Source organism: Stigmatopora argus, chromosome 5 (assembly GCF_051989625.1).
Source record: "Stigmatopora argus isolate UIUO_Sarg chromosome 5, RoL_Sarg_1.0, whole genome shotgun sequence".
Lineage (NCBI taxonomy): Eukaryota > Metazoa > Chordata > Actinopteri > Syngnathiformes > Syngnathidae > Stigmatopora > Stigmatopora argus.
Genome location: NC_135391.1, coordinates 20,092,104 through 20,213,999, shown reverse-complemented (window position 1 = coordinate 20,213,999; position 121,896 = coordinate 20,092,104). Strand labels below are relative to the sequence as shown.

At 44.4% G+C, this 121,896-nt stretch overlaps 1 protein-coding gene across 1 annotated transcript; it reads left to right on the top strand.

The window, feature by feature from the left end:
- Positions 1 to 14,397: 14,397 nt before the first annotated feature.
- Positions 14,398 to 104,177, top strand: znf608 (zinc finger protein 608). The gene is made up of 8 exons (XM_077600767.1): positions 14,398 to 14,589; positions 47,309 to 47,576; positions 53,093 to 53,180; positions 66,806 to 68,757; positions 71,114 to 71,439; positions 101,794 to 102,045; positions 102,101 to 102,212; positions 103,672 to 104,177. Exons 1-8 carry the CDS (start codon positions 14,398 to 14,400, stop codon positions 104,175 to 104,177), a joined length of 3,696 nt encoding a protein of 1,231 aa, XP_077456893.1.
- Positions 104,178 to 121,896: the final 17,719 nt, after the last annotated feature.

Here is a 121,896-nt window from a genome sequence, read left to right as displayed (position 1 = left end):
GAAGAAGACTGTGAAACCAAGCTGACAGAAGTAAGGGAGATAGTACAATTAAGTCTCTGGGAGAGATGCGGCAGGACTGAGCTCACGTCTGCAATGGCGGAAGCAGAAATACTGCGGACACGCCCTTAGGACCCCAGTGACTGCGGCATGTAATGATTCCTATGAACAGCAAGTAAGCCATGCTAGAAGAAGCATACTTGAGTTCATGACAGCGTTCAAGGAATGGGAAGAATGGATCCCAAATGAAACAAGACCCACCTGGGAGAAAAGACTACAAGACCTAAAAGAACAAAGGGTCACCATCAATACAAGGAAGGCAGAACACCTACAAATGTCCGAAGAGGAGGGAACAGGAAAAGAAGGAACCCTCCGAACAAAGCCTGCAGAACAGGCACTCGGTCTCAAAATTAAGGCCACCAGTCTGCCCAAATTCTATGGCTCCAGAAGAGATTTCCACCCGTGGAAGAAGACCTGGGAAAGCCTTCAGAAACAAGGCGAGCCAACTGGCTCGACGGAAGCCCGAAGGCTCCAGCTCCTTGAAAGTATGGACGGGAGGATCTGCAGAGACCTAAGCCTGTCCACCTGTCAGACCGCCGAAGACATGTTCAGGATACTGGAAAACCGATTTGGAAACAAAACAACAATAGCCTTGGAAATTGTTGAAGGCCTGGAAAAATTCCCCATCCTGACATCTGACCAACCCCGGAAAGTGATTGACATGATCCAGGCAATTGAAAAGGCCCTCAACGATCTCATAGAACTCGACCACGCTGGAGCCATCAAAAATCCGCTTGTAATCAGATCAATAGAGAGGAAATTACCAGAAGCAATAATGATGAGCTGGTTAACCTTCATGACCAACCGAGCTAATGGAGTCACTCCAGACAACCACTTCGACAACCTCCTAAGGTACCTGAAGGACCAAGAGGAGGTCTTGGAGAGGGTCGAGCAGCTTAAGACACCTCTGAAGCCCGAGAGAAGATCAGTAGAACCGAGGCCAAATGAACACAGAAAGTACGCCTCAACCAAGTCCACGAGCAAAGGGGGATGTGTCGTCTGTGGGGAAGAGGGGCACGGAGAGAAGCTTTTCTTCTGCAAGGCGTTCAAAAACCTGAAACCAAAAGACCAGTTGAGTGCAGTTGAAAGGTTGGGAGCCTGCAAGAAGTGCCTAGGGTGTCACAAGGATGAAAGAGACTGCAGTGACACTTACTTGTGCAGGAAACAGAGCTGCAAGAAAGACCATCACTTTTTCCTGTGTCAAAGAGAAGACGCGACACCAAGACCAAACGCGGGGAGGCACGAATTGACAGAACGACAACAGCGATTCATGTCTGGACTGTCCCCCAAAGCAGCAGAAGAATGCAAGAGAGCCTTCACCAATGTTTCGTCAAGGTCGCTCTGCACCGACAAGTCTGCAGGAATGGGGCATAGTGCAGGGGAGGAACTCCCAGTGATGCTCATGCGCCTCGAAGTAACAGCCAATGCAGGTCAGAAGATCGGAACACTGATTGACTTGGCGTCTGATACTAACTACATCACCCACAGCGCAGCCAAGAGACTCAACCTCAGAAGTGAGAAGGTCACTCTATTGGTTCACAGTGTTGGGAGGATGGTTCTGAAAGAAAGAACTAAAAAATATCTGCTCCGCGTGAGAATCAAGACACCCACGGGGACGCTAAGAGACCATGAACTCACTTGTTATGGTTTGAAAGAAATAGCCAAGATAAGTAGAACCATCAAACCTGAAGAACTGAAAGAGTTCTTCCCAGATGTCAGCTTAGAGGACCTGCACAGACCAGAACAGGTCGAGCTCCTCATCGGTCACCGGGAAGGACGCCTCGCACCACAGAGGGTGAAAGTGATCGGCGACCTCGTCTTATGGGACGGACCATTGGGAAAGACCGTTGGTGGAACGCACCCAGACCTCTTTGAGGAAAAGAGTGTGGCAGCTCGCACATCCAAAACACACTTTGCACGGTCCATGAGGGCCACGGCTGTGAAATACCAAGAACTCAGAGCATCAAAGGAATTCAAAGCTGAAACTAGAAGCACTGTCACAGACAAAGAATTCCTCAACTGGTGGAAATGGGACAGTATTGGGGCAGCCTGCGAACCAAAGTGTGGAGGATGCAGATGTGGTAACTGCCAGCCAGGAGGCAAGGAGATGACACTGAGCGAGGAGAGAGAGCTGGAAGTCATCAGAGAAGGCCTCACCTATGTCACCACCGATAATCACGTCAACCAACCTCACTGGGATACGAAATACCCATGGATCGAAGACCCCATTTCTCTACCCTACAACAGAAGTGGAGTAGAAGCAACCTTTCTGAGGACAGAAAAACAACTCAAGAAAGAACCCAAGTGGAAAGTGGCATACGCATCCCAAGTCCATGAAATGGTGGAAAGAAGAGCAGCAAAGAAACTCAGCAAAGAAATGATCACCAATTGGAGAGGACCGGTGTGGTACGTTAGCCACTTGCTAGCGCCAAACCCCCACTCCGTCACCACACCAGTGCGCCTAGTCTGGAACAGCAGCCAGAAGTTCAAGGGACTTAGCATGAACGATATCCTGTTGAAAGGACCAGACGTCCTCAACCCAATCCGAGCAGTTTTACTCGGATTCAGAAGAGGAGTGCATGCAGCCCTTGGAGACATCAAGAAGATGTACAACTCAGTGTGGTTGGAAGAACCAGAAATGCACCTACACAGATTTTTTTGGAGAGACACCGAAGAAAGTGAATATGAAGAGTATGCCATCACCCGAGTCAACACTGGCGATCGTCCAGCAGGATGCATTGCACAGCTGGCAATGAGAGAGACTGCAAAGCTACCCATGTTTGCTCACCTAAAAGAGGAGTGCAGAATCCTGGAGGAGGACTCTTACGTTGACGATGTGCTGACCTCTCATAACGACTTGGAAAAACTGGATGGATACACCAAAAGGGTTGAAGAGATCCTGAAAGCAGGTGGCTTCATCCTCAAACCCTGGCTCCGGTCAGCCCAAAGTGGGAGGGAGATACTCACATCAGGAGCATCTTCCAGCAATATACTCATTCTACCAAATCAAAGAAGAGTAGAAGACGACAAAGCCCTTGGAGTCGGCTACATCGTTGAAAGTGACAAACTGTACCCCATGACCTCAGTTAACTTCTCTAAGAGAAGAAAGAAAATGAGAGTGGGTCAAAACCTCCTGGAAGAAGAGGTGAGAGAAAACACTCCCAAACCACTGACTAGGAGACAATTACTAAGCCAGGTCGCCGGCCTCTATGATCCGATAGGCCTTGTCACCCCCACCAAACAGAAGGGTGCCATTCTGGTCAGGAAAGCTTTCCAAGAAGCTGGAACCAGCAGAACCCTAGACACGTGGGACAAACCTCTATCTGAAAAGTTAAGGGAAGAAGCAATCCAGTTATTTGAAGAATACGTCCGTCTCAGCCAAGTTACCTTCCACAGGAGCCTCACACCACGGAACAGGACCCGAAAACCGTGGGGAGTGACATTCTCTGACGGAAGTGACCAGAGCTATGGAGCCGTGGTGTACCTCAGATGGGAGACAGCGACGGGCATCGAAGTCAGACTCGTCGAGTCCAAGGCGAAACTCTCACCACTTGACCAGAAGGGAGAACCAGTGAAAGCTGAAATATGTGGCGCTGTCTATGCAGCTCGCCTCAGAAAATACATCGAAAAGCACAGTCGAATGGAGATCGAAAAATGGATCCACCTGGTGGACAGTCAAACTGTGTTAGGAGCAATCCAAAGAGACAGTTACGGATATCAAACTTTCTTCGCAAACAGAGTTGGAGAAATTCAGAAGACCACGTCCGTTGACGACTGGTGGTGGATCCAGGGAGACCTCAATGTAGCGGACATGCTAACAAGAGGAGTTGCCCCGGAGGACCTCAGAGAGGGCTCCGCGTGGCAAGATGGACCCGAATTCCTAAGGCTGCCCATAGAGGAGTGGCCAAAGAAGTCGGCCAAAGAAGTCGCTGCCCATGCAAGGGAAGGAATCAATAAACTCCAAAGGAAGTCCTTCACTGCAGTACAGACCAGGTCACAGACGAGAGGAAGGACGAGCGATGCACCAGGTGCCGGAACAAGTAATCCAACCCATGCCACGAATGGGGGAGATCGGAGTATCCCACGAGGGGCTGCAAACGGAGATGAGCCCCGAGCCCGAAGACCTCCAGCCGGATCCGCTGTGAAAGAACTGATCGATGTAAGGAAATTCAGCAGCCTAACCAAATTGATCAGGGTCATAGCCTGGGTATGGAGAGCTGCAACAAAATGGAAAAAAGTATTGGAACAAGACCCAACTTCAAGTAAACCAAAGAGCCAGAGACTTTCATCAGACCAGATAAAGTCCAGAGCCAAGCAAGCTGTACTTACACTGAGTGAGTACGAAGATTCAAGGAGAGACCTCTTCCAGGCAGCCCAAGAGGGCGCGTCCTTCCAAGACACCACCCTCAACAGGTTGGCGGTATACAAAGAGGCGGAGACCGAACTCTTGGTCTGCGGAGGAAGATTCCAAATCTTCGACAACGACAAAACAGCCGTACCAATTTTACCCCATGATGCATGGATATCTTCTCTTCTGGCACAAGAAGCCCACAACGCAAACCATGAAGAAACAGCAGGTACACTCCTGCGCATGAGGAAGAAAGCGTGGGTTACAAGAGGCCGAAGATTGGCTCAGAAGGTCGTAAACAATTGTGTAACCTGCAGGAAGCTAGAGCCAAAAGATGCCAACAAATCATGAGCGACCTCCCATCCGAGCGAACAACACCAGCCAGACCATTTCAATACGCAACTGTGGACCTGTTCGGCCCTTACGAAGTGAAGGACGAGGTGAAGAAGAGATCAGGACTCAAATTATGGGGACTAGTTTTCTGCTGCATGGCATCCCGAGCCCTACACACAGACGTAGTAAATGACCTGTCATCTGAAGGCTTTCTGTTGGCCTACGAGAGATTTGCAGCATTACGGGGACACCCGAAGAAGATATGGTCAGATCCAGGAAAAAACTTAGTGGGCGCCAGGCCAGTCCTCAAAGAACTGCATGCCTTCCGGAGGAAGCTGGAAGCATCCAGAGTCGAGGATGAAGCCTCCACGCATGGAACGGAATGGAACTGGAAACTCCACCCTGCGGACTCCCCACACCGAAATGGAGCTGCCGAGGCCGCAGTACGCGCTGTAAAACGTGCCCTGCACAACCTGGCAGGAGACAGATGCTTCACGTGGAGTGAGTTCCAAACCTTCCTCTACATGGCTGCCAACCTGGCCAACGAAAGACCCAATGACGCCAGGACGCAAAGTCGTGAGGAATGTATAGACTACATCAGCCCAAACACTCTTCTGCTGGGAAGAACAGGACCCGAGGGAGATGTAGGAAGCTTCGACTTTCAAGGATACCCCTACAAGAGACTAAGAGCCATCCAGACCGAAGTCGACCGATTCTGGAAGAAGTGGAGCCAGCTGGCAGGACCCAACTTGTTCATCCGAAGCAAGTGGCACACAATGAACAGAAATGTGGCCACGGGAGATATTGTCTGGCTGGCCGACCAAAATGCTCTAAGGGGCCAATACAAGCTTGGACAAGTCGATAGTGTCGTCCCCGACACAAGAGGCATCGTCAGAGATGTACATGTCAAGACCTTCCCAAGCTACCCCGTCTCTACTACCAAATCTGATCAAGCAAAGAAACCCCCCACAAAAATCCCTTCCACCATTCTGCATAGAGATGTACGACGCATCATTGTTCTGATACCTGTGGAAGAACAAAAATAGACCAACAAAGAAACGAACGAGAGCAACCAGGAACTGTGTGACCTCTCTGGGTTCAAGAACCGAGATGCCAAGTGGGAGGTGTCAAGTCAACTTTGGAGAAGATATGTCTGCCCCTCATCCAGGCCAACAGGGGGCAGAAAAGAAAACCCAAATCAAAGTCACCTCGCCTCATTTCCTGCCTGAGATCATAGGGCATGAGCCAGGATATAAAAATTCAGATTCAAGCCTTGAAAGTAGACAGGCGAGAAAGGAGCAAGGAATACCCTTCAGACCCGATCACACGCAACTGGTAGGATAAAATAAGTACCGTAATTACTCGAATATAACACGCAGATTTTTGCTATATAATTAATTCCAATAGATGGGGGTGCGTGTTATAATCAATAACTAAAATAAATTACAAATTTTCGATCGAAAAAAGCAGTGTCAAACTCACTTTGACGCACGGATTTTACGTCATCTCGTAAAGCCGACGCACGGATTTTACGTCATCTCGTAAAGCCGACGCACGGATTTTACGTCATCTCGTAAAGCCGACGCACGGATTTTACGTCATCTCGTAAGCCGATCGAAAATCGGAAAGCCGAGACCACCACTGCCCCCCTCTAGCCTCGTACTCGTCTCAGTTCACCCTCTCTCAGTTCAGTGTTATAATCAATAACTAAAATAAATTACAAATTTTCGATCGAAAAAAGCATTGTCAAACTCACTTTGACGCACGGATTTTACGTCATCTCGTAAAGCCAATCGGATGATGTGTTGTGGGAGGAAGAGGAAGTGGATGAAGGAAGCGTGGACGTTGATAGGATTCTCAACGAAGAGATGTATGAGGAGACGGATGAGAGGACAGACAAAGAGAGAGAGGAATATCTGCAGAGACTATTTAAAGATTCTGATGCGGACTCTTCATTTGAAGGATTCTAATGAATAAATTTGTTTGAACAAAACAATCGTGAAACGAAGAAAAAAAGGTAAGATTTCTGATTTTCGTCAGCGCTAACAGCTGATCCTTTGTGTAAAACAGCGGAGGCATGGCTGAGTGGCTCAAAATATAATGTCCAGAATTCGCAAAGATAAACTAAACTAATAGCTCAAAGACTGCCTCTTGCACAACTTGAGTCTTGGAGTAGAGTCTTGAAAGTAAAGTTTTAAAACATTAAAGTTTGGAATATAATATATAAAGCAAAGTAACAAGTAAAATCCTAAGAGACAATAAAACGTAAAAATAAAGGATAAAAAAGCTCTAAAAAAGCCCTAAAAACACAGAATACGAGTGAGGGTATAGGGAGCCACTGCAACTAGCAGCCGCTTTGAACGGCGCCTATGATGACAAGTGGGAAGTCCTATGTCTTGATAGGGGTGATGGTGGCCTTGGTCCGTACGGTGCCACTACACAACTTATGGGTTTGAGTTCTTTGCGGAAATTTTTGCAGATCATGCTTAACCTGTGCTCGGCGTGTCAGTGCACCAGTGTTCCCTCTAAGCTGCGCGCGTGCGCAATTGCGCACTACTCTCGTCTTCTCTGCGCAGCAGCAATCATATGGCGCGCAGTAAAAAAAAAAATCGGATTGTTTTTTTTTTTTTTTTTTTTTTTTTTTTTTTTTTTACCCCTTTCCCCATGATGGCGCCGTTCAAGCGGCAGCCAGTGGCAGTAGCTCTCTCCACTTATGTTTTTCATTAGAGGGAACATTGACATGCACCTGCTTGTGGCAGGTGTGATACTGGTGTGCCCATAGCGAGCAATGATGATGTCGTGACCGGATGATTCGCCTAAAGACGTTTCGCCGACGGACGTTTGACAGACGGACAGGTCGCCGAATGGACGTTCCGCCGAACGTTCATTCGGCGACCTGCCCGTCTGTCAAACGTCCGTCGGCGAAACGTCTTTAGGCGAATCATCCGAGTACCGATGATGTCGCTCACACTGGTACTCGGTGCGCTCAGGGAGGTTGACTTTCTGCTCAGACCAACGAAAAATTAGAGGGAACATTGCAGTGCACTATATGGAATTCCAAAGAAGCATTGATTTATAGTGATAATGGCACCCAAATTTTGTTAACAAAATAATTGACGGGAAATGTTCCATATTTCGTTATGAAATCATTGCGCCTACATAACGAGCTCAACCAGACAACAACATATGAAAATCCTATTTGGTAGACCATACAGATCGCCATTATTCACTGCACAATTAGAACTGGTTGAGGAGGCTAATCTGGCTGACTACATGAAAAAAAATCTTTAGGGAAACGCATTGAATTTAGGTTTGCAGAAGGAGACTGTGCTTCTCAACAGGAAATGGAATGGACCAATGGTGGTGCCAGGAGCCTGGGTGCTCAACCTACAGCATAAAGAAGAAGCACTAATACGACCCAAAGTGGGAACGTCCATACCAAGAGTTGCTGACCAACCAGCAGACATTAAAATAGCCGAGAGGGGGATGTGGATCCACATTTTGCACCGTAAGGTTCTCTCAGTTGAAACATTTAAGGAGACAGGTGAGAACAACTTTCTGACGTAATAAACGAAATTGACAATATAACCACTCCAATATTGATTAGAAGGACTATTCCTCAGGGTGCAATGCCATGTACCAAAGGGATCTCTTTCATATTGGTTTTATCGTCTCCATATGCAAAAAAAGGTAAAAGTGTTTTAATTGAGACTCAACCTTCTTACAAAGGGTTAAAACAAATGACCGGACGAGGAAAAATACGGTCGAATATAACAACTCCTTAATCACCATTCTTTGGGGAAAGTGTTTTTACCCCCAAAAAAACTGTGTCCTGCTTGTAAAGAAAAGAAAAAATAGAAAAATTGAAACGGTGTCTATCCTGTTACGAAAGTAGAGAATGAAAACCCAATTTGTTCCACTGAGAATGCCTTTGCTAAATTTGCCTGTTTGAACCTTACAGGGCATGGTCTGAATCTGGGTGCGGCAGATGAGACATGGTGTGCCCATTGTCCAAGACAAATTGCGCCACTGATTCCACGTTTTTACTTATGGTGGTGAAGTGGTGCAAATAAATAAATATAACTCCTGTCAAAGGGAAACAGGACTATGTGCTTTGGTTTCACTGTTTTTACCAGTATCTGTTTTTCCATCTACAGTCGAGGAGAAACAATTGACAGCTGTTACGATCGCTTCGCAACGTCATGGCGCGATCGGGAAAGGATTAGGACCCAGTCGCGGGGAAGCAAGTGAGGACGAGGCAATTAGCTTCAAAACAACAACTTTAATAACTTAGAAGGGACCTTACAAAACAACGGGGACTTCTGAAAGGGAAACGAAACCAAACCGTAAACAGAAGAAGTGGTATCGAGGAGAAGGGTAGCGTGGCTGCATGGCAATGGAATCTACGCAGGAATTTGCGGAGTAACATGCAGGAAGGATCCGACAATGACTAACCATTTGCGTGGGGCTTAAATACCCACATGAGGAAGTAATCACGGATTGTTTGCAGCTGCTCTGATCTGGTGGCAAGCCAGGAGGGACAAACGGGCTGCTCCTGACAACAGCTCAGAATTTTGGTGCGGCGGCTGGCCTCTCTTGACGGCATTGAGCCTCATCGAGGGATGGCGATCCGACTTATGGGTTTGGTTGCCAAATTGCAGCAGGAGTGTATTTTTATTATGGTTACGCCAAATAGAAATATGAATAGGGTAAACAACATCCATTACAATACACCAAAAAACTTGGAAATTATACTGAGCAAGGATTTGTAGGAATGAAGGAACAGCTGGCAGCCACCAGTCTCATGTTTTTCCAGGACCCCAAAGTGGTTGATATTCTTCTGACGGTTGATATGCTTGTGGTGGAGCAGTTGTTTTGAAATGTTGAAATTTATTCTCAACGACACATCACCCAATGGGTCCCTAACCAGAGCCCCAGAGCCGTTGAAGGCCTGCAGACCCTGAACCGGAATGAAGAAGCATTCTGTAGTGGAACTGTTGGCCTCGGCAGACTGGTGGGATAAGACCTTCGGCAAGTGTAAAAATTGGACTTCTCCGTGGTAATGTCAATGGCTGTTTTGCTACTATTTTGACAATGTGTGGGTGTTGTCTTATCCCCTGCTTTACGCTCTTTGGTAAACCGACTTATGGTTAGTGCAATTGCCCTAACAAATTCCAAATTGCAAGAATTGTATTTGCTTATTATACAACCTACTGGTGAGAACATTGATGTCAAGGAATATGCAAATTATGAAAGTGAGTTAGACGAGAATGATTTTGTTCTTCCTTTTTGAGACCAGACATGCCAGTAGGGTGAATTTGGGTAAAGATCGAGACAACGGACTTCATCCAAGTGTAATTGCATTTGTCATAAAATATGAATTAAGGAAATGAAGGACGTTCTATTATGGGATTATGTACAAATATACAATAATGGGGGCATGTTAGAATTATTAGTCTTGCATTATTCTATGTTTGCTTGCAATGAAGAATGCTTTGCGTTACTATTAAACTTAGTTTCATATTATTATATGGATGCTTGCAACAAAGTAAATGCTTTGCTCCTGAGAACTTTAGGCAGACTAAACATCGAAACGCCTTGGACCTTGGACTACTCTTGGAGTGAACTAAACAAAGAAGATTCAAAACACCTTGAGCTGCACATCACTTTCAAACCTTCATTTGTTTTGACTATTATTGACGTCTCACTTCTGTTTCTCCACCCCTCCCTTGAGATTTGAGACGTCCATGGTAACTAGGGTCCGTGAAGTTAAAACAAGAAAAGATGCGTGTGAGGCCAGAACGAAGCGGGGACTTGAACTTAACGGTTCGCTTTCTCCTTGCAAGAAAAAATCCAGAAGATTGACTTATCTCTTTGTTTGTGCGTGCATTTGGTAATGCCTATTGGTGAACCTATCACCGAGCAAGAGCACCAGAGAGAGAAAGCACCAGAGAGTGAGAGCGTCAGATAGCAAGAGCGCCAGAGAGTGAGAGCGCCAGAGATCAAGAGCGCCAGAGAGTGAGAGCACCAGACAGATTTAGAGAAAACCAGAGAGCGCCACAGAGCGAGAGGGCCAAAGAGCGCCAGAGAGCGAGAGAGAGAGAGAGAGTGCCAGATAGCAAGAGCGCCAGAGAGCGAGAGCGCCAGACAGCGGGAGCACCAGAGAGCAGCAGAGAGTGCCACAGAGCGAGAGGGCCAGAGAGTTCCAGAGAGCGAGAGGGCCAGAGAGCGCCAGAGAGCGAGAGCGCCAGAGAGCCAGAGAGCAAGATGCTGGGGAGCCGGAGAAAGAGAGCGAGAGAGAGAGCAAGAGAGAGATCGAGGGAAAGAGAGAGTGATAGAGTGAGAGATAGAGCGAGGGAGAGAAAGAGAGAGAGAGAGAGAGAGAGAGAGAAGAGGGAGAGAGAGAAAGAGAGAGAGCCAGAAAGAGAGTGCCAGAAAGAGTGAGAGCGAGAGCAAGAGAGACAGAGCCAAAGAGAGAGCAGGTGAGAGAGAGAGACCCAGAGAGTGCAAGAAAAAGAGAGAAAGACCCAGAGAGTGCGAGAGAGCGAGAGCCGGTGAGCCAGGGAGCCAGACAGAGAGAGAAAGAGAAAGAGGGAGAACAAGAGAGAGAGAGAAATAGATGGAGAGAGAGCGAGAGAGAGAGACAGAGTTAAAGAGAGGGAGAGCCAGATAGAGAGAAAGAAAGCAAGAGCACGAGAGCGTGAGATTGAGAGAGAGCTAGAGAGAACGTGAGTGTGAGAGAAAGAGAGAGAGATCATGCGCGAGAGAGAGAACAAGAGAAAGGAAGAGAAAGAGAGAGAGAACGAGAGAGAGAGTAAGAGAAAGAGAGCGAGAGAGCCAAAGAGGGCAAGGGAGAGAGAGACCACAAGAGCGCGAGAGAGCGAGAGAACGAGAGAACGAGAGCAACGAGAGCGTGAGAGCGCGACAGCGAGAGGGCAAGAGCGTGAGAGCGCGACAGCGAGAAGGCGCGAGAGAGCGAGAGAACGAGAGCAACGAGAGCGTGAGAGCGTGACAGCGAGAGGGCAAGAGCGTGAGAGCGCGACAGCGAGAAGGCGTGAGAGTGAGAGGGCAAAGCAAGAGAGAGTGAGAGGGCGAAGCAAGAGAGACTGCCAGAGCAAGATCGCCAGAGAGTCAAAAAGTAAAAGAGAGAGAGCGAAGAGTCTGCGAAAGAGAGTGCGAGAGCGTGAAAGTGCGAGAGACCGAGAGCGCAAGAGCCTTTGAGAGCAAGAACGCCAGAGAGAGAGAGAGAGTGAGCAAGAGCAAGGGAGAGCCAGATAGAGAGCTAGAGAGAGAAAGAGCAATAGAGAAAGCGAGAGAGAAAGGGCAAGAGAGAGATAGCAAGAGAGAGAGAGGGAGAGAGAAAGAGCCAGTGAGAGAGAGAGAGTAAGAGAGAGAGAAAGAGAGAGACAGAGAGAGACAGTGAAAGTCAGAGAGAGTACGATAGAGACAGAGGGAGAAAGAGAGAGAGTGAAAGTCAGAGAGAGACGATGAGAGTCATAGAGAGAGCAGAGGGAGAGAGGGAGGCAGAGGGAGAGAGGGAGGCAGAGGGAGAGAGGGAGGCAGAGGGAGAGAGGGAGGCAGAGGGAGAGAGGGAGGCAGAGGGAGAGAGGGAGGCAGAGGGAGAGAGGTAGGCAGAGTGAGAGAGGGAGGCAGAGTGAGAGATGGAGACAGAGGGAGAGAGGGAGGCAGAGGGAGAGAGGGAGAGAGGGACAGAGAGAGGCAGAGGGAAAGAGAGAGAAAGAGAGAGAGAGAGTGAGAGAGAGGGGCAGAGGGAGAGAATGTGAGAGAGAGGAGAGGAGAGGGGAGGAGAGGAGAGGAGAGGGAGAGGGAGCGAGAGACAGAGAGAGAGAGAGTGAGATATATAGAGTGAGAGAGAGAGAGTAAGATATATATATAGAGAGAGTGAGATATATATATAGAGAGAGAGTCAGAGGGAGAGGGAGCGAGAGCCAGAGAGAGAGAGTGAGATATATATAGAGAGAGAGAGTGAGAGGGAGAGGGAGCGAGAGCCAGAGAGAGATATAGAGAGAGTCAAAGAGAGAGACAGAGAGAGCGAGAAAGCCAGAGAGAGAGAGAAATAGAGAGAAAGAAACATAAAGAGGGAGAAAGAGAGAGAGAGAGAGAGAGAGAGAGAGAGAGAGAGAGAGAGAGAGAGAGAGGGAGAGACTGAGAGAGAGGGAGAGGAGAGGCAGAGGGAGCGGGAGTGGGGAAGGGAAAGAGAGAGAGAAAGAACATCAGATACAGACGCTCCCCTACTTACGAACATTCAACTTACGAACAACGGTACATACGAACATGTCTGCAAATTGTGTTTAAGTCCAAAAATGTTCGCAAGTCCAATTTTGTATTTCGCGTCTTTTTCGGAGTAGTACTTCTTTCCGCCGCTAATACCGACGCCTGGCGCTGTGAGAGCTCAGCTCACCCAGCATCTACCTTCTTCGTTGCAATGCGGAAGTGCGTGAATGTATCTCCAGTGTGCAAAGAACCTTTTTCATTTGTATCATTAAATATCTCATGCATCCAATATTGAATATGGTTGGTAAAAAGCTAAAGGCTTCTATTGAGGGAGTTGCAAGGAAGAGGCAAGCCATTTCATTTGAAACGAGTGGCAATAATAACGAAGCTTGATGCGCGTCAGAAAGTGGTGAGCGTTGCACATTCAGTACCATTTATAAACAGAAAGATCGAGCAGCAGGACCCAAATATTGAACGTTGCACAAAGTTGCAAATCAATTGAATGATGCCATACAGTGCTACTGCATCATTTATGATGGAAAAAAAGAAGAAAACTGTGCAATCGTCATTAGGTCGCTTCTTTTGGCCAGTTTCTAATACATAAATCTATCTCTCTCTCTACAGTACTGTACATATTCTCTCCATTTTATTATTATTTTTTTTTCAGTACAAACCAATGCGTGTTACTTATACAAGCCTTAAACATACAAATGCACTTATATAAACCTTCAATATACTTATACAGGCCTTAAACATAAATTATAATACAAAATATAGCACTAAATCAACTTACAAACAAATTCAACTTATGAACAATCGCTCGGAACCAATTGCGTTTGTAAGTTGAGGAGTGTCTGTACAAAGCCAGAGAGAGCAAGAGAGAGACAGTGAGAGAGAGTCAGAGAGAGAACCAGAGAAAGAGTGTGTGCAAGAGGGCGAGAGAGAGAGTGTGTGCAAGAGGGCGAGAGAGCGAGAGTGAAAGAGTGGAGGGGGGAGGGGGAGAGGGGGAGAGGGGAGAGGGGGAGAGGGGAGAGGGGGAGAGGGGGAGAGGGGAGAGGGGGAGAGGGGGGAGAGGGGGAGAGGGGGGAGAGGGGGAGAGGGGCAGAGGGGCAGAGGGGCAGAGGGGCAGAGGGGCAGAGGGGCAGAGGGGCAGAGGGGCAGAGGGGCAGAGGGGCAGAGGGGCAGAGGGGCAGAGGGGCAGAGGGGCAGAGGGGCAGAGGGGCAGAGGGGCAGAGGGGCAGAGGGGCAGAGGGGCAGAGGGGCAGAGGGGCAGAGGGGCAGAGGGGCAGAGGGGGAGAGGGGGAGAGAGGACCATGATCATCAAACCCTGTTCATTGCTCTCCTTGTGATGCCTTTTCATGCATTTGCTTCTTTGGCCATTTGAGAGTGAGTGCGTGAGTGTTTGTGTGTTGGAGGTGGCGAGGATGAATGAGGGGGAAGGAGAACTGGGTGGAGAAGTGGAGGTTGGGAAAGAGGACGCGCCGTGCTGCCTTGCAACTGCACAACGCACACCGTCTGTCATCAAACATCTATCGTCCACGCTGGATGGCGGCCTGTCGGCGACAAGGCGGCCGCATGACAACGTCACCAAGAAGCACCGAGGAGGAGCCCACACGGTCAGTATAAGCAGTAGCTAATGATGCCTAATGTGATTGGTGGGAAGGCCGAGATGGAGGTGAACGTTTCTTCTAATCTGCACATGGTTATAATAGTGTTCTATTGTTGTTTGGCACGTGCACTCTGTCTGTACCAGGGACACTGTTTTTCCTTCTTTTTCAATGCATCATTGTTTGCCTCACTTGAGATTCTTATGTGACGTCACAAAAAGGTGAGGACAGGGGAAATAAAAGATGATGCATGTGTGACTAGGTTTTTGTTTACGTTGGCTGGCGGGTAGGATGTCTATCTTCTACCGCTTCTGTGATCTGTCTGTCTCTAGTCATGCCTCCAGGTTGAGTTTGTGTCTTCAGTGTGACCGGTAACCAGGATACAATCATTTTTTGCAATATAAGGGTCATGATAAGAACTAGGTACACGGTAAGTGAACCTTAACAATGTTTACGTACAACTCGACTTTGTTAACAGTGGTGGACACATTGTGGTGGATAACTGTTTTGCCAATAAGCATCATGGGAGATTTTGTTCTTCTTAGAAAATTTTAGTGTTTTCTAATTTTTTCTTTCAATAAGAACATTAATTCATAATTATATATAATAATATATTTATTCATTCTTTAATGATAGCACAGTGGTTGAGTGGTCAGGAACTTATGCAAACAAGGGCTCAATCACAGGCTCGGCCTTACTCTGTAGTATTTGCATGTACGTACTCCTAAAAACTGCATAGCTTTTCTCCAACATAGCTTTTCTCCGGCTACTCTGATTTATGTGGAGCTGAATTTGTCAAAAAAGACTCAAACAAAACTTTTTAAGTTCCAACCTCAAAGACATAAAGCAAAATAAAGGAACTTAAGCAACTGAATTCATCTTAAAGGAACAACTCAATGACGCGGTGCATGAATATGATGAGCAGTGGCTAACTGACAAGTGTGGACATGCACCTCCTTCCAGTCATGATACGTTGCGAAGCGGAGTGGGGCCCAGAAACCAGGAGAGGAGCGACAAAACACAGTGCTGGAGCACAAAACTAAAGGCTTTAATAAAATGTGACAGAAAAGCCATACAAATGTAGGACTGGTAAAATGTACAAGGAAACAATCTAAATGGAAATATCAAATACACATACCGACGGGTGGACGACATGACCACACAAGCAATAATCCCACAAACAGATATAACAGAACACTGGGTTTAAATAAACACACAAGGGCTGATTAACAATCACACACACCTGGCCACATAAGGGAAGTGGAGCATCGGAGGGACACAAGAGGCGAAACACACACAATCACCCGGACAGCAGACACATGTAAAAACATGCACACATCCACCCATAAGCCTAACACAATGTGACACTTCCGGTCTGAAATGCTGGTAAAACTTCACGCACGCGATGCACCGTCGACACTCAGTAACTCACTAATTGCACCTCAGGGTTGCCAGATCAGAAAGATCCAAACCAATTTCCCCATAAGTATAACCTACTCAGTTCGGCGGGAAACCGTCCAATCTTTAAACACTGCTGCACCTATACACACTCACTCGCTTGGGTGCTGATTATACAACCAATATATAAGACAAATTGACGTGTTGCTGCTGAATGTCCACCTGGCTCCGTTGACAATCCTTCAGGTCGCTGCTGGAAACCAGGGCCCGGAAAAAATAATTTTTGTGCCAAAAATGAATTTGTCTTGCCATTCATTAATTCATTTTAGGAACCTCTTTATCCTCACAAGGTTCATGGGAGTTGATGGAGCCTCAACTAGCTGACTTGGAGCCAGAGATGGGTGAAAACCTGAATCGGTGGCCACCCGATTTCAGGGCACAAGGAGACGGACAACCATTCACAATCACACTTATACCTAGGGGCAATTTAGAGTGTCCAATCAGATGGAATGCGGCAGTAACCGGAGAAAACCGCTGCAGGCCCAGGAAGAACATGCAAACTCCACACAGGTGGACCAATCTGGATTTGAATCCAGGACCCCTGAGCTGTTAGCCCATTGCACTAACTACTCATCCGCCAGGCCGCCCTTTGTCTTGCCAATTAAATCAATGTTAATTTTGGACGCAATAAAATAAATACCATATTTTCTCGCATAGATACAGTTTATTGAACTTAATTCATAGATGTCAAAATAAATTTTGTTTAGCGTTTTATCTTTTATCTTTTCTCTAGGGCGGCCCGGTAGCGCGATTGGTTAGCATGTCGACCTCACAGCTCTGGGGTCCTGGGTTCAAATCCAGGTCAGGTCCATCTGTGGCAAGATTGCATGTTCTCCTGAGTGGGTTTCCTCAGGGTACTCGAGTTTCCTCCCACATTCCAAAAATATGCATGATAGGCTGATTGGACACTCTAAATTGTCCCTAGGTATGGGTGTGAGTGTCCATGGTTGTCCGTCTCCTCGTGCCCTGCGATTGTCTGGCCACCGATTCAGGGTGTCCCCCGCCTCTGGCCCGGAGACAGCTGGGATTGGCTCCAGCAGCCCCTGCAACACTAATGAGGACAGCTGCGTATAACGAAATTGGTGGTGCTACTCCACAAAGTGCGTGTTTCACAGTAAAAACCTAAATAAGGTATTTAAAAAGTCACGTCCGACCAAGATAATTCTCTAATATTGCACAATCTAAGCTATTGCACACCCAAAGTTATTGCACAGAACGGATTGTGTGTCGTGCTAATGCAAGTTCAGAGCCCTGATGGCTCTGGGGAAAAAAACTGTCCCTGAATCTATTTGTCCTTGTTTTCTGAGACCTGTAGCGTCTGCCAAAAGGCAGCAGCTGGAACAGGTTGTGACCAAGCAAACTGGTGAGGGTCAACTGAGGGAGGAATTGTGTCCCTGATGTGGCCTGCGACCAACTTTTGAAAGCACTTCATGATCACAGGTGCAACAGGCCTGTAATCATTTAGGCTGTCAATGGTTGGCTTTTCTGAGACAGGGATAATGGTGGCAGTTTCAGGCAGGAGGGATGATGGATTGTTGCAGGGAACAATTGAAAATATTTGTTAAAACCCCAGTCAGCGTGTCAGCACAGGCTTTGAGCACCTTCCCAGGTACTCCGTCAAGGCCAGCAGCCTTCCTGGTGTTCACAGTCCGCAGTACCTGTCTCACTTCATGTTCCTGAAGCTTCAGTGTACTGCTGCAAGGTGGTGGATGTGTTGAGACTGAATCTGATTTGTCAGTCTCAAAGCGGGCAAAGAAACGGTTCAGTTCCTCTGCTAGTAAGGCATCTGTGTTAACAGACATCTTATTATTGTCATTGTAATTGGCAATGTGTCAAATTCCCTGCCACATCTTCTTTGGGTTATTTTCTGTCAAGTGCTCCTCAATTTTCCTTGTACATGGCCTACCATGGCCTTTTTAATGCCTCTCTTCAGGTCTGCTCTGGCAGCGCTGTATTGTAACTTGTTCCCTGACCTGAAGGCAGTGTTCCGGCGTTTAATGAGTGCATGTGTCTCACTGGTCATCCAGGGTTTTTGGTTAGGAAAAACACAGATACGTTTATCAACAGTGACAGTGTTCATACAGTTTTTGACATAGTACGTGACCGGACATTTCGTCGATGGCAAATTTGTCGCCGGACACTTCGTCGCCAGACAGTTCGTCGACCGAACACTTCGTCGATGGAAAATTTGTCGCCGGACACTTCGTCGCCAGACAGTTCGTCGACCGGACATTTTGTCGACGGACAATTCGTCGCCGGACACTTCGTCGCAAGACAGTTATAATAACAGACGAACTTAGGGTTTCGTTAAGAGGGGAGAGATTGGTTTTAGTCGAAGAGCAAGATAGCGTTTTAATGGCAACTGACACTAATCTCGATTTATTGGCAAAAAGTATGCACTGGTATAGAGTTCATGGTTGTCAGGTGCACTATCGAACGTACCGTCGCAAAACCAGTGCACTACAGTTTTCGTGGAGTTGATGAGACATTGACTGTTACTGAAGAGTTTGTTGAGTAGGTGCCTATGATGGACACCACAAAAGCCGAGGACATTTTTGGGTCTGTCCTTGCTGCACTGGACAGAGTTGGAGTGGAATGGTCCCACCTTGTCAGCATGGCTACAGACGGCGCACCATCCATGATCGGAAAGAAAGCAAGTGTTGTGCCAAAGTTCAGAGAGAAAGTACAACCCCTTAATGGAGGAGATTTTTTTTGGACGTCACTGTATTTTGCATGAGGAGGCATTGTTTAGTAAGTACTTGTAAATGTACCTCGTCATGCAGGTGGTTGTTCGCACTGTAAATTTCATCCAATCCAGAAGTCTAAATGTTACGATCGTGCCGCGTCGTCGTGGCGCGATCGGGAATGGATTGGGACCCAGGCGCGGGAAGCAGGAGGGGAACGAGGCAGTTAGGTTCAAAACAACAGCATCCGCGCCAGCCCGTGAAGAGACGAGGGAGGGGCCAGTCGGGCGGCGTCCGCGCCGGCCGGTGACGAGGCGTGGGGGTGGTCGGTCCGGCAGGTGTCCGCGCCGGCCAGTTGCCGTGGAGTCCATGTGGCGTGTACAGGTTCGAAGGCGCAGTCGCCGTCCGTGGTCTGTGCTCTGTGGTCGCTGCCCTTGGCGCGCGATCCGTGGTCGTTGTCCGTGGGCCGTGATCCGTGGTCGTGGGGGCAGAGCGTGGTCGGAATCCTCCTAGTCGGGATTCCTCCGCTGCTAGAACGTCTCTTAGGTGTCCACACCACTGCGTGCCCATTATAAACTCCCCCAAAGATTTTGGGGAGGTTCTCGCTGAATCTATGTGGTCGGGGGGCTTCAAGAAGGGTGGCTGGCGTCGCCGAGAGCATCGGCGTGAGCGTGGGTGGCTTCCCGCTGGATCCATTATGGTCGGATCGTTCTGTTACGATCGTGCCGCGTTGTCGTGGCGCGATCGGGAATGGATTGGGACCCAGGCGCGGGAAGCAGGAGGGGAACGAGGCAGTTAGCTTCAAAACAACATCTTTAATAACACAAAAGGGGGTTACAAAACAACAAAGGCTTGGAACCAAAACGGGAGCATGCAGGAATATGCAGCAGCATGCAGGAACGATCCGACAATGATAATAGAACTAATTGGTGTTTAAATACAAACTCAAGGAGTAATCAACGGATTGCTTCCAGCTGCTCTGCCTTTACGGCAAGCCTGGAGGGACAATTGGCCGCTCCTGACACTAAACCATTGTCAAGTTGACACCCTTCTCAGCGATAGCAACATTACACACAGCCTGCCATACCACACTGAAGTGAGATGGTTAAACCGAGGCGCTGTGCTAAGGCATTTCTTTGATCTGAGCCCAAAAAGTTGCCACATAGTTTTCTGACAAAATAAATGCATTTAAGTTGAAGCTGAATTTGTGGGAGACGCAACTGGCAAGTGGCGACCCTGCTCAGTTCCCCAGTCTGAGAGATGTGCGTGTGACCACACCTGATGTGGACTTGAAACGGTACAAAGAAAAGATTGCAGTATTACTGTGGGAGAGAGAGACAGAAATTGAGAGAGAGAGAGAGATAACCATGATCATCAAACCCTGTTTATCGCTCTCCTTGTGAGGACTTTTCGTGCATTTGCTTCTTTGGCCATTCGAGAGGGACAATAGCGAGAGAGTTTGAGAACCGATTTCAGGTTTTGGTGAACTTGAGACAGAATTTTCAGTTGTTCGCTCTCCTTTCAGAGTTAAAGCTTCTGATCTGCCGGTCGACATCCAGCTAGAAATAATTGATTTGCAATGTGACGCAGATTTGAAGAGCAAATTTGCATCCAAAGATCTGGACACATTTTATTAGTATCTAGTCCCATGTTAGCCCAAATTAACAGCCCTGGCTATTAAAATTGTGTGCACATTTGGGACAACCTACCTTTAAAAACAAATTTTCTCAGTAATGAATATCAATAAAACAGAAATGTGTTCAAGGCTCACACAAAAGCACTTGAATGACATTCTGAAAGTGACAGTTAGTCGGGACTTGACACCTGATGTTGATGCACTTTACAGGCCCAAGGATGCCAAGTTTCAGGAACAGACTACTCGACTAACGTCTTTAAAATGCTGCCTTGCATTTTATTTTTGCAGATGCTGTTTGCATTAAAAGAATACAGCTCTTATCTCATCCCATTTTCTGAACCGCTTTATCCTCATTAGGGTCAAGGGGGTGCTGGAGCCAGGCAGTGGACACCCTGAATCAGTGGCCAGCTGATGGCAGAGCACGAGGAAACGGACAACCATACACACTCACACCACTACCTAGGGGCAATTTAGAGTGTCCAATTAGCCTACCATGCATGTTTTTTGAATGTGGGAGGAAACCGGAGTATCCGGAAGAAACCCACGCAGGCCCACGGAGAACATTTAAACTCCACACAGGTGGACATGACCTGAACCCAAAACCCCAGACCTGTGACTGACGCACTAACCACTCGCACCACCAGGCCGCCAAGAATGCAGCTCTGAAAATGAATACTTACTGTGGTGATTTTTTAAAAATGTGCAAAGTAATGTTAGTCTTCTAAGTTTCATTTACGGTATTTTCTCGCATATCTACCGCCTCAGCGTAGAAGCCGTACCCTTAAAATTGCCTTAAAATTGTTGAATTTGACAATTTCTGAGAAATGTATCAGAAATATTAGACACCTGAAGGTCTGACATTGTCTGCAGAAAATGGAACTGAGATGCCTTATATTGGGTGGGTTAAGACAACCTTTCATTTGATCTCAGAGGTGGACAGAACAAAAGAATTATTCATTCCAATGCTTGTGACAAGAGGGTGTCACCTGTCCTATCCCATTATTGGTTGTAATGTTATAGAACACATCCTGGCAGAGAAACAAGGAGAGGACTTTCATACAGGTTGTCACTGCAGAACAAATTGACCAGTATTTATTGAGAACAAAGAAAGCACCAAAACACACCATTACTGAGATTGAGTGTCCCTTATTTCGATGATACGCTGGTTTTCAGTAAGACCTTTGAAGAGCATGTAGACAATATGAGACAAGTACTTAGGTGCCTCAGAGAGTATGGCATCAAAGTAAAACCAAACAAGTGTGATCTCTCAAGGCTGAGGTTCGCTACTTGGTCAGGATAGTTTCTGCAGAGGGCAGCAGGGTGGATCCAGCAGATTTTGAAGCTGTTTGATCACTGAAAGACTTCAAACCACACACTGGTGGTCAACTCAGAAAGATGCTTGGTCTTCTCACTTATTAGAGACAATATATCAAATACTTTTCCAGAAGACCGAGTTGTCTGGATGAACTTCTGAAAACAGTGCGGAGTAATGCTTAAGACAAAACAAACAAAACAAAGACAAAGAAACCAACACGTCGTCATGCACAGCAGGTGCTTGATTAACTGATTGACTGCCTGCTTCATTCACCAGTATGAGTGTTCCCAGATTTCACTCAGCCATTCATTGTACACACTGATGCCTCACACCAAGGTTTAGGTGCAGTGTTGTGTCAGAAACAGGATGGCAAACTTAGAGTCATTGCCTATGGCTGCCGCACATTGACAGCAGCTGAGAAGAATTATCACCTACATGCTGGCAAGCTGCAATTTTTGGCTCTAAAATGGGCAATCACTGACAAATTCCATGATTATTTGTACTATGCCCCAACATTCACTGTGTATAGCGACAACAATCCGCTTATGTACCTTCTATCCACTGCAAAACTGAATGCAACCACCTCCAATTAGATTGCAGAATTGGCTGATTTTGACTTTACAATAAAATATAGGCAGGGGAGGGAGAACAGTGATGCAGGTGCTTTGCCAAGGGTGCCACTGGATGTTGAGTCTTTGTTCAAAGAATGTTCTGAGGAACTACCACCCGATGCCACCGTTGCCATGACCCAAGCAGTTGAGGTACAAGAAATGGCCCCTTTGACTTCCCTACAGATATGTTGTTCAGTATTAGATTCAGATGGGACACCTGCTGCATCAATCACCCCCATACCAAAAGAAGAGGTAAGGAAAGCAAAACAATCTGACCTGTTCATTCGACCTATGCTGGACTATAAAGGTCGTAAGCCACCATCTGAGGATTTGAAGCCGCTCAGCCCAAAGACAAAATGTTTGCTCAGGGAGTGGAACAAGCCACCACAACCTGTAAACAATTAGTCCTACCAGAGCAATACCGAGGAAAAGTAATGAAAGAGCTGCGTAATAACATACCTTGTGCGTGATCGCTTCTTCTGGCCGTATATGCAGTCTGATATTGAACATTATGTGAAGAAGACCTGCCCTTGTCTAAAAAAAACATGCCATGAGGACAGAGCTCCATCGACAAATACTGTGACAACACAGCCCTTTGAGTGGTATGTATTGACTTTCTTCATTTTGATCGATTCAAAGGCAGATATGAATGCATCCTTGTCATTGTCAATCACTTTACACGTTTTGTCCGACCATACGCCACCACCTCCAAGTCAGGAAAGACGGCTGCAAACCTCATCTTCAATGACTTTGCCTTAAAGTTTGGGTTCCCCTCACGCATCCACCAGGATCAAGAATTTGAAAATCAGTTGTTCGCACAGTTGAAGAGACTCAGTGGCATGGCTGGATCCAGGACAACTCCTTATCACCCGATGGGGAATGGTCAGGTGGAAAGAATGAACAGGACATTGCAACAGATGCTCTGAACACTGACTGAGACACATAAATCAAATTGGAAGAAGTCTTTGAACAAGCTTGTGCATGCATACAACTGTACCCGTTGTGATAGGTAATTCACCATTTGAACTGCTTTTTGTGAGATCACCGAGGCAACCAGTTGACATGCTCTTTGGTCTGTGCAGTAAGTCAGATACAAATGGTCAGCAGGACTATGTGGAGAAATGGAGACAGGTATGGAGGAGGGGTACGCCATTGCAAATGAGAGTGCACAGAAAGCTGCAGAATGGGGTGAAAAGCACTATGACACAAAAGGGAGGAGCTCGGTGCTACAACCAGGAGAGCGCATTCTGGTTTTAAAAAAAAATCTGACACCAAGAGGAGGACTTGGAAAACTCTGTGACTTCTGGGAAGATACAGTTCACACAGTGATGAGACAAATAGGATCTGCTCTGCCAATTTATGAAGTCAGGCCAGAAAAAGGTAAAGGACATTCCAGAGTTCTACACAGAAACCTAACGATGTCATGTGACCATTTACCCTTTGAGGCAACACCAGAAGTAGGTAAAGGTGAAAAAAGTATGCAGAGAAAGAGACATCAGACTGTATCTCATCCTCAAGAGTCAGATGAAGACAGTGGTGAAGAACATGACCTTCACTACGACCCCCTCCAGGTGCTAAATGAGAGAGATGCCCAAGGGAGGGAGTCTGAGCACAGGCCGCTGCCAGCTGATCAGAGACCTGAAGTTGAGGTACCTGCATCTGTACCAGTGCAACCACAAGATGACTACCAGCTGGAGGAGCCTGGTCCACCTGTGGAGGACCTGCCTGATGAGGGAACACACATGGCTGTTGAAGATCCTCGATGATCACTTGTCAGACACCTCTCAGCCAACCGCTGTGACTGAACCTGAGGTGTTGACTTATGTGCTCCCAAGAAGGGACATACATCCACCACAACGCATGACCTATGATCAGCTGGGTGTCCCCTCCTGCTACAGAATCCAGCCACCACACAGTTGTTACCTGCTTACCCTGCACGAGGACTGGTCCCCTGGTCAACACACCTGCAGTCATATTACTTTCAGCCACCCTTCATATAAGGACTCCGGCAGACCTGAGTCTACAGGGGTGACATGTTTGATAGTGGAATGGACTGTTATATTGGATTGGATTGGATAACTGTATTCATCCCGTATTCAGGAAATTTCCTTGTCACGTTAACAAGAGGGTGAGAATGCAGATACAGGAAAGGCATAGTAACACATAGATACAAGTTAGACAATACAGTCGCAAAGGCTGCAGAGCAACAAAGCAAAAAGCACAACGTACAAAGCAAAGTATATGGGATCATTAAGAATCATTAAATCAAATCATTAAGACAGAAATGCAGCAAAACACAAAACGAGCAAGAGCGGACAGAGCTACCGCTACCGGCTGCCACTTGAGCGGCGCCATCTTGGTTGCAGTAGAAAAAAAACGGATACAGACTCAAAAAAGACCTTGTAGAGTTGGATAAAACTGGAACCACACACAGGAAGTCTTGTCTTCCACAAGATGTGGAACTTCTGCAGACTGTGACTGAGGTTGAAAATATGCAGTCATTTTTCCAAGCTTATCCGCAGTCCCTCAGTAATCTGCAGCTGAAGAATCAACAGTAGCAGAGTATAACCCCTCGACTCTGTTTCCGGCCTGGTAAGCGTCGACAGCTCTTCCATCTTATCGGGGAGGGATCTCACTTTTCCCATAATAATAGATGGAATGGTTGGTCTGAAGCGTCGCTTCTTCTCCCGGCACTTTTGTCCGGCTCCGGATTTCCAGCGGCTTTGAGGTGTTGCTCCTTCTGCTGCGTATTGTTCACAGCTAATCCCATGTGTATGACAGTGTAGGCATAGCTGAATGGTTCCAAAAAAGATATAGCAGACAGAAGCCAGGCTAACGGCTAATCCCATGTGTATGACAGCGTAGAATGGTTCCAAAAAAAGAAGTAGCAGAAAGAAGCCAGGCTAACAGAACAAAGAAAGTTGTAAAAACATTAAAGTAAAAAGTATAAAGTACAATGTAATGTAAAAATGAATGTATTAAGAAATATTAAAATGTAATAAAAAAGATAGAAAGGTTGTAAAACACGAATAACAAATAAGAGTGGACAGAGCTACTGCCACCTCCTGCCACGTGACGCGCCATCTTAGAAAAAAGACTGCACATGCAGATCTTGAAATGGTTGAACAGTAGACATGTATTGTATCAGTTGTTGATTGTATTTGAACTGTGGCCCTTGCCTTTTGAAGTTTTCACGAGTATCAGCTCACAGAGGACGATGTCAAGTGAAAAGTTCATAAGACTGTTCGCAATAACAACCAATGAGTAGAGAGAAACTTGGAATGCACTTATGTCGAGGCGACATTTATTTTGTAGGGGAGTGTTAAAATGTTCAGATAAGAAAAAAACATTGGTTTTACAATTTAAATACTTAATTGACATCCCGTTAACGATTGCGTATTAAAGATACTGTTTTGACTGGGTGTATATCGGTATTCGATTATTGATGCCTTGATGTACGTACCTCGACCAGTGCGGGAGATCTTCCTCATATCAGTAAAATTGTATTGAGGAAGCAACAACGAATCATCATTGTGATTATTTCTTCCTTTTTTCTAGAGTAAATTCAGGGTATAACAGTCTGACGGGTGGGGGGTCAGAGGTCCATCCGGTCTCATGGGTGGGTGGGGGTCTGGTTTATCACCCCATTCTGAATCTGTTGTGTGTTGATTGTTGATCTAGCTGACAAAGGTGCATATTTTAAGGGGTGGATGTTCACGCAAAACGTATTGATGTCTAAGTTAAGGGTAGTTGTTTACCAAGTTCCATCCGGTCTCACGGGTGGGAGGTCTGGTTTATTTCCCCCATCCTGGATCTGGTCTGTGTTGATTGTTGATCTAGCTGACAAAGGTGTATATCTATGAGCAGTTGATTGTCCATCTGTCTAGGTGAGCAACCTGAGAAGCTGGGTAAACAACAGGTTAGGATAACAAGCACGAGAGCAATAACAGTTACGAACGGTACTAGGGCTTTCAAAAGAGTCTGTGTCCAAGAGCCCAAGAGGAAAAAGTCAAGCCATCCTCGTTGTGGAACCGGATCTCTTGTCATAGCGTTCTGTATGTTCTTCATAGTTTGTAGGGCATCATGGACTGAGTAGGATGCGTTGGCAGGGATGAAGGTGCAGCATGAGTCTCCTACCATGGCACACACACCTCCCTGCTGGGCGGTTATTCTGTCAAGGGCAAGGCGGTTCTGGATAATCATTTGGGTCATGGCGGTTATTTGGGCTTCTCGGCCTTGTTGTAGTCGGACTGATGCGTTGACATAGGCCCGGAGTGTGTAGTCAATGGTTTCCAGATGTAGGGTGTTCTTTGCTTTTCCTACCTAGGGGAACAAAGCCATCAGGATTTTGGAGGAGACTGACCAGTGTTTGTGTTCGAGGGGGACATCCGAGCCCCACACTGGATCATGGGGGCTGGTGGGTAGACGTGGGTTGGCGTCAACTGTGGGGATCGAATCTGCACTTCATTCTTGTACTTGTTTACAGTGGGACTGATGTATCCAGGTGTCTCTTCTTTCGATTTTGACGGCGGTGGGGGTGGCCAAAATCACACGGTGAGGTCAGTCCCAACGTGGAAATGACCAGCACATTCTTTTTATCACCTTGACGAGTACCAGGTCGCCTGGGGACAGAACCTCCTTTGTGGGAGACAGAGAAGATGTCGGCAGATCATTTGCATTTATCACAGTTCTTTCTTGGAACATTTTGCATAACCACTGAGTGAGAGAATCTGTTTCTCCTTTCTCTTCTTCCACTAGATCTTTTTCCCACATTGGTAAGTGGAACGGTCTGCCTTTCACTGCCTCAAATGGTGTGCATCCCTGTGCTGTTGGAATGATTCTCATGTATGTTTATACCAGGCTCTGGCATTCTGGCCATGGTTTTCCTGTGTCTTCCATGGTTTTACTGAGTCTGAGTTTTACTGTTCCATTGGATCTTTCAACGAGTCCAGCACTTTGGGGGTGGTAGGCACAATGATTTTTAAGGTTGATTCCAAGATGTTGTCCCATAGTTTGGATCACGTGGTTCATGAAGTGAGCACCATTATCACTCCAAATGACTCGTGGTATTCCATGGCTTGGAATGATCCTTTTGCATATGGCTTTTGCGACTGCCATGGCGTCAGCTTTCTTGAATGGGCATATCTCAACCCACTTGATAAGTGTGTCAATGATCACGAGACAGTACTTGTATGTGCCACTTCGGTTCGGTTCGATGAAATCCATGTTCACAACCTCAAAGGGATATGTCCATGTTTGCCTTGTTCCGCACTTGGGTCGTTCATTGCCTTGAGAGTTGTGTCTACAGCAGGTGAGACAGTTTCTGCAAAGTTTTAAAGTAGGTTTGGAGACCTCTGGGAACATGCTTTGTTTGTTGTACTATACTGATCATCCCTCCTGTTTAGACATGGCTCCTCCCATGGCTCAATTTGGCAATCACTTCAAACAATGATCGTGGGGCGCATGGCTTGTTTTCTACTGCATAGAGTGGCTCCTTCTGTTTCCCATTGTAGTTTCTCTTTTTCTGGGGCGTGATTTCGCATGTCTCTTAGGATTTCGGCAGGGATTGGGCTGTGTCTTTCCGCCGTAGAGATTGCCGTCTGGATGTTTGCAGTATGCGGCTTCTTTGCCTGTGTTGCCTGCTCGCTTGTTCCCCAATGAGACAGGGTCTTGTCCTGTCGTGTGTGCTTTACATTTGCAGATAGCCAGCTTCATTGGTAGCTGTACCGCTTTAAGGAGTTCTGTGAGAAGCTCTGCGTGTTTGACTGGGGATCCATTGGACGTTTTCATTCCCCGTTGGGCCACTGTCCAGCGAATAAATGGCCTGTAGAGAATGCATATTGGCTGTCTGTCCACACCGTCACGTCTTGTCTTTGGAATAGTTTACAGGCCTCTGTCAGGGCCACTATTTCTGCGGCTTGTGCAGACCAGTTGCCGGGGAGTCGTCCTGTCTTAAGGGTGTCTTTTTGAGTCACCACAGCATACCAGGTGTGGTTTGTTCCGTCCGGGGCTTTTGATGATGATCCATCAACAATAGAAGTCCACACTCACAGAAAATAAACCATGGGTCACAGACAGCATTTCATAATCTTCCATTAAAACAGCATCAAAACGATCATGTGAAGGAGAGCTGGTAGGAGAACACATGAAAAGGGAACTTTTCAGCCAGATCCACAATCAGCTGAGGCAAACTGCTTATTAAGACACACGCATATTTGTGAAAAAACACAAAGATCCTCCACTCCTCGGAGCTTTAAGCATAAATGTAAGCAAATGATTAAAAATGCAGACTTTAAACATATATAACATTATCACATACCAAAAATTAAATCAAAACATATCAACCTCTGTTAATTGCTTTCTAACAGCGTCATACCCTAATTATAAAGTTTTTTTCCTTGCCATTCATATCAATAGATTTATTTGTTATAATTACCATTGCTTGTTTAAGAGGCTCCAGGCAGAATAATCTCATTTTTTCCTTGTCCAATGCTTTACACAAATTTCAAAGAGATCAGATTGTACTCCATTGTGATAAGGCTGGAGTTTCCTTGGCTGTGATGTCTGTCACCCCGCCAAACATCTTGCATGTTTAGGCCAGGTTTACGGCACGGCGGGAGTAGAATTCTGACTGTTTCATCAGGAGTTGTAATTCCTCTACCACCCGCGCCAGGATGTGGGTTTGAACCCCTTGAGGTGCGACAATCACAGCTTTTTATGCCTCCATATCTCCATGTGTTGCCTTACCACCTGGAGATTCCAAAACAGCAGCTGTCTTCAAATTCCTATAACATGTAATGTAATGAATCAGTATTACACAAAAATAACAGTCATTTTCATCATATTAATAACACAATAACAAAGTACATTCATTCATTCATCCAATTCTCTTTTGTATCACTTATCATAATAAAGTACACAACATTTAAAATTTTGGTGAATAATGTCTCTGGTCACTTAAATTAACTTAGCGTGTTTCTTAATTCGAATTATCTTAATACACCAATAAACAAAAATCACAATATGCTTACTTATTCCATCACTATAGTTTGTGAAAATCTAAATGCCTAATCTGTCCAAATTAAGTATACTCGCTGGTACAGTGGTAGCTCTACATACGAGCTTAATTCGTTCCGGGACTGAGCTCGTATGTTGATCTTCTCATAACTCGAACAAACGTTTCCCATTGAAATGAACTAAAAACAAATTAATTTGTTCCAACCCTCTGAAAAAATACCAAAACTGTTATGATCGCGCTGCGTCGCTGTGTCGTCGCAGCGCGATCGGGGGTATCAGTTACGGTCGCGCCGCGTCGTGTGACGCGATCGTGGAAGGAGGTCGACCCAAATGCAGGAGGCAGGAGAGGACGAGGCATTAGCGTGATAACGAGTCCTTTAATGCATCAACCAAAACGTGCAAACAAGCGTGGCCGCATGCGGCGCGCATACGGACAGAGGCAAACAGAAAGGCAGCAGCATAACAACCGCTAGCTACCGCTAGCAACTGCTAACGACAGTCAATGGTAGAGTGATGATCCGGCCACGTGTGATGACGCGTCGCCTACTTAAATACAGGAACCGAAAATAATCATTGAATTGGCTACAGCCGGTACGTGTCGACGGCAACCCAGGAGGGCCAAAAGGGCACTCCTGACAAAAACAGGATATTGGATTGGATTGGATAACTTTATTCATCCCGTATTTGGGAAATTTCATTGTGACAGTGACTCGAAAAAGATGTAAAGTTGGACAAAAACTGGAACCACACACATGAAGTCTTCCACGAGATGGGGAACTTCTGCAGACTGTGACCGAGGTAGAGAATATGCAGAGTCACTCTTCCAAGCTTATCCGCACAGTTCCTCAGTAGTCTGGAGCTGAAGAAAACAGCAGCAGGGCAGAACTCCTCAACTCCGTTGCTGGTAAGCACCGACAGCTCTTCCATCTTATCCCACGATCGAATGGTTGGTCAGAAGCGTTGCCTCTCCTCCCGGCACTTTTGTCCAGCTCCGAAACTCCGGCGGCACCGATGTGTTGCTCCTTCTGCTGCGTATTGTAACAGCTAGTACGGTGTGTGTGACAGCGTAGGCATGGCTGAATGGTTCCAAAAAAAGATGTCGCCAAAAGAAGCCAGGCTAACAGAACAAGGAAAGTTGTAAAAACATTAAAGTAAAAAGAATAAAGTACAAAGTAAAGTAAAAATGGATGTATTAAGAAATATTAAAATGTAATTTAAAAAAAGATAGAAGGGCTGTAAAACACAAAAAACATAAGTGTACAGAGCTACTCCCACTGGCTCCCACGTGAATGGCACCATCGTGGAATGGATTGGAAAAATGTTTTATTTCTTCTAATTCGCCATCTATTAGCAAAGTAACACATAACTAGTGGTTTAATAGTAATAAAATGTGTTTAATAGAACTAAAATTAGACAGATTTCGCGGAGGGTAGAGAGAGGCACATAGAGGGAGGCGGCGGGGGGAACTTTCCACAGGCAACGCACTCGTAACAGAACAAACAAATTTAAATTAACTTGGATTGGCATATACAGACACACTCAAACATACGTTTAATGTAACTTTACACAAAACTGAATTCTAATTTGTTTTATTTTTTTTACCTTTGTTCTCTGGGTTGACTCCAACCGGACATTCAGCGGGAGTTTTTAAAAGGAACGCATGAAGAGTTGTTTGTTTTTGCCTTCCCTTCAAAATATTTCGAAAATGACCCGCACAAATGTCCTCACAATACGATGACGCGCGACCACTTGCCAGCTTGTCAGGGTGCCTCTTTTCTACAAAATCAGAAAACTCTTACCACTTTGCTAGCATGTCTTTGATATCCTTTGTAGCCAGGCGGCCCCCCTCTTCCACCTACTCCTCGCTACTGAGTTCCCGCAAGTGTCCCGCGAGTGGCCTGTTTGTCCCTCCTGGCGTGCCGTCAGAGAGCAGCTGCAGTCAATCTGCTCATTGCTTCCTGTTTTGGTATTTAAAGAGCAATGAGTCATAGTACCATTGCCGGATCGTTTACTTCTGTTCATGCATGCGCTCAGCATGCTGCCATTTTGTTTCCATGCCATTGTTGATTTATAGATCCCTGTTGATTTATTAAAGGATATCGTTTGTAGCCAACTGGCTCGATTCAACTCCCGTTTCCCGCGGAGGGGTCCTAATATATTCCCGTCTCGTAACAGAACGATCCGGCCATAATGGACCCAGCGGGAGGCCACCCACGCTCGCGCCGACGCTCTCGTCGACGCCAGACACCCTTTTCGAAGCCCCGCGACCACATGGATTCAGCGAGATGCCCCCCAAAGTCTTTTAGGGAGTTTATAATGGACAGGCCTTGGTGTGGGCACCTCAGAGACGTTCTGGCAGTGGAGGAGTCTCGACTAGGAGGTAGTTCTGAGCCTCCATCCACCTTTAAACCCACCCTCCGCTCAACGCGTCGCACTGGGCTGCCAGCACAGCTAAGTCATAATACCAAGGTTCCGACACCCCCAGTTCATCGCCCCAGTTATTTGAATTCAGACTCCAGCGAGTTTTTTTCTCAATGGAGGGAGAATCCCCAGCCTCCCTTGCCCCGTTGGAACGCCAAATCTTTGTCGGTTGGGACTCTGACTTTTCTGAAGGTGAGGACAACCGGGAGCTAATAGATTTGTATGCTGGAGATTCGGACTCGGACAGTGATTTTCTTAGCCGGTTTGGACTCCGATACGCTCTACCGGAGGACGTTGACCAATACTCCTCCGATTACTCCGACCTGGATTACCCCAACCAGCATCTGCTAGGTCGGCTGGCCATCTACAAGGGACCACCGCGTGGCGGCCGGCGGGGAGGCTCCGGTATGAGTTTCGAACACCGGCCGTCTTGTTTTTTGGGGGAGGCGCAGCAGCGAGGTCTTTCACCTTGTCGGCTGGCCATCTACGAGGCCGGTGTGCTGTGCCGCCCTCCCGGAGGAGGCGGCGAGCGCCACGCCGCAGGGAGAAGCGGAAGGAGGGCCTGGACGCTCGAGCCCCTGACCAAGCTCCTCGGCCGACCACGCCGCTCCAAGCTCCTCGGCCGACCACGCCGCTCCCAGCTCCTCGGCCGACCACGCCGCTCCAAGCTTCTCGCCCGACCACGCCGCTCCAAGCTTCTCGCCCGACCACGCCGCTCCAAGCTTCTCGCCCGACCACGCCGCTCCAAGCTTCTCGCCCGACCACGCCGCTCCAAGCTTCTCGCCCGACCACGCCGCTCCAAGCTTCTCACCCGACCACGCCGCTCCAAGCTTCTCGCCCGACCACGCCGCTCCAAGCTTCTCGCCCGACCACGCCGCTCCAAGCTTCTCGCCTGACCACGCCGCTCCAAGCTTCTCAAATACCCGTGCCCCAGCCACGCAAGTTACTCCCTTTGCCACCTGGGCCGCCAGTCGCACCCGTGCCAAAGCCACAAACCAGGCTTCCGTCTAGTTCCTGTTTGCCCGGTTCCTGTTTGCCCAGTTCCTGTTTGCCCAGTTCCTGTTTGCCCAGTTCCTGTTTGCCCAGTTCCTGTTTGCCCAGTTCCTGTTTGCCCAGTTCCTGTTTGCCCAGTTCCTGTTTGCCCAGTTCCTGTTTGCCCAGTTCCTGTTTGCCCAGTTCCTGTTTGCCCAGTTCCTGTTTGCCCAGTTCCTGTTTGCCCAGTTCCTGTTTGCCCAGTTCCTGTTTGCCCAGTTCCTGTTTGCCCAGTTCCTGTTTGCCCAGTTCCTGTTTGCCCAGTTCCTGTTTGCCCAGTTCCTGTTTGCCCAGTTCCTGTTTGCCCAGTTCCTGTTTGCCCAGTTCCTGTTTGCCCAGTTCCTGTTTGCCCAGTTCCTGTTTGCCCAGTTCCTGTTTGCCCAGTTCCTGTTTGCCCAGTTCCTGTTTGCCCAGTTCCTGTTTGCCCAGTTCCTGTTTGCCCAGTTCCTGTTTGCCCAGTTCCTGTTTGCCCAGTTCCTGTTTGCCCAGTTCCTGTTTGCCCAGTTCCTGTTTGCCCAGTTCCTGTTTGCCCAGTTCCTGTTTGCCCAGTTCCTGTTTGCCCAGTTCCTGTTTGCCCAGTTCCTGTTTGCCCAGTTCCTGTTTGCCCAGTTCCTGTTTGCCCAGTTCCTGTTTGCCCAGTTCCTGTTTGCCCAGTTCCTGTTTGCCCAGTTCCTGTTTGCCCAGTTCCTGTTTGCCCAGTTCCTGTTTGCCCAGTTCCTGTTTGCCCAGTTCCTGTTTGCCCAGTTCCTGTTTGCCCAGTTCCTGTTTGCCCAGTTCCTGTTTGCCCAGTTCCTGTTTGCCCAGTTCCTGTTTGCCCAGTTCCTGTTTGCCCAGTTCCTGTTTGCCCAGTTCCTGTTTGCCCAGTTCCTGTTTGCCCAGTTCCTGTTTGCCCAGTTCCTGTTTGCCCAGTTCCTGTTTGCCCAGTTCCTGTTTGCCCAGTTCCTGTTTGCCCAGTTCCTGTTTGCCCAGTTCCTGTTTGCCCAGTTCCTGTTTGCCCAGTTCCTGTTTGCCCAGTTCCTGTTTGCCCAGTTCCTGTTTGCCCAGTTCCTGTTTGCCCAGTTCCTGTTTGCCCAGTTCCTGTTTGCCCAGTTCCTGTTTGCCCAGTTCCTGTTTGCCCAGTTCCTGTTTGCCCAGTTCCTGTTTGCCCAGTTCCTGTTTGCCCAGTTCCTGTTTGCCCAGTTCCTGTTTGCCCAGTTCCTGTTTGCCCAGTTCCTGTTTGCCCAGTTCCTGTTTGCCCAGTTCCTGTTTGCCCAGTTCCTGTTTGCCCAGTTCCTGTTTGCCCAGTTCCTGTTTGCCCAGTTCCTGTTTGCCCAGTTCCTGTTTGCCCAGTTCCTGTTTGCCCAGTTCCTGTTTGCCCAGTTCCTGTTTGCCCAGTTCCTGTTTGCCCAGTTCCTGTTTGCCCAGTTCCTGTTTGCCCAGTTCCTGTTCGCCCAGTTCCTGTTCGCCCAGTTCCTGTTCGCCCAGTTCCTGTTCGCCCAGTTCCTGTTCGCCCAGTTCCTGTTCGCCCAGTTCCTGTTCGCCCAGTTCCTGTTCGCCCAGTTCCTGTTCGCCCAGTTCCTGTTCGCCCAGTTCCTGTTCGCCCAGTTCCTGTTCGCCCAGTTCCTGTTCGCCCAGTTCCTGTTCGCCCAGTTCCTGTTCGCCCAGTTCCTGTTCGCCCAGTTCCTGTTCGCCCAGTTCCTGTTCGCCCAGTTCCTGTTCGCCCAGTTCCTGTTCGCCCAGTTCCTGTTCGCCCAGTTCCTGTTCGCCCAGTTCCTGTTCGCCCAGTTCCTGTTCGCCCAGTTCCTGTTCGCCCAGTTCCTGTTCGCCCAGTTCCTGTTCGCCCAGTTCCTGTTCGCCCAGTTCCTGTTCGCCCAGTTCCTGTTCGCCCAGTTCCTGCTCGCCCAGTTCCTGCTCGCCCAGTTCCTGCTCGCCCAGTTCCTGCTCGCCCAGTTCCTGCTCGCCCAGTTCCTGCTCGCCCAGTTCCTGCTCGCCCAGTTCCTGCTCGCCCAGTTCCTGCTCGCCCAGTTCCTGCTCGCCCAGTTCCTGCTCGCCCAGTTCCTGCTCGCCCAGTTCCTGCTCGCCCAGTTCCTGCTCGCCCAGTTCCTGCTCGCCCAGTTCCTGCTCGCCCAGTTCCTGCTCGCCCAGTTCCTGCTCGCCCAGTTCCTGCTCGCCCAGTTCCTGCTCGCCCAGTTCCTGCTCGCCCAGTTCCTGCTCGCCCAGTTCCTGCTCGCCCAGTTCCTGCTCGCCCAGTTCCTGCTCGCCCAGTTCCTGCTCGCCCAGTTCCTGCTCGCCCAGTTCCTGCTCGCCCAGTTCCTGCTCGCCCAGTTCCTGCTCGCCCAGTTCCTGCTCGCCCAGTTCCTGCTCGCCCAGTTCCTGCTCGCCCAGTTCCTGCTCGCCCAGTTCCTGCTCGCCCAGTTCCTGCTCGCCCAGTTCCTGCTCGCCCAGTTCCTGCTCGCCCAGTTCCTGCTCGCCCAGTTCCTGCTCGCCCAGTTCCTGCTCGCCCAGTTCCTGCTCGCCCAGTTCCTGCTCGCCCAGTTCCTGCTCGCCCAGTTCCTGCTCGCCCAGTTCCTGTTCGCCCAGTTCCTGTTGGCCCAGTTCCAGCCTGCCAAGTTTCGGCCTGCCCAGTTCCTGGGTGTACAGTCCCCGCCTGCCTAATTTCACCCTGTCCGGTTTCTCCCTGGCTGGTTTCGGCCAGCCCGGTTTCAGCCTGCCCAGTTTCTGGGTGCCCGGTTCCCGCCTGCCTAGCTCTTCCCCGCCCAGCTCTTGCCTGCCCAGCTCTTACCCGCCCGGAAGCGGCGGCGACGCGCCGGGGCCCCTGGACGAGGGGGCCGGCGACGGCGAGAGTGACCCTCCGGTGCCCCTGGACGAGGGGGCCGGCGACAGCGGCAGCAACCCTCCGGCGCCCCTGGACGAGGGGGCCGGCGACGGCGGCGAGAGCGACTCTCCGGCGGCCCTGGACAAGGGGGCCGGCGACGGCGGCGAGAGCGACTCGCCGGCGCCCCCGGACGAGGGGGCCGGTGACGGCGAGAGCGACTCTCCGGCCATCCCGGGCGAGGGGGCAGGCGGCCCCCAGAGCAGCCAGGGTAAGGTGCCCGACGACCGTTCTAAGAGTCTGGTGTCTGTTAAGGGCAGGGGGCTTGGCCAGCACCTTAAGGACCAGCAGGGAGGCCCTCCGGACCAGCTACTCCCACTCCTCTCAAAGGGCCGACGTGGACGCCCGCCGGATAGGCCCCTCCTAAGCCTCGTCTCAGGCCGGCGCGGACGCCTGCCGGGCCGGCCACTCCCACGCCTCGTCACCGGCTGGCGCGGACGCCCGCCGGACCGGCCACTCCTACGTCTCGTCACCGGCCGGCACGGACATCCGCCGGACCGGCCCCTCCCTCGTCTCTTCACGGGCTGGCGGGGACGCCCCCCGGACGATGAGAACGGAGCTCAAGCGCCCTCCCTCCATGCCTGATTTTTGTTTTTCGCTTTTCATGGACATTCGGCATTAGGACGTCTAGGATCCGTCCATTAGAGAGGAGGTACTGTCAGGAGTGGCCTGTTTGTCCTTCCTGGCGTGCCGTCAGAGAGCAGCTGCAGTCAATCTGCTGATTGCTTCCTGTTTTTGTATTTAAAGTCATAGTACCATTGCCGGATCCTTTACTTCTGTTCATGCATGCGCGCAGCATGCTGCCGTTTTGTTTCCATGACATTGTTGATTTATAGATCCCTGTTGATTTATTAAAGGATGTCGTTTGTAGCCAACTGGCTCGATTCAACTCCCGTTTCCCGCGGATGGGTCCTAATATATTCCCGTTCACGCGGCGACGTCGCGGCGCGATCGTAAGAGCAAGACCTCCAAATGTTCACTCTCCTGGAGCTCGATTAAATCCTGTGTCATCAGTTCTTCGTGGTGCTCGGCGATTAGATCATTCACATCTGCATCGTTAACCTCCAGCCCCAAGGAATTTCCAATATATATATTTATACTGCGCTCACCCAATTTAGTTCTGAGGTAGGACGTCTTTCCATGTCATTTACAAACGTCATTTTTGGAAGAATTTCCACCAGCGAGTTTCTAGGTGCTCCCCGGAACACTTTTATTCTGTCATGATGGGATATAAAACATCCACCCATCTACAAATCACGCTTTATCTAGTCTATAATCCTTATAAAGCATGATATATGGATGGCACCCATCCATATATCACACTTTATAAGGATTATAGATGACCGCCAAGGTCGAAGCCTTGCCACCACTTTGGAATGCAGAAGATTGTGCTGCCATCGTGGTGCGCTTCAATTGTTTACGCCTTTCCCAACACGATACAAAATGAGAACTGCTCTTTTTGTCATAATTGGCGAAAAGTGATGGTGCAACCGATGTAAATTATGCGAAAAAAGGAATGTATAATGTATAATCTATACAGAAGCAGGAGTCTGCCTTTTAGGAAAAAGTAAGGAAAACTGACGGTAACACCCAAACATTGCTCAGGTAAGTAAAATTTGTGAGCCTTTGTTTTGAAATTGACCATAAGTTTTCCTTACTTTTTTCCTAAAAGCATACTCCTGCTTCTGTATTTATTATACATTCCTTTTTGCATATTTTACACACGTATACACCGTCATTTTTTACCAATTATGCAAAAAGAGCAGTTCTTCTTTCGTATCGAGTTAGGAAAGGCATCAACAATTGAAGCGCACCAAAATGTCAGCACAATCCTCTGCATTCCAAAACGGTGGCGAGGCTTCGAACTCGGCGGTCATTTATAATCCTTGTAAAAAACGTGATATATGGATTGGTGTGTGTGTTTGTTAAAATTCTCTCGCTACGTTTGTAAACTCAATCTTTTATTTGTTAAACACCCATTTTTCAAAAGGGATTTTTTTTAATAGTGCAACATATGTATTTTGGTTCTAAACAAGCAGCTTGTAATTTCATGAAGAAAAAAAGCAAACACTATATTCAGTACCGTATTTTCACGACTATAAGGCACACCACATTATAAGGCGCACCCTCAATGAATGACACATTTTAATGTTTTTTTTCCATATATAAGGCGCACCGCATTGTAAGGCGCACCGCTCCGCATTACACTGGTCTACCGCACCGCATTATACGGGTCTACGGTAGAGGCTGGGGTTACGTTATGCATCCACTAGATGGTGCTGCGCTAAAGGGAATGTCAACAAAACAGTCCGATAGGTCAGACAAACTTTATTAATAGATCACAAATCAGCTTTCTGACAAGTCCATTCACTCCCAGGTTAAAGTATTAGTATTTTTGTGACACAGCAACAGCATAATAACTCATGTTGAACAGGTGGGCAAATGCGGCATCCAACACGCACGTCTCCGTCTCACCAAAGTTGTCATTAATCGAGTCAGTAATTTCTGCCTTCCTGAAAGCTCGGACCACTGTTGAGACTTCCACTGGGAATGACGACGAACATAGAATTAAAGTGCTCGATCAACCAAAATGCAACGTCGTTTTATATATCTCAGCACTCACCGCGCAAAAGTTAAGAGTTGAACAAAAGTAACGTAAATAAAGTGTAATACTGTCTTAAATACACCCCCACCTAATTTGCGCTGGCCACCTTCAAATACAAAGTAATAATTTCATAAAGAAAAAACAAACAAACACTATATTGAGTAATTGTTTGCTAGAGTTCCATTTTGTCAAAAAATCCAAACAAAATCCTCACATAACTCTTTTTAAATCATCTGCAATTTAAAAAACAAACAACTTAAATTCAATTTATCGGCCAGGCCTACTGTACGGTATTCTCTTTGTACATTAAATGTGTCATGTCTTTGGCGACGTTGTGGCGAGGAAACGTGGAATTGGGCGCAATTGCAGGGAACCAGGCAAGGATGAGGAAATGCGTGCTCAAACGTAACTTTAATAACTTAAGCAGGAGGTGCAAGGAAAATGAGAAAATACTTCGAATAGGAACACCTGGGAAACACACAAGGAGCAAGCAGGGGATACACCAGGGGCGGAGAAACAACAAGTGAACACAATGGGCAATCACTCGGACATGACACCAGGGGGGAAAAGCATAACAAAACCAAGCAAACCTAACAAAATGTAAATCCTCCTTAATTAGAAATATAGCATTTCAATCATTTTTACTCATGATAGTCTGTTTCTAATGAGAGTAATGGGTTGTTTCTTTCCAGGCCGAACTTGGTAGGTCATACCTTACTGATGGCTTGGCAGTGGTCCATTGCTGAAAGGAAAGACACGTTGATTATTGAACTAGGTTGGGACGGAAGCTTGTTCCATTTAAAGGTTAAGAGTTTCCCTGACATTACCATCATAATTTGTAGGGGGGACTCATTCTGTGGTGGAGAATTAGTTAGATGATTTATGATTCTATCTTCAAAAACAGGTAAAGCAGCGTATCTTGACAAATACTGGTGATAGTCGGTCTAAATAGGATTCATACAACATGTGGTTGATAAAACACATTAAACCCAATCCTACCTCGAGACATTTTTTCCTTACCAAGTCTTGGAGGCTGTACGTGCTGTTGACTCAGGCTGTTGTCAGACTGATCTGTAAGTATTTTTTGCTGACCGTTCCACAGGATGTTAACACAGTCGTATACGGGTGAAATATCTCCTTGAGGTTGTAAAATAAATCCCTCCGAACCCCCCCCCCCCCCCCCCCCCCCCTCTTGGAGGCCGCGCAGGCCGCTGACCTAGGCCTACGTCAAACTGATCCATAAGTATTTTTTTTAAATCAATGAAAAAACAACGTGTGATTTAACTCGTGTTTTGGCATTTAGCATAGCTAAAAAGGTAACGCTGTCCTTATTTCACTGGTCGAATAGCACGGCTTTAAAAGCATTTTTTACTGAATATCTTACCGATTTTTGCCGGCTGACTCGCTTTTCTCCCCATTCAGACAACAACGCTACCAACCACTTGTCACAGGTATCCCCACCCCCTGATAAAATATATTTTTAAATCCCTGACCGATACACATCTATTCATTTACCCATAACAACCAATTCCCCCTTCCATGAACCCCCCAATCCATAAGTACCGTATTTTCACACCTATAGGGCACCCCTAAAAGTCTAACATTTTCTCTAAAATGGTCGATGCGCCAAATCGGTCGGTGCGCCTTGTCTGTGCACTAAATTACATTTTTGTATGACCCTGACCGCTTGAGTGACTGGTTTTATTTCTGGCCGGCACGCTACTTATTGGGACCCACCTTATTGGGACGTTCACCATAAAAATAGCCTCCCCGCGCATTCCAAGCATTACGGTAAATCCATTGAAAACATCCCAGGGCAGTGACAAGGCATTTGACTTCCGTGTGCTCGCAGCGCTTTTAACCCTCAAACACTCAATACTCAACGAAACAGCATATTAGAGTTATACAGAGGAAATGCCTGACGTGAATGACAACACAATGCGGGTGTGAACGCTTGTAAAATGGACTGAAGCCATGGATCGAACACAATTTAACAGCTTTGCTAACGGATTGCTAACGGATGGCCAACATAGTAGTTCGGGCAGGCAGCGTTGCACGAGTTACGTGACGATTTGGAATGAATTGTCGATGCCGATATAACAGCGAGGAGAATCAAAGGATGGGAGTGATGCATGTCGCGAGTAACAATGGATTGTGGATGACTGGGCTCAAGAGTCGGCCTGCACTGTTGTTCGAGCTTTCGCCAAAGCTGAAATCAAGTTCCCTGAATACACAACTCTGACTTACAGTGGAGCCAATCATGTTGAACGCCAAACTCTTTATATCAGAGTGTACCCTTTCTATAATCCTTATAAAGCGTGATTTATGGGTGTGTGAGTGTGTGTGTATGTTAAGATTCTTTCGCTACATTTGTCCAAACCGTGCAACGTAGAGTTGAATTTTTTATGGTGGCCAGAAACGGTTGTCAGATCCTAATACACATATTTAACTTCTTTACCTTCTCTAAGTGTGTAAACTCAACTTTTATTTATTACAATTTTTTGTCGTGACAGGAGTTATAAAACATCCACCCATCCATAAATCACACTTTATCTATTCTCTAATCCTTATAAAGCGTGATGTACGGTTGGATGTGTGTGTGCACCTGGAAACTCGCTGGCGGAAATTCTCCCCCAAATGACGTTTGGAAATGACGTGAAGAGGCGTCTTGGGTCAGCGCGTCCAGCACCATCGTGTTTCACAAAGTCTTTCCATCACGACAGAAAAAAAAGTGTTTCGGGGCGCAGGAATTGATAAAGCTTGATTTATGGGTGGATGCTTTATGGTAACATGCTCACGCTTTTATCCAAACCCTGCATCGTAGAGAGTTGACATTAAGGTCGCCAGAAACAGCTGTCGAATCCGGTACCCGGATGTTTGGTCGACGGACGTTTGGTGGACGAACAGTTCGTCGAACGGACGTTTCGTCAAACGGACGTTTCCTCAAACGGACGTCTCGTCGACGGGTTCGCCGCCGGACATTTCGTCGGACGGACGTTTCGTTGCCGGATTCGCTCGCTCTGAAAATTATAATCATGAGAGAGAGAGAGAGACAGACAGACAGAGTTTACTGTTGAAAGCGATCAACCAGGTAATCTCTCGCTCTCAAAATTATAATCATGAGAGAGAGAGACTTTGTAAATGTCAGAGCATTAATATCCAAATATTTAACATCAAAATTATCAATACGTTGCGTATTATTGGCGTGTGTGTGTACATGTTATCCGTCGCCGGATTTGCACGCTCGCTCCTGGATTCGCTTCGCTCGATCTCAAAATTATAATCATGAGAGAGAGAGACTTTATAAATGTCAGAGCATTAATATCTAAATATCTAATATCAAAATTATCAATAAGTTGCGTATTATTGGCGTGTGTGTACGCTCCCGGATTCGCTCGTATTGGCGTGTGTACATGTTTTTCAAACTACGGCCCGCGGGCCATATGCGGCCTGTTAGCCTTTTTAATCCGGCCCGCCGACGTTGTCCAAATTATAGTAAAAATCAATGACCTCATTCATTTCCCTTTGCCCTGCAATACCCTCGTTTCTCCGATAGATGACGCACTAGTCTAGACCTTTGTTGGAGTGTAACTTGGAGAACAACATGCTGCTCATCACTCTCAATTTAAAGACTGCTTTCTTTCATTGAATAATCATATTTCTTAATGTTAAAAGTAAATTTGAAAATAAATTTTCACCCTCAATTGTGCCTTTTTTCTTACATTTCAATCCCAAGGTTTGATAAATGACATTGCGTGTCCAAATGCTCCTGGCCCGTCCGGCCCCTCTGTCAAATTTTAGTATCCATTCTGGCCCGCTAGTCAAAAAGTTTGCCCACCCCTGGTATAGACAAACTTGCCTCTTTTATACTATTATTGTCCCAAATTAAACACATTATCAATAAACTGCCATTGACGGCGGTAGACGTCCGATTCATGTTGACTGAGGTGCAGATGCTATTTCTGTTATTAGAGCTCCATCAAGTGGATATATAACGCAGCAGTCAACATGAATCGGACGTCTACCGCCGTCAATGGCAGCCGGACGTTGACGGCGAATCTGGTAGAGCCTGTCTGTACATGTCCACAAACGTTCATTCGGCGACCTGTCCGTCGGCCAAACGTCTTTCGGCGAATCATCAGGTCACGAGTTGCTGGCTATTGCAGGGTCCCCTGATTTGAGAACAGGTGTGATAACTTTGCACTTCCAGGGTTCAGGGAATAGACTCGTTTATGGACATGTTTACAATAGTGGTTAATGGAGCTATGACATATTCTTTGTGGTATTTCAGAATTGTTACATCCATAGTAAATTCATAATTTGCTTTGGAGCTTTTGAGACCAGATATCTCTTTCTCAACTCGTGACTCTGAAACTATGTTCAGAAATGGGTTCATTGGTGTTGTGGTGGGGGACATTCTATTTGACGGATGCTAGGTGTCAGTCCTTTAATGGAGTCGAAAAAATAATCATTTAAAGTTGTAGCTGTGTCCTTTGGATCCCAGATTGTTTTCTCCTTCAATTGTAGTTCCTTTATTTATCTTTGCTTTGAAGTATTTCCTGCCAGTTATTAAATATTTTTCCAGATCTCTTTAGTGTTCCCTTTTGCAGTGCTAATTATGTTTTGATAGAAATTTGATTTTGCGGTTCAAATTTCTTTTATTACTTTGTTTCTTAGAGAAGTAAATGTCTGTCTGTCATTAATCCTTTTTCTTTTAAGTTATATTTTGAGAGTACAGTCTCGTTTATTGGGCGGTCCTGGGTTCAAATGCAGGTCACGTCCACCTGTGTGGAGTTTTCATGTTCTCATGCGTGGGTTTCCTCCGGGTACTCCGGTTTCCTCCCACATTCTAAAAGCATGCATGGTAGACTGATTGGACACTCTAAATTGCCCCTAGGTATGGGTGTGTGTGCATGGTTGTCTGTCTCCTTGTGCCCTGCGATTGGCTGTCACAGAGTCAGCTGGGATAGGCTCCTATACCCCCTGCGACCCTAATGAGGATGAAGCGGTTCAGAAAATGAGATGAGATGATAGATGAGATGGTCTCTTTTTTTCATTAATGCCTCTATGTCTTCATTTTACCATGGGAGGTGGTTCTTTTTTGATGGCTTAGTTTTAATTTTTCTTGTGTATGTAGACACTGTGTCCTGGATAATGACCCTTTTGGTACTCTTATCTGCTCTGATATTTTTTATCTGGCAGGTACTATCTAATATATGATGAATTTCATCACACTTTGGTAAGATGCTTCTGATATTTAAATCACCACCTAGGAGTCCTTTTGGTTTATGTTGTGGGTATCATAGTGCTATGGCTTGATTAAGGGTGCTTTATAGATTACCAGTTCTTTTTTTCTTAATTTCAATGTTTCTTAGATATAAATCATCTTGGGCTTACTGTAAAAGAGAGCTTTTTGTCTGTGTGCTGCAATGAGCAGCTAGGCCGGCTTCTTCTATTTGCTAATTCTTTTATTCTCTTAAGTTGACAAAAGAAAGTACAAAGTTGATTCCAAGACAAGAACACAAAGTGAAAACAGAACATAGAACAATAACACAATTTAAAACACACAGACAGAACATTTGGACAATACAGACCAGTCTGGGCCTCCTCTCCTTCCACCCTTCAGTGGCATCCGGGTTGCAGAGAGGGACACGCTCTCAAGGCACGTCCACTTTTAAGACTGTATGCAAATGAACAAGTGGGTGTAACTCAAGTCATGTCCTGTTCAAAGGAGATGAGTTGAGAACAAAAAGGTGTGAACTTCCCTTGCTCATCACATCCAGGAACAGAGCAACCTTTCCATCTCCTTTTGGGCCCCCCTGTTTGGGTAACTAAATTAGTTAGGTAAAAGTGTAAATTCAGCAGGCGTTATGTCTCCAAAACCAAAAGATAGCTAAGAACCTACATATAGATACACATTATTTGAATGCCACGAAAGAATACATATGATTATAAGAAATATGTCTCTTCAGTCACCGACATAATTTCGTAATCCTCCACCAGAACAGCATCAAAACGACCATGTGAAGGAGAGCCAGATAGAGAACACTGAATGAGAAAATCATACACAACAAGTGATTGAGTTGCAGAAACATTCGAGTTATTAATACTAAAAATAAATCTCCTAATGATAGCTTTCACACATGCAACAATATAGCAACTAAGAAATAAAAACAAGAGGAATAAAAGTTTTAAAAGAAGTAAATTAATGTATTTACCAGTGGCGGGCCGTCAGGGCCTTCAAGGCCTTCTCTGCTGGCCTAAGAAATATCTGAATCATATTATATTTTGTCCATCAATACTTATTATTCCAAATGGTCTGTTAGCTTCCTTTCATTGCTTTCCCCCCTGGTTGCACTGCTTCCAGATGTGTGTTTTCATATTGAAGCATTTAACCAATCACATTTCAGCCATTATTTGTTGCCAGATCAGATCTGCCTCAAAGCCTTCACAATCAGTTCATGCGGGCTCTGCTGCATTAAACTAGACTGTTGCTTTTAACCAATCAGATTTCGAGTTGGCAACCCCACAATGATTTTTCATACTCGTTAGCATTTTGCTGGCTGGGACATGTCATTGCTTTCACAAACTATGATTGGCTAGTAGGTGGGCCAAAGCAGTACCCGAGGCAGCCGAGATCGCAAACTCCACCCACAATGGCCGACAGAAGCAAAAACAAATGGATTCTGTTTGCTCACAAAGCTATTTTCCAGACGGACTTTTCCAGAAAAAAATGGTCATCATTAAGAAAGGGCGGTCAACTCCGAAGCTAGCAAGCCTGTTACAGCCAGGAAAATGGTGTGTGCGGCACTTTCAGCGCGCTAACTTAGCTCCACAAGCAAATAGTATATTGTTGCGTTCATTTAAAGCTATTTTCAAAACGGACTATGCCGATAATTTGACAGGACAGGCTCGACTTTCATCATTAGCTTCGATGGCGATAGGAAAAAACGAAGAAAGAAAGGAGGATGGATATTGTGTAAAAATGATTTTTGATGGGTAAAATATGGCTATATTCCTAAATAATATTTCAATTGTGGGCCAAGTTCTGATATCTGAAAAGCTCCAGTGTTTGTATTTAAGCTCCAGTGTTTGTATTTAATCACAAAATGCTGCTAGGAAGTGGATTTTACCTAATTTTAGTGCATTTTTTGTCATTTCACGTTCTCTGCTGGCCTAAGAAATATCTGAATCATTTTATATTTTGTCCATCAATACTTATTATTCCAAATGGTTTGTTAGTTTCCTTTCATTGCTTTTCCCCCTGGTTGCACTGCTTCCAGATGTGTGTTTTCATATTGAAGCATTTAACCAATCACATTTCAGCCATTATTTTTTGCCAGGATCAGAAATCTGCCTCAAAGTCTTCACAATCAGTTCTGTTGGCTCTGCTGCATTAAACAAGACTGTTGCTTTTAACCGAAATAAATCAGATTTCGAGTTGGCAACCCCACAATGCTTTTTCATAGGCATTGGCATTTTGCTGGCTGGGATACGTCATTGCTTTCGCCAACTATTATTGGCTTGCTATAGAGAGTAGGCGGGCCAAAGCCATAGTGAGGCAGACAGAGATTGCAAACTCCACCCACAATGGCCGACAGAGCAAAACAAATGGATTTTGTTGCAGATTTGCTCACAAAGCTATTTTCCAGACGGACTTTTCCAGAAAAAAAATGGACATCATTAAGAAAGGGCGGTCAACTCCAAAGCTACCAAGCCTGTTACAGCCGGGAAAAGGGTTCTTGCGCCACTTTCAGTGCGCTAACTTAGCTTCACAAGCAAATATATTGTTTTGTTGATTTAAAGCCATTTTCAAGACGGGCTAAGCCGGAAAGATGACAGGACAGGCTCGATTTTCATCATTAGCTTCGATGGCGATAGAAAAGAAGGAAGAAAGAAAGGAGGATGGATATTGTGTACAGTGAAAAAGATTTTTGGTGAGTATAATATGGCTATATTCCTAAATAATATTTCAATTGTGGGCCCAGTTCTGATATCTGAAAAGCTCCAGTGTATGTATTTAATCACAAAATGCTGCTAGGAAGTGGATTTTACCCCATTTTACCCCAGTTTAATTTTTGCCGGTTCGCCATTGACGTCCATCGCTGTCTTTTCCCGGGAAAAATCACCCCCTGGCCTGGTTGTAATGTCTCAAAAGCTCCAGTATTTGTATTCAATCAATAAATGCTGCTAGGAAGTGGATTTTACCTCATTTTAGTGCATTTTTTTGGCTGTTTCACGTATGGACGTATCGACGTTCATCGCTGTCTTTTTACCGGGGAAATGATACTCCGGGCCCGGTTCTGATGTCTAAAAAGCTCCAGTATTTGTATTTAATCAATAAATGCTGTTTTCGGCTGGATTTTACCCCATTTTTGGGCAATGTTTGCCCGTACGCCATTGACGTTCATCGCTGTCTTTTTCCGGGAAAATCACCCCCTGGCCTGGTTTTAATGTCTGAAAAGCTCCAGTATTTGTATTTAATCATGAAATGCTGCTAGGAAGTGGATTTTACCCCATTTTTGTGCATTAATTTATTGATTATTTTTTATGTGTCGCAGCTGTAGCTGCAGTAGAGGTTTTATAGCCATAAAATAGTTTTTGAGGGTTGGATTGATACGTTGAAGGTGCTACCAGAAAATGCACCGCCCGCCACTGGTATTTACTAATCGCAGAAATTCGATGTTTCACGTTTGAAAGACAAAAATGTGATAACAATTATCAAGATCAACTGATTAAAAAAAGATTATCATGGTAACAATTTTTGTCATATGCCCAGGCCTATTCACACCCCCTACTGGTTACTTGGGTACCATAATACTTATATTGTAATATTCGTCAACTATTTTCACCTCACAATAAAATAAAACATGAGAAATTATTCAACAAACTATAACCGCCCAATAGAATGCACTCAAGCTACAAATTACAGCTCTAAGACAAGAAATAAGATGAGGATCAATGTATATCCTTTGATTAATAATAAAAAGTTTACTTTGGACTTTTAACAAAGATGCATGACACTGTATTAATGTACACATTTCATATTGTTTCCACAATAGGTGTCTCAATACTTTTGTCTATTGTATGGCCTCCAGGTGGAGCCCATGTTCACTCCACCAGGCGGGGGCCCTGCTCCTGGCCAAACAGGAGCTGCTGGACCCTCACTGCCTTCATCCACAGCCTCCTTTCACCCCGCTGTGGTTCCGCCCACTTGTAGCACAGTGAGGACACGCTCTATTGGCACAAACACGCAGGGACTGGTCCTTCCTACCACATGCAACTCGGATGATGATTTCCTTGGCCCCTGCCAGCCAGGGACCAGCATCAATCTGGAGGGTATTGTATGGCATGACAGTCAAGAAGGTGAGAAAACCTGAACCTGTGGTGAACTCAGCTTGAATATCCTTGATTTCCAATGGTATTGTAATAAATCATATTTCGATATTATGAGTCTTTATTGTCGACAGTACGCACTTTATATTTTTTTATATCACACCCACGCTAAAACTATGGCGACCCCTGTGGGAATAAGTTGAAAGTCAGTCACTTTTAAAGGTCAAATTAATATGAATAAATTGTTGAATTGGGCAAATGTAAATAATGTTACCAAGCCTAACAAATTTGAATGAACATAAATAAATGCAGCCACTTGATGGTGGAGTGGTTCACTTGCCTGACTTTGGTGCGGGCAGGCATAGGCTCGATTCCCGCTGGTGGCAGTATGATTGTGAGTGTGAATGGACGTCTGTCTCTCTGTGTTCCCTATGGCTGTCTGGCGACCAGTCTAGGGTGTAGGCTGCCTTTTGCTCGAAGTCAGCTGGGATGGGCTCCATCAACCCTTACAAGGATGCAGGCTACAGAAGATGAATAAATGCATGAAATAAGGTTTTAAAAATGGCTTTTCCTGTGGGTGCTAGGACTCTGTAGGCGTGTCCAAGCCAACTGTTAATCACACTTGCTAGCATTGATAATAATGCCTTTAGGATGTTTCTTCTTTCAAAGCAATCTTTTAAGTTTGGAACCATCCGATCCAGAATTCAATTTTGAAGAAGAAGACTGTGGTTGTGTCGCCTTATTTATATTTTGTCTTTGTTTCAAATATTTTCAGATGTAAAATTTTGATAAAAGTCATGACACAATTATATAAGGTTTGGGATTTGTTTTATTTGATTCAACTTTGGTTACTAATGGATACTTTTTAAAAGAGTTGGGGTGAATATTGAACCTAGATATATACATTCATTTTCTGAACTGCTTATCCTCACAAGGGTCGCAAGGGGTGCTGTAGTTTATCCCAGCGAACTGTGGGCACCAGGCGGAGGAGACCCCAAATCTGTGATAAAGCAGGACATAAGGAGACAGACAACCATTCAAGCTCACACTTATACGTAGGGGCAATTTAGAGTGTTCAACCAGCAAGTGTTTGGAATGTGGGAGTAAACCGGAGTACCTGGAGAAAACTCACACAAGCTTAGAGACAACATATAAACTCCACAACAACCTGAGATTGAACCATCTACCCCAGAACTGTGAGGCCAATTCGATAACAGCAAAGGTGGGCAAACTGGTCCTCGAGGGTCACCGTGGGTGCAGGTTTTTGTTCCAAACGATCACATTGTTTAAGAGAGAATTTAACCAATGAGGTTTCTGCTGAAACAAGGAGCACCTGACTGCAATCCACTGATCGCACTTCAAAGTTAATAGATTTGTGGAAATGTTTCCGCTTATAGGTTGGAATGAAAACCTGCATCCACTGCGGCCGTTTCTGGAATAGTTTGCCCCACGTCTCTGTTTCTCTCTGTGTCTCTGTCTCTCTGTCTCTCTGTCTCTCTGTCTCTCTGTCTCTCTGTCTCTCTGTCTCTCTGTCTCTCTGTCTCTCTGTCTCTCTGTCTCTCTGTCTCTCTGTCTCTCTGTCTCTCTGTCTCTCTGTCTCTCTGTCTCTCTGTCTCTCTGTCTCTCTGTCTCTCTGTCTCTCTGTCTCTCTGTCTCTCTGTCTCTCTGTCTCTCTGTCTCTCTGTCTCTCTGTCTCTCTGTCTCTCTGTCTCTCTGTCTCTCTGTCTCTCTGTCTCTCTGTCTCTCTGTCTCTCTGTCTCTCTGTCTCTCTGTCTCTCTGTCTCTCTGTCTCTCTGTCTGTCTCTGTGTCTCAGTATCTCTGTGTCTCAGTATCTCTGTGTCTCAGTATCTCTGTGTCTCAGTATCTCTGTGTCTCAGTATCTCTGTGTCTCAGTATCTCTGTGTCTCAGTATCTCTGTGTCTCAGTATCTCTGTGTCTCTCTGTGTGTCTCTCTGTCTGTCTCTGTGTCTCTGTGTCTCTGTGTCTCTGTGTCTCTGTGTCTCTGTGTCTCTGTGTCTCTGTATCTCTGTGTCTCTCTGTGTCTCTCTGTCTCTGGGTCTCTGTGTTTCTGTGTCTGCGTGCCACCGTGCCTCTCTGCCTCCCTGCCTCTGTGGCTCCCTGTCTCCCTCTCCGTCTCTCTCTCTCTCTCTCTCTCTCTCTCTCTCTCTCTCTCTCTCTCTCTCTCCCTCCCTCACCCTCTCCTTCTCTCTCCCTCTCTCTCCCTCTAGCTCTCTTGCGCTCTCCCTCCCTCTCTCTCCATCTCTCTCTCTCCCTCTCTCCCCTCTCTCTCTCTCTTACAGTCTCCCTTCTTGCTCTTCCCCTTTCTCTCCCTCTCTCTCTCTCTCTCTCTCTCTGTCTCTCTGTCTCTCTGTCTCTCTATCTCACTGTCTCCCTCTCTCTCCCCCCTCTCTTTCCCCCTCTCTCTCTCCCTCTCTCTCTCCCTCTCTCTCTCCCTCTCTCTCTGTCTCTCTATGTCATTCTCTGTCTCTCTATGTCATTCTCTGTCTCTCTGTCTCTCTGTCTCTCTGTCTCTCTGTCTCTCTGTCTCTCTGTCTCTCTGTCTCTCTGTCTCTCTGTCTCTCTGTCTCTCTGTCTCTCTGTCTCTCTGTCTCTCTGTCTCTCTGTCTCTCTGTCTCTCTGTCTCTCTGTCTCTCTGTCTCTCTGTCTCTCTGTCTCTCTGTCTCTCTGTCTCTCTGTCTCTCTGTCTCTCTGTCTCTCTGTCTCTCTGTCTCTCTGTCTCTCTGTCTCTCTGTCTCTCTGTCTCTCTGTCTCTCTGTCTCTCTGTCTCTCTGTCTCTCTGTCTCTCTGTCTCTCTGTCTCTCTGTCTCTGTCTCTCTGTCTCTCTATCTCACTGTCTCCCTCTCTCTCCCCCCTCTTTCTCCCTCTCCCTCTCTTGCTCTCTCTCCCTCCCTCTCTCCCTCTCTCTTTCTCCCCCTCTTTCTCTCCCCCTCTCTCTCTCCCACTCTCTTGCTCTCTCTCTCTCTTGCTATCTTTCTCTCTCTCCCCTTCTTTCTCTCCCCCTCTCTCTCCCACTCTCTTGCTCTCTCTCTCCCTCTATCTTTCTGTCTATATATATCTTTCTCTCTCTCTCTCTCTCTCATCCCCTATCTCCCTACATCTCTCTCCCCCTCTCTCTCTCCCACTCTCTTGCTCTCTCTCTCTCTCTATCTTTCTCTCTCTCCCCCTCTCTCTCCCACTCTCTTGCTCTCTCTCTCTCTATCTTTCTCTCTCTCCCCCTCTCTCTCTCCCACTCTCTTGCTCTCTCTCTATCTTTCTCTTTCTCTCTCTCTCTCTCTATCTTTCTCTCTCTCCCCCTCTCTCTCTCCCACTCTCTTGCTCTCTCTCTATCTTTCTCTTTCTCTCTCTCTCTCTCTCTCTCTCTCTCTCTCTCTCTCTCTCTCTCTACCTCTCCCTCTCTTGCTCTCTCTCCCTCTCTCCAAATTGTCTGTCAGCTTCTTTTAATTGCTTTCCCCCTGGTTGCGCTGCTTCCAGATGTGTGTTTTCATATTTAAGCACCTAACCAATCACATTTCAGCTATTATTTGTTGCCAGGGTCAGAAATCTGCCTTGAGGTTTTCACAATTAGTTCTGCGGCTCTGCTGCATAAAACAGGCACAGATAAAACTGTTGCTTTAACCAATCAGATTTCGAGTTGGCGACACCAATGCCTTCTCGCAGGCATAGGGATACTTCATCGCTTTCACCAACTATGATTGGCTAGTGATAGAGTGGACTAGCCAGAGCTACCAAACTTGTATCTGGAGCCAGCTGCACAAGCAAATATATTGTTGTGTTGATTTAATAGCGGTTTTGTCAACCCGCAATTCAGCCCTAGATCGAATAAAAATTACTATGCCAGAAATATGACAGGACAGGCTCGACTTTCAGCATTAGCTTCGATGGCGATAGAAAAGAAGGAGGACAGAAAGGATGATGGATTTTGTGTACAAATAAAAAAGATTTTTGGTGAGTAAAATATGGCTATATTCCTAAATAATATTTCAATTGTATGAGGTTATTATTGATGATTTTTTATGTGTCGCAGCTGTCAATGCAGTAAAGGTTTTATAGCCATAAAACAGTTTTTGAGGGTTGGATTGATTCAGATAGAGAATTGAAGGCGTCTCTTAGAAATTCACTGCCCGCCGCTGATATATATATATATATATATATATATATATATATATATATATATATATATATATATATATATATATATATATTGTAAAACCTATTTCAACGGCATGTCGTTCTATTTTTCAAACTTTCCCCCGTAGTGCCGTTCAATTAGAGGTGCCGTTCATTTAGAGGGTGCCGCTCTATTTTTCGACTACCTGGTCAGAATTTTGAGAAGATGCGGTACATTTTATGGATAAAAAGAGAAACCAGGTAACAAATGCATATTTATTTAAGAAAAGGCACAAATACAAGGCAATTACTCGTAAGTAATTCCAAATTCACTGGTGAAAATCAAGTGACATGTCGCTGTTGTAGCTGTCCTCGTCATTCACATCACCTTCCGCATCAGCGTCGAGTGTCTGAGTGAATTCACGTTCATCGTCGCCAGCATTGGCTCGCGCTTGCTGGAGAAGTTGCAAACCAGTCTGAATCGGGCCATCTGACCAGAAACAATGGATCTGGCAATCCTTCGAGCCGTCGAGAGCGCTGATCAGTCTGCATCCCTTGAACAACTTGATGATTAGATCCTTCGGCAGATGACCCCAAGCATCGACAATCCATTCAAAATAAACTTCCATTGTTGGTGCTCGCATGTTGCCGAATTTGGTGTATGTAGCTCCTCTCGCCATGCAACATCCAGTTCTCGTAGAATAGTCGGACTTTGGCCTTGAATGGGGCGTTCCAGTAGACCTCGGGGCCTGTATAAATTTGGTGCAGCCTCCTGTTATCACAGCCACATCAATATGGAGCTTCTTCAATTGCTTCTTGGTGGCATCGCTAATGTGACAACAGTATGAATCCCAGGCAAGAAGGCATTTGCCAACTGACCACCTTCTCAGGTTGAGAAAAACCTCTATTTCACCAGCATGCCACTCTATTTTTCAAACCCCGTAGTGAAGTTCAATTAGAGGTGACGTTCAAATAGAGGTGCCGCTCAAATAGAGTTTTTTTGTATAAATATATGGGGCGGCTCGGTGCCACGAGAGGTTAGCGCGTCAGCCTCACAGCTCCGGGGTCCTGGGTTCAAATCCAGGTCACGTCCACCTGTGTGGAGTTTGCATGTTCTCCCCGGGCCTGTGTGGGTTTCCTTCGAGTACTCCGGTTCCTCCCACATTCCAAGGGTAAGGGGTAGGGACGGACGGACGGACGGGCGGATGGATGGATAGATAGATAGATATTTAGGGAAACCTGATTGGTCAAATTCCTAGTGTTGTCTCTGGTAGAACAAAAACCTACATCCCCTTTAAAACCGATTTTCCTACCCCTGGACTATCAACTTTGACATTATCATACTGCACAATATACAGTACGTTATAAAAAATTGATATGTTGACAACGTGATAGAATTTAAGCCTGTCTCTGTCAGGCGTGTTGGTGGTCAACGTGACCTGGAGGAAGAGGACCTACGTGGGAACACTTTTAGACTGCACCAAACTTCATTGGGCTCCTCACAGGTGAACATTTCACACTCTTTATCTAAATTAGGCAATTTTTCACCTCATGTACTACTTTTGTTTAAGCCCCAAATGTCCTTTTTATTTTGGGTTCCAAATACATTTGTCTAGAGGGCATACTAATTAACTTATAATATATAATTGCTTCTCATTACTGCTTACTGTAAGAAAGATTAATGTCTGATCTTAACTGTTAGTGGTCTGCTGTTGCCGGTGGTGGTTGTTGCCATGGTGATTTAATATTCATAAGTGGCCTAAATTGCTTTGCAGACATGTTCAAGTCCCTAGATTTCCTTTTTATTTTGGGTTCCAAATACATTTGTCTAGATGTCATACTAATTAACTTATAATATATAATTGCTTCTCATTACTGGGTTAATGTCTGATCGTTACTGATAGTTGTCTGCTGTTGCTGGTGGTAGTTGTTGCCACGGATCCAAGATGGCGGCGCGCAGCGGCTCAACGCTCTCCAGTTTTGTTTTTTGTTTTCTCAATCTTATTGTTATTTACTAACATTTGCGAGGCAAACTTTTTCTACAGTCGCCAGGATTTAATTACTCTCGGGAGGAGATGCGATATATCCTCACAACAGATTACCAACGGACCTACGATATCCCCGAGGACATCTCGATCCACCGGGATCTCCATGGATAGTCAGCCCACTCAGTACGACGGAGGCGGCAAAGGGAAAGAAAGAAAAAGCGCGGATGCCGGGCGGGCCTAGCTGCTGAGCTAAGGCAGCAACCACACCGAGCACCGCTTCCGAGCATCTTCTTGACCAACGCCAGATCCATCACCCACAAAATGGGCGATTTGGAACTTCAGCTTGCTACCAACAGCTTTGTCAGGAACTGCAACATTATTTTTATCACGGAAACATGGCTACACCCGCAAATCCCCGACGCCGCAGTATCGCTAGCTAGCCGGACGCTATTCCGAAACGATCGTTTGAAAGAATTATCAAGGAAAAGCAAAGGGGGGGGGGGACTTTGCATGTACATACACAATGTATGGTGCTGCGACAGTAGGATCATTAACACTCACTGCTCCCCGGATTTAGAGCTATTGGCAGTACGGTGCAGGCCCTTCTATCTACCTAGATAACTAACAATTGACATTGTAATGGCTGTCTACATCCCACCGGATGCTAATGTTAGCACGGCACTTAGCCTCCTGCTAGCGGCTGTAAACAAACAGCAGCTTGACCACCCCGATGGAGTCTTTATTGTCGCTGATGACTTCAATAAAGCATGTTTAAAGACTGTTCTGCCTAAGTTTATCCAGTACGTGAAGTGTCACACCAGAGGAGATAAAAATCGAGACCATGTTTATTCTAATATAAAACATGCTTAGAGAGCCACACCTCTCCCTCACCTAGCTGGATCAGACCATCTCTGCCTGTCCCTCACCCAGGCATACACCCCACTCCGGAGGCCAACAAGGCCACGAATAAAGATAATAAAAACATAGCCCGAGGACGCCCTTTCTCAGCTGCAGGACTGTTTTTCCCGCACCATTTGGGAAATTTTTGAACACCACAACCTCCAGGACTACAAGGGCACTGTACTTTCCTACATCAAAAACTGCACGGACAACGTCACTGTTAATAAACGGATACAGGTTTTTCTAACCAAAACCCTGGATGACCAGTGAGACACAGGAACTCATCAAATGCCGTAACACCGCCTTCAGGTTAGGGGACAAAGCACAATACAGCGCTGCCAGAGCAGAGCTGAAGAGAGGCATTAAAAAGGCCAAGGCAGCATATACAAGGAAAATTGAAGAGCACTTCGCAGGAAATAACCCAAAGAAGATGTGGCAGGGAATACGACATATTACCAATTACAATGACAATAATGTGTCTGTTAACGCAGCCTCACTAGCAGAGAAACTGAACCGTTTCTTTGCCCGCTTTGAGACTGACAAATCAGACCCAGTCTCAACACATTCACCGCCACCCTGCAGCAGTACACTGGAGCTTCAGGAACATGAAGTGAGACAGGTACTGCAGACTGTGAACACCAGGAAGGCTGCTGGCCCTGACTGAGAACCTGGGAAGGTGCTCAAAGCCTGTGCTGACCAGCTGACCGGTGTTTTCACAAAGATCTTCAATTGTTCCCTGCAACAATCCATCATCCCATCCTGCCTGAAACCTGCCACCATTATCCCTGTCCCTAAAAAGACAACCATTGACAGCCTGAATGATTCTAGGCCGTGACCGGACGTTTCGTCTACGGACACTTGGTCGACCGACACTTCCTCCCCGGACGTTTCGTCAAACGGACGTTTGATCGACGTAGGCCGTGTTCGGACATTTCGTCGACGGACACTCGATCGATGGACACTTCGTCCCCGGACGTTTCGTCGAACGGACGTTTGGTCAACGGATGTTTCGTCGAACGGACGTTTGGTCAACGGATGTTTCGGCGAACGGACGTTTGGTCAACGGATGTTTCGTCGAACGGACGTTTGGTCGACGGACAATTCGTCGCCGGATTTGCCGCCGGACATTTCGTCGAACGGACAATTGGTCACAGGATTCGCTCGCCATGCAGAGGGTGATCAACACTGCCCAGAAGATCATCGGCTGCTCTATGCCCTCACTGGATGACATTGCCAGCCCTCGCTACCTCAGCAGAGCCAGGAACATTGTCAGGGACCAATACCACCCTGGTCAAAACCTGTTCCAGCTGGTGCCCTCTGGCAGACTCTACAGGTCTCACAAAGCATGGACAAATAGACTTTAGGACAGTTTTTTCCCACAGCCATCAGGACTCTGAACTTGAGTTAGCACGACACGCAATCCCTTCTGTCCAATAACTTCGGGGTGTGCAATAACAATGTGCAATATCTTAGAAACCTGTGCAATATTTTAGAATATGTGCAATATTTTAGAATCTGTGCGATATTTTAGAATTCTGTGCAATGTTTTAGAATTCACCTAGCCGGGATGTGACTTTTTATACTTTGTACTTTTATACTACTATTTATGTTTTTTTTACTGGGAAAACACACTTTGAAAAGCTTGGAGTAGCACCACCAATTTCATTATACGACTTGGTCCCCACCTCTCTTCCTCCATTACACTGAGCACTGGCTCCCCTCTAGGCTGTGTACTGAGTCCTCTTCTGTACTCCCTGTACACACGACTGTACACCAACCCACCAGTCTAACTCCATCATCAAAATTGCCGATGACACCACTGTGGTCGGACTCATCTCAGGAGGGGATGAGTCGGCCTACAGAGATGAGGTCAACAAACTGTCTTCGTGGTGCTCGGTGAACAATCTCACACTGAACACGAAAACTAAAGAAATAATCCTGGACTTTCGCAAACACGGCACAGATCTGGCCCCACTCCTCATAAATGGAGTATGTGTAGACAGGGTCCAGTCCTTTAAATTCCTGGGGGTCCACGTCACGGATAAGCTCTCCTGGTCTACAAACACCACGGCAGTAGTGAAGAAGGACCAGAAACGACTCCATTTCCTCAGGGTACTCAGGAGGAACAACTTGGACACCAAGCTTCTGGTAACCTTCTATAGAACCACTGTGGAGAGCATCCTGGCATACTGCATCACAGTGTGGTACGCTGGAAGCACGGCAGCAGACAAAAAGGTCATGCAGAAAGTTATTAACACTGCCCAGAAGATCGTCGGCTGCTCTCTGCCCTCACTGGAAGACATTGCCAGCCCTCTTTACCTCAGCAGAGCCAGGAACATCATCAGGGACCCATACCACCCTGGTCACAATCTGTTCCAGCTGCTGCCCTCTGGCAGACACTATAGGTCCCACAAAGTACGGACAAATAGGCTTAAGGACAGTTTTTCCCCACATCCATCAGAACTCTAAACTTGCGGTAACACAACACACAATCCCTTCTGTGTAATAACTTCGCGGTGAGGTAATATGAAAAGATGTTTGGGTGGTGATATGCCTCCTACTGGCTGACTCAAGTTATGTGAAAGACAGTGAGAGGTAAGTGATCCGCTCTGGGGTGTGATGCGATGTATCCATAACGGCAGAATGCCAAGTTACGAGTCCGAAACTATCACTTATTCGGTCTTTTGCCGAGAAAACACACCTTATGGAGAAGCACTACCAATTTCGTCATACGCAGTTTCTGGGTGTGATGACAATTAGGCTTTTGTTGTTGATGATGACGACAGGGCCTATGTCCGATTATGATGACAATAAAGGCTTTTGAATTTGAATTGAATTTTTGTTCATTTAATATTAATCAGTGGCCTAAATTGCTTTGCAGATATCTATCATATACATTTGAAAAAATCATGTACGATCAGATACGAGCTTAATGTGTTCCGGGACTGAGCTCATATGTCGATTTTCTCTTAACACAAACGAACGTTTCCCATATAAATGATCTAAAAACAAATTAATTCATTCTAACCATCTGAAAAAAAACACCAAAAACAGGATATTGGATTGGAAAAACATTTGTATATTTTTGCACGGCAGCACGCTCGTAACATAACATAAACACATTTAAATGAACTTTAAATACAATGCAGACACACTAAAAAATAAGTTTAATCTAACCTTACACTAAACTTAATTCTAATTTTGTTTTAAATTTAGATACCTTTCCTCTCCCGGCTCTATTTGCCCCGCCGCCACCCTGACTTTCATTGGCAACCTAGATGTTTGCTTTTGTATTCCCTTCAAAATATTCCCAAAATGATGCACACAAATGTCCTCACAATAGGATAACGCACGACCAGTTGCCAAGGAGAAGTAGTCTATACACACTGACAAACGGGGAAAAAAACACTGAAAAAATGCAACTCTCCGTCCAGTGCTCACATAGACATTACACGAGGGAGTTGCGACCTGATAGGTTTATTAATAGGTATACTTTAATAAAGGGAGAGACATCGGAGACATAATCTAGCGTTAAACTTGCAAGTGAGAATTGATCTTGGCTCGTCCTCACCACCGGAGCATTCTGAAGAAAGGCATCCTCTTCTGTCCATTTAGTCGCACATAATCAAAACACTTAAGGTTATCTTATTCAAACAATTGCATAAGCTAACCAAATAACACAATTAAGGTCAAAAAACAACTGCAACAACAATTGCATATCAGGTCGGACAACAAAAACAACTGCGTAAGAATTTGCACATGTAAGCAAAACAATTTCCATAAAAGGTGAAACGAGCGACACTATTTTAAAACAATATGCGAGTATTTTCGGAGGTTGATTCGATTATCGCCATCTGCCGGAATCCAAGTCAAAGCAATTTAAGAATCCTTCACAGATCTTCATTGCGAACTCAGATCAACAGTCCTCGGCCCGGGACTGTGTGATCTGTCGGGTCAATAGTCCTCAAAACAATTAAATGTCCTCGGGGCCAGCTCCAGGGGGGAAGTGTCCTTGGTAACGTTATACTGAGCGATTAATGTTTCACATATACATAAAATGATTAATATTCCACACATACATATAATGATTAATATTCCACACATACATATAATGATTAATATTCCACACGTACATATAATGATTAATATTATACATATCAGTGGTGTGCCGTCAGGGCCTTCAGGGCCTTATCTGCTGGCCTAAGAAATATCTGAATCACAGACTGATGTTAATTATATTTTGTCCATGAACACTTATAAAAATAAATAATTCCAAATTGTCTGTCAGCTTCCTTTCATTGCTTTCCCCCTGGTTGCACTGCTTCCCGATGTGTATTTTCCTATTGAAGCTTTTAACCAATCACATTTTAGCCATTATTTGTTGCTAGGGTCAGAAATCTGCCTTAAGGCCTTCACAATCAGTTCTGCAGGCTCTGGTGCATAAAGCAAGCGTCAATAAAACTGTTGCTTTAACCAATTGGATTTTGATTTGGTCACACCAAGGCCTCCCTACAGGCGTAGAGATACCCCATTGCTTACACAAACTATGATTGGCTAGTGATAGAGTAGGTGGGCCAAAGCTAGAGTGAACGAGCCAGAGCTCGCAAACTCCACCCACAATGGCCGACGGAGGAAAACAAATAGATTTGGTTGCAGATTTGCTGACAAAGCCATTTTCCAGACGGACTTTTCCAGAAAAATCGGACATCATTAAGAAAGGGCGGTCAACTCCGAAGCTAGCAAGCCTGTTACAACCGGAAAAAGGGTTTGTCCGCCACTTTCAGTTCGCTAACTACGAGCTCTACCCCTGGCTCACGGGCCCCAAGGAACACTGCAAATTGAATTGCTGGGAGTGCTTGTTATTTGCCACCGATCGACATAGTGTTTGGAGCAACACTGGATTTGGAAATTTGACTTGTTTAACCAAAGCAGCAATGAGACACCAAAGCACTGCCGGACACTTACAAGCAACGGTGCTCTCCAAAACTTTTGGGGAAACCCAGTGGAGTTACAGTTCAGTGAGAAAGTGTGCAGGGAAACGGAACGCCACAACGAAAAGGTAAAGAAAAATAGGGAAATCTTAAAAAGTTTGATAGACTCATTTTTTGGGAGCTAGCAGGAACTTGCATTTTGGGGACATAATGAAAGCGCTGCATCCCCAAACAAAGGAATATATGAGGAACTTCTTTCTCTCATTGCTGAGAGAAACATGGATCTACATTACTACCTGTCCACTAATAAAGTGTTTAGTGGCATGTCGGGCAAAATACAAAACGATCACTGCTATTCCTGAAGTAACGGAGGAAGAACTCAGAAGGGAAATTAAAAAAAGCACTGTTTGTCTCTGTAATGGTGGATGAGACGACAGACACGAGTAATGCAGCACAGCTTGCACTGATTCTGCGTTGTCACGGGCAAAGGTGTCAAGGAGCTGTTCGTCATATTTGAAAATGTTACCATTGGGAAGTGAGCCGATGACATTGTAGGTCTTATCATTCAATTTTTGGTGGAAAATGAATGTCTGGGTAAAGTTGTGGCACAGTGTTATGACGGTGCAGCGGTCATGTCTTCTGGATTAAATGGGGTGCAGGCTAAAGTTAAGGAGAGAGCGCCGTTTGCTTTATTCATACACTGCTATGCACATCGGCTAAATTTACTACTGACCAGGGGGCCTCGAAGCTTAAAGAATGCAAGATATTTTTTGCTCACCTTAATGGCTTTGCTGCATTTTTTTTCGAGATCACCTCGACGCACACAGCTACTGGACGAAATCTGCCAGCTGTGTCTGCCTCGTGTGGCACCAATGTGCTAGTACACATCCAGAGTGGTCAATACAGTATTTGAGAAGAGAGCTGCTCTAAAGGAACTGTTTCATCACATCCTGGAGCATCATAACCAGTACAACGAGGAGTCTGTGTGGTGTGCTGATGGATTTAAAGCACGTCTGGATGATTTTGAATTTTGTTTTTGCTTCACTCATTTAATGGCATTTTTGAGCTTTCAGACGTGCTTTTTTCAATACTACAGTACAACAAACTAGATGTACAGTTTTGTCTTGCAAGAGTAAAGGAGTTTGTGACACAGTTGAACGCGAGAGGAGGCGATATGAGGCAAACTACGACGCCACTGAACGCAGTGCGGGTGCTCCAAGTGCACAAAGAGGTAGAGCGCAAGATTCTCGCGCGCACTACCACCACCTCCACAACAGGATTCTGGACAATGTTATTTGCTGTTACCAGAAGACTTTCCCACATGCAGCCTTCTCCAGCTTAACGCAGAGCCACAGAACACTTTTCGATCTGCCTCGGCTAAGAACAGAACTGATTGTAATGTATGCCATGGATAATTTTGCAGGAAAATCTCCCACTGATCTCCTTGACTTCTTTCAGCAAAAAAAATGTGTGAGAGCATGGGGCGGCTGTACACATTAGTGTGTTTGGCAGTGACCATCCCCGTGTCCACTGCTTCTGTCGAACGGACATTTTCAGCCCTAAATAGAATCAAAACTTATGCCAGAAATACAACAGGACAGACTCGACTCAGCATCAGCTTTGATGGAGATTGAAAAGAACTTCTTGATGGACCTGAAATGCACGGATAATCTGTAAAACTGAGTAATTGAAATCTTCTTGAGGAAAGAAAGGAGGATGGATTTTGTGTATAAATAAAAATGATTTTTGGTGAGTAAAATATGTCTATTTTCCTAAATAATATTTACATTTTTGAGGTTATTATTGATTCTTTTTTATGTGTCGCAGCTGTAGCTGTAGTAAAGGATTTATAGCCATAAAATACTTATTGAGGGTTGGATTGATTCACACGTAGAACTACTGAATGTCTACGTGTGAAATGCGCCGCCCGCCACTGCTCTACTATCAGAAAAACACTGGCCAATTCTGACATCCATGGAAGATTTTCAACGCAAAAACCATTGCTGTCCAAAAAGAATATAAAGGCTGGTCTTCCATTTGCCAAAAAGCATCTTGACGATCCTCCACACCTTTGGAAGAACATTTGGTGGACTAATGAGTCAAAAGTTGAACTTGTTGTAAGGTGTATGGCCCATTACATTTGGCAAAAAAATGGCACAGCGTTCCATTAAAAGAATACTATACCAACAGTGAAGCATCGTGGTGGCAGTGTGATGGTCTAGCGCTGCATTGCTCCCTCAGGTTCAGGACGACTTGCTGTAATTGGTGAAAGAATGAATCCTGCTGTGTACCAGCAAATTTTGAAGGAAAACATCCGGTCCTCAGTTTGTGCGCTCAAACTCCGGCGTTCTTAGAGCATGCAGCATGACAATGATCCAAAACACACCAGCAGGTCCACCTCTGAATGGCTCAAAAATAACAAAGTTAAGGTTTTAGTTTAGTTTAAGTTTAAGGGATTTAAATCCTATTGAAATGCAGTGGTGTGATCTGAAACAGGCTGTTCATGCTAGCAAACCCCCTAATATTGCAGAATTGAAACAACTCTGCACAGAAGAGTGGGCCAAAATTCTTCCAAAGCATTGTGAAAGACTCATCACAAATCATCGTAAACGCTTGATTTCAATTATTGCTGCCAAAGGTGGCACAACCGGTTATTAGGTTAGAGGGGCAATTACTTTTTCACAGAGGGCCAGAAAAGTTTGTGTTTTTTTAAATCATCATTTCGAAACCCCATTTCCTATTTACTTGGGTTCTTTCTGTGCCATACTAAAATTGGTTTGATGATATGAAACCTTTGTATGATAAATATGGAAAAAAACACAGGAATCAGGAAGGGGGCAAAAAAATTCTCGACACTGTATAGAGCATCGGTCTCAAACTTGCGGCCCGCGGGCCAACTGCGGCCCTCGGGACGATAATTTGCGGCCCCCGTCTTAATATGAAAGATCGTTTTTATTTTTTTATTTTTTATTTTTTTTTTTTTACCCCTTTCCCCATGATGGCGCAGTTTAAGTGGCAGCCAGTGGCAGTAGCTCTGTCCACTCATGTTTTTCTTGTTTTACAGCATGTTTTACATGAAAAATTAGAGGGAACATTGACATGCACCTGCTTGTGGCAGGTGTGATACTGGTGTGCCGATAGCGAGCAATGATGATGTCGTGACCGGATTTTTCGCCTAAAGACGTTTCGCCGACGGACGTTTGACAGACGGACAGGTCGTACTAGTATTTGTTAGTTTAATGATTAAATACAAATACTAGTATTTGTATTTAATCATTAAACGCTGTCTTCAGCTGGATTTGACCGAATTTGAGAGCATTTTGAGCCGTTTGGCGAATGGACGTCTATAGACATTTTTTTGCCTCCATCGCGATATCATCCAGTATTTGTATTTAATCATTAAATGCTGTTTTAGGATGGATTTGACCCGATTGCTGTCATTTTACGGCTCGGTTCTGCTACATCTGCCTGCCCAAGAGTGCTTATTCCCGGACTGCCATTGATGGTAGACGAACATTGATTTTTACTATAATTTGGACAACACCGGCGGCGGGCCGGATTAAAAATCCTAACGGGCCGTATATGGCCCGCGGGCCGAGGTTGAAAAACTTGTACACACACGATCCGGCAGGGCGAGCGTTCGAATCCCGTTACGGCGAAACCTCCGTTCGGCCGAATGAACGTTCGGTGGAACGTCCATTCGGCGACCTGCCCGTCTGTCAAACGTCCGTCGGCGAAACGTCTTTAGGCGAATCATCCGAGTACCGATGATGTCGCTCACACTGGAACTCAGTGCGCTCAGGGAGGTTGTCTTTCTGCTCAGACCAACAAAAAATTAGAGGGAACTTTGGTTCGGAGCTGATTGAACCAATCACGGTGAGGTATACGGCTATGGAGGGCGGGACATCGGCCGGGCTGTCCAGTGCCTTGCTCACTCACTCATTCATTCCTCCAATCAGCTGGGCGGACGAGAAGCCGTGAGGCCGATCACTCCGCTCGGCGCGCACACTCCTCCGCTGCTCTCAGCATAGAACTGAATGAGGCGCTATGATCTGTGATCCAGCCTGTGTCAGTGTCTGTAGCCATCTCCGCGATTGAAACGGAGAGCGAAAGTGCACATGCGCCACAAACCCGCGCGACTGAATGTGAAAGATCAACCCGAGACTCATTCCAAGTGGAAAAACATATTACAGAGCCCCAGAGATGTCTCTTTCAAAGCCTGCCGTGAAGAGAAAGGTCGGTGATGAGCACAGACAGTTTCAAGAAAAGTGGGGAGTGCAATATTTCTTTGTTGAACACAGGGGCACCCCGACGTGTCTCATTTACACTGAAAAAGTTGCGGTGCACAAGGAATACAATTTGACACGTAATTGTACTACGAGACATGCTGAGGAGTACGAAAAATACCAGGGAGATGAGAGAGCCAACCAGGTTGCCAGTCTTAAAACACGTCTTCTGAGGCAACAGGATCTCTTCAAGAAGGCTACCAAAGACAGTAATGCAGCAGTCAAAGCTAGCTACGCCGTTTGTGAGTTGATTGATCCTGTGCTAAGTGATCCCAAATGGCTCATGGACTTGGCTTTTCTTGTTGATATCACACATGGGCTTAATGTACTGAACAAGAAGCTACAAGGCCAGGGGCAACTTGTCAGTGCTGCCTATGACAACGTGAGAGCATTCTGCACTAAACTTGTGTTATGGAAAGCCCAGCTCTCTCAGACAAACCTTTGCCATTTCCCAGCATGCAAGGCTCTCGTGGATGCAGGCACACCATTCAGTGGTGAGAAGTATGTTGAGGCCATTTCGAAGCTACAGGAGGAATTTGATCACAGATTTGCAGACTTCAAGACACACAAAGCCACATTTCAAATTTTTGCGGACCCCTTCTCCTTTGATGTGCAAGATGCCCCTCCTGAGCTTCAAATGGAGCTCATTGACCTGCAGTGCAACTCTGCACTCAAAGCCAAGTTCAGGGAGGTGAGTGGAGAAGCAGACAAGCTTGGGCAATTTTTGAGAGAGTTGACCCCCAGCTTCCCTGAACTTTCCCGAAGGTTCAAGCGGACCATGTGCCTTTTTGGGAGCACATACTTGTGTGAGAAGCTCTTCTCCACCTTGAACTTCAATAAGTCCAAGTACAGGTCCAGACTTACTGATGAGCATCTTCAAGCTCTACTGAGGGTCTCCACTGCTTCCTCCCTCAAGCCAAATGTGACTATGTGAGAAGAAGCGCTGCCAGGTCTCTAGCAGCAAGGAGTAGGCAAGAGAAGCCGTGTTCAGAATATTTCATGTTCAATGTTCCATTCAAGTTCAGAAAGTTAAAGGTTAAAGAGCTGTTAATACAGACATTTGAAACGGAATACAAATAATTCATTTTCTCTACTTAGCCAGCCAGTGTATATCTACTGTATGCTCATTAGTATTATTTGGTTTTGTATTACTGATTGATTTATTTTTTATTCATCTTTAAGTTAATTTATTTAATTCATTATTTTTTGTTAAAAAATAAAGATATTTGATAACGTTGGAATGTTTTATCAGTGCTTTTCTTGTGGAAATCCTGATGCGGCCCAGTCTCACCCAGACTCGGCCTCTAGCGGCCCCCAGGTAAATTGAGTTCGAGACCCCTGGTATAGAGCCTCATATCTAAATTACAAGGATTTGTGGATCATGTAATTCTGTCTGATATTCCAATAGTTTTAGAAGAAAACTTAAATGACACAACATAGTGAAGACAACGGTCTTAGACTTTGGAGTTGATTTGCTTCATGCTATATTCTTTTTGAACCATTTTTTGACAGATTTCTGGAAATGGGGTAGAGATACTGCCACAGGGAAATAGATTTGCTTTTCTCTTATATATATATACAGACACTCCTCAACTTACAAACGCAATTGGTTCCGAGCGATTGTTCATAAGTTGAATTTGTTTGTAAGTTGATTTAGTGCTATATTTTGTATTATAATTTATGTTTAAGGCCTGTATAAGTATATTGAAGGTTTATATAAGTGCATTTGTATGTTTAAGGCTTGTATAAGTAACACGCATTGGTTTGTACTGAAAAAAAAATAATAATAAAATGGAGAGAATATGTACAGTACTGTAGAGAGAGAGATAGATTTATGTATTAGAAACTGGCCAAAAGAAGCGACCTAATGACGATTGCACAGTTTTCTTCTTTTTTTCCATCATAAATGATGCAGTAGCACTGTATGGCATCATTCAATTGATTTGCAACTTTGTGCAACGTTCAATATTTGGGTCCTGCTGCTCGATCTTTCTGTTTATAAATGGTACTGAATGTGCAACGCTCACCACTTTCTGACGCGCATCAAGCTTCGTTATTATTGCCACTCGTTTCAAATGAAATGGCTTGCCTCTTCCTTGCAACTCCCTCAATAGAAGCCTTTAGCTTTTTACCAACCATATTCAATATTGGATGCATGAGATATTTAATGATACAAATGAAAAAGGTTCTTTGCACACTGGAGATACATTCACGCACTTCCGCATTGCAACGAAGAAGGTAGATGCTGGGTGAGCTGAGCTCTCACAGCGCCAGGCGTCGGTATTAGCGGCGGAAAGAAGTACTACTCCGAAAAAGACGCGAAATACAAAATTGGACTTGCGAACATTTTTGGACTTAAACACAATTTGCAGACATGTTCGTATGTACCGTTGTTCGTAAGTTGAATGTTCGTAAGTAGGGGAGCGTCTGTATATACATATATTTATATATTATATATATATATATATATATATATATATATATATATATATATATATATATATATATGTATATATATATATATATATATATATATATATATATGTATATATATATATATATATGTATATATATATATATATGTATATATGTATATATATATATATATATATACATATATATATATATATATATATATATATATATATATATATATATATAAATAGCAGAAGCGGGGGACACCGATTCAGGGTGTCCCCCGCTTCGCAGGGCACAAGAAGACGGACAATCATGCTCACTCACACCCATACTTAGGGGAAATTTAGAGTGTCCAATAAGCCTACCATGCATGTTTTGGGAATGTGGGAGGAAACCGGAGTACCTGGAGAAAACCCATGCAAGCCCGGGGAGAGCATGTAAACTCCACTGGACTGACCTGGATTTGAACCCAGGACCCCAGAATTGTGAGGCTGATGCGCTAACCGCTCATACACCAGGCCGCCCCATTTTATTTCAAACCTCTCAAAATAAATTGATGATTGGATCAGCGGCACAGAAGACGAATATATGAATGTTCTTTTTTCAGGTTCTCCAAGTCTTCGTCCAGTGACCTGGACATGCCAGGGGGCCGTGGTCGGGGGAAAAGGCTGCACCTGGCTTTAGCAGAGCACCCCTGTGGTGATGCGACGCTGCCAGTCAAAATCCATGGCTTGCCACTGCACCGAAGCCGTGGTGATGGTATGGCAGCTTCATCAGTGCATCACAAAGGCCGGCGTGGACGTTTGAAACTCCTTAGTAACTGTAGAGCTTCTCCACCTTTCTTCACCACAGAGGAAACTAAACCTGCCAAACAGCACTCAGTCCTCCCTTCCAGCAAGCAGAAGAACAAACCACCAGCCAAGCTGGATCTGAGTTTGGTTTTCTCAGAGGACATAAAGAATAGGAATAGGAAGAGGATTCGGGTCGAATCCCGTAGTGCTCCGTCCACGATGCAGAGTAATCCTGAAGAGTTTTTCCTGGACCCGGGGGGAAGTTGCACCTCCTCGTCTCCGCCAATTCTCATCGACTGCCCCCACCCCAATTGCACCAAGCGCTACAAGCACATCAATGGGCTGCGTTACCACCAGACACACGCTCACCTGGATGCAGAGGAGCAGACACATCCTAATGCTGAGGAGCATTTGTCAGACTGTGAGGATTCCGTCTATGACCTTATGGAGTCCTTCAACAACGTAAATGCTGCCAGCACCTCATCCAAAAAAGCCACCCCATTGTACAAAATTACCACAGTTGGCTCACCCCCAAATCAACAGCTGCTCCTGAGGACCAAAACGGGAAGGAATTCTCTGTTGAAGAATGACCTCGTCAACCTGCCCATCATCTCCAACATGACTGTAGTTCTGGAAAATTGTATGGTGCCGGACCGTAGTCTCACCATAGAGATGCCCAAGCTGGAAGCAGAAGGTCTTATTGACAAGAAGATCTTCTGCGACAAGGGAAAAAAAGCCAATGGCAAAGTGGATGAACTCTCAAAGTCGTGGACTAATCGGCTGATTGCACCAGCCCCCACCCCTCCTAAGCTTATTTCCATACCCAAAGTTGTGTCTCCAACTAACAGCTGCGCCTCACAGCAGCCTTTGCCCATGTCAGCCGTGGGCATGACCAACAAAAATGTATCCCCAAAACCCCATAAGCCAAAAATCAACATTATGGAACCTCCCCTTGTGAAAACTACTTTAGTGAAGTGCAAAGAGACATGCATGAGAGAGAAAAGACGAACCAAAGACAAACACAACCGCGATAACACTGCTTGGACAGCAAATGGTGATGCCATCAAAATGGAAGAAGGTGCTCCTAAAAATGTTGCTAAGGAGAGTCTTCTGAAAGAACACCTGAGCAAGCAGGATATGATGAATGTGCTCAGTGAAAGCCAGGAAAGCCGAATGGCAAGTATCCGTGCCGAGGCTGACAAGGTATACACTTTCACGGACAATGCCCCTAGTCCTTCCATTGTAAATTCATCATGGCTTCATACCCCTAGCGGTTATATGTTGATGGGTGATAGCAAAGACAACAGCCCCGCTTACTCTGACATCTCAGATGCAGGTGAAGACGGAGTTCACACGGAAAATCGCCAAAAAGGACTCAGATCTATGTGCGGGTCCTCTGTATCATCTGAAGTCATTTCTAGCCGTAACCATAATAACACCAGCAAGACGCCACCCATGATGCCTTCCCCTCCATCTACAAAAGAACTACAATTCTACCACAGTTTTGAGCCGTACTTCTTGCCAGGGTATGCGCAAGCAGACAGGGATAACACAAACCATAAATGTTCCTCTCACGATTCTAAAAGTAAAGATCGAAAGGAGGACAGTAAAGATGATGACAAAGGCCCCATCAACAACTTGAGGGACTCTAAGAAATGTGATGTGCCAGTAGCACCATCTCAACTGCAGTTGGCCATATGCCAAACCCAGACTGCATTGGGTCAGTCACTGTATTACGGACAGTACTCTCAAAGCCTCTATATCAGGGGTCTCAAACTTGCGGCCCGCGGGCCAACTGCGGCCCGCGGGACGATAATTTGCGGCCCCCGTCTTAATATGAAATATCGATTTTTTTTTTTAATTTTTTTTTTTTTTTTTTTTTTTTTTTACCCCTTTCCCCATGATGGCGCCGTTTAAGTGGCAGCCAGTGGCAGTAGCTCTGTCCACTCATGTTTTTCTTGTTTTACAGCATGTTTTACATGAAAAATTAGAGGGAACATTGACATGCACCTGCTTGTGGCAGGTGTGATACTGGTGTGCCGATAGCGAGCAATGATGATGTCGTGACCGGATGATTCGCCTAAAGACGTTTCGCCGACGGACGTTTGACAGACGGACAGGTCGTACTAGTATTTGTTAGTTTAATGATTAAATACAAATACTAGTATTTGTATTTAATCATTAAACGCTGTTTTCAGCTGGATTTGACCGAATTTGAGAGCATTTTGAGCCGTTTGGCGAATGGACGTCTATAGACGTTTTTTTGCCTCCATCGCGATATCATCCAGTATTTGTATTTAATCATTAAATGCTGTTTTAGGATGGATTTGACCCGATTGCTGTCATTTTACGGCTCGGTTCTGCTACATCTGCCTGCCCAAGAGTCCTTATTCCCGGACTGCCATTGATGGTAGACGAACATTGATTTTTACTATAATTTGGAAAACACCGGCGGCGGGCCGGATTAAAAATCCTAACGGGCCGTATATGGCCCGCGGGCCGAGGTTGAAAAACTTGTACACACACGATCCGGCGGGGCGAGCGTTCGAATCCCGTTTCGGCGAAACCTCCGTTCGGCCGAATGAACGTTCGGTGGAACGTCCATTCGGCGACCTGCCCGTCTGTCAAACGTCCGTCGGCGAAACGTCTTTAAGCGAATCATCCGAGTACCGATGATGTCGCTCACACTGGTACTCAGTGCGCTCAGGGAGGTTGTCTTTCTGCTCAGACCAACAAAAAATTAGAGGGAACTTTGTTTCGGAGCTGAATGAACCAATCACGGTGAGGTATACGGCTCTGGAGGGCGGGACATCGGCCGGGCTGTCCAGTGCCTCGCTCACTCACTCATTCATTCCTCCAATCAGCTGGGCGGAGGAGAAGCCGTGAGGCCGATCACTCCGCTCGGCGCGCACACTCCTCTGCTGCTCTCAGCATAGAACTGAATGAGGCGCTATGATCCGTGATCCAGCCTGTGTCAGTGTCTGTAGCCATCTCCGCGATTGAAACGGAGAGCGAAAGTGCACATGCGCCACAAACCCGCGCGACTGAATGTGAAAGATCAACCCGAGACTCATTCCAAGTAGAAAAACATATTACAGAGCCCCAGAGATGTCTCTTTCAAAGCCTGCCGTGAAGAGAAAGGTCGGTGATGAGCAGAGACAGTTTCAAGAAAAGTGGGGAGTGCAATATTTCTTTGTTGAACACAGGGGCACCCCGACGTGTCTCATTTACACTGAAAAAGTTGCGGTGCACAAGGAATACAATTTGAAACGTAATTGTACTATGAGACATGGTGAGGAGTACGAAAAATACCAGGGAGATGAGAGAGCCAACCAGGTTGCCAGTCTTAAAACACGTCTTCTGAGGCAACAGGATCTCTTCAAGAAGGCTACCAAAGACAGTAATGCAGCATGGAGCTCATTGACCTGCAGTGCAACTCTGCACTCAAAGCCAAGTTCAGGGAGGTGAGTGGAGAAGCAGACAAGCTTGGGCAATTTTTGAGAGAGTTGACCCCCAGCTTCCCTGAACTTTCCCGAAGGTTCAAGCGGACCATGTGCCTTTTTGGGAGCACATACTTGTGTGAGAAGCTCTTCTCCACCTTGAACTTCAATAAGTCCAAGTACAGGTCCAGACTTACTGATGAGCATCTTCAAGCTCTACTGAGGGTCTCCACTGCTTCCTCCCTCAAGCCAAATGTGACTATGTGAGAAGAAGCGCTGCCAGGTCTCTAGCAGCAAGGAGTAGGCAAAAGAAGCCGTGTTCAGAATATTTCATGTTCAATGTTCCATTCAAGTTCAGAAAGTTAAAGGTTAAAGAGCTGTAAATACAGACATTTGAAACGGAATAAAAATAATTCATTTTCTCTACTTAGCCAGCCAGTATATATCTACTGTATGCTCATTAGTATTATTTGGTTTTATATTACTGATTGATTTATTTTTTATTCATCTTTAAGTTAATTTATTTAATTCATTATTTTTTGTTAAAAAATAAAGATATTTGATAACGTTGTAAAGTTTTATCAGTGCTTTTCTTGTGGAAATCCTGATGCGGCCCAGTCTCACCCAGACTCGGCCTCTAGCGGCCCCCAGGTAAATTGAGTTCGAGACCCCTGCTCTATATAGATCAGAAACTCTTTCTGACATCCAAGTGCTGTGAGGAGAATCTGCATGCTGAGCAAATGTCTGTCGGGCGAGACCCGGACGGGGACATCAGACATAGCAGCGGAGCTAAAGGGCTGAAAGTGACTAGAGGTTGCTGCCCCAAACCTACCCTCTTCTACTTGGAGGGAACAGGAGAAAGAGGGCTGGGCTCAAATGAGGACGACCACCATAGCGTACCCAAAGACTGTGAGGACATGATGTCACTTTCCACCTCCTCCTCCTCTTCTTTGTCCTCATCACACCACAACAATCAGAAAGATCTGGACTCAAATGCTTCCTATTCCAGCGTAAGTCTTTGTCTATGTCTCTCACGCTGCCTATTGTTGTGCTTTGATGAGCAATTGTTCATTCCTAAGATACAGGCTCACAGGCCATAACTCGATGCTTACCAATTCACCCATCTGCACTCACTAATGGCTGCATGAAGGTACTTGGATGATTCGCCTAAAGACGTTTCGCCGACGGACGTTTGACAGACGGACAGGTCGCCGAATGGACGTTCCACCGAACGGTCATTCAGCCGAACGGCCGAAACGGGATTTGCGCGCTCGCCCCCGGATCGTGTGTACAATTTTTGCAATATCGGCCCGCGGGCCATATGCGACCCGTTAGGATTTTTAATCCGGCCCGCCGAGTAGGTAAATCATATCCCTACGGTCATCGGAGGGGTTTCTCCCCGGGAACAGTGCTTCGTGGGCGGATTTTAATGACACATGCTGAGTTTCATTATCGAGCTCCATATGTTTCCCGAGTTTGAGCACTTTAAAAATCGGCGGGGGTTACCCCCGAGCCTATCCGAGAATAGTGCGCCGTGAGCGGACTGGGTTGGACGACGCCCCGTTGAATTTCTGCAGCTCCAGAAATTTTTCAAAATCCATCTTAAAACAGCGTTTAATGATTAAATACAAATACTAGTGTTTTATATACAATACTAGTATTGTATTTTATACTAGTAATTTATTTAAAAGAAGACAAAGGAAATTCACATATTCTTCGTGTATACAGACTAGATGTCCGATGCGCGTTGTGAGGCAACGGAGCTCGACGTCGTTGCTTGTCGGCCATTTTAAGAACAGAGCCATTCGCCAAACGGCTAAAAATGCTCTCAAATTCGGTCAAATCCAGCCAAAAACAGCGTTTAATGATTAAATACAAATACCAGTATTTGTATTTGTGACATCAAATGTTGGATAGGCACTGGGGAAACACACCGTTGATGTGTGTGGTGCTCATACTTTGAAAAATTTATGGAGCTCGGGATTTCAGCGGGGCATCAGCCAACCCAATCCGCTCATGTGTCACTATCCTTGGTTACGCTAGGGAAAAAACGCCGCCGATGTGTGTGGTGCTCACGCTTAGAAAAAAATGTGGTGCTCAGGATTCCAGCGGGCCATGTGTCACCCCTGTCCGCCCACAGAGCACTGTGCTCGGTGAAAAACCCCTCCAATGTGTGTGGGGCTCAAATTTGAAAAATTTCTGGAGCTGCAGAAATTCAGCGGGGCGTCGTCCAACCCAGTCCGCTCACGGCGCACTATTGTCGGATAGGCTCGGGGGGAACCCCCGCCAATTTTTAAAGTGCTCAAACTCGGGAAATATATGGAGCTCGATAATGAAACTCAGCATGTGTCATTAAAATCCGCCCACGAAGCACTGTTCCCGGGGAGAAACCCCTCAGATGACCGTAGGGATATGATTTACCTACTCGGCGGGCCGGATTAAAAATCCTAACGGGCATATATGGCCCGCGGGCCGAGGTTGCAAAACATGTACACACACGATCCGGGGGCGGGGCGAGCGCACGAATCCCGTTTCAGTGAAACCTCCGTTCGGCCGAACCGCCATTCGGCCGAACGGCCGTTCGGCCAAATGACCGTTCGGTGGAACGTCCATTCGGCGACCTGTCCGTCTGTCAAACGTCCGTCGGCGAAACGTCTTTGGGCGAATCATCCGGCCACGCTGCATGAACACCATATTCTACGCCAGGGGTCTCCAAACTGGTCCTTAAGGGTAGGTCCGAGTTTTGTTACAACCAATCCACCACAGACAGTTTAACCAATGAGGTTTCTGATAAAAGATTAAGACACCAGATAAGTGAAAAGGTGTGGCTTTGTTTGGTTGGAATGAAATCGTTTGGATTGTTCCATGTATAAAGAAGTCCTGCCTAGGGTGTTTAAGGACGCAGTTTTTCCTCTATAGACCACTTTATTTTTTGTAAACTGACTGGATACTTCTGGGTGGCAGAAAAATTAGAGGCTACTGGTCGCTGATCTAGAAGCATGGCACAAAATTGCGTTTGTGGATAGTTGCCAGACATACCACAGGGTTACGTTGTTGCTATTGTTTTAATTTCTTCTAACATAAACTCAAAACGTACCCAGACCAACCTTTGGTTATGGAGCTAATAGAGTGGATGTTGTAAATTATTTCTAATAACGCGAGTGTACAGCCGCACACAACTATACGCTAAAGGTTGTGACGAGGAGAGAGCATGCCCTCTACTGACTAGCTTTCAACCTACAGCAAAACTAAGTCTGCTATTTATTAATCAGCCTTAATCAGTACTTGACTGGGAGATTTTTTTAGGCCTGGGGTAAGACATTTAATCAGGCTCCCTTTCATTTCGTCACGGCAGTGTTCTATCATATTTTGCCACCCATCAGGACTGACTACTTTGGCGTTCTGTGAGTGCATACTTATGTCGTTTGTGTTACACCCGTAATTATTTGCTCCCTTTGCTGCAATGAAATGGTAATAACTATAATGTATGCAAATTTAGGAAAACTGATAGCAAAATTTGATAAGGTAGTAAAAATTAACAGAGGCATCTATCATAAAAAGCTTCAGTAGCAAAATCTGATAGTGGAGTACAATCCGATAGAACACAATGTTTTTGACTAACTAATTGAAAGTAAATTTGCACTCCAATACTGTTATGAATTGCCTCGGTTGCGGAGAAGAGTGGAACCCAGGCTCAGCAAAGCAGGCAGACAAGGAAAGTACTGGTGCACAAACTTAAGCTTTAACGGGAAAAATAACTACAGAATAAACCTTACAAACTAAAAACTGGGAAAATAACAAAGAAAATCTGAACCGTAAGCACATAGACACGAGGAGACGCACACCCGAAAGACGAATACACAGGGTTTCAATTCACAGATGTTACGTCCACGGGAGAACGTCGAGGCGAGGTAGGAGGAATTAGGACCCAATCGTGGGGAAGCAGGCGAGGACGAGGGAAATAGTGCTCATAACCAAAACTTTAATAATCAAACCGGACTAGGGAAAACACGGGGAATCGAGGAACGAGGTAACGTGGTTACATGACAAGGGAATTTAGGCAGACGATCCGACAATGACATTATAATCAGTGAGGCATAAACAGACACAACAGGGACTAATTTTGAATCACGCGCAGCTGCGCGAGCACAACGGCAAGGCAGGAGGGACAAACAAGAGTAGGGAAAAGGCAAAGGGAAAAACAATATCAGCCTACTCCTAACAAAAGACACCTCAAGTGACATTCATATACAATTACGCAGACTGGACACACAAGGAAAACACACCCAACTACCAAAACCCCCACCACACCACCTAGTCCAGTTGTTGCTGTTTAAAAGATTACAGTGGTACCTCGAGATACGAGCTTAATGCGTTCCGGGACTGAGCACGTATGTCGATTTACTCGTATGTCAAATGAACGTTTCCCATTGAAATGAACGAGAAACAAAGTAATTCGTTCCAACCCTCTGAAAAAAAAAACAGTTTTTCAATGACACGTTTCCTCGTTACCTCAATGCATGTTCCATGTGCCTCGTTCCTCGCTTTCCCGTGTCTCCCCTTGTCAGGTTTGGTTATGTGATTTGATTTCTAAGTCTTTGTTATTTTCTAAGATGCTGCTTATGTTATTAAAGTTTTGGTTTGAGCACCAACTCCCTCGTCCTCGCCTGCTTCCCTGCGATTGGGTCCTAATTCCTCATTACCTCGCCACGACGTCTCGCCAAAGACATAATAAAATTCTTGCAATGAAGGAGGAGCTATGTGATGGAAGATTATGCAATGAAGGAGGAGCTATGTGATGGAAGATTATGCAATGAAGGAGGAGCTATGTGATGGAAGATTTTGCAAACTAAGGTGGGATTTGCATATTTAACAGTATTGTCCCAGTTCAGGCGTTTGTATTTTTTAATATCTGACAGTAGCAATGTGTTCTTGGTTTTCTGGTCAATACAATCAGGGCTTTCTTATAAATGGTTTCAAATGGTTTTTAGTGTTGTTTTGCAGACCGATGACCAACTTATTAGGCAGTAAGTTGTGTGATATGATCTTTGTGTCAAAATACAGTGTTACTGACTCATGCGTTAGATTGTTTCTAATGAAACTAAAATTGGACAAATTGAATGTACTGTATTTATTCGAGTATAATGCGTGAAATTTTGTACCAAAAAATTGGAGCAAAGTTCGGGTGCGTGTTATACACAATCTGGTGAAGCACTGCTGTTAGGTTTAAACACCAGACATTTGTATCACCAATCTGAAAGAAGGAAAAACACAGAATTTAGTCAACTTTATTTAAAAATGAGAGGGTCTGGGACTGCTCGCGTCTCAATCCTCCGACACACTCTGAAGATGTCTCCTCTCGCCAAGTCTCTTATTGTGTTTAGTTACAGGAAGTTTCAAGCTGATCAAAGGAAAGAGGGAGTTCTCTCCCAGTTACAAAAGGTTCTTTGATCATGACCATATGCTCTTTTAAGGTAACACCTTTACAGTCTCTTTCCCTATCTCCCACAATCTTCACACAATGGTTCAAACAGGCGAGCAGACCCCTGGGGCAGTTCCTCTTTGTTGAATAAGGTGAAACTTCCCCAGGGCTCAAGACATCCCTAATTCTATTAACAAGCATTTCGACAGTCTAAACTAAAATCAGGATAACTTATTTACAATAATTCCAACATTTCCCTCCTGTTTATCCGGATTCTGCTATAAAATATCATCATCCATGACCTCTTCTTTTCAGATTTTCGCATCACAGGATCACCAAAATAACAGAAAAACGTTACACTCAAAAGTCAATGTCAGAGTCTTTAGAATCTGGGAACAGGTCAGGCAGTCGCATGAACTGCATTTCCTCATCATCCCCAGATCCGTCGGCGTCGTCATCGTCCCGTGGTTCGCCTCCAGATGTCAATAAGGCATACATTTCTGATTTGACTGGTTCTATGGCATTTGTTATTAATCTTTGACATAACACACGAATACAGGGAATGCAACAACATCCACAAGTTGTGAGAATGGCAGCAAAAACAGCGATTGACTTTAGAACTGATACAACCAACTGTTTGTATCTGCCAAACATGCTACCAAATTCGTCCCACATTGAGGTGTCGATTCCAGAATGTTCCTTCATCTTGCTGTTGAGGGATCGAAGGCCCTCCAGGGCCTTGGTTAAACTCCCGTCAGCTGCTGTGTTGTTCGGGATGAACGTGCAGCATTGGTCGCCAAAGATGGAGCACACGCCACCTTTCTCTGCCAGGAGCATGTCAACAGCAATCCTGTTCTGGAAGGCCATCAAGGAGGTAGCCGACAACTGTTCATGGATGGCTGCAAACCCTTCCTCCGTCCTGTTCCCCAGTCATTGCACATTGTAATGGATGTAGTTGATTCTGTCCACATTTTTCTTAATAGTACACCACCAACACAGGAATGATTCAAAACCAGCTGCCATTTGGTCAGCGAGCTTATACTCATCTGGTACACCTCGGGGGACCCCGAAGCTGTCGATGTAGGTTGGGTCCCCATCGCCCCATCCAAGAGCGGACCGCTTGGCTCTGCCATTCCAGTGGTGAGGCAAGACGTTTCCTGCTACAGTGACCAATTCAGGAGCAGACATCTTTGTTATGGAAACAGGCAGGAGCAATGACACAGATGCACAATAGCCAGTAGTGTTGAATGGCAACCTGTCGTACAATCTATTATCACCACACCACCACCAGATGTCGCTACGAGCTACCGGTTTGAATGTAATATCAACCGTCACCACTTGTTTACATTGTATACTATTAAGTCGTCCCAGAATCAACCCACTTCCTATTCTATTAATGCACGTGAAGTTGGCCCGTGCTATTTTCTTTGAAAACACTGGTTTCTCCTTTTCTTCATCCGCCATTGGAAAAACACTATCCCAGTACAAACAATTTTGAGATGGTACTGGCTTGTTCATCACGTCTACCAGGCAGGTGGAGCTCAATGCTGAGGGTATTGTAGCATTGTAGCAGTACCTGTAGCATTGGTTTGGCCCCCATACATACCACACAGTCTGCTTGCGTTACTTGAGCGGCTTGTTCCGCCATCAGGAGCCAATTGTTATCTAATTTAGAAATTCCCGTCGCAAATTTAAACCAATCATCCACCTCTGGTTCAACGTATATCCGTGGCATGTCTGGAAAGTTTGATTTCGGCCCAGGAGTTATTTCTTTGCTAGGTTCAACAATTGTGGTAGTGACGTTTGGACAGAACGTTATGGGCACGCATGGGTCTTCCTGATGTTCTCTCCAGACACAGAGCATCAGCCCGTGGCATTGAGGTTTGTTTGTGAAGCCCTTCAATCCTTCGGGCTCGCCGAGTGGCACCTGAGTGGTATTCAAATTTAACAACAAACTGCTTTTTGTTCTTGTCAGGGTTACCGGTTTCTTCCACCTGGCCCTTCTCTTGGAGAACCCATACGAACCTTTTGACCACTTCCCAGTTGTAGCCGCCACGTCACCCCACCAGTGACCCGATTTCTTCGCCCCAGCACTGTCCAAGTAAAAATCATACCCGGTCCAATCATTCAGCCGATATCCCCCTATCTTGAAATTTTGGTTAAATGTAATTACTGCCTTAGTTCTGTTGGTTTGGTAACAATAATACAATTTGTAAGTATGGGTATCATCTTTGCTATCTGTCGTTTTGCATGGATTCTTTATCACCTTCCATTGTATTCTAGAGGGATTTTGATAGTAATGTCCTACCTTTCGTTTTTGCAAATTGAGTGACTTTTCATGTAACAATAAAATTACTACTATTATTATTCCGATTGTTCCTCCCACCGCCAATCCTATCTTGTGTACCCGGGTGAATATCATGCTAGTAGATTGTAATCTTTCCTAATGCCACACGGAGCTGTGGAAAATCTTCACCGGGTTTGAGATGACTGTAAACTAAAATTACAGCCCCCTTTGTAGTCGGACTTCCTCCGGAGGCGGGTGAAAGATTACAATGCTACTACAGCAGATACCACAGCGCGATCACTACAACACCAATAACGATGGCTAGGTTGAACAAGATGATCGAAGTCGTTAAATAAGTCATACTCGATAACCCTTTTGCAATGTTCCAGGTGTATCCAGGTATTTCGTTCTGCTATTTTAATTGCCGTTCCTGTGGTTAATAAAACCTGATAGGGTCCTTCCCACTTAGGCGAGTGCCAGTGTTTCTTCTTTATACTTTTAATCAGGACCCAGTCACCTGGTTCAACTAATTGGTCTTCCTGCAACGACACAGTTGGCGTATCATCATTAGCTTGTTCTGTCAATTCTTTTTGTTTTTGTAGCATTTTTCTCATGTAATCTGCAAGATTGCTTTCGTCATCTGTTTCCCAAATATTTTTAAAATAAGGTAATCTGTACTGTCTGCCAAATAAGGTTTCGTACGGGGTTAATCCGTTTGTGCTGGTAATGTTTATATGTAGTTTTACTAAGTCTAGGCATTGTGTCCAGAGTCTACCAGTTTCTTCCATACATTTTCTGAGTCTGTTTTTTATGGTGCCATTCATTCTTTCCACCAGTCCTGCACTCTGTGGATGATAGGCGCAGTGATGTTTTAAATTGATGTGAAACGCTTGTCCTATTTTTGAAATTATTTGGTTTACGAAATGAGTCCCATTATCACTGTAGACTATTTCTGGAATGCCATATCTCGGTATTATGGCTTTGCATAATGCTTTTGCTACTGTTATGGCATCAGGTGTCTTTGTCGGAAATATTTCTACCCATTTTGAATACGAGTCTATTATTACGAGACAATATTTTTTACCTTCACACTTATTTAGTTCTATATAATCCATATGTATGTGTTGAAATGGATATTGTGGTTTTGGGAATTGACCCCGTTTTGGTCTAAGGTTACCTTGTGCATTGTGTCTTGCACATATTAGACAGGCTCTACAAAAAAAATTTGAATAGGTATTAAATCCATAGGTTGTATATATTTGGTGTAACATTCTTACCATCCCTCCTGTTGAGACATGTGATTTACCATGGCTCAAAATAGCTGCCCATTTGTACAGTTTTTTTGGTAGGATTGGTTTACCTTCTGGTCATATATATATATTTGGTTTTTTATTCGTGCGCCTTTCTTTTCCCATTGTTCTTTTTCTTGTTTGGGTGATTGTTGTTGCATTTCTATGAGTATTTTGTCATCCATTTTTTGTTGGTCATTTTTGCTATTTACTTCCATGTTTAGAATTGTTATTTCCCCTTGTGCTGCCTGTTTAGCAATCTTGTCCGCGAAGGCGTTGCCCTTTGTTATGGGATCGGTACCTGATGTGTGTGCAGCACATTTACATATTGCTAATTGTGTCGGTAGTTGCACGGCTTGTAATAGTTCAGTTAGTAATTTGGCGTGAGTCACTGGTTTTCCAGTTGATGTGACCATACCCCTATTTTTCCAGTGTTGCGCAAACGTTTGAGTGGTTGCAAACGCATATTGGCTGTCCGTATATATTGTGACCGCCTGTCCTTTCATTAATTTACATGCTTCAGTAAGTGCCACTAATTCTGCAGCTTGTGCTGAGAAATGTTGCGGTAACGCTGCCGCTTGTAGTATTACTGTTTGAGTTACTATGGCGTAGCCGGTTTTTGTTTTCCCTTTATCATCTTTTTTCGAGGACCCGTCTACAAATATTATTTCTCCATTTTCTAGCGGTGTATCTTTCAGGTCTGGTCTACTTTTACTCTTTTGTTCTGCTAATGCTTCGCAATCGTGTTTCTCACCTTCCTCCTCTGTGGGAACTAGTGTTGCTGGATTGAGCACTGTGCACCTTTCTATTTTTAGATGCGGCTGAGACAGTAGTATCGACATGCAAGACAGATGTCTTGCCGGTGACAGGAAACTCATTTTTGTTTGTAAGAGTAGAGCTGAGACCGCGTGGGGAACTTCTAAAACTAATGGGTGGAACAATACCACCTCAGCGCTTGCGGTCACCGCTAGTGATGCTGCGACCACTGCTCTCACACAATGTGGCAGTGCACAGGCCACTGCATCTAACTTTGTGGAATAGTATGACACTGGTCTCAGCTTCTCGCCATATTTCTGAGTCAATACCGATGTCATGAAATAATTCTTACAGTCCACCATCTGTACAAATTCTTTAGAATAATCAGGTAACGCGAGTGTGCTACTACTCACTAGCGCCTGTTTCAAATCGCAAAGTGCCATTTCTGCTTCTGGCGTCCATTTCAATTTGTCTGACATTTTTAGTTCTTCTTTATACATCAGGGCTTGCAATGGCGCTGTTAGTTCAGCATAAATTGGTACCCAACATCTGCAGTAATTTGTGAGCTCTAAAAAGGACATCATTTGCTTTTTTGTAAGTGGCTTCGGTGCTTGTAGGATTGCCGCCTTTCTTTCTTCTAAAACTGTTCTGCCCCCCGCGCTTAGCTGGTGACCCAAGTATTTTACCGCTTTTTGGCAGAATTGTGACTTATTTCTGCTGACTTTATGACCTTCTTCAGCTAAGTGTTTTAGCAACGCTAATGTGTCTTTTTCGCATTGCTCCTTGGTTTCTGATGCGATAAAATGTCATCTACGTAAGTCATTATTTGGCTACTTTTTGGTGGCTCGAAGGTTGCTAAATTTGCGTTTAGAGCTTGAGAATATATAGTCAGACTCTCGCAGTAACCTTGCGGCAGTCGAGTGTATGTATAACGTTTTCCTTGGAACGTGAACGCAAACCAAAATTGACTGTCCTTATGTACTGGTACCGAAAAGAATGCATTGCTGATGTCCACTACTGTAAAGTATTTTGCGTTTGGGTTTAGCAAGTTCAACAATGTATATTGGGGATCTTTGAATTACTGCATTATTTACCGCTTTTAAATCTTGGACCATTCTCCATCCGTTTGATGGAGCAGCTTTTCTTACTGGGAATATTGGTGTGTTACACGGAGAGTCGACGCATTCTATTAATACCCCCGCTTTGAGTAGGTCGTCTATTACAGGTTTTATCCCTTCTATTGCATCCATTTTAAGTGGGTATTGTTTTACGCGAGGTTGATATTCAGTTTTAGGTCGGATCATTACAGGTTCTGCACCTTTTATGAGTCCTACATCTGTAGGCCCTTTAGACCATAATTTTGCAGGTATTTGTTTTAGCAATTCTTCTTCGTCTTTTGAAAATAATATTTGTCACTTTCGTTTTGGAACTAAGTGTACCCCTGCCTCGACAGTTACTGTCCAAAAAAGCGATTTCCGCCACAACTCAGTTGACGCACTATACCATGTATTAGGCCCCGAGGGCTCCCAGTCATGTGCTCTCTCCCCTGCTTCCACTAGCCTGCCTAAGTCTTTCCACTGGGTGTGTTCGGCCTTAGACAAGGAGATGTGTGGTGCTGTATGTGATTTAAAAAGGGCTTGTGCCTTTTCAGGCAAGGCGACTGCGGTTGCGGCATCTGCCAACCCGTTTGTATATAGGTAAGTGACCATTATTCGAGTTGGGGTGACTTTATCGAGGCTTTCCTTGTACTTTGGATCTGGTTTATTTATATACCACATTGTGACATGTAAATTTTCTGGGGACATATGGTCCCCTGCAAACTGCACCGAATTTATTCCCTCTTGTATTAGACTAGTTCCTGTTTGCGTCGGTGGCTTGTTTGGAATGTCCAGAGAATAATAGTAATTTGGCTGTCCCGTCCCTTGTAACACGAACACTTGTTCTGGTTTATGTCTAATTATTTTCATGCCATCTGGCGTTGGCAGAACGGCCAGGCCTAGCCCCACAAGGCCGTCTCTGCCCAAAAGGTTTACTGGACATTCCGGTAGTATCAAGATCGATAACTGACATGATTTGCCTTTTGGATCCCTAACCCAGACTGGTTCTGTCATTTGTACTGATTTTGTGGCGCCCTGTGCTGCCCTAACTATTGCGAAATTTGGGCTTGGTTTTAAGTTTGGTATTGATTCTCTGATCGTGGTTCTACATGCTCCTGTGTCACAAAGGAATTTTAACGGTTTGCCTTGTACCCATATTATCACTTCTGGTCTGACCTTTTCTTCGAATAATATTTCGTCTACATTCAATATTTCATCTTCACTCCCGATTTTATCCTCATATCCAATTTCTTTTTTATATTCCACTTCTCCCTTGTACCCAATTGGTATCTCATCTTTACTTTTGGTAGCCATTTGTTTTGCTACCTCCCGTTTTAGTCTTGTGCTATCACGTCGTTGCGGTACGTGGGGAGGGTAGATTTTGCATTCCTTGGCTATGTGGCCCTCTTTGCCGCACGACCAGCAGGCCCTTGGATTGCCTTCGTGATAGGTTCCCGGTTTAAACCTGAGAACTCCCCCGCTGGCCGCACCCCTGCCGCAACCTCTTCCCCTGCCGCGACCTCTACCGTTCGAATGCTGGTGGTAATACGCTTCAGCCCCAAAACTGTCTTCGTCCCCATAGAAGAAAACTGCTTCTTTCTTTTGCTGTTTTTTATTTTTTATCACCTTTTCTGCATGAAGAGCATGGTTTATGTAATCCCCCAACGTTCCTCCGTTCATTCCTATGTAATGGCGATCAACCCACTGTTTTATTTCTGGCAAGGAATTAGAGTGGAGGGCGTTTTTTAACTGTTGTTTGTAGGGGCGAGCATCATCCTCATCATGTTCTAATCCGCTGTGTTGTCTAAATACTTTTTCCATTTTAATTCTATATTCTTCAAATGATTCCTCCGAGTTTTGTTTGCATCTTCCTATTTCAGTGTAATTTGACCTTTTCTTATACTTTACTCTGATTCTGTCTAACAACAATCTCACTTGATCATTCAACCCATCTGATCCTGGCGGGAGGATATTACCTCCGCCATCGGTCGGATTATAAGACCGTTTAACATAGAACCAATCTGATCCCAATTTGCACATCCATACTTGTTGTACCTCCATTCCATTTAGATGGTATGAATGTCTGAGGTTTTCCATTCCTGCCTCGCACTCAGCTAAATCTTCCTTTGGGTGCGAAATTCCTTCCACAGCCTTCCTCACATCTTCCTGTGTCCACGTCCTATAAACTCTAACGATGGGTGCCGCGTTTGGGTCACCCGCTTGTGGGTTTGGTAACTCTATTAAAGGATACATGTGCTCCTCCTCCCCCTCTTTTTGTATTTTAAAGCCTGCTCCTTTTGGTGGAGGTGACAGCACACCTTCCAGTCCCGTTACTAACCCTTTTGACCATTCCCCGATTACAGCTTGGGATCTAGTTTGATGTACTTTTGGATGGGTTTCTTTTAGTTTATATTGTGGAGGTGGTGATCCGGAGAGCGCCGTTTCGAGAGTCGTCGGTTCTTGTTGCTGTGCTAACATTTGTCTTACTCCACTATATGGACCCACATATTCATTATCTTCCTTCCTGTGATACATGACCTTTTTTTCTCTTTCTTCTCTTTCCTGCCTTTTCTCTTCTTCTCTTTTTTGTTTAGCTACTTTCTCAACATAACAGGGACTCCGCTATCCTTTACAGAATTTAATTAGTCTTTTTCAACTAAGGGGGTCTGCCCGCCTGCGGATTTTGTTGTTTGAATTTTACCTGATAGTGCCTAGGATTGTCAGGGTTTTTATTTCCTTTTTTTTACTTCGTTCTCTATTTTACTTCGTTCTCATTCATTCCTTTTTTAAATAAAATTTACTCACGATTCTCTGTGTCCTTGGTTTTCCCTTCAACCTTTGGACCCCAGCCCGTAAGGAAGAAACAGTCCTGGAAAAGGATCTTTATGCTGTGGCCACAGACTTTTCTGGATCTTGCTCACCCGCTGGGATCGTCAGGTATCTTGGGATCCGGCTCGAAGGACCAAGTAAATGTTAGGTTTAAACACCAGACATTTGTATCACCAATCTGATAGAAGGAAAAGCACAGAGAATTTAGTCAACTTTATTTAAAAATGAGAGGGTCTGGGAGTGCTTATTCCCGGGCTGCCATGCCTGCCCAAGAGTGCTTATTCCCGGGCTGCCATGCCCGCCCAAGAGTGCTTATTCCCGGGCTGCCATGCCTGCCCAAGAGTGCTTATTCCCGGGCTGCCATTGACGGTAGACTAATAAATTGAGAGTGATGAGCGGCAAAATAATTTGGACAACGCCAGCGGCGGGCCGGATTAAAAATCCTAACGGACCGTATATGGCCCGCAGGCCGAGGTTGAAAAACTTGTACACACACGATCCGGGGGCGGGGCGAGCGCGCGAATCCCGTTTCGGCGAAACCTCCGTTCGGCGGAACGTCCATTCGGCGACCTGTCCATCTGTCAAACGTCCGTCGGCGAAACGTCTTTAGGCGAATCATCCGAGTACCGTGGCCGGATGATTCGCCTAAAGACGTTTTGCCGACAGACGTTTGACAGACGGACAGGTCGCCGAATGGACGTTCCACCGAACGGTCAATCGACCGAACGGAGGTTCGGCTAAGCGGAGGTTTCGCCGGCGCGCTCGCCCCGCCCCCGGATCGTGTGTGTACAAGTTTTTCAACCTCGGCCCGCAGGCCATATACGGCCGTTACAGATAACATTCATTTCGGAATAACAAGGGCATGTACTGCCCCCCGCTGGGCATATTTCTAAATACAAGTACACGGCATATTTCTAAATACAAGTACACGGCCTATTTCTAAATACAAGTACACGTGACAGAAGAAATAGAGTAAATAAAGTAGCAGTAACAGCATACTGTTATGAAATTTTATATCCAGAAGTCCTACTCCATATTGTTCTTGAACTAAAAGTGAGATGCTATTTGACCAGTCTTTTCTCTAACATATAAATTAAAGTGTTTAATTTATTATTTGTAATTTCTTGTAAACTGTGTGTGTGAGTGAAAAAAAATAAAATGTTTAATTTATTATTTTATTAAACAAATAAAAGTGGAGATGTTTCGATTGGATGTTTTCGCCGGACATCCAGGTACCAGGTAGATCTACAGCCAGGTCGACATTCTACCTTTTGAACCGCGTGTGGACACGGAGAAGAACTCATTACGACTGTGGCTCGAATTTGTTAATATCCCAGCAAAGCCCGAGTACCCAGCAAGCCCAGCAAAGCTGCATTCTCGAAACCAATTGTAAGTAACTTTGGGAGACTGTCTTAATATCAGTAATACTGCATTCTGGAAATAATGGCAGCGTTCCGCGGCGCTAAAATATTTTTCTGCTGCATGCTGCATTCATTCTGGAAGCAATTACCGTAATTACTCGAATATAACGCGCACTCGAAAATAACACGCAGGTAATTTTGGGCCAAAAAAATCTGGAAAAACGCAGTACTCGAATATAGTGCGCACCTAAAATTTCCCGCTGACGAAAATCAGAAATCTTACCTTTTTTTTCTTCGTTTCACGATTGTTTTGTTCAAAACCGGATAGAGAAATCTTCAGGTACGAGCGTGTCGAGTGTCGTGCAGTTGGGAGTTATGCGTTTGAATTTTAGGGCAATAGATGATACACAGAGTGGACAAACATCATGTAGACATGTTATGTTGCAATACCTTTTAGACTTCCTTGAACATTGACTACATTTCAATTGACAATACCATGTTTTAATTCAAATATCTATTGTCATTCTCAAACAAGAAAAGGAACATACAAATTGAATAAATAAATGATTTGAAGATATGCACAATGGAAAAGACTATCACATGTAACAAGGGAATGTACTGCCCCCCGCTGGACATATTTTTAAATACAAGTACGTACTACACTACAATGTAGTATTCTACTTTCCAGCTTATTAATGCAGGATTGTGATGTTTGTGAGGCTTGACGATCTTTAATATGCGTGTATTTTGAATTCAAAGTTGGAAATTGCACAATGTCCGTGCGTCAAAGTGAGTTTGACAATGCTTTTTTCGATCGAACATTTGTAATTTATTTTAGTTATTGATTATAACACGCACCCCCAACTATTGGAATTAATTATATAGCAAAAATATGCGTGTTATATTCGAGTAATTACGGTAATATGGCAGTGGCTCTGTAGTATATCATAGTCCCGGATTTAGGGTGCTCGGGTGATTTGCCGAAAGACGTTTCGCCGACGGTAAATATTATGAAGTTGTCACATTATTGTTAATATATTTACAAGCTACGACGACGTATCGAAACAGCCGCGCGCATTTTCGCGCGCGGCTGGCGTCGCCATTACCATGCTGAAACGCTCTCCCACTAAAATATTCTTCTTGGAGTTGTCACATTATTGTTAATATATTTACAAGCTACGACGACGTATCGAAACGGCCACGCGCGAAAATGCGCGCGCGCCTGGCGTCGCAATTACCATGCTGAAACGCTCTCCCACTGAAATATTCTTCTTCTTGGAGTTGTCACATTATTGTTAATATATTTACAAGCTACGACGACGTATCAAAACGGCCGCGCGCGAAAATGCGCGCGCGCCTGGCGTCGCAATTACCATGCTGAAACGCTCTCCCACTAAAATATTCTTCTTCTTGGAGTTGTCACATTATTGTTAATATATTTACAAGCTACGACGTATCGAAACGGCCGCGCGCGAAAATGCGCGCGCGCCTGGCGTCGCAATTACCATGCTGAAACGCTCTCCCACTGAAATATTTTTCTACTATACTACTGCGTGCTGCATTCATTCTGGAAGGAAATAATATGGCAGTGGCTCTGTAGTATATGTATATATATATATATATATATATATATATATATATATATATATATATATATATATATATATATATATATATATATATATATATATATATATATGTGCGTAGGTGCGTAGGTGCGTAGGTGCGTAGGTGCGTAGGTGCGTAGGTGCGTAGGTGCGTAGGTGCGTAGGTGCGTAGGTGCGTAGGTGCGTAGGTGCGTAGGTGCGTAGGTGCGTAGGTGCGTAGGTGCGTAGGTGCGTAGGTGCGTAGGTGCGTAGGTGCGTAGGTGCGTAGGTGCGTAGGTGCGTAGGTGCGTAGGTGCGTAGGTGCGTAGGTGCGTAGGTGCGTAGGTGCGTAGGTGCGTAGGTGCGTAGGTGCGTAGGTGCGTAGGTGTGTATGTGTGTGTATGTGTGAATATATATGTATTGTGTGTGTGTGTGTATATGTGTGTGTGACAACAAAAACAGGCATTACCTATTGGAGATGTGAAGAAAGAGGAAGATGTTTAGGGCGCCTTCGGACAGTGAATGATGTTCTATCAGGTGTTCCAACGCAACATTCTCACCCACCAAATACCAGCAGGGGTCAGGTTCTCAAGACCCTGCAGAAGATTAAGGAGCGAGCCTCCACTACAGAAGAGATTACAAGTAGTATAATTCAGACTTGCACATCTAATTTTCCCTTCGTGTGAAGTGGATCTCTTCCCAAAAATGAAACTTTTGCCAGGATGATTAGAAGGCAAAGGGCATTCACAAATGGCAATGAAATAATGGACGAACTAAGGGTTTCATTAAGAGGGGAGAGATTTGTTTTATTCAAAGAGATAGATTTTGTTTTGATGGCAGCTGACACCAATCTCGATCTATTGGCAAAAAGTACGCACTGGTTTTGTGACGGTACGTTCAATAGTGCACCTGCCAACCATCAACTGTACACCATCTATGCTCTCCTTGGAGAAAATCATACCGTTCCACTGGTATACTGCATCACAAAATCTAAAACTCGAAGAACATATGATATGATCTTTTCTAAGATCAAAGAAAGCCGTGTTATGGAGCCTAGTTCTGTAACTGTTGATTTTGAACAGGCTGCAATAAGTGGTATAAAACAACATTTTCCAAACGCTCACTTATCTGGATGCTTTTTCCATTTCGGTCAATGCCTTTGGAGAAAAATTCAGGAATGTAGCCTACACAATTGATATAATGACCCAATGAATACCTCTGTGATAAAACAACTTTCAGCACTGGCGTTCGTCCCAAAGGACGATGTCGTAGAAGTATTTGATGCATTAATGGCTTCACTAGACGAGAAAACAGAGGAAGTACTAGCAGAATTTCTCACGTACTTTGAGTGTACTTGGCTGGGTGAGCCAAGGGGAAGGCGACGGCGACGCGGTCCGTGTTTTGCCATCCCCTTATGGAATGTTCGAGAAAAGACCTTGCTGGGAATACCACGCACTAATAATTCTGTTGAAGGTTGGCACCGTGCATTTCAATGTAGAGTGTCAGTTGTCCATCCAAATTTATCTCGTCTGATAAGCAAACTCAAATTAAAGCAAAGTGATTGGGAAATGAGAATACAACAGGCTTATGGCGGTATTATGCCCAGACAAACCAAAAAGTCATACGCAGCTGTTAATGAACTGTTAAAAAAGCTCACGGATGACTATGAAAACCCGGATCGATTTCCTAACAAAATACAGTACCTAGAAGCCATTGCGCTTAATTTGTAAGTTTTACTGTTTTAATAAAAACTGCCACTGCCATCTGTGAATTCCCTTTGTACATAATTTGTAAGTTTGTATTGTATTTGTAATTTTTGTACATAGTTTGTATTGTATTTGTAATTTTGGTACAAAATTTGTACGTTTTTTACTGCTTTAATAAAAACGCCATCTGTGAATTTGCTTTGTCTTCTTTTTAATAAAATATTTTTTTGAATGGCAGCTTATTGATGATGTTTAATATTAAAAAGCAAGTAAAATTATTATCTTTGTACTGGCTCTTGAGTAATTCATTTGAACCATGTCTGTTCAGTGAATTTTTTTTGTGATTCATTTGTCACTCAACTACAATAATCCTTTTGGTGACCCTTGCTGACCCACAGCACTGGTAAAAACAACCTAAACCACTTGGCAAGACGACTAAAGCTGAAAGGAATGGTAAACATGCAAAAGAAAAAAACAACAATGAGAAACATCCCCACTTTAATTTGTTTAATAAAATAATAAATTAAACACTTTATTTTTTTTCACTCACACACACAATGTTTACAAGAAATCACAAATAATAAATTAAACGCTTTAATTTATATGTTAGAGAAAAGACTGGTCAAATAGCATCTCACTTTTAGTTCAAGAACAATATGGAGTAGGACTTCTGGATATACAATTTCATAACAGTATGCTGTTACTGCTACTTTATTTACTCTATTTCTTCTGTCACATGTACTTGTATTTAGAAATAGGCCGTGTACTTGTATTTAGAAATATGCTGTGTACTTGTATTTAGAAATATGTCCAGCGCGGGGCAGGCAGTACATGCCCTTGTTATTGTGGGGGGCAGTACATGCCCTTGTTATTCCTAAGTGAATGTTATCTGTAACGGCCGTATATGGCCCGCGGGCCGAGGTTGAAAAACTTGTACACACACGATCCGTCTTTAGGCGAATCATCCGAGCACCCCCGGATGATTCGCATAAAGATGTTTCGCCGACGGACGTTTGACAGACGGACAGGTCGCCGAATGGACGTTCCACAGAACGGTCAATCGGCCGAATCGCCGATTGACCGAGGTTTCGCCGGCGCGCTCGCCCCGCCCCCGGCCTGTCCGTCTGTCAAACGTCCGTCGGCGAAACGTCTTCAGGCGAATCATCCGAGCACCTCCGAGGGTGCTCGGATGATTCGCCTAAAGTCGTTTCGCCGACGGACGTTTGACAGATGGACAGGTCGCCGAATGGACGTTCCACCGAACGGTTACCCAATAACACAGCCAAAATATAAGTGACTATGAGATGCAGCGGGCAGACTGGCTAAAAGTTTTCCCTCTCTTGTTATTTTTTTCTTTCTTTTTTCTTTTTAAATGCCTCATAAGTACCTGTGTTGAAAATTTGCTTAATCCATTTTAACCCACTCTTCTCATTTGATGCCAGCCTGTAATTCTTTTCTTACTTGATATCAAAGAGTTTCCCCTTTTCATGCAAATGTTATTAAAATGTTGCAGAAATCTAAAACTTGTTAACTTGGGTTAAAATGGGCAAAGTTCATCCAACTTAAAATAAATACATAAATACATATATGGCCACGTAAGGTGAATTAATGTAATTTCTTTTTCTGAGGCTGAAAATTGTCTGCTTCCCAATGGTAATGACCTCTTTGGTTGTTTATTTTATTTATATGTCATATTGCACAGCAACTTTTCATTTGAAGGCAAATGTAAAAAAAAAAAGATGCTCGTCAAAATTTCTGCAGGTTTTATTGTTCATTACTTTTCATAATTTAATGAGGGAGTGTTTTTATCTTTACTGGACAACAAAGCAACAAAAATACTTATTAAAAATACTTATCGTGTTTTCAATTGTCTTTTTTTAAAATTTAGGTAATGTAGTTACTGTCATAATTGAATAACAAGGAAAGTAATTTATTTTCTTGTTCACAGAAGTTTGAAGTTTCAAATTTGAGAGATTTTTTTTTTTTATGGATTAATTATCGATATTAACTGATTTTTTTTCGTGATATTTTTTTTTGTCAAATCGCCTAGGCTTTATATGTAGTATAATATCTCAACCCTGTGCCCTCTGCACAAGTGTTGAACCTCAAAGTGTTTGACTACTTGAAAGTTGTAGTTTGCCCTTTGCTACAAAGGTTTATTTTAAATACAATGATACTTCAACTGAGGAAATAATTTGCTTCGAGCAGTGTTTTTGTAACTTGGTATTCTCATAAGTAGAAGCCAATTTTCCATTGAATTATCATATGTTCCATGATCTTTAATCTTGACCTCTTTGATTCATTTTCTGAACCGCTTTATCCTCTTCAGGCTCACGGGGGGTGCTGGAGCCTATCCCAGCTGACTTCGGGCCAGAGGGAGAGGACACCCTGAATCCGTTTCCAGCCGATCGCAGGGCACACTCATACCTAGGGGCAATTTAGAGTGTCCAATCAGCCTACCATGCATTTATTTGGAATGTGGGAGGAAACCAGAGTACCCGAAGAAAACCCACGCAGGCCTGGGCAGAACATGGAAACTCCACACAGGTGGACTGACCTGGATTTAAACCCAGGACCCCAGAGCTGTCAGGCCGACATGCTAACCACTTAAGCCGCCGAGCCCCCAATACTTACCTGTAAAATTAAAAATTATAAAAGTATACCAATTTTGAATGAAATACTTATGTATGTATGCAGATAAAGAAATAAGTAATCCAAAGACATTTTCCAATGGGGTAGAATTGAATGTGGCAGTGGAGTAAACATACTGTAACATCAACAAGTTGCCAGCTTTGTCAGGTTTATAATCATTTATTTTGGAATTCGAAAAGCACAACACGGTTACTTTCAGCCATGGCCGATACTAACGACAACACTGAACCAACCAAAGCCAAACTGAAATCGTTACGTCCAACTCTTTCGCACATCTCTCTTTCTGAACACTCACTGTGCGGCCATGAACAAGCCATGAAGAGCATGAAAATACAACCTCAACATTAGAACCCAATTTGTTAAAATATATTAATACGCACATAAACACAAAACTTAACAACTTAAAATTATGTTATACACACTGGAGAAACATATCTGTGGTGAACGAGGGTCGAAGGCACACTAATCAGAAACTCACTGCCAGCTGGGGCTGATGAGCCATGGTCCTGATTAAGATTAAAAAGTGTAGAAAAAGGAGCTCTTGATCAGAGGCTCACACTCATATTGGAGGTGGGCTCTACATCCTTTCCGCTCTGGCATCCAGACATCCCCCTGGTTTGACGTACATTGAAGAGTTTATGGCAGGGGTCACCAAACTACGGCCCGCGGGCCGGATACGGCCCGTCAGCACATTTGGCCCGGCCCTCTGAACAATACCAGAGATGCTATCGGATTTATTTCCTATTTGGAAAAAAAAAAAAAATCCAGATTTTTTTTTTCCCCAAAAAAATTCCTAGGCCCCGCCCTGTCAAAGAGAGAACGGAATAATGGCAAAAAAGTTAGGTAAGAGAAAAATTGATTCAGAATGCAGGGTATTTAACCTGGAGTGGACAAACGATTATTTTTTTGTTCAATGCAAAGAAAAGGCTGTTTGTCTCATCTGTCAAGAGACAGTGGCGGTATTCAAAGAATACAATCTTCGCTGACACTATTAATCCCGTCACAAAGACAAGTACGATAGCTTGCAAGGCCAAATACGAGCAGACAAACTCAAAGCGAAAAAGTGAACTACTATCTCAGCAGAATACATTTGTACGCCAAGCTCAGCTGAACCAGGCATCTGTTCGGGCCAGGCTTCGAGTTGCTAAACTGATAGCAAGCAGCGGTAAGCCTTTCACTGACGGAGAGTTTGTTAAGAAATGTATGGATGCTGTCGCGGAGGTGTGTCCCGAGAAGAAAGATGCATTTAATGCCGTAAGTCTGTCGGCGAGTACAATCACCAGACGCGTTGAAGAAATCGGGAGTAATGTATATGCCCAGCTGCAGCAGAAGACGAAAGTGTTAGAATTATTATGGGGTGTTTCTATATATTTTGTAAGCATTTTTAATAAGTAATAATGCATTTTAATTACTTTTGTATAAGAGTGTCTTTAGTTTGAGACTGGGACAAACTCGAGGTCACCCTGCTGGCTCCAGCTTGTTGACATAACACCTCACCCTCCAAGGACTGTTTACTGGGAGATCTACGAAGGACTCATAAATTGTTTTGTCTGGGACACCGGCAGTTTACCTTATAAAGAAATTATTATGCTCATACTGCAAATTCTTACGCAGGTGTTTTTCTTTCAATGGCAATTGTTTAAATCAGATTACCTTTGAATGTTTTGGTTATGTGCCGCTAAATGTACCGAAGAGTATGCCGCTCGTCAGAATGCACTGGGGACTAAGACGGCGTCACATTGCATCTCCTTGCAAGTTGTAAGCAGAGTTTGTTGAAAGATGTTTTTCCTTTTTTAATTAAATATTACTAATAATGATTTAAAAGGTTTGAATCATTATTCCAACATTTGGTCCTTCGAGTAGCCGGGGTCAACACATCGATAAGGAATCCAGACGCTGCAGTTTAATATCTGGAGTGACCGTGCACGGCGAGAATCCCTTTTCCAGGCCGGACAATTTTCAGCAGCGCCTGTTTTCTAATCGGTTGACGACTATCCTCTTGGTAAGCATCTTTCGACATTTCTGCCGAGTCCGCGTGTGATGGCTGCATATTGTCGACGGGTTCCGAGTGCGTGAAGGGCATCACCCGCGAAGGCCTTATTTTGAGAAGTAAGGCTCGCATCCTGGGGATGGCGATTTTAAAACCCTGCGGATACTAGTCACTAGCAGGTAGACACGGTGGGGTCTATAAAAATGTGGTGGTCGACATTGGTTGTGTGTGCGTAGTTGTTAAAGAAAAAAAGGTACTACGGGGGCACACAAATCCACTCCAAAAAATGGGTGGTGCAAACAGTAAAACGGCTATTGACGACGATCCAAAGATGCGTCTGCCGTGTACAGATTGGATTGTTGAAAATCAAAGCGCTACAAGGGTTAAACACCTAAACTTATGGATAAATAAATATGGATTTGCTGGCCAGCTTAATATGCATAAGATATTGATACTGCAGGATAAAATACGTGCTAAGCATGGGGGAAATCTTAACAAAATGGAGCAGGAGGGATATAATGATACCTATTATTGGTTTATGATACATGGGTTAAATCAGTTGATAACGGTGGGAAAAGAGGACGGCTAGCCCGGTGGGGAAGAAGTGTGTTGTTGTTGTTGTTAAAAAGGAGGGCCCCCTCCGACAAATATGACCAGGTCGGGAGGGCCCGTGGGGGACATGGGGAGAAAACACTATCTCCCCAGGCCGGGGCGCCGCCAATGAGTGATGTGTTTATTGAACAATATCCCATGATCGAAGTTGCTAATACTAATGTGGGCAAGGAGCAGGCTCCTACTAAATTTGGATGTTCGAATCCAAAAGCTGATGGTGGCCCGTTGTGTCATGACGGGCGTAATTTGAATTTGAGAGTGCATGAACTGATTGATCGGGTTACGGGGAAGTTTAAAACAAAAGTTAATTATACCGTGATCAGCAGAGCTAAGCAGAGGGATGGTGAGCCTTTTGCAGAATATCAAATCAGGATGACGGCTTGTTTTAAGGCCAACAGCGGCCTCGCTGAAGACCACGCGGTGGGCAGCATTTATCAGGAGCAGCTAAAAAATGGGTTGCATGCTCATTCAAATGTGTTGCATGCTCATTCAAATTAGACTTATATATATTACATATATCGCTTGATTGCCTGGACAAAAAGGTCTCTAAAAACAAGGCAGGCCTGCTCAAAATGATTTGAACATGAGGATGTTGAGAACATGAGAATGTTGAGCTAATTTTAAACCAGAGATCACATTCTTTGGGAATGAATTCAATTGGATTTTTTTGTGTGATGCTGAAAGTTGTAAAATGGCAATTAAAATGGTTATTTCCAAGTCCTAGGCATACTTTGTTAATAGTACCTAAATGTACTGTCAATTTAATGGAATGAAATGGCTTATTGCGGATTATCTTGGTTTTATCCTGTCAACGGGAATGTTTTGGTTAACAGTCGAAAAGAAATACAAAACGACCAATTAAATGTTTAGCGGGGTTGCCAAACCTGCGTTTTTTGTCATACTCTAAACTGGTCAAATAATGCTTTGGCTGCAGGGGAGCGCGGCTGTCTTTGCTGCTGATTTGAATGCAAAAAAACATGTGGACCGCGTAGCGGCTGATTTGACGGTGTTAGGCATTCAGTATGCGCGCAGACCGCACGAGCGGCTAATTTTTTTGGACCCCTTCCGTGAAGACATTACAATAATTGGCCTTGGGGGTGCTGAAGCAAACTTGAGGGCAGAAATGGGTTTTGCTATGCTTGCAGCATATTGTAATTATGGGGTATTGTGATATAGTTGGATATCGGGAGAGTAATTAATTTAGTCTTCTCTAAAAAGCGTTATAATTGTACACAGGAGGTGAAGCATTGTGCTCAAAAATAAAAAGAGAGCACTTAGGAATGTCAACATTGATAAGCTGCTTCTGCAGCGAGCGTGAAGGCCACAGTCAGCGGGTAAGGGCGCGCTTCCGTTTAAACATTTCAGAATAAGAACAAAACATGGTCTGCAAGGGATGCAGAGTTCCGCGATGATCTTCGCATTTATTTTTGGGATTTAATCAGAAATGTCTTTCGAGGTGATAGAAAATCTGTTTGGCAAAGATTGATTTGGGGAAAGCTTTGGAATTGGGAATAATACTATTATTATTATTTTATTTTCTTTTTTGTGAAGTTCAAAGGGCTCTTAATTGAAGAGAGCTAGTTTTGGAGGATAAAACGATATTATTACTGTTTTTGAATGGTTGGCTGGTTAAAGAAAAATGAATGGATTTTTTTACAATATTATGGCATATTGGTTACAATTTGTGGGTCCTTTATTAAGCATTGAAAATTGTAATTAGGAAATGCCTAGTAAAAGGTGGATTTCACTAATTTAATTATTGTAGATTTTTCTTGTGGTAACAGGGAGCTATAAGAAATGGCTCTTATCTTAAGTAAACATAGTATGGGGTGATTTGCAATTTATGTCTTAGGTATTAAGGGTTATTTGGTTGTTAAAGAAATCAGACATGAAATTAACAATGCGGAAATGAGAAATTTCATGGCATTCGTCCAAATTGTTAGGTAAATTGAACCTGGCTGGGGTAGATAAGATAATTGGTTAAGGATAGGCATAGTTTCCCTAGAAGAAACATGGAGCGTCTTTAGGTGCACAAAAGACTTTCCTTGTTTGACCTGAAGGGGGCGTATGCTTTGCTATAGGTCATATTGATGACTATTGGGACGTTATTACTGTCTATTGCTTTAGAGGCATACACATTAAGAATTTAGCCAAAACTTGCTGCATTGCAATTATGGGGTTAATACAACTGAATGTTACGGTGATAACGATGGGCAATAACAAGCTTAGATAAAGGGGAATATCTACAACAAAGTCTGGTAGGGCCTTCCATGGTGTGAAACAAGTGAAATAATGTCTATGTTTTAAAAATAACATCTCCAAATTATAAAATATCAACCTTGGATGGGTTGACTAGAATGGGCAAAATTCGATAACATTGAAAGGGGGTGTAACATAATCCAGAACATGGAGATAAAGTTTTTACAAACGGTTAAAATACAAAAAGGGGGTGTGTGTGTGTTTCAATGTGTCACAACTTTTCCGTTATTGAACAAATTTCTATTTTTAGATATGTGGCATGTGAATCTAATACATTAATTATCTAGTTTCTTCAGGCATCAATCTTGATGATTGGGGGAGCACTCTAAATTTCTTGATTATGAGTGCCAGCGTGGATGAGTGTCTGTCTTTTGTGTTTCAATTGGCTAGCCACCAAGATATATCAATATTCTAATATCAAGGTGGAATATTTCTGAAATCGCTGATAAGCCTTTCAAGGACGGCGGTGGCAGAGTAGGGCAGAAACAAAAAGAAAAGAATTTTGCCAAATGAAATTTTTTGATTTCTGCAATGGGAAATTTTGGGAACCTGGGGGACTAAACAAAAACAAAAGACTTATCTGGGAGGGCTGCCATTTTGAGTCATGGTAAATTTCATGCCTCAAAAAAGGGGGAGGTTATATATTCAATCTATATGCAGATATATGGCAAAAACACGGGCGATTCCCCCTTATGTCAAGCTACAAAAGCTACGTATCCATTTCAAAGGATACACATGGAATATGTGTGGTACATAACAGTCCTAAAACAGATTGGGGAAACCTTGTTGCAGAAACTGGTCTAGATTGGCAAGCTTGGATGACACACGTGTGCGAAAAACCATCAGGCCTTCGATAAAATTAACCCATACGGTGGGGCATTACAAATCATAATTCAGACTGACAAATTAACTTGTGAATCTTTGTCTGACGTTTTTCCTAAGTCCATGGGTAAGAAGGTCATCGGAGATGGAAACACCCGGATCCGCCATAGTAAAATTAAAATCTGAGATGACCAGAGAATTCATTTCTGCAACGGGGAGTTCCCAAACGGGAGGCGGTAAGAAATAATTGGTTATTGTTGATGGAAAATGCAGCTATTATAAATCAAACCTGTATCAAACCTGTATCAAACCTGTATAACATGTATGGGGGGCCGACCTCTCTTAAGAGTAGTACCCGCGCAAATTACCCCTGATTGTGTAAAGGAGATAATGACAAAAGATGTAAGCCCAAAATGTATGAAATGGAATAATGTCTACCCAGTTACAACGGCAGCAAAGGACAAGCCTAACTTTTCAACACATGTCGCGTTTAATCATTTTACCTGCTTAGTCCTCACAGGGCACGGTCCGGCACTGGGAGCGATAAATGTGACGTGGTGTGCCCACGTCCTAAAACAGAAGGCACCCCTGATTCCACGTTCTGACCTATGGTGGTGGTGGGGTCAAAACAAATTATACGACTCCTGCCAAAATGACAGCAGGACTTTGTGCCTTGGTCTCACTGCTATTACCAGTGTCTGTTTTTCCATCTACAGTAGAGGAGATACAATTGGCCGCACAGAAATCCGGTATGATGGCGGGCCCCTCGCGACGGCGTCGCATGGAGAGAGGGTGATCCGACATACATTGATGATGAGTATAAGTTGGCTAATCAGATCGCAGCAGGTTGGGAGTATATTTTTCTTTTAATTACTCCAAACAAAAATGTTGATTGGATAAATTACCTGCATTACAATGTCCAAAACCTTGGAAATTATACTGAACAGGGATTTGTGGCGATAAAGGAACAACTGGCAGCCACTAGTCTGACGGCGTTCCAGGATCGTGCAGCGGTTGAAATGCTTCTTGAAGGAGCAGGGGGCGTATGCAACGTTTGAAAATGTTGCACTCAACAACACGCCCCCCACTGGGTCCCACACCAGGGCCAACGATGGCCTGCAGACCCTAAACCGCAAGATGAAAAAGCATCCTGGAGTAGAATAATGTCCGCTGACAGATTTGTGGCCTCACTAATAATGATTTGGCCTAATTTGTGGTAGCCCTTTTTGCTACGATTTTGACATTATGTGGGTGTTGTATTATTCCCTGCTTAAGATCTTTGATGAGCCGACTTATAACCACTGCGATTGCCCCTACAAATTCCAAATTGCATGAATTATATCTCCTATTGCTGACACTAACAGTGAATTCCAGGAGCATGGTAATTACGAGGATGGATTGGACGAAAATGATCTTGTGTTCTACTTTTCAGACCTGCCGAACGAGTAGAGCCTAAGCGGGTAAAATTAAAACAGCCAACGGTGATATCCCTCTCATTTTGAATTTGTCATAAAATGAATAACAAAACATATAGTAAAAGGAGGGAATGTTAGAATTATTATGGGGTGTTTCTATATATTTTGTAAGCATTTTTAATAAGTAATAATGCATTTTAATTACTTTTGTATAAGAGTGTCTTTAGTTTGAGACTGGGACAAACTCGAGGTCACCCTGCTGGCTCCAGCTTGTTGACATAACACCTCACCCTCCAAGGACTGTTTACTGGGAGATCTACGAAGGACTCATAAATTGTTTTGTCTGGGACACCGGCAGTTTACCTTATAAAGAAATTATTATGCTCATACTGCAAATTCTTACGCAGGTGTTTTTCTTTCAATGGCAATTGTTTAAATCAGATTACCTTTGAATGTTTTGGTTATGTGCCGCTAAATGTACCGAAGAGTATGCCGCTCGTCAGAATGCACTGGGGACTAAGACGGCGTCACATTGCATCTCCTTGCAAGTTGTAAGCAGAGTTTGTTGAAAGATGTTTTTCCTTTTTTAATTAAATATTACTAATAATGATTTAAAAGGTTTGAATCATTATTCCAACAGAAAGAATTTGACTTTTTTTCATTAGCACTAGATGAAAGCATGGACGTGCAAGACACAGCGCAACTGCTCATTTTTATTCGTGGAGTTAGCGCAAACTTTGAGATATGCGAGGATCTGGCAGCCCTCCAAAGTCTCAAAGGGACTACAACGGGAGAGGATATTTGTGCCAAACCATGGAGAAGTTGGATCTGGACTGGTCAAAGCTAGCTAGCATCACGACTGACGGGGCTCCTAGCATGGTGGGCGAAACTCGCGGTCTAATGGGACGCATGAACCGGGAGTTGGAAAAAAGGGGTCTCACCGCCTCGCTACGAGTCCACTGCCTAATTCACCAGCAATCACTGTGCTGCAAAGTGTTGAAGTGAGAGAGATTCTGCTCTGACAACTGAGCTGAACTTTTATCTGTTAAGATTGTGCATGGCACAACAGAAAGTTAATGTTCCATGGCTTTTTTTCTATGAAGAACCCAGAGAGAGTTATTTAGTTATTATTTATTTCATAAATAGTGTTATTTATTTCCTGTTTTTTCTGTGAAGATCTCAGAGAGGGTTATTTAGTTATTATTTATTTCATTAATAGTGTTATTATTTGTTTCCTGACTTTTTTTCTGTAAAGAACCTGGAAAGGGTTATTTGGTTATGTGTGGCTTTCTGGAAAACAATACATTTTTTAAGCTCCCCTACGATCGTCACACTTTTTCTGTTACTGCACAGACTGGCACCCCATCAGAGAAGGAAAAGGTTATGTGGCCCTCACAGGAAAAAGTTTGGGGACCCCTGGTTTATGGTATCTCGGAATAAAGGATTTCAAAGCAAAGCTTTTTGTAACCAAATATAGTCATACCTCTACTTACGAAATTAATTGGTTCCAGAACTTTTTTCGTAACTTGAAAAATTCGTAAGTAGAAGTGTGTTTGATATGTAAATTATCTAATTCTTTCCACGGTCCCCACACATCTACCAACTAAACCCTTTAAAATTGGTCAACATGTCCCAATTTGTAAGAAAGATGTGAGAAACACAAAAGTGAGAGAAAATGATCATAAATGTATTTATTGATGTCACAAAATGAATAACAAGTATATATACAAACCCGTGTTAAAATGCATGGGAACAAGCAAAAGCAACTGGGATGCAACACAGAGATGGCACACAAACATGAACACACATTTAATAAACACAGCATTAAGAATTCAAACACTCATTAATCAACAAAGTATTAACGTTTTGTGATTTCTTTTTAATGTAATTTTACACCCATTTTATAAGTCACTACTGGTTTTTACCTGCTTCTGCAGTGCTGATGACAAACATTTTGGAAGAAAAAAAACTACAAAGACGATTGCCTTTGAGGACTTTTAATAATGTTTCTAAAATGCACAAGTCAAACGTCGTCAAAGAGGCACGACTGGTGAACACTTTTTCAGGATGTTTTTTCTATGAAGTCGGAAAGTTCGTTTCTCCCCCATTTTTTTCTGATTTGTGCAGTTGCAATGGCTGCCTCCTCGCTGAATTCCTCGTGTATTGCCAAGCGTCGCATTTAGTGCTGCGTCCGTTTTGGTGCACATCGACCAACTAACTCGTCAACGTCCTTATTACTGACAATACGGCCCATCGCCTGCCCCCGCAGCACAATTTAAACCACCAAAGGCTGCCGTTCGAGTCAGGACAGTTTCCCCAAACATAAAATAAGTTTAAGCAGACAATGGGTTAAAGAAAATGGATGGTTGTTGTGAGACAGCCAATGAGAGCCCAGTATATTGTGGAGTGAACTTTTAAAGCGAGAATCAATGCATCCGCGACAATAAGTTCAAAATAAAATGACGGATAATGAATAAATGTACTTTTGGAGGGTTTTCGTAACTTGGAATATTTTCTTATTTCGAGGCACTCATTTGCATATAAAAAGCTTTCGAAACCTGGAAATTTCACACCTAGAGGAATTCGTTAGTAGAGGTATGACTGACTGTACTTCGCATTTAGAAGCATTCGTAAGTAGAGCTACCGTCTGGTGGATACTATAAATCCTTTTGCCTCGAACTGGAGGATATTGCACTGGTGTTGTTCCAATAAAAAATCACGAACACACTCTAGAAAATGTCTCCCTGCCATAGCTTGTGCCATGAGTCAAGGAGGTTGACGGACGAGCAACAGGAACTAAGGGGCTGGTGCTTTTGTGAAAGGTCAATTAGCCAGTCCTTCCATGCTCATGGTAAAGTAATCTGAATTTTGGCTTTGTCTGTCTTGTGCCTGACATGTCACAAATTCAAAGGATTTAGATAAGAATGCTAAAATCATCGTTAAAGCGATTTACCCAGTTTTTTTAGCGCCTCTTTCTTGGTCAAATGACAGGGGCGTCTTTGTTACTAATGATGCCGTTGGCGCTCATGCCACACAGAAGTACAAGTATGTGTGACTTTAAGGTGAAAAGGTCTTTTAAAGTAGTCCCTCAGCAGAGGAGGGGTACAGTTGCCAAAATCAGAATGTGCTCTCAAAACATATTTTAGTTTGACATTGAATAAATGTCTTTTATTAGGTGTAACAAGTTAACTGACTTCAAATTAACCCTACCCACCACTGTTAAAACAGGCCTATAGGAGAAACACTGGCACCAGCACCAATACTTGTCCCAATTGGTCTAGCCCCCAGACGCCCCTACCTGGCCACGCCGACTGGCTCAGAGCAAATTCTCAGAGCTACAGAGTCCATTCGGAGAGACGGCAAGTGAGGGGGACGCAGAGGTGCCGAAGGAGTGGGGGAATACCCCCGAGCCGGCCGAGCCACAAGTGACCTCAGTGGCCTGCAATGCTAAAAACCCCAATGGCTTGCACAAACTGCCACCACCCGTAGATACAGAAGAGGCGGATGGCAATGATAGGAAACAGAAGGAACCTGTCAGTGGAGACCCAAAGTGCCCGGATGGCTGTGTCTCCACCAATGACTCCCCAGCATCCGAACATGCAGTACCAGCCCTCATCATATGCACCCTACCTGGCACTGTGTGATAGCAGTGGTGTCTCCTACAGAGGGGTAGCTCCCACCCTGGTCCACAACTACCCAGGTAAGGCATCTTGTCTCAGACCCAGCCAAATATTTATTTTATGTCAGTTGTCTTGGATGTACGTACATAGTTAGCCCAGAGGTGTGTCAATGGCACCGAGATGTGATGCAGGGTCAAATTGAACCCCCAGTGTTCTCATGTCTCAAAATTGTAACACACAATTCCAATTTTGACACCCAAGTTTTCCTAAAGCTTCATCAAATATAGTTGTGACATCTAATCGTGCTACCATGGAATAGTGTAATAAATATAAATTGTATGAAATATGAAAACATAACATAACATATGCAATACTGTTAATTGAATAAATCATCTTGCCTGTATTGATGGGTAAGCACATTTTGATGGTTAATTTGTATGTATCAAAAAATGCTCTCAGAGTTCTTTGCATTAATTAATGAGGTGTGGTGATATTCACCTCAATATCATTGTGACATTAATCACAACTGGATGGATGGATTGGATGCGTTTGTTGGGGCAAGAACATATTTTGATGGTTACATTGCACCCTATCACATAAATCATGTTCGCCGGTCTAGTCACTGACCTTTGAGAGCTTCTTCACAAAGGGAGCAAAAAATTATTGGTGTTACAAAATGAAGTATGCAACCATGTGTAGAACTCCAAAATAGCCATTTCTGATGATTGGCAAAATATGACAGAACACCAGGATACCCACTGAGAAGTTTTATAACTGTCTTTTTTTTCTCCCATGGTGTTTTCACTGACAGTGGTGAAGACAGCAACCCAAAATTAACGGTTGAAGTTGACGTTATATTGCTAGTTACCAAGTAGGGTATCAAAACCTGGATACCACCTGCATGAAAGGGAATTGGGCAAAATGTAAACTAGGGTTTAGATTTTAAAACTTCCAAATGAGTTATTTTAATGCTGTTCTGTGTAAGGTTTTAACACCAAATTGGGGTTGTCAAATCATGATATTGCATCATCCAAAAGTTACGCAAATAGACCTGGGCGATAAAATGATCATGCACACTCACACCATACCTAGGGGCAATTTACAGAGTCCAAGCAGCCTACCATGCATGTTTTTTGGAATGTGGGAGGAAACCGGAGTACTCAGAGGAAATCCACGCAGGCCCGGGGAGAACATGCAAACTCCACACGGGTGGACGTGACCTGGATTTGAACCCAGGACCCCAGAGCTGTGAGGTTGACGCGCTAACCACTCTTGCCACCGGGCCGCCTTAATTAAAATCTATAAATAAATAACCGATGAGAGGCAACATAACTCACAGCACAAAAACAATACTTCCACAAATACTGACAACAACACAGGGTTTAAATATATGGGACAGGGGTTGACAAGACAATTGCAAAAACCTGGGTCGCACAAGGGAAGGAAAGACACAGCAAGTGAAACACATTCATAATCACACGGACGGCACACAAAAGGGAAACACACGCCCAACCATGAGACCCCAACACAACGTCGCAGCTCAATTCACCCTCAGCGGTCTCTGGAAGGGCGATGTCGTAGGTCGCTGTGTGCTGAATGGTCTCCTGAACGTTCTCTGGAGGGACGACGGTGATGTCGCAGGCCGCTTCGAGCGGGAAGCACCAAGCACCTTTAGAGCCGCCACCGTCGGAAACAGGCACTTGAGAGTGGCCCGTGGGAACAGGCACTTGAGAGCGGCCCGTGGGAACAGGCACTCGAGAGCGGCCCGTGGGAACAGGCACTTGAGAGCGGCTAGTGGGGACTGGAGACTGGCCGCCGGCATCCGGCATTTGAGAACAGCCGTCAGGATCTGGCACTTAAGACTGGCCGCCGGGATCCGGCACTTGAGATTGGCCCCCGGGATCCGGCACTTCAGAGTGGCCGCCAGGATCCTGGATGGGAGAATGGAGGCCCGGCTCAGGAGCTCGACTGTTGACTATCTCCCCACTCCTCGTTACCCACCGCGGAGCACGCCGCTGCCTCTGGGCAAATGTGATATGGGTTAAAATGGGTCAAGTTAATCCAACTTTTTTTATTTTTTTATTTTGTAAATGGCCACGTGAGGTAAATATACATCGTTTTTTTGTGAGGCTGAAAATAGCACAGCAACATTTGGTGTGAAGCCAAATTTACAAAAATAAAGATGCCTGTCAAAATTTCTGCAGGTATTATTATATATTTTTATTATTATACTTGTTAGGTTCATTAATAGTTATACTTTAATAAAAGGAAGACATCGGAGCACATAATCCAGCGTTATCTTGCAAGTGAGAATCAATCCTGACTCGTCCTCGTCACAGATCATTCTAAAGAAACCAATCCTCTCCTGCCCATTTAGTTGCATTAGAATCAAAACAATTAAGGTTATCTTATTCAAAACAATTGCATAAGCGTTTAACCCGAACAACACAAAGGTCAAAAGTCAGAAACAACTGGGGAACAACAATTGCATATCAGGTAAACCGAGCAACACTATTTTAAAACAATTGCGAGTATTTTCGGAGGTTTGATCCGATATCGCCATCTGCTCCGGAATCCAAGTCAAAACAATTTAAGAGTCCTTCACAGATCTTCATTGTGAACTTGCGACTGGGTGAGGGGTCGAGGTTTTAATTCAAGTCAACAGTCCTCGGATCCAGGGACTGGATACAATACTACTATTATTAATTTTTGATTCTTCATTACTTTCCATAGTGTAATGAGGGAGTTGTCTTATCTTTTATTGCACAACAGAACAAAAATACTTTTTAAGATCATATTTTATATTGTCTTTTCTTTTAAAAGTAAGCTAAAATAGATATTTTCATAATTTAATAACAACAAAAGTCATTTATTTAATTATTGACAGTTTGAAGTTTCAAATTTGAAAGAAAAAAGATGTGACAGTTATCGTGATAATTATCAATGTTGACTGACAATTATTTTATACCGTGATAACAACTTTTGTCATATCGCCCGGGCCTACATACAACAGAGTTGGGGCACCAACCCACTTATGGCAGCTATAACTTGAAATATGTCTCTGCAGGCTTCCACTATCCTTTTTATGGCAAGACAGCAGGAAGAGAGGATGCCGGGGTGAGAGGCATTTTTTTAAAGATAAGGGCGAGTTAACTGTTGAAAGAAACATTGAAAAAAAAGTGTTTGTATTCATGTCTTTGTGTATGTGGGTGTTCAGCCCGATGATAAAGGTTCAGTCGAGGCACAGCGTGAAGTTGGCCAAAATGATCGAGGCCATGGAGTGTTGGGACGACACCTGCATACTCACCATCATACCCACACCATCATACCCACCTGGGACTAACCTACAACCAGGTTTTGGGTCAATATGATATATACCCTGGTATGCACTAAACAACAACACTATACATCCACAACACAGTGCATGAAAACTCAGGAATCTTGACTTTGTGTGTTTGTGTTGAAGGTTTGAGCTCTGGATCTTTGGTGTCTTCTCACCAAGTGTCAGAACAAACTTCAGTTGGTAAATTTCGCACACGTCATCATTTCATCAAAATTTTTATATTGCCCATTACGCAAATAGATTGGGTTTTGGAAGCACAGCATTTTGGTTCACAAGATAAAATAAATGTGTGTATTCCTTTTCTAAACCAAGCAATGCTACACTTTGTTTCCCAACTACGACCTCATAAGTCAATGGTTACATTTTATAAAGCATTGCACGGAACCATATCATTAGCATTTTGTTTAGTGATGATATAACACATGTTAATGAAAAACCCACAGTGGCTTTTGCTAGTGTTACACCCTGCATTTAATCTTGAAACACAGGGGGGAATAATTACAACAGTGAGACGTTGTTGTTTCCTCAATCCAACTTTTTACTGTAAATATTAACACAAAAACCCATAACATACAATTACACCCATATATATATATACATTATCAACACGTTAGAACCCAAAACATAATGTACAATTACACCTATATATATATATATATATATATATATATATATATATATATATATATATATATATATATATATATATATATATATATAGGTGTAATTGTGACGAGCGGTCGTATGATGAGGTACCACTATATATATATATATATATATATATATATATATATAGTGGTACCTCATCATACGACCATATAGTATACGATGATGAGGTACCACTATATATATATGTATATATATATATATATATATATATATATATATATATATATATATAGTGGTACCTCATCATACGACCGCTCGTCGTACAAAATGCTCGTCTTACGGGGGAAATTTCGATCGAATAATTCACCCGTGATGCGGTCAAAATTTCGTGATGCGACCAAGCCAGGTGTCCATGGCATTTTTTCTTGCATATCTTTTGTGTATAACAATATTTACGAGCACCGGATGAGTTATTTAGACCAGGAAACGCACAAGGCGCATGCGCGGGGAAAAGAGGGCTTTCTGGGTAATGAAGTATACTCGTGCACACAACGCCGACAGGCAATGGCACTCAGAATAAAACATTACCCACAATCAATACGTGGGTAAACTCAGCTGCTGCATTTCCTGTTATTTTTATCTAATACAAGGAGTATTATATTACTTCTCGTTGGCTGCTCATAAGAACATCAGGGGCACTGGCTCGCAACAGCATCCCCGGTAGCAACTCTATCATAGGCGCCGTTTGAGGGGATGCGAACACAGATGCTACAAGCTAAAAGGAGCCGCTAGCCAGCGCCCCCGAAGCTCCCATGAGCAGCGGGGCGATCACTGATAAAAGAGTGATGCTCGTTGGCTGCTCATAAGATCAGGGGCACTGGCTCGCAACAGCATCCCCGGTAGCAACTCTATCATAGGCGCCGTTCGAGGGGATGCGACCACAGATGCTACAAGCTAAAAGGAGCCGCTAGCCAGCGCCCCCGAAGCTCCCATGAGCAGCGGTGCGATCGCTGATAAAAGACTGCTGCTCGTTGGCAAGTGGTCGTGCGTTATCCGATTGTGAGGACATTTGTGTGTATCATTTTCGGAATGTTTTGAAGGGAATAGTACGACAGCAAACAGCCCATCGATAGCGAACGTGAGGGTGGAGTGTTTGTTCTGTTTACGAGTGCGTTGTGTGGAGAAAAAAAAAAGGAAGCTTTTTTGTGCCCCTCTCCCCTCGGCAAAATCCGCCCAATTTTAGTTAGATTAAACACTTTATTTCTATTAAACCACTAGTTATGTGTTACTTTGTTAATAGGTGGGGAATTAGAAGAAATAAAACATTTTCCAATCCAATATCCTGTTTTTGGTGTTTTTTCAGAGGGCTGGAACGAATTAATTTTTTTTCCATTCATTTCAATGGGAAACGTCCGCTCGAGTTACGAGAACCTCGTCATACAATCTCAGTCTCCGAACAGATTACGCTCGTATGTCGAGGTACCACTGTATGTATATATATATATATATATATATATATATATATATATATATATATATATATATATATATATATATACATATACATATTGTTGGATCTAATCGATAAACATTCAATAACTTCGAATTAGAGAAAGCACACAGAGTCGGCCATGATGAGTTTTATCTAGCTTCAGCTGAAGGAGGGAGTCAGAGCAGCCAGCGCCAGGAGCGCGTCTGACCTCCAGCCTGACCAGTTTGAACTCCCTGCATCCCCCCAACAGGTCGACCAGTTTTATTGACAAAGGTCATGTGACATAGGTACAAACTTTAGGCGGGAAACTGTGAACAAAGAAATGGGTGTGTCATGGTAGATGACGCGCCCCTAACTCATAGGTGTCACGGACGGAAATTTCCGCTAGGTCATGCAAAATTCTATTCTAATGACTACACTAAATAAACCTATTGACTAACAAAAAGCATAAGAATACATTCCATACTCCACATTTCCCCCCTGTAGTTACTTTGAAAGAATTTTCATTAGACATCAATTTATATCCCTCCTATCCATATTCTAGAATACAAATATCATCAACAGTTACTTTCAACAGGGTATGGAAAATAATAAAATCACTGGTCAAGGCACAGGCGAAAAACTCGAGGTATTTAGCGTCATTCGAGAAAAATTCCTCTGCGTCCCTCTTAATGAGCGAACACAATTTTTTAAGTCAAGACAAGTACAATTACCCGGACGGCTCGACAAACTGAGACTCGTCACACAAAGAGCGCGAGAATCTCCAGTATGGTTTGCCATGCGGTGATACTGTATGTCACTGTAAGCTACCAGCGTGTGCTGGATAGTGTTTCAAATCATAACTTTCATACAGGGGATTACACACAGAAAAAATACAGAACAGTAACAAAATCGCAAGTGAGGGAGTTGCAAATTTAAACAGAATTGACTGGTTTCGTCTGGGATGAAGGTGCAGCAGTGTTCTCCCATCATGGCACACACACCTCCATCCTCCGTCCCGCAACATCCCTAAGGGCTATGACAGTTTGGTTAATAAACACTCATGTAACAGTTCAATGTCTTTACACGAAGCATAACTTTATCCACCCCAAGTTGGGAAAGTAGCGACAGTATGATTTTCTGGGGGGCGGACCACAACTTATGGTCACCAGGAACATCACTACCCCAGATTGCATCACGTTGTTTGAATTGCACTGATTTTGATCTCTTATCTCTTACTGTTATGTTCACTCCCCTTAAAAGGAATGCATCTCATCTGCACCACTGCAGATTTAAGTGTGGCGTCTAGACCCAGTGAATTCAGGTTGTCAGGATACCTGTGGAAATGGGTATACGGCAACACACAACTTTCATTCGCAACAATCAGTTTCTTCTGGAACACCATGAAATTATACCACACATCTTCTCCATAGTAGTTCTCCAGATTCTTCTTTCCATACCACTTTGCTCTCCTCTGTGATAGGAGTATGTCACCATCTTGTTTTCGAACTCAAGTCTCTGTGGGCGGGGCGTTCAGACACGCCCAGGCTGTCACTGACATTCCAGTCACTGACAGTCCAGTCACTGTGATGTGGGTGGCAACAGCTTTCACTGCGGCTTCTGTGTAGAGGTGCAAAGTCTATGGGAGCTCAAGGTTAAGTGAGGGGTGCTTGTGGCAGGTGAGTAGACGTCAGATGAGTTTTTCACGGACAAGGGTTTTGACACCGTCAAACTTACAGTCTACTCAGAGTCACCTGTGTCTCGAACTACCTTGACCTGAGGTTGGTGAATCGACTGACTTTTCAGCGATCTTTGCTGCTGTGGAGGTTGGCGAGTTGGGCCACGAATGGGTCTTCCCATCGTGGAGAGAACCAGGACTTCCTTTTTATGACTCGGATCAGGATCCAGTCACCTGGCTTCACCACTTCCTGCAAGATAGACAAAAGGATCACGGCAGCTTACATGTTCTTTGGACAAGTTTCTCCAAACATTTTACCATCCACTCTGTAAGTAGATCTGCCTCACCCTTAGTCTCTTGTCATGGTTCACCTTCCCATAGAGGAAGTTGGAATGGTCTTCCAAGAACTATCTCAAAAGGTGTTAATCTCGAGCTAGTTGGCACTATCTTCATATACGTTTTGACCAGTGATAGACATTCTGGCCATGGCTTCTGTCTCTTCCATGGTTTTCTTAAGCCTTGGTTTTATCGTACCATTTGTTTGCTCTACCAGTCCCACACTCTTGGACATTGGCCTCGTTTGGGCCTGAGGTCATCTTGCACATTATATCTGTAACAAATTAAACAGTTCCTACAAAAATTTTAAAGTAGGTATTTGGACCTGTTCATCATATATCCCCCCTGTTGAGACATTGTCCATGCCTCAATTTTGGAATACAATTTTTGGTAGGCACTGTAGGCCTTTAGCTGTGTACAGGTCGTCTGCAGACTGTTCTTGAGATCGGCTCAGCCCTTGTTGCTGTGCATACTGTGCAGCAAGTGTCCGCGCTGCCTCCCCAGCTGCCGCACTCTGTCGCTGTCTTCAAACACGTACTCAACATCTGCAGACAGCTATTAGGTTGGGCTTAATACCCCAATGAACAAAAATCACAACAATCTTACTTATTCCATCACTATGTTTGTGAAAATCTAAATGCCTTATCAGTCAAAATTAAATATGCTAGCTGATATTCTATTTTGATCACTGCTTCCTTGTTAAGATCAAGAACTATATTTGTTTTTTCCTTTCCTGCAATTACACAAGTTAACTAATCATACTAAAAATAGGAAATATACAAAATGCAAACCAGGCTGCTTTCTCCTCAGGAAAACAGCTTTCCAGTTCTCTGCAACAGTTACATTAACATCAATTAATATCCAGAAACAAAATGCACACATTTATAATTCTGAAGAGAATTGAACCCGGTAAAATGTAACCACCCCTTGTTTGTCAGGGTCAACATTTTTAGCATAACTGTGTCCTTTAGAGCAATTAAAGCCCATTACTTTTAAAATGCATACTAAACAAGTCCCAATTCATTTAACAATGTGTATCGCGTTGCATATTAACCTCAGTTGTTTGAAATTCAAAATATCCCAAACTAGTAGTCTTTTTATCAAATGTAACATTCCATTGTCTTTGGAGTTTGCCAATCATCTCCTATAAAACGTTCTTAATCAATATTTTTCAATAGTCAGGCATAAAATTAAAATCTAGTTACCTTTCTATCCATTGTAGTTTCTCTTTTCTCTGTAATTGTTTACTTTAAAAATCTGTAAGAAGGTTTGGTCTCAATTGAAACGCTTTCATCTTTTTTTATGGAGACAATAAAACCAATATAAAAAGTTCCTTATGGTTTATCGCATTGCTCCTCGAGCAATAATCTTTCCAATCAATATTGGAGTGCTTTCCATTACGTTTGATCACGTCAAAAAGTTTATCTTACCTGTCTCCTCAAACGTTTCAACTGAGAGAACCTTCTTACAGTGCAAAGGTGGATCCGCATCCCCCTTTTCAGCTATTTTCATGTCTGCTGGTTGGTCAGGAACACTTGTTTTGAGCACCCAGGATCCCGGGACCGCCGTTGGTCCAGTCTGTTTTCTGTTGGGAAGCACAGTCTCCTTCTGCTAACCCAAATTCAATGCGTTCCTTTAAAGTTTTTTCCTTTTACGCTGATAGCCAGATTAGCCTCATCATCCAGCTCCAATTGTGTAGTGAATAATGGCGTTTGGTTCATTCCACTAAATTGGATTTCCATATTTTGTTGTCCGATTCACCTCGTTATGTAGGCGCATTGATTTCATAACGAAATATGGAACCTTTTGTCAATTCAATCAATTATTCTGTTACCACAATTTGGATGCCATTATCACTATTATACTTTGGAATTTCATCTCATGCACTGTCTTTGTTTTTTGTTTTTCCCAGTGCTCCCAAATTTTGCATAGCAGATTTGTTTCTCCACTTCAAGTTTAACATTTGGAGTACTGCTGCTTTTTCCATTAAAAATTTCATTTGACTAATTATTTTTTCCATAATTTGTCGCTGCCATCCCTGGAAAGGGCTTATTGGGGATTTCAGAAATCGATTCCAATTTGCTAAATCATTTTCCACCTTGATACCTAACTGATTGATCATATCTCGGTGGTCGGCCAATCAAAAACACAAAAAGACAAACAACCATTCACGCTCACACTAATTTTCAGACATCAGTGGTCTGCAATTTTTTCATCACTGGTGAAGAGCGCCATCCCACGTCTGGGCGTCTTGGCAGCTCACCTCCATTTTGCTGTCCTATCAGCCTAATCATTCTCAAAAGAAATAGGTTAACGTCATTTGGGTGACATCAATTGTTTGATGCTAATGCAATCCGAGATATTCTCATAGTCATTAATATGACTCACGCTAAAGCATATTTCATCTGCTGATGGGCAAAACAAGATACATATCCCGTGCACTGAACATGTATGATACTTTAATCCATCTCAGGGAAATCATGCCTATCCTAAATTAATTATTTTAACTAAACTTGCCAGGTATAATTTACCTAATAATTTGGATCAATGCCATTTCTGCATTGTCTTCATGTTTGATATCATTAATAATTTGGATGATTCTTAATACTTAAGTCTAAATCGTAAATCACTCTCGTATTGCTAAAATAGCTGTGAGGATAGCTAAATTGCGCTATGAATTCCTATTGAAATCATATCCGCTCCAAGAAGGCGTTTTTTGTTTAAAATAAGAACCATTTTCTGTAGCTCATTGTTACCAGAATTAAAATTTAGGGAAAATAACCTTTCACTAGGAATTTCCTAATATAAATTTCAGTGTTTAATAAAGGACCCATAATTTGTCACTAATATATTACAACACTGTCATCTCTCTGTCTCTCTCTCTTTCCCTCCCCCTCCCTGTTTGTGCAGGGGGAGGGGGCCTTGGGCTGGGCTCTCTCTCTCTCTCTCTATCTCCCCCTCTGTGAGACAATTGGACTCAAGTGATTTAGGTTCATACCTGCAGTGGCATTTGCGTGCTGTGGTTCCTCTCTCCTGGCTCCAGGTGTGAAAGGAGCAGTAAGCGCTATTGGCGACCCCCCTCTTTTTGTTTGAACCGGGTGTGCTTGGCTTGTCAGGTGAGGGGTCCGCATCTGTGAAGGGGGCTAGCCGTAAAGTGGGCTTCTTGCCTGGCTCCACATTTTTCGGCCATTTTCTTCCTTTGTTCTGTGTGTGTCTTCAGCAAGATTCAAAAGCAGGCAGACTTTTTAAGGGAATTCTCATGTTCCTTCTTCAGATTTTGGTTCTCTGAGAATTCCTCATAGGCCTTCCTCTTAGCTCATCTTGCCAAAGGTCGTACCTCTTGAGCTCATGTTCAATGATGTTCATAGGGAGGGCCCCAATTTTGAAATGTGTGACTAGTACATGAACTTGTGAAAAACATATCATTCTTGTTCTCCATGAAGATAGAAAGTTGCTTGAGGATAAACACCAGCTAAAGCAGCTCCTCATCCTTTCTGTCCAGAATCTTCACAAGCATGTTAACCATGTTTTTGTTTCATTCTTCAATGATCAGGAAAATCTCTCAGCATGAATTTCACATCTTCTTACTTCACGTCCCTTTGTTTGAACGTTTTTTTAACAATGGTCACGTTACGCTATTAATACATTTAAGGCGATATTTTACGGCGATTCTCTAGGGACGTCCCATCTAATTTATTATCTCTTTGATACTTATCTTTTATTATCCTATTTATCCGTCTACGTCGTCTTTTTAACCGTAATTCTCTTCAATCCTCTCGATTCACGAGCGCATACTAAGCGCATACCAAGCGCGTACCGAGCGCGTCCTAAAGCGCGTCACGGCCTACTTCCGGTTCTTAACAAACGCTTCTGGTTTATATAATAGTAGTACTATACTTTTTAATCGAGCGCTAGCGCTTTCTTACTCATCGGGTGCAGTATTTTTCAAGGCTTTATTTTTGACAATCTCCAGAAATCCTATACCGAGGGACTATTTCACCCCCTAGGTTAAAGCCGCGTCACCAGCCTGCCTTACGAACGTAACTTATGGCCGAAGTGTACGTCCACCGCATACCTTGTGTATTACCTTCTTTTTTGACATACATACTCCCCAACGAAATGCATTTATCCCTGATTTATGAGGCGTTTTTCTTTGACTTTCTCACGATTGGAAAAACGGGATTCCCACCAGCCTTGTCCTAAATATTAATTTTAAACAGCCCCTTACCGTCTCTTGTGCCTCCTCCTTTTTGATGGGGGGTTCGTTCTTCAAACGGGCCGCGATCGACCGAAATGCCCTCTCTTTCAAAGTAAGAGTAGCTGACGTCAGAAATCCTGGCTTTCAGTCCACCGCGGTCCAAAAATTCAGAAATGAATCTCCCGGGTTTCTAAGGCACCAGAAAATGTTGGATCTAATCGATAAACATTCAATAACTTCGAATTAGAGGAAGCACACAGAGTCGGCCATGATGAGTTTTATCTAGCTTCAGCTGAAGGAGGGAGTCAGAGCAGCCAGCGCCAGGAGCGCGTCTGACCTCCAGCCTGACCAGTTTGAACTCCCTGCATCCCCCCAACAGGTCGACCAGTTTTATTGACAAAGGTCATGTGACATAGGTACAAACTTTAGGCGGGAAACTGTGAACAAAGAAATGGGTGTGTCATGGTAGATGACGCGCCCCTAACTCATAGGTGTCACGGACGGAAATTTCCGCTAGGTCATGCAAAATTCTATTCTAATGACTACACTAAATAAACCTATTGACTAACAAAAAGCATAAGAATACATTCCGTACTCCACACATATACATATACATATATGCACAATCACACTCGTTCAACACACGGTCATAACTTGTTATATCTTTTCTTTTTACAACTTCGAGTAGTCCTACTATTCCACAGGGCAAAGAATGCAATATCACCAACATAACTTTCTTTCTATGACCGTGATAGACACTGTCCAGGATAATGGTGGCCGAAGGTAGCGTGCTAAATGCGATTCCATGTGCGTGACCCGAGACTCTTGCACATTCACGCCCGTAATTCAAAAGTAAATAAACATTAATAAACATTATCTCTTTTCTCACATGCTACACAGTGTATATTACAAACCCCAAACTCAACCAGCCTTTACATTACAACAAACAGCATACCTTGAAACACGGGGAAATAATTACAACAGTGAGACGTTGTTGTTTCTTCAATCCAACTCTTTAGTGTAATGACTCCAAATCCCCCGTGCCTCAAACTATGTGCTAAGACATCAATAATCGAATGCCGATATTCTTTACACACACTTGTCATATGGATCCAAGGATCAACAATCGAACACCGATACACACATTCAATCCAAACTCGTTGTACCTTCTTTACATGCAATCGTTAATAAATCAAACACTCTAGCATGTCACACTAATAGATCAAACACTCTAGCATGTCACACTAGCACAAAAATGGGAACCCCATGCTAACACAAGGCAAAATAGTGTAGTGGTTAGATCACTTGTCTATTAAACCGATGATGGTGAATTCAATTATCACAGTTACCTATCAATAATTGTTTTTTGGCTCAAACAAAAATAGGCAAAATAGATGTATTCGCATCATGTTGCAGTACTGTTGACCTAAGGCAGGGGTCACCAAACTACGGCCCGCGGGCCGGATCCGGCCCGCCGGCACATTTGGACCGGCCCTCTGAACAATACCAGAGACGCTATCGTTTTTTTTTTGTTTTTGTTTTTTTTAATTTTTTTTGGGGGGGGGGATGCAGCCCGCCGGCACATTTGGACCGGCCCTCTGAACAATACCAGAGACGCTATCGGATTTATTTTCCTATTTGGCCTTGAAGACTGGGACGTTTTAATCTTGTGTTTGGTTCATTGCACCCCTGCTGAGCCCACAAATCATCCCAGTGAAGCGGGCCTTCGCATTGCTCCTTTGGTGACACGCGCGGGGAGAGTGTTTGCCTTTGATGCATGCGGGCATTCCACCGTTGCATGCGTGAGCAGAGTGTTAGCGAGACATCTGGACGATCGCAGGTGAGGGCGGAGCCCTGGGGCCATCACTATTGCGATGCTATTCAAGCATATAAAAACTGTGCAACCGGAACCTGTTTGAGAACGGAATAATGGCGAAAAGGTTAGTTAAGAGAAAAATTGATTCAGAATGCAGGGTATTTAACCTGCAGTGGACAAACGATTATTTTTTTGTTAAATGCAAAGAAAAGGCTGTTTTTCTCATCTGTCAAGAGACGGTGGCAGTATTCAAAGAATACAATCTTCGCCGGCACTATGAATCCCGTCACAAAGACAAGTACGATAGCGTGCAAGGCCAAATACGAGCAGACAAACTCTCAAAGCTAAAAGTTGGAATATTATCTCAGCAGACTACATTTCTACGCCAAGCTCAGCTGAACCAGGCATCCGTTCGGGCCAGCTTTCGGGTTGCTAAACTGATAGCAAGCAACGGTAAGCCTTTCACTGACGTTGAGTTTTTTAAGAAATGTATGGATGTTGTCGTGGAGGAAGTGTGTCCCGAGAAGAAAGATGCATTTAATGCCGTAAGTCTGTCGGCGAGTACAATCGCCAGACGCGTTGAAGAAATCGGGAGTAATGTATATGCCCAGCTGCAGCAGAAGACGAAAGAATTTGACTTTTTTTCATTAGCACTGGATGAAAGCACGGACGTGCAAGACACAGCGCAACTGCTCATTTTTATTCGTGGAGTTAGCGCAAACTTTGAGATTTGCAAGGATCTGGCAGCCCTCCAAAGTCTCAAATGGACTACAACAGGAGAGGATATTTTTGAAAAAGTGTGCCAAACCATGGAGAAGTTGGACCTGGACTGGTTAAAGCTAGCTAGCATCACGACTGACGGGGCTCCTAGCATGGTGGCTGAAACTCGCGGTCTAATAATGGGACGCATGAACCGGGAGTTGGAAAAAAGGGGTCTCATCGCCCCGCTACGAGTCCACTGCCAAATTCACCAGCAAGCACTGTGCTGCAAAATGTTGACGTGGGATTCTGTAATGACGGTTGTGGTGTCGTGCATAAACTTCAGAGCAAAGGGAGAAGATTGTGCATGGCACAACAGAAAGTTAATGTTCCATGGCTTTTTTTTTCTATGAAGAACCCAGAGAGAGTTATTTAGTTATTATTTATTTCATAAATAGTGTTATTTATTTCCTGTTTTTTTCTGTGAAGAACTCAGAGAGGGTTATTTAGTTATTATTTATTTCATTAATAGTGTTATTATTTGTTTCCTGACTTTTTTTCTGTAAAGAACCTGGAAAGGGTTATTTGGTTGTGTGGCTTTCTGGAAAACAATAAATTTTTTGAGCTCCCCTACGATCGTCACACTTTTTCTGTTACAAACTGACACCGGCCCCCCATCAGAGAACGGAAAGGTTATGTGGCTCTCACAGGAAAAAGTTTGGGGACCCCTGACCTAAGGCCTTGTCCACACCTAGCAGTATATTTCAAAAGAAATACTTTTTCTACAGCTTTGCCCATCATCCACACATAAACGCACATTTTGGGCAACAACAAAAAACGTAGGTTTCTAATAACTTCCAGTACGACATGAATTTTTAGTGGATAGCGTGTCGGCCTCACACTTCTGAGGTCAACACTCTAAATTGCCCCTAAGTATGAGTGTGAGCGTGAATGGCCCTGTATGGTGCCCATAGTTGGTCATTGCTCCAGCACCCCCAATGACCGTTGGATAAGCGGTACGTAAAGTGAATGTCAAACTCACCCATCAAAGTCACTGGACAGAACCACTGATTAACCAGTGCATAAAGCCAAGACAGGCAGGTGGGATGTCACAGGAAAATCTTTCTAATCCCTCAATCAAATCAATCAAAAGTCTTTATTGTCATCATACACAGCTGCGTATAACGAAATTGGTGGTGCTACTTCACAAAGTGTTTTCCCAGTAAAAAAAAAACATACAGTGGTACCTCGTGATACAACATGCTCGTCATACAACATGCTCGTGTTACGACGAAAATTTCGATCGAATAATTCGCTTGCGATACAATTAGATTTTCGAGATGCGACGAAGCCAGGTGGCCATGACATGAGAGGCTGTTTATCATTATAGCGCACTGTCTTTTTTTGCCGCATCTCTTACGTGTATAACTACTATATCTACGAGGACTGAACGATTTATTCAGACTAGTTTCGACCAGGAAACGCACAACGTGCATGCACGGGCAAAAAGAGGGCTTTCTGGGTAATGAAGTATACTCGTGCACACAACACCAATAGCCAATGGCACCCTGTGTCAGAATAAAACTTCATTACCCACAATCAATACGAGGGAAGCTCAGCTATTGCATTTCCTGTTATTCTTTCTAAGGAAAGAAGGACCCTCGATCGTTCTTTTAAGACTATTTCTCGTTGGCAAGTGGTCGTGCGTTATCCTATTGTGAGGACATTTGTGTGCATCATTTTCGGAATATTTTGAAGGCAATACAACAGAAAACAATCCATTGATAGCGAACGTGAGGGTGGAGGTGTGGCAAACCGCTAACCCGGAAAACGAAGGTAACAAAAGACAAAACTAAAATTCAGTTTTGTGTAAAGTTACATTAAGCTTATGTTTGAGTGTGTCTGTATATATTTATCGAAGTTAATTTAAATTTGTTTGTTCGTTTACGAGTGCGTTGTTGCCGTGGATAAAGTCCCCCCGAACAGCCCCCACCTACGCCTCCGTGTGTGTCGTTGTCTCTCCCCTCCGCGAAATGCGTCTAATTTTACATCTATTAAACACATATTATTACTATTGAACCACTCGTTATTTATTACTTTGTCAATATATGGCGAATTAGAAGAAAAAAAACATTTTTTCCAATCCAATATCCTGTTTTTGGTGTTTTTTCAGAGGGTTGGAAAAAATTAATTTGTTTTCAATTAATTTCAATGGGAAACATTCGCTCGAGTTACGAAAAGCTCGACATACGATCTCAGTCTCGGAACGGATTACGATGGTATGTCGAGGTAGCACTGTAAATAGTAATATAAAAGTATAAAAAGTCACATCCCGGCTAGGTGAATTCTAAAATATTGCACAATCTGAGATAATGCATGCACATTGTTATTGCACACCTCGAAGTTATTGCACAGAAGGGATTGTGTTCCGTGCTAACGGAAGTTCAGAGTCCTGATGGCTGTGGGGAAAAACTGTCATTAAGTCTATTTGTCCGTGCTTTTGAGACCTGTAGTGTCTGCTGGAACAGTTTGTGACCAGGGTGGTATTGGTCCCTGAAGTTGTTCCTGGCTCTGCTGAGGTAGCGTGGGCTGGCAATGTCATCCAGTGAGGGCAGAGCAGCCGATGATCTTCTGGGCAGTGTTGATCACTCTCTGCATGGCCTTTCTATCTGCTGCCGTGCTTCCAGCGTACCACACTGTGATGCAGTATGCCAGGATGCTCGCCACAGTGGCTCTATAGAAGGTTACCAGAAGCTTAGTGTCCAAGTTGTTCCTCCTGAGTACCCTCAGGAAATGGAGTCGTTTCTGGGCCTTCTTCACCACTGCCGTGGTGTTGGTAGACCAGGAGAGCTTGTCTGTGACGTGGACCCCCAGGAATTTGAAGGACTGGAACCTGTCTATGCATAGTCCATTTATAAGGAGTGGGGCCAGATCTGTGCTACGTTTGTGAAAGTCCAGGATTATTTCTTTAGTTTTCGTGGTGTTCAGTGTGAGATTCTTCACCAAACACCACGAAGACAGTTTGTTGACCTCATCTCTGTAAACAGACTCATCCCCCCTTGAGATGAGTCCGACCACAGTGGTGTCATCGGCAAATTTGATGATGGAGTTAGACTGGTGGGTCGGTGTACAGTCGTATGTGTACAGGGAGTACAGAAGAGGACTCAGTACACAGCCTTGAGGGGAGCCAGTGCTCAGTGTAATGGAGGAAGAGAGGTGGGGACCAAGTCTAACAGTTTGTGGACGGTTGGTTAAGAAGTTCTTAATCCAGTAGCAGATGGAAGAGGATAGTCCAAGGTGGGAGAGTTTGTCAGCCAGAATGTCCGGTATTATAGTGTTGAAGGCTGAGCTATAGTCAATGAAAAGCATTCTCACGTAGTTCCCATGGTGCTCCAGGTGGCTCAGTGCTGTGTGTAGAGCTACGGTGATGGCGTCCTCAGTGGACCTATTTTCTCTATAGGCAAACTGGTGAGGGTCAACTGAAGGAGGGATTGTATCCCTGATATGGCGGGCGACCAACTTTTCAAAGCACTTCATGATCACAGGCGTAAGTGCAACAGGCCTATAATCATTTAGGCCAGGGGTCTCAAACTTGCGGCCCGCGGGCCAACTGCGGCCCTCGGGACGATAATTTGCGGCCCCCGTCTTAATATGAAAGATCGATTTTTTTTTTTTTAATATTTTTTTTTTATTTTTTTTATTTTTTTTTTTACCCCTTTCCCCATGATGGCGCCGTTTAAGTGGCAGCCAGTGGCAGTAGCTCTGTCCACTCATGTTTTTCTTGTTTTACAGCATGTTTTACATGAAAAATTAGAGGGAACATTGACATGCACCTGCTTGTGGCAGGTGTGATACTGGTGTGCCGATAGCGAGCAATGATGATGTCGTGACCGGATGATTCGCCTAAAGACGTTTCGCCGACGGACGTTTGACAGACGGACAGGTCGTACTAGTATTTGTTAGTTTAATGATTAAATACAAATACTAGTATTTGTATTTAATCATTAAACGCTGTTTTCAGGTGGATTTGACCGAATTTGAGAGCATTTTGAGCCGTTTGGCGAATGGACGTCTATAGACGTTTTTTTGCCTCCATCGCGATATCATCCAGTATTTGTATTTAATCATTAAATGCTGTTTTAGGATGGATTTGACCCGATTGCTGTCATTTTACGGCTCGGTTCTGCTACATCTGCCTGCCCAAGAGTGCTTATTCCCGGACTGCCATTGATGGTAGACGAACATTGATTTTTACTATAATTTGGACAACACCGGCGGCGGGCCGGATTAAAAATCCTAATGGGCCGTATATGGCCCGCGGGCCGAGGTTGAAAAACTTGTACACACACGATCCGGCGGGGCGAGCGTTCGAATCCCGTTTCGGCGAAACCTCCGTTCGGCCGAATGAACGTTCGGTGGAACGTCCATTCGGCGACCTGCCCGTCTGTCAAACGTCCGTCGGCGAAACGTCTTTAGGCGAATCATCCGAGTACCAATGATGTCGCTCACACTGGTACTCAGTGCGCTCAGGGAGGTTGTCTTTCTGCTCAGACCAACAAAAAATTAGAGGGAATTTTGGTTCGGAGCTGAATGAACCAATCACGGTGAGGTATACGGCTCTGGAGGGCGGGACATCGGCCGGGCTGTCCAGTGCCTCGCTCACTCACTCATTCATTCCTCCAATCAGCTGGGCGGAGGAGAAGCCGTGAGGCCGATCACTCCGCTCGGCGCGCACACTCCGCTGCTCTCAGCATAGAACTGAATGAGGCGCTATGATCCGTGATCCAGCCTGTGTCAGTGTCTGTAGCCATCTCCGCGATTGAAACGGAGAGCGAAAGTGCACATGCGCCACAAACCCGCGCGACTGAATGTGAAAGATCAACCCGAGACTCATTCCAAGTGGAAAAACATATTACAGAGCCCCAGAGATGTCTCTTTCAAAGCCTGCCGTGAAGAGAAACGTCGGTGATGAGCACAGACAGTTTCAAGAAAAGTGGGGAGTGCAATATTTCTTTGTTGAACACAGGGGCACCCCGACGTGTCTCATTTACACTGAGAAAGTTGCGGTGCACAAGGAATACAATTTGAAACGTAATTGTACTACGAGACATGCTGAGGAGTACGAAAAATACCAGGGAGATGAGAGAGCCAACCAGGTTGCCAGTCTTAAAACACGTCTTCTGAGGCAACAGGATCTCTTCAAGAAGGCTACCAAAGACAGTAATGCAGCAGTCAAAGCTAGCTACGCCGTTTGTGAGTTGATTGATCCTGTGCTAAGTGATCCCAAATGGCTCATGGACTTGGCTTTTCTTGTTGATATCACACATGAGCTTAATGTACTGAACAAGAAGCTACAAGGCCAGGGGCAACTTGTCAGTGCTGCCTATGACAACGTGAGAGCATTCTGCACTAAACTTGTGTTATGGAAAGCCCAGCTCTCTCAGACAAACCTTTGCCATTTCCCAGCATGCAAGGCTCTCGTGGATGCAGGCACACCATTCAGTGGTGAGAAGTATGTTGAGGCCATTTCGAAGCTACAGGAGGAATTTGATCACAGATTTGCAGACTTCAAGACACACAAAGCCACATTTCAAATTTTTGCGGACCCCTTCTC

Bases quoted from the DNA above. Each gene is read 5' to 3' on its own strand.
- znf608 (XM_077600767.1), top strand. From the start codon at position 14,398: ATGAATGAGGGGGAAGGAGAACTGGGTGGAGAAGTGGAGGTTGGGAAA. The intron at 102,046-102,100 runs GTCAGTGGAGAC...ATGACTCCCCAG, and splicing joins ATAGGAAACAGAAGGAACCT to CATCCGAACATGCAGTACCA. The intron at 102,213-103,671 runs GTAAGGCATCTT...ACAACGTCGCAG, and splicing joins CCTGGTCCACAACTACCCAG to CTCAATTCACCCTCAGCGGT.